This window comes from Gouania willdenowi, chromosome 7 (assembly GCF_900634775.1).
Source record: "Gouania willdenowi chromosome 7, fGouWil2.1, whole genome shotgun sequence".
NCBI lineage: Eukaryota > Metazoa > Chordata > Actinopteri > Blenniiformes > Gobiesocidae > Gouania > Gouania willdenowi.
The window spans coordinates 36598977-36711226 of NC_041050.1; the positions used below are offsets into that span (position 1 = coordinate 36598977).

Below are 112250 nucleotides of genomic sequence, written 5' to 3' on the forward strand. Positions count from 1 at the left end.
TAGATAGATAGATAGATAGAGATATAGATAGATAGATAGATACAGATAAATAGATAGATAGATACAGATAGATAGATAGATACATAGATAGAGATCAGAATATAGATAGATAGATAGATAGATAGATAGATAGATAGATAGATAGATAGATAGATAGATAGATAGATAGATAGATAGATAGATAGATAGATAGATAGATAGATAGATAGATAGATAGATAGATAGATAGATAGATAGATAGATAGATAGATAGATAGATAGATAGATAGAGATATAGATAGATAGATAGATACAGATAAATAGATAGATAGATACAGATAGATAGATAGATACATAGATAGAGATCAGAATATAGATAGATAGATAGATAGATAGATAGATAGATAGATAGATAGATAGATAGATAGATAGATAGATAGATAGATAGATAGATAGATAGATAGATAGATAGATAGATAGATAGATAGATAGATAGAGATATAGATAGATAGATAGATACAGATAAATAGATAGATAGATACAGATAGATAGATAGATACATAGATAGAGATCAGAATATAGATAGATAGATAGATAGATAGATAGATAGATAGATAGATAGATAGATAGATAGATAGATAGATAGATAGATAGATAGAGATACAGATAGATAGATAGATAGATAGATAGATAGATAGATAGATAGATAGATAGATAGATAGATAGATAGATAGATAGATAGATAGATAGATAGATAGATATAGATAGATAGACTGGTTAACTTTCACTAAGTGTTCACCTCCTCAGACACAGACACTGCTGAGTGTTTCCTGCAGTGACAATGTGTGAGGCTCCCATTAAGCAGCATAAACGCCTTATCTTTAATTAGGCTGCTAATATTAGAGCTCTAATACTCACTCAGTAGTGATGACCTGTATGTTTCTTCAATGGTTTGTGACTAAAAAATCATGTAAAAAGATATGGAATTTAGTTTTTTTTTCTTTGTTGAACTGTGAAGATTAAACCACTGACCCAAATGTGGTCTCACACTTCCCATAATAAAACAGAATAAAACCACTATTAGGTCCTTCCATGTTATTTCAACACATTTTCAGGACATCCCATGCACTTTGGTCTAAAACAATTCTGAATTTTTAGTTTGGTCGGATGAATACTTTTTCAGATATAACCAGTTTAGTGAGGGGGATATATGTCCTTTTTTTCCTTCAGCTTCCAAAATCTTAGGAACTACATCACATAGGAACCTGAAACGTGGTATAGTAATATAGCTCCACCTACTTTCTCAGAATATATACAAATATCTGCTATACATCCTATCTGGTGGAAATGCCAGACCCTCAAAATTGGAAAATAGTTTTTTGGGGTTTGGGTCTGGAACATGTTTGGGCCTTCAGTAAACAACTTAACATATGTCTCAGCTCTCTATAATTTGATCAGCTTAGAGCTATGAACATAGACTGTTCACATCACTAATGATTAGCAACACATATGCATTGGTTCTTGGGTGACAGTCTATTAAAGTACAAAGAAAAAACACTTTTTTTTTTTACTATTTTCATTGGCCCATTCCTGCATGTGAGAATGTAATAGAAAATCTGATCTCTGTTATAATTCATAGTATAAAAATTACTCTTTTTTTTTGGGATATAAAATATTTTACACAACTTCTTCATATTTATTTTATTATGGACCCAAACCATGGGCCCTTGTAGCTTAGCTCTGTGTCTTATAATCATTTATTGTCTTAGTTTTGCACTAGTAACGTTAAACATTTTAAATAATATTCTTTCTTTTATGAACACATTTCTGCATCAGAATTGATGTATAGCATAGCAGATATTTTTGTATATTCTGAGAGAGTGGGTGGAGCTGTATTAATAAGCCACATTTCAGTTTCCTACTGTATGTAATGTAGTTCCTGAGACATTAGAAGACACGTGTTAATCGACACATAACCCACTCACTGAATCGTCCATATCTGAAAAAGTATTAATCAAATCAAACCAAAAATGTACAGCGTGCCTATGGAATAGTCACAGAACAATTTGTAAAAAATTGCCATTTGTTGAAATGACATGAAATGAACCTTTTATTAAATAACAGTTAGCATCAGTAGCAGTAGCTTCTGTCATTTGATCAGTTGATTTTTCTTTACAGATGTTCACATCAGCTGACACACCCTCAGCCATGTTAGAACAAACACAGCTTCTCTCAGTGTGTCTCATACACACTCCCTAGTGGTGAAAGTAGGGTTTACAGTGTCATCTCCAGGGATACCAACCTATTTTCATCACCTTTTCTTGCCACATTTTTGCTACTTTTTTATTGCATATTTTGCTACATTATTCCTATTTCTGCCACTTTTTTGTATTTTACACTTTCTTTTTTTTTTTTTTTTTTTTTTTTTTTTTTTTTTTTTACCTTGTATTTTACACTTTCAAGACATGTTTGGCACGTATAAACCCTTTCCACCACTTTTCCATCTAATGTCACACATGTTGACCCATTATTGTCACTTTAAACCTTTTTTTTCCACCATATTTCATTCTAATTTTTTATTTTTTTGTCAATTTAACCACATTCATGATTTGTCATGCCCACTATTAGCCAGTTAAAACTAATTGTTCCTCCTACTTTTTAAATGACATTACCCCAACCCATTTCTGCCACTTTTAAACCAATATCGACACTTTGAGCCCTCTTTACCACGTTTTTGGCCACTCTAATTTGCCACTTTTAACCAATTTCTGTGGTTTTTAAAATCCCATTTCACCACCTTTTCCACCATTTTTTGATCACTTTTAACCCATTTTATTTCTGATTAAAACAAGGATTTACATCTTTAAAACGACTATTTATGGCCCATATAATAGTAAACTTCCTGCATAACAGTGGATATTATTCAGATGAATAAATAAATGTGGTTATCACAGATTCATAGAACAACGAACCATCATTTTACTGACTTTATGGATGGACCCCAAACATCTCTCCCCTTTATTCCCCCTCATAGATGGTCCTGTCTCCACATGACTGTTCTTTAATGTTCATGTCTGTGTTCAACCACCTTCGCTCTCTGGAACCTTTATTTTGGGGGTTGAGGGGACTGAGCGGATAGCAGGGATGAATGGGTAGACGAGGTTAAGTGAAATTCATTTTATTTTTTCTCTCTCTCTGTGTGTTTATGTGTGAGCAGACTTCCTGTTGGTTGTTGTCCAATGACCGTGGAGGTCTCAGTGGTCAGGCAGACCAAGCCATCAGAGTGACACTGTACACATTTGTCTCGTTGCCCTTTAGGGTCAGAGACACGTCCGTCTGCACCACATCATGGGGCTGCAACATGAACAACAAGAGAAACACACATTAATATGTGTTTGTGTATGTGTATCAAACCAGTTTAAAGACTTTGGATCCATCCATGCTCCTGGAGAGAAGAAAAAAGGCTTTACTTAAATCATCACCTATAAATGATCAAAGGTCAAATAATGAGGAGTCCAGTTTTAATGACATCATAAATTAATTGCAGGGTTCCCAACAGGAATTTTACACAGCGTAGGGAGATCATGTGACGCGAGAGTGTTGTAGGGGGGTCTGGGCGCATCCCCCAAGAACATTTTGAAATGTATAACTCTCTGGGGGCCAAATTTTGCGAGTTTTTTACATTTATTTATTTGTTTTAATCTTTGTTACTGCCTTACATTAAACCCAAAATGTATTTGTTTAATTGGTGAAGGGTCATGATAAATGTCATTAGTTACTCATGTTTGGTATAGGTCCTCCACTAATTAATACTCAGACACTCTATAGACAAGAAATAGCATTTTATTTCAAATTTAAATTAGGCATTATGTGGGACGCACAGTAATATTGGGACTGTTATGGAATGGAATCATTGTGTAAATGAAACTCAACAATATTTTCAGGGGCTCATAGTTTTCCCAGCGCTTATATGATATATCGCCTGATGCCAGTCATTTTCATTTTGTCGACTGTTACAAAATCCTTCAATTTTCCTCAGATTATTACACAATATTTCCTTTGATTTAGTAGAAATTGGTCACAACTCAACCACTCAACTAAGGAAATGTTGGGACTGTAATCTGTCACTCATTGCTTGGATATTGTCGGTTTCTTACATGTTTTGTATTTTTTGTATACGTAGAAGTGCAAACTAAGGCACAATAAAGTTGAAAATACTTGTTTTCCAGCATAAAATCTGTGGCCCACTTCAGATCAAACCATATTTGGCCCCTGAACTAAAATGAGTTTGACACCCACCCCTGCCGTAGGGGATCAAAATCCCACCGTAGGGGCCCCTATGCCAACAATAGACATATTGTGTCCATGACTGAGATGGAAAAGTGAATTCTTCTGTTCTGCAGTTAAGGGATTTGACCTTGGTCATGCTTGTCTGTATGTCTACAGACACATACATGTGTGTACGTGAGCCTGAAGGAAAACGAGGTAAAACCCCAATAAAGTACGACAGAAGGTTCTTAATACTTAAATGCAGGCTGCTGAACATTAATAAATACATTTTGACCTTTGATCCTGACAGGTTCATTCTTCCATTTGAATGTGTTTAACACAGATGTGACTCTAGCTCTTTCCTTACCTTGTAACCTTGTTGTGGAGTCCATCTGATAGTGATGGTGCACGTGTGACCTCCCTCAATGGTGCCCTGACTGGGCTCCACACTGAAGCCCTGCTGCTGAAGGTCTGCTACATTGTCCCAGTGAAACTCTCCATTCTGAGAAACCAACAAACACACACAGGTATGTTTGTTAATGTCATTAAAACATTTGTTTAGATTTGTATTTACTGCATGTGATTCACACATTAGGGCAGAGATGGGCCACTTCTATCACAGTGGGGGCCACAAAAATGTGACTGTCTGATCCTAGGGCCACATTATCAACATTCATGTCAACAATCAGAAGAATGACCAATAATCGGAGCATTAATACAAGCTTGAAAACACACATTTAGTGCGTTTTTAAATTTAATTAGTAGATGTTCCGGTCAATATGGAAAATTTTCGTTGTCTTTTTGTGTGTTTTTGTTATATTTTTTTCTGTTCTTGTTGTCATTTTGTGTATTGTTCAGTCACTTTTGCGTACTTTTGTGCGTCTTTGAAGTCCTTTTGTATATCTTGTTGTTTGTGTAGTAATTTTGTGTGTTTAAGTGGTTGTTTAATGTGTCTTTGTTGTCATTTTGAGTGTTTTCTAAAAAAAAGTGTATTGTTTTTTTAAATGTTTTTGTTGTCACTTTTTGTCCTTTTCTTGACATTTTGTGTATTTTGTGTGTCTTTGAAGTCCTTGTTGTTGTTGTTGTTGTTGATGTAATTTGTGTTTTTATAAATTTTTTTTGCTTTTAAAAAAAATCTTTTTGTGTTTTTATTGTAACTTTTTGTACTTTTTTGTGCCATTTTGTGCATTTTGCTGTCGTTTTCTGTGTGTTATGTCGTTCTTTGTATAACTTCCAACTTTATTTCGTTTTAAAGGCCGCATGTGGCCCCCGGGCTGCCCGTTGCATATGTCTACATTAGGGGTTATTCTTTATTTTTTTTTGACACCACATTACCTTCTTACTCGTCTGCTGGGAAGCGACGCAGCCGACTTGCAGCTCTCGGGATGCAGGAATGATGGAATCAGAGGTGTGTGTGGCCCTCAGGGTCACCAGCACAGACATGCTGGATCCCACCATTACCTTCGACTCTGCTGGGAACAGTTGGTAAAGTTTACAGCATAAAATACACATATTCAGGTCATCTCACAATGTTATGTAGACTGGCAGATATGTAGCAATATTGGACTAAGATGAAAGAAAGCATCAACTTTTGTACATGGGGGTTTTTGAGTATGCTGAATCCATTTTTAATGGGATCCATGCTGGCAAACCACCGTTTTCAATTCTGAAAAGAATTTGTTACATTAATTTAAATATTAATCAGATATCTACATAAAAGTTAGACTTTATTCATTGTACATGTTGGCAAGTGCTGCACAATAAACACATCATCAGATTAACAACGTGGATTAAATACATATATTAATTTAAATCAAATCGTTCACCCTTAATAAGTCATCTTTGTCACACACAGTTATGGCTGCAAACAAATAGCAATTTCACCAGCGTTGTGGTGACCATCTTATATCGTACTCTGAATGCAATTTACAATATTTTAAACCATTTAATGACAATCTTTTTCCCCAAAAACCTACATTTTGCCACAAAGATCATGTTTCTACATCTAACAGAACCAAAGTTATAATGTGATTTAAATTCGCAATATGAATGGATCTTGCTTTGAGCACAATTTACGGTATATATAAATATATATATATTGAATTATATTCTATATTATTGAACTCTCTGACCCTGAAAACCTGTAATTCACCACTGAGATCATGCTTCTATGTCAAATGGAACCAAATTTATGACAAAATATCCAAATAGGCAATATGGATGGCGGCCATCTTGGATTTCTTACATTTAGGTGGGAACCAGTGGTTTGCCAACGTGGATCCCAATTAAATGGATTCAGCATACTCAAAAAACCCATGTACACATTTTCATGCTTTCTTTTTGACATAACTGCCAGATTAGTACACTTCAATGTTCTTTTAAGCAGTATTTCAGCAACTATGGCTTTTTGCTCTATGCATAATTTTCTCCCTTCAAGACGAATCACGACTGAATCCTAATCCTGATGTCTCACACCTGTTATAGTCAAAAATGTAAAATAACCTGAAGGCAGAGGCGTGCATACCTGAGAGTTGAGGTGTATAAGGGCTGAGTGAAGAGAGGAGGGATTTAAAGGGAACCGTCAGTGGGTCTCCTCCCTCCACATACATGTTATGTGACGAAGCCCCGCCCCTCAGATTTATCACACACAACGGACTCTGTGGAACAGAGACGGATCTGTGTTAAGGTTAAATGTCAGGGGGAACAAAGTAGAGGTGCACATTGCCATGAATGTGACGATACAATACATGTCACGATTCACATGTCATGATGCAATACATTCGATATATTACAATACTAAACAATACAATACACATCGCGATATCATATAATAACAAATATCACCTTAACAAATATGAAATGGTATGAAATAAATTTTTCTTTAAATAGCGAGAAGAAGTAAATGGTAACTAACTGTGATTCAAGCACCAATGTCAGAAACAAGTGGTATATTTATCAAACTGTCAAATTACATTTAAAAAAAATTACAGATTCTGATTCTGTTAAGTTCCTAAATTCTACAAAAAAATTGGTACCCAATTACCAATTATTATATTTAAAGTACCCAGTAGGTTTTATAAAAATAAAGCTAAAATGCTTTGAGGAGTGAGGTCGTTTAACATGGTCTGATGGTGCGTTCACTGACACCTAGTGACTGGGCGTTTACGTGCTATTTATGTTAGCGCAATTAAATGTTTTTTTTTTTTTTAAATCAAAAAACATCATTGAAAAAATACTAGAGTGTAACACTGACCTCTCTTTTTACATTTTCCCCTCTAATAAAGTTACTACAGTGGTTGTGATTAATTGTAATTGAGTTTTAGTAATTGAGAACGCAATTGTAATTCATTTCAGGGGGCAAATAATGATTGTTATTCCAATTGTAATTGGAGAAAATGCTAATTAACATAAATGTAACTATGTTGTAATCGAACATGGGTAATTGAGGACGTAATTGTAATTTAAAATTGTAATTTTGACCCCAAGCCTCGTCAAAACCAAGCAATATAAGAAAAAATATTGCACTATACGGTTTGTAGCGTTAACCTTTGACAACAAATTCAGAGTAAATAAAAAGTGCTGACCTTGCTCATCAGCTCCACGGTGAGTTTATCAAAGTAATTGATGGATGGATGACGTGGATGGAAGGTGACAGTGATGTCCTGGTTCTGTCCTGGACTAATGCTGCCCTCTGCTGGTACTACACTGAACACACTGTCTCCACTGTGATCACAAGCACCTGTGCAACACAAAGGTATGAAATGATTAATAAAGCAAAATACATCGAGTATACAATTAATATATATAGATAGTTACAGTAGATAAATGTGAGGTCTTTATTTTTAAGTCTCTAATAGGATCATAAAGGTAAAGGAAGGTTAGTAATGGTAAAGATAAGCAAGTCTTAACATTGTTGTTCTTTAGCAACCCTGGAAAGAAAATCATGTAAAGCAGCGTTTTTCCAACCTTGGGGTCGTGACCCTATGTGGGGTCGCCTGAAATGTCTAGTAATTGATGAAAGTAATTACTGATTGAAAATGTATTTTGACATTTTTTAAATTACTATTCTTTTTTAAATGAAAACAACACACAATCCTAAACAACTGTATTATATACTTTGCTTTTGTCAAACATAAATCTAGTAAAGAATAAAATAATGATAAATAAAATAAACAAATACATTGAAAAAAAAAACAAGTTAATTGCATGAAATAAATAGAATAAAAAATAACTAAAATATAATAAAATAAATAATTGAGTTTTTCTCAAAAAGACAAACATTTCCTTTTGTTATGAGGGTGGCATTTTGTCGTTTTGTTGATATGTCATAGTTAATTTATCTTTTTCCAAATATATTAGAATATTATTATAATAATAGCAGAAAGCATATACTGATTGTACATCTTCTTTTGTCCTAATTGCTGTTTCTTTTGTTGTTTTTCTCCTTATTAGCAATTGTGCATTTTATTTTATGTACAGCACTTCGTACTGTGCTCTATCAATAAAGATTATTATTATTATTATTACTATTATTATATTCTCAAACCTCCACATAGCAACAACACAGCCTTTATTACAATGTTCTAATAATGTTTCCATATATTCTCATTAATAACTTCTAAATAAAGTGTTTGAAGGCAGTTGATCTTTGACTCCAACATGAATCTTACCTCCAGTAGGTTGGACCTTAAGGTCAGTGTATGTCTCCAGCCAATCAGCTGCACCCTGCTGTTGTGAAGGTGACAGACTGTCCAGCAGCGTTCTGAAAGCTACTGCAACCATGGACGTGTTCTGTAACTGCAGGAATAGCACGACCATAATGATTATAGGAAACGTTACAAACATTTTCCCTCAGATTAAAACAGAAAATCATTGTTTTCCTGTTCCTTTAGACAGAAACCCTGCTGAGTCCTGACTGACCTTGATGACCTGTGACGTGCTCTCCTGTGCCAACACGTGGCCAAAGTCCAGCAGACCTTCAGAGTGGGAGCAGGTGACAGCGAGGGCTACCCCCTCCCCACAAAGAGTCAGGGCCAAACTCATTCTCTGGCAGTGGATCTCTATCGTGTCCTGGTGCTAAAGAACAGTCAAGGTCACATTTTAGACACGGCTCATCTACAGTATGTTCAAAGTAGTGCATTTGTTAAATGTTTCTTATTTTGTACCTTTTCTGCCAAAGCAGGACAGAATGCAAACACCAGCGTGTGCTTCTCTCCAGGTCGGATGTTTCTGAGGGCATTGAGAAGAGAAAACGGGCCACAAACATCCAATAAAGAGGACCAGAGCTTAAGAACTGTTAAAGAAAACTGTTTTTTCCCAATACTGCATCGTAAATAGCTTTTTTAAAATATATATATATATATATATATATTAGAGCTGGGACTTTAACACGTTAATTGTAATTAATTAATTACAGAAAAATAACGCTGTTATTCACTTTTTTTTTGCACTCCAAACAGCATGGAACAGTTCCTGGTATACCAATAATACTGCTGCACAAACTACAAATACAAATACAAGACAGGAGATTAATGGAGAAAATGTTCCAGTGCTTCGTTGGTGTTAATTTCACTTATTTTTTTTAATTTTAACTTTGATTTTAAATTTTGGCTTTCATTTTAAATTTAGATTTTAATATCTAATATTTAATTATGATAATTTATTTCAATTAATTGAATTTTTTTAAATAAAATTTTAAATAAAATTTTTGTTTGAATAATAATCTCTTTCTTGCACAATTTCTGTACACAATAGGATTTTTGTTTTCCATCCGGTATTTACAAAAAATACAAAAAGGTAACGAAACACACTTCGCTCACGTTTTCCCGTCTCTTGTAACATATTATGTGCATCAGTATTATGAGTATATCGGGAATTTGTGAAATGAGAAAGATTAACTGCGTTGTTTTTCTGTTATGAATTAATTGCAATTAATGCGTCAACGTCCCAGCCCTAATGAAATATACATATATACATACATATATACATATACGATCACTCTGTAATGAAAGGATACATCTATAGATTCATTAGAGATGTTCTGGATTGTGCACCTTTGAATTCCTCTCCCACCTGTAAATAGAAACACAATAACGCAAACAACACATGCAAAAGTGTCAGAATGTGAAGTCAAAGAAAAGAAAAGTGAACAAACTCTCAGAAATGACTCACCCACTACCACCTGATGGAAATCTATGACATTGTGGCCATTGTTGGATATCACCAGTAGAGGAGGCTGCACAGCAGGACATTGGAGCGTGAGGTAGAGCGTGTTGATGGGGCTGCAGAGATGTTAGGAATGTAAAGATTTAGAAAAAAAGGAGGATCAGAATCAGGGGAAAAACTGAAGAAATAGAACAACACTATGTGGTTTTAAGTGGTATTCCAAATATATAATGTATTGTACAGGTTCACACTTGATTGTCATTAATAAATAATAAAATTGACGGTAGGACGATATATCGTGCGACAGGATATTGCGATATTTAAATGTCACAAAATGTATCGTCAAGGGTACGAGTGGTATGACAAGAAATCATACTCAGAGTAAGTCTGTAATTATATCCAAAGATAAGTCAAATAAAAAGATGGTTGTTTTTCCAACTGCCATTTAAAAAATAAATGTATTGTATCATTATCGGCCAATGTATGTACACTACATATAAGAAACAAAAACTAATGAATTGCAATAGAAACCACTGATCTACATATGATTAGTCCCACACTTATTTTACCAGTATGTGATTTTTTTTTTGTCATGAATAAAATCCTTCTGACACCTGAGGTTAACAGACAAAAAGTTTACATCTGTGTAAAGTCTAGTGCCCTCCCATAGCCAATAAAACATGGTAGAACCTGCCATAACAGTGTGTGGTGTTACCTCCATGCTGGCTGAGCCTGTAGGTCGTCCTCTGGAGGGTCTCCGTCTGACACGAAGCATGGAACAACGTATTCTCTGTAGCGCTGAGTGAAGGACAGCAGGAGGGAGGCTTTGGCCTGATCGTACTGCTCTGACCTGATAGGAGACACACCCAATAATAATAATAATAATAATAATAATTATTATTATTATTATTACTGCTCTGACCTGACAGGAGACACACCCAATAATAATAATAATATTAATAATTATTATTATTATTACTGCTCTGACCTGACAGGAGACACACCCAATAATAATAATAATATTAATAATAATAATAATAATCATTATTATTATTACTGCTCTGACCTGACAGGAGACACACCAAAGACCAACTTATAGATTACACATAGATCTATCCATCCTGGGCCTAGTTTGCATGTTCTCCATTTACTCAGAATTTATCCCACAGTCCAATAAATAAATAAATATTATCATAAAAAAATATATATATAAAAGAGAAACTTTTATCTAAACTACAAGCAGTGTCTTTAATTCCTTCTGCACAAGTTAAAATCCTGGACATTGTTTCAGACTTTACATAGTTTTAACTAAAGCACTTTGAGTTGCACTATGTATAAAAAGTGCTATACAAATAAAGTTTGATTGATTTGATTGACGTGATATGTTTTCGAGTTGTGACTGTGTTTTGTTTTGTTTGTGGTGTACGCTGAGGGGTTTTTACTAGTTCTACCATGTGCTCCTCAAAAGGAACTCAGTTTAGGACCTGCCTTTTTCCCCTCTTTTTTCCTGTTTTCCCACTTTTCATCTAAACATGATACGGGGCGCTGCCTTAGTGGTGACCCACAGTTCTCTGCTCCTGTCCTCCCATGTTATATGTGATTGTCTTTTCATGTCCCCTTGTGGGATGAATAAAGGATTTCTCATCTCATCTGGTATCTTAGTTGAAGTATAAAACTCAGGGTGAATGGGGGAAACTGTACTGTCTAAATCTATGTGTAAGACAGACTGGTGTCCTGTCCAAGGTGAGCCTCGTCTTAGTATAGACGTTAAGTAAATAAATAAATAACAGATATGATATTTGATGTCAGCTGTTAGGCAGGGCCTGGCTTTAAATGAGTGTTAGAACCTTTAGAAAACCTAGGAAGCCCAAGGAGAACCTGCAAACTTCAAACAGAAGTGGATAAAGCTTTACAAACCCTGGCTGCACGGGGACAGGTTCTCGTGATCTGGTGGAGCTGCCACTTTTTAGGTCGTCTGACTTCTTGTTGCTTTCAGAATTCAATGACGTCTTTTTGACTTTACCAGATCCAGGGACCATCTCTTCTTTACTCTGTGAACAAACGATGAGTTTATACCATCAGAAGTAAAAAACAGAAGCTATCAGTCGCAGTGCGGTGGTTTAGGCTTTCCAAGAGGCTTAGCATTTGTGTATTTGTAGATATGTGTGTGGTTATTACCTGTGTGGCCATCCCTTTTCTATCCAACTCCTTCTTTAGGAAACTCTGTCCTTGTTGGAAGAGACGCAGAGCTTCATCTTTGATCTCCTGCTCCAGTAGTCTGGGTGTAAACGTTACTTGGACACGACATCTCTGATAGAGAAATATTATACGTTAAAATCTCACTGAAAAGGATCAGGAGCAACAGGAGTAAGTCATTTTACTTTTAGAAAAGTTTTAATTGCAACTATGGGGTGTGTATTGCCATGAATCACTAGCTGAAACCATTTACCTAGATGAGGATTTTTTAACCCGACATTTAATGCATAAAATACATATTTACAAGGTTTTCTCTAAAAGTGTATATCAGTTTTTCTCAGCCACATATTAGATCATACAATGCCGTTATTAGTTTTAGGTTTAAACTTTTAAATTTGACTGCCCACATAGAAGAAATGAGATTCTGCCATTTTGTTACTTTTTAAACCTCTATAAATGCATCAAAAATGTCATCAAAATTTGTAGATTTTTTTCTTCCAGCAAATGTTTCTTTTTACCCTCTGGCCAACCCTTTTATGAAATTCTATTTCTGCTACTGGATAGTTAGGATCGTTTTTCATAGACTGTAGATTCTAAGAATCTAATCAGACTTTTTAAATTTGAGGATAGGGAATGAACATATACAATTAAAAATAAATTTCCCTGCGATGAACTGGCACCCTGTCAGGGTGTACCCCCGCCTAGCGCCTGATGACAGCTGGAGATGGGCACCAGCATCCCCCAGCAACCCTAAAAAAGGAGCAAGCGGGACGGAAAATTGATGGATTGTGAAAATACATTGATTTTCATGTTTAAAAATGTTTTTTGGAATACATCTCAATACTGTTGTGAGCTAAAATAAATAGCCAAATACTTTAGTAGGCGTCCACAGAAAGGGTTAGTTTAACTTGAGCTGAGAAATTAGAATATATGCTGAAAATATTAAAAAGAAATGTTAGTAATAGCATCCAATAGTCTGTGTCAGTGGGAACTAAAATGTAAGATACACTTACAAATAAGGTCCACTAGAGCGCGTCAACACACTGTGAGTTAGAGAAACTGTGGCGAGAAAAATAATTTATAGGACTAAAAAAATAAACCAAATAAAAGTCAACATAACATTAATAATATAATTTTAGTCACTTACAGTGATTTTTTTTCTCTGCACCCTAACTAGGCAGGAACAATAACAACGCCTAGCAACAATAATTGCACAAATATATATATATATATATATATATATAATGTGAAAAGAAATATGATAAATTATCTGAGAGTTACACAAGACTACTGAAAAATTAAATACACAAAATAACAGAGTAATGTATGAAATGACAATGAAAATACACAAAATAATTCAAAGAATTCTTCAAAATTAAGGAAAAAACACACACAAAAAGACAACAAAAATATATAAAATGTGAACAAAAATACACAAAATTAATAGAAAGTTTCACAAGACGACGAAAAAAACACAAAAATAATAGAGAAATGTATGAATTGGCAACAAAAATACACAAAATGCCTCAAAGAAACAAAAAAATGAAAATATGTATATTGACATTTTTTCAATAATTACATTTTTGTCATCATTAAATTATTCAAAAAATTTAAACACGACAGTCTTAAACAACTGTACTCTATAATTTCACTTTTTTAAATTTAAATATAATTAAAAATATCTGAGCTACTCATAATGAAAAAAGTCTTTGGGGTGATAGAGAAATGGGGTCACGATCCAAAAGGGTTGGGAATGGGAACCACTGGTGTTGTGCGTAGGACGTTAGTATGCGATTTGGAACGCAGCCATAGGGGTGTTTTCTGCTGGATTCAAACCCAGCTCACAGGGTCCTAATGCGTCAATAACCAATTATCTAAAATAATGGATTATATTTGTCACTTCTGTAACTGGAATTAACAGATTAGGCTCATTACTGCCAGTCAGGGTGAGGGCGGAAATGCTCCGTTCAGTGCAACCCTCAATAACACTTCTCACAGGTGCTTGATGTTTGAAGTGATTTCAAAGTGATGTGAATGTGCTCAGTGATGCGTGGTTATATTTAGATTATTTAACTCTGCTTTGATCCCAACCTATTATTGCCTATTGTTATAATTGTGGATCTGCTGCTGTCGATCAAGGGCAAAATGTGTTGCTGCACATAATTAGCACTACATTTATGTACTGTTTCAAATATAGCACAAAGCGCCAGAAAAGAAGATCATTTAGGACGTGTTTGTTTAGTTCACCCTGACTGAACTTCAAGGATATCACACTTCTTTTGAATTTAAAACACTACAAACAAATATGCAATTTTCTGACATAAATCTAGATGGTACAGACTTCACAAGCTTAAGTAAAACGTATTTGTATTTATCTGTGTAACAAATTGATTTTAATTCTAAGAATATGTAAATCATGTTATAGCTTTAGCTCAAGATGACTATTGGGCATTTGAAAGTAGTTGCTATGGTGAGATTTTAGCCATGCATAATATATCAAACCTCATAGCATCGATCTCTGAAACATGAACAACAATAGAGGAAGAGTAGGAGTTAGAATAGATCATCAACTAGTTTTTTTCCCCCTCGACCTGACAGTGGTCACGTTTACATGAGAGCTTTAATTCCCCTTTAATTCAGAATATAAGTTCAATCCTCTTTAAACTGACCAAGTAAACACCTAATTCCGAATGAAAATGTACAGTGATAGACTTGATACGTCACGTTCGCCCCCTGTCCAGTCAGAACCCTTCCCAAGCCCCAGACCTAAAGCGGAATTGAATAAAGTTAAATAAACCTGTTTTCCATGTAAACGTTAATTCGGCATTACTATTTCCATGTAGACATGAAGCAGAACACTTTTATTCAGAATAATTTAATTCCGAATTATAAAACACCATGTAACCGTGGCCAGAATCCAAAACATAACCTAACATGGGCTCGTCTGTAAACGGTTGCATTTACTGGTTCAATTAACAGGAAGAGATTCAAATTCTGATGTAGCTGATTATGATTCACAGTCTGCATAAACAGGACTAAATAATTACATAACCTAACCGCAAGAACAGACATGGGTTTGTCTATAAATGGTCAGATTTACAGTCGCTGTTAGTTTACCAATAAACGGGAAGGGATTGGTCATTTTTATAATAAGTGCTGACTAGGCCACTGGGAGTGAGGTCCAAGGCCAAGACAGGCTGACTTGATAATAATGTATCATGTTTTTCTGCAGTCAGTGCCTTCTCCTCTCCCTTCTCTCTCTGCTCTGTTTCAGGTGTCGTGAAGCTGATGATGTCAGTTCCTGATCTGTGGATCACGGCTCAACTAGTCTGAGACACTCTGATGTTCTATCTCTCTATCCTGTTCTGCTGGTCCTTCTGTCCACTAACCCCAACCAGTCAACGCAGATGGCTGCCACCTCTGAACCTGGTTCTAACAGAGATTTTTCTTCTCACTGTCGCTAAATGCTTGTTCATGTAGCAACTTATTATTATGAATTTTATATCTTGATGAAATGACCTTTGTTATAATTTGTGCTATATAAATAAAGATTGTTTGATTGATTGATTAGACTTAACACGGAAGTTGCGCTCAAGCTCTTCAATGCTGTGCTGATCTTAACATGATAAGAGGTTAATTATGACATGGACATGAATATGTAAATTACATCATTGCAGCAGAAACAGCAGCCAAATTTGAAGCTACAGCTGTGTTTGAAATGGCATACTAACGTACTACACACTCAATGAGTATATAATGTCTACTGTATACTATTAGTATGATTAGAATGATGAGCGTTCTCACTGAAGTATACTTCCAAGTTTCCCAAGATGCATTTGGAACGTACAACAACAAAAACCTGAAGCGTACTGAGGCTAAATACAATATCTCTGTTGATTCTCCACCTTTGAAAGTCCTGAAAACATTTTTAGTGGGAAAATGACCAAGTAAAATATCAACATGGGCTCATTTCATCCATAAAACTCACGGAAATATATTTCATGCTGACATTTCAGAGATTTTCGGAGACCCTCCATTGTGCTACTGACTAAACAAATGGAAGACAAGAAGAGATGCTTTTATTTTGAAAAGCAACGGGATGTTTGCTTTTTAGCTTGAAGCTACTCCCAGGACCAATTTACGTTCCGCTCACAATGCATTATGAGGCGGGTGAGTATGAGTAGTATGCCCACCGTGCATACTTAAAAAATGTCCCAAATGCAGAGATGGTCAACTTCTCACAGGGCGGGGGCCACAAAAATGTGTTATCTGATCCAAGGGCCACATTATCAACATTCATGTTAGCATTTATAATAAAGACCAATCTGAGCATTAAACAACAAAGGCTTCGTTTTTGTAGTTCTTTAGTGTGGGTTTTTGAATTCATTTTGTCTATTTTCTTGTCAATATGGCAAATTTGAGTTGCCTTTTTGTGTGTTTTTCAAGTCATCATGTGTGTTTTTGTTATATTTTTTGCGTTATTGTTGTAATTTTGTGTATTTTTGTTGGCATTTGGCTTTCGGTTTCTGTGTTTTTGGAGTTTTGTGTGTTGTGTTGGGTTTCATATAACTTCCAACCTCATGAATTACAATTTTGTTTTGATTTGAACAATAGTATACATCTGGGTGTTTCTTGCACACTCAATCTTTCCATACTACCCAATGTGAACGCACTACATACTCATTTTGATGTCAGACTTAGCACAATAGTATGCGATTTCGAACACAGCCAATGTTTTCATGTTTCTATTTGTCCGTACTGTATTAAGGCAATGAGTAAACTCTGTGTGTATAAATAGCAGGTGCTGTGCTTCACCTCTCCTGGTAGAATTCTTGCAGCCAAAGGAATAACGCTAATGCCCGAGTCCTCTGGTACCACAAAGCAGAACATCCTGGGGCCGACGGCAGGAACCACATCGTCTGTGGTGACAGCAGTGCCTGCGTGCTTGCTCTGTGTGCTCCACGTGTGGTCGTTAATGAGCTGAATTATGGCGGTGGAATGGTCTCCCACTGCTGTGGCCCCAAACTGCACCACAGAGTGGGAGAGCTGCAGAGGTGGGCGGACGCCCACGCCTCGGCAACACAGCACAAAATCTCTGATGGAAACACAGAAAATCAAGTAATTAGTCACGAGGCAAACAGTAGATGTTTATCTGATCAAACAACACAAGTACTGTTTATGCATTTATTTCATTTTTACTTTACATAATCAATAAAAAAATTAGATATTCCAAACGCACACGCACTTCAGGGTTGGGGTCAATTCATTTTTTCAGTTACAATTACATTTTAAATGACCCATGTTCAATTACAATTCAAATACGATTACAGTGACCAGCATTTTTTTCCAAATACAATTAAATTACAATTATTTTTTATCCTCAGAAAGTAAATTCAAATTACGTTCTCAATCACTAAAATCACTTCTATTATAATTAATCACAATTACTGAGCCTGAAATAAATAACCTAATAAAAGTTAACCTTCCTCTTGTGTTAGCTTCCTGTTAGCATCTCTTATGATAACGAGTCCTAAGTCAGCTGTAAAATACACTAAAAACAAATATATACCATCTAAATGGTTTCCTATCCATTGCTTACCTTGTTAGGCTTCATAGAATTTTTAAGGCAATTACAATTACAAAGTCAATAATATAAAATCAATTGCAATTTAATTACGATTATGACAGCAACCATTTTTAAAAATTACAATTACAATTATAATTGCACCATCATTTTAATTATTGATCAATTACGCGATTACAATTACAAATGACCCCAACCCTGATGCGCACACACACACTATAACTCTGATCAAACCAGGTTTGAGATGGATGTACAATATTTACCTGTTTATTTCAGTCTTGCAGCTGAGTTGGAAATTGTATTCTTTGGCTTTTTTGGCGCTGAAAATCAGAAATATCTCGAGCGTTTCCTGTGGGAGGAGCGTACCGAAGCCATCATTTGGTTGGACCTCGATGAACTGTAAGAGAACACAATATAAGTCAAGTTAGTTAGAGGTGGGACTCGATTAAAGAAAGGTATCTAATTAATTTGAGATTTTGTAATTAATTAATCTAGATTAATCTGAATTTATCTCATAACAATAATTGACACAAGAAGCAACATTTTTCCCCAATTTAACTATTTTTAGTGCGTTATTTTTCTTTAATTAATTAATCGCAATTAACACATTAAAATACCAGCCCTAATATATATATATATATATATATATATATATATATATATATATATATATATATATATATATATTTATATATATATACTGTGTTGTCACACCATTGATTCCTCTTTGTGAAAATGCTCAAACTTTGCCAGCTTGTGTCAAGTTTATTCCAACCTCTACATTAATCAGCCTTTCAGAGCCAGCTGGCAAAAGCATCCGGACAGCATGATGCTACCACTCCATGCTTCACAGTGAAATGGTGTGTTAGTGCTGATGTGCAGTGTTTGGTGTCCAACAATCAACACACCCCAAGGTCAGTCAACAAAGTAAAATACTTTAGTTCTCAATTTGTACTCCTTTCATTTCATATAAAGCTTGCATTTTACTTTGACTTCCCTGAGGGCTTTTCTGGAATATTTTTATAATGAAATTGCCAAATGATACATCTCATTGTTGACTTATAAAAGCGAGAAAAAGGTGATGAAATACCTGTAATGGTGCATGGATTGCAGGCTGTGTAAAGCAATCAGCCAGAGTTTGTGATGCTATTTATGCTTTTTGATGCAGTAATTATCTCATTCTTTATTAGGCTTCTTCTATTGGAATCCATAATTTATTCACAGGATTTAAGGAGAGCAGAACAACATGAGGAGGAAGTATCAGGACGGTTTGAAGTCTTTGGGCCACCTGGCCATACAGTTCAACTGTACAACCCATCAATGGGTGACATTGGGGTTTAATGATCACATAATTATTCACATTCATCGCACATTCTTATCTTACTGCATTATACGTACTGCTTTGAAAGACTATGCTGTCACTAACCTGTTTTTGATACTAACCTGCCTTTGTGCATTGATAGCTGCTGAATACTCTCTATCTATCTATCTATCTATCTATCTATCTATCTATCTATCTATCTATCTATCTATCTATCTATCTATCTATCTATCTATCTATCACACTGCATTCACCAGAATTAGCATTAACTAGCATTAGCATTAGCATCAACTAGCATCAACATTAACTAACATTGTAAGTAGTATTAGCATTAACTGGGATTAGGATTAGCTATTATTAACATTAGCATTAACTAGGATTAGCATTAACAAGCATTATACTTAGCATTAGCATTAACTAGCATTAGCATTAACAAGCATTAGCATTAGCTAGGATTGACAAGCATTACAATAAGCATTAGTGAGCATTTGCACTAGCAAACATTAGCATTAGCTAGCATTAACAAGCATTATAATTAACATTAGCGAGCATTAGCATTAGCAAACATTAGCATTATCTAGCATAAACAAGCAACATAATTAGCATTAGCAAGCATTAGCTAGCATTAGCATTAGCTAGAATTAGCATGACCTAGAATTAACATTAGCATGGCATGAACTATAATTAGCATTAACATTAGCATAGCATTAACTAGTATTAGCCAAGCAATAACATTAATTATAAAATAGTAAGTAGTAACAGTAGTAGTAGTAATAGTGTAGAAGTAAAGGTAGTCATATTATTAGTTATGGTAGTAGTAGTAATACAGTGGCAGTAGTAGTAGTAAGTAGTAATAGTAGTAGAGGTAATAGAAATACCTGTAGTACTAGCAAAGTTGTACTAGTAAGTAGTAGTAACTAGTTGTATTAGTAGTAGTGATTATAGTATAGTAGTAACAGTTGTTGTCATCCTCCTCGTTTTTGTAATGCAGCCTACTCAGTTGTATAACACATTATGAATAAAGTAACTATGGTATGTCTTTGAAATGAAAAAAATCTTGAACCTTAATAAGTGTCTTTGTTTATCCTGTATCGAAATTCAAAATAAAAGCAGATAGAGGAAGCTGCAAATGAAACACCCTGAAGACGAAAATTTAACACTGATTTGAGGGATTCACAGTTGTTTTTTTAGCCGTACCTCTGGGAGAACCAAGAATCCAAACTCCTGAGGAAGGAGGGACAGATTGTGGATGCGGACGCTGCTCTTCACTGAGTCGTAGATGGAACAGGATCTAAAGTCTACCTCTGAGGGTTCAAACTGCAGGTCTGAGGAGGTCACCACTGCATGGACGGTGAAACATGTGGGTTGAACCTGAACAAAAGGAAAAACACAAACCTTTGGTCTTTTGTTTATGCTTCCTTTTCACAGACATTGTTAAAAAAAACCTCAAAAATGTTGTTTTCTTCCTTAATAAATTGCATTACTGTTAAAATCTAATCTTGTCTTTTCATATTCTGACTGAAGACAAAGTTTTTGAGGTTAATAGCTGATATTTCTTTTATAATTAGAATAAAATTCTAACAAGGGACAATTTCTTTTAAAATGAAAAATAACCATAAAGTTTGTGGTTTCTCAAACATGAATTATTCACTTAATGAAACACAATAAATCAAATATATGTTGTTCTTGTTTGCTAAAATAGGGCAAAGCTTTTATGCACGCATTCACTCTTCATATCTCAGTGGGAGGATGAAGTGCAGATCTCTGACTTCTTCACATTTTGGTAAAACGTCACAAAATCTCTTAAATGAAACAGTCCACACAAACACATTTATTTTCAATATTCATAGGCCAACATTTGAAATTGTGAGTCCTATTTTCATTGATGTGAAACAAAGCTTCTTTAGAGACAAACTATTTATGATCCAGTAAACATTTGTATCGCAGCTGGAGGATGTGTCAAAAATAAATAATCATGCTTTTCAAGCAATAGAAAGAGCTGAGTCATGTCAGCACTCAACAAATGACCCTGTTTATTTTGGGTCCTTCTACAGAATTCTACAGAATTTTATAGAAGTTCCACAGTGATGATGTTATCAGTCCAAGCTGGGAGCCAATACAATGTTCAAGGGGGCGCTATTGAGTCATTTTTCCATTAACATGTGCAATTCCCCCAAACTATCAAATTTTTCACCAGTTGTAATGCTGTATGCGTACACATCATGCACAATATTCACAAATAAGGGTGAGCGTGACTACTCAGGAGCTCAGACCTGCTGGATGACGCTCAATAGATCATTTTCAAATGGTGCTGATTGACTGATTCATAGACTCTGTTGCTCCATTAACTCAGATCAATGGCATCAACAGATCAATAGGATGGTTTCTGTCCAAATCCGCCTGTTTTAAGAGTGAAGTTACAGAACCTAGCGGAGCACCCACATTAAATTAGGGGGAAAAAATATGGGTTTTAGGTCAGGTTTTAAAGTTTTGTTTTTTTGGGTTTAAAAAACCCCCAAAAAACAACAAAAAAAAAAAAACATTTGTGTTTGATTTCTACATTATTAAATGTTTGTGTTTTAATACCGAGTGACTTCAAATCTGTTTAGTCAGATAAAATAGTTATGTCACAGCTGATATGTAAGAAGAAAATACATGAGATATGTGTGATCCCACATTATGAGCTATGAAAGACATTTTGAGGGACACATCATACAATAACCTTTACCACGCTTGGCTTATTAGCGACGGAGTAAATGGGCCTTAGGGGTGGAGATAAAATTAGCTTGTTCGCTGTAAAATAGGTTACAAACTTCAGTGGCTCTGCCTCTGTTTGGCTCAAAGTAGGTCACAAGTACTGCACAATAACTACATTGTCTTCATGGATACTGTGGAAGCAACGTGACATATAGGTACACAAACCTGGCCTATGACTTGTATCGTCATTGGGACCTCCAGGACCCCTGTAACGCTGTCGAAAAACTCTCCAGCATCTTTGGCAAGAGAGTGTCTGTGGAAAAAAAGAGAAGTTTGATGAAAAGAAGCTTTAACTGCTTCACAACCAGCTGCAGAATGAATTCCATGTCATTTCAACGCAATCGTAATCTTTATACTACAAATTATAACAGATGCAGTTATGTGCCATTTGAAAATAGTAAAAAAAAAGTGTTTTTTCTTTGTATTTCAAGAGACTGTCACCTTGACTGAACCAATGCATATATGTGACTAATCATTAGTGATGTGAACAGTCTATGTTCATAGTTCTAAGCTGATCAAATTACAGGGAGCTGAGGCGTATGCTAAATTGTTTACTGAAAGTCCAAACATGTTCCAGACCCAAACCCCAACAAACTTTTTTCTTCTATTGAGGGGCTGGCATGTCCACCAGATAGGATAGCAGATATTTTTAATATATTCTGAGAGAGGAGGTAGAGCTGTATTAGCATACCAAATTTCAGTTTCCTATGTGATACAGTTCTTGAGATATTGGAAGCTGAATACATAAGAAAAATAAGGACAAGCAGAAATCGACACATACCCTCTCACTAAATTGGCCAAATCTCACAAAGTATTAATCAGAAAAAAACTTAAAATTCACAGTGAGCCTAATAAATAAGAATTTTTTTAAACTGAAGTGCATGGGCTATTTGTTGAAATGACATGAAACGACACAATAGGTCAGTATCGCGAGTCATTATGTGTGTTTTTGTTATATTTTTGCGTTATTGTTGTCATTTTGTTTTGTTTTTTGTCGTTCTGTTTATTTTTCTGTCATTTTGTGCAATTTTGTTGGCATGTTGTGTGTAATTGAAGTCCTTTTGTATATGTTGTTGTTTTTGTAGTCATTTTGTGTTTAAGTTGTTGTTTAGTGTGTCTTTGTGTACATTTTGCGTACTTTTGTGTACATTTTGTCCATTTTGCTGTTGTTTTCTGTGTTTCTGGAGTTTTATGTGTTATATTGGGCTTCAAATAACTTCCAACTAAATTACAATTTAGTTTTGGGAGCCGCACAAAATTAAACCAAGAGCCGCCAGTTGCCAATGTAACGTGTAAAGAAAACCTTTCAGTCTTGTCAGATAGAAACAGTCAAATGCCACAAGATAATAATCAGTTTGTAAGATATATTTCAGACCTAAAGACCCATTGCATTACTTTAACCCACGACTGTAGGCTCTGCTCGGCAGTGAGAACGGGAGGGAGATGCAGAGTGCGCCTCCACACTACTGTAGGTTGTAGCCATGGTGATGGGAGACGTAAGTATGATTCAAAGAGGACCAGTAGTCATGCAGGCTTATGTAAAACTCCAGTCCTTCAATATCCATTTTCAAATTCGCATGTATCTGATCCAGTGTTTTATAACAGGATCAGATACATGCTAAACATAGATGTATATACATAACATAGATGTATATGCATGTATCTAACACACAACGGTCATATACCAAATGTATTCTGTCTCAGATTCATCTAACCTGAATCTCTTTCTGTCTCTGAGACTCATCCTTCCTTTTCCTTCCCTCTCTGTTCCTAACTCCAGTGGTTTTAAAGCTATCCAGATGTGAGTATTTTAAAAGTGAGGGTGTTCGAAGGCAGGGGTTCTCAACCTTGGGGTGAGGAGACACTGGAAGGGGGGTCAGCAGATGCCTTTAAGAAGCTACAAATATTTTCTGAACAAATTGAGCCTTTTTTGCTTATTTTTACCCTTGTTCTGCAACTACATCAAACTTGCCATATTTTAACACATTTTTCATCACTTTTTCTTGCCATATTGTTGCTCCTTTTAAATCCATCAAATTCCAATGCATTTTCTGCATATTTTTTTCCACTTTCAAGACATTTTCCACCACTTTTCCACCTAATGTCACATATGTTGACCCATTATTGTCACTTTTAACCTCTTTTCACCATATTTCATGTTTATTATTGCCAATTTAACCACATTCACAACTTTATTTGCCAACTAATTGTTACAATATTGACACTTTTAACCCATTTCACTACCTTTTCCACCATTTTTGTCACTTTTATCCCATTTTTTCCTGATTAAAACAAGGATTTACATCTTTAAGATGACTATGTACTATGGCACAAATAATAAACTTCCTGGATAACAGTGGATCATATTCAGAAGAATAATTAAATGTGGTTATCACAGATTCATAGAACAATGGACCATCATTTTGCTGACTTTATTGATGCCTCCTTATAGCTGGTCCTGTCTCCACATTTCTTAAAATTTACAATGAATGCATTTTTGCTTTTCATTACAATAATTTGCAAATACAATAACATCAAGTTTCAAGATGTACATTGGAGTTGCACATGCTTCACACAAACATTTTTCAACACTTTTCTTGCACTGTTATTGTTGAATTTTGCAATGAATTAAGACCTTTTTTTGTGACAGCACAAACCATGTCCAGGACTCATACCCAGTGTAGTACTCACATTACTGTAATTGAGTTGCTTTTATGGGTATTTGTACTTTTTTGAATATATTTCTAAATCAGTGATTTTAGTTGTACTTAAGTATGTTTTAAAAGAAGTGATTTGTTACATTTCTACACCAAACCGTTACTGAGTAAATTATTATTTTTTGTTTTGAAATGATCAACGGACATTGTGAAACTACAAAAATGAAATGACCTGACAACAACCAAATGTATCACATCATAGTCAAGCGATCAGATTAAATGTAATGTACCGCGCCAAAACAGCATTGACTCTAGGTTATAAATTCATAAATATATCTATACTTAGAGCCTGATACATTTTTTGAACTTAATTCATTGGTGATATTTTGTTAGAAAAAAATAATTTTGACAAATCTTTTATTTTGTACAGATGTCTTTGTAGAAAATAATTAAGATTTGGTCTCTTCCTTTTTAAGTTTATACATGAGATGTTTACTGTATGCAAGGGAACTGTGGCAAGATTTATTACCAAAAATAAACGTGGGGGTGAAACTAACTACGGTAGTAACTTTTACTTTGACTACTATTTAATTGAGCTACTTTTTACTTGTACTTGAGTATTTTATATATGACTTACATGTACTTGAGTATGATTTCAACCAAGTAACAGTGCTTCTACTTGAGTAGAATATATCAGTCCTATATACAGCTCTGATTACTGTATATGTCTCAAATCTATTTTAAATCAGTCAACTCAAAACCAGTCGCAGAAAAAGAAAACAAAATGTTTTTCCTAATAAGCTTTTTATAAAATACGTATTTCCATTTTTTAAATCTGTTAAAAACGAGGATTGGTTTCTAAGGATTTTTCCGCCCTCCCCTCCAAGCTAGGAAGGCGTCGTGGAGCGCCCAGAAGTGCCTGCACACCCGGGAAATCCTCTCCTCCTCTACGCCCTAGCCCCTCCCCCAACACCCCTCTCCCAGATCCATTTTGCTTTGTGCATGTACGCCGAGGAGGTTTTTTTTTCTAGTTGTCACACTCTCCTATCCAATAGGGAATTCAGTTTAAAACCTGCCTTTTCCCCCTCACCTCTCCTTCTATTTTTATCCCATTTTTTTCATCTAAATACGGGGCAAACCACATTTTTCCCGCTCCTGTCCTCCCATGTTATAAGTGTTATATGTGATTATGTGATTGTCTTTTCATGTTTTTTTGGACGGGATGAAACTGAAATGAAATGTTGTTGCTTTGTTGCTCTATTGAGTGTGTAATGACAAATAAAGCTATTCCTTCATTCGATTTTTCTTTTTGTGTGGTGATTTAAAACAGTTAATTAAACACGCTGCTGCACGAAGTCACCCAGTTCTCTAAATCTTTCTTATCCCTCCCCCCAAAAATATAATGCTCTTTAAATGTCTTTCTCTTCTTATCTTAAGCAACGAGCACAGAGGGTGTATTTAAGACAGCACTGTTGTTCCGCTCACTAATAGAATCGCTGCTGGAGAGTCACTCTTGAATTATTTTGGCAGGGCACAGTGGAAAAGCCTGGTGGGGTCTCGCCAGGGCCATATGCTCAGGAAAGAATTGTGTGGATGGATGAGGTTTTCAGATTTGTCAAATGTCCTGTCTGTGCAGATTTACTTGCGTATGTTTTTCCCTTTGAAGCCAGATTATCCACAGTCTAAAAGTCATTCTCCAACACAGGCTTTAATTCCAGTTGAAGATCATTTGAGGACATTTAATAGTGTTTAGATGTAACTTTGCAACTTGGAGATTTTTGGATCCCGACGCCATTTTAATATCACAAATTTCTGGCGACCAGAACATACTTTATTTTTCCTTCTACAATTAGTTTTTGATCACGTTTGTTAAATCGTGTGCTGTGTTAAGAATCAGTTAGTAGTGAACTAGTATAAGTTTTTTAATTTTTTGTATCGTGACCACAAAATACTTTATTTTTCCTTCTACAATTATTTTTTTTTTAAATCATGTTTGTTAAACTGTGTTACAAACAGAGTAGCTATTATTAGTGATAATATATATATATATATATATATATATATATATATATATATATATATATATATATATATTATAAATGATTACATTTAAAGTGTAAATCAGTAGCTTTTTTTTCAATTATTTCAGGCGACCCCATTTAAATTCCAGACCACCCCCCACATGGTGTCATGACCCCAAGGTTGAATAACCTTACTTTAGTGTATAATTTCAGTGTAGTGACCTGATGAATGTTTTTTAGGATCAATGATTAATTTGGAAATGGTTAATAATTCCATTCAAATAGTTTCTATTCTAATGTAAATGTATTTAATATATTGAGTACTTGCTAAACAGGCTATTTACTGTAATTGTCATGTCATATTTCTGTAACCTGTTTTTTCAATGATGTATTAATTATATTTATTCTTGTATAGTTAAAGTGGTGTTTGTTTGTTTAAAGGTTTTTCACCTGCATCAAATAAATGAGGGAAAGAAACTAAAAGTGTGAGAAGTGTGCATACTCAAAGCAAGGATTTAACAATGACGATGATGAAAAAGTGAAAAAAATCTTAAAGGTGACAATGGTAAGAGCCTCCAAAATGCTAAGAAAAACAAATAAAATAGTATTTCAAAGAGTCTTAACAATAATGCAGTGCGTTAAAAATATGTCTCTTCAATGAGGAATCTTGTATGGATTTCACTTCATCATTAAAAAAGTGATTACCAACAGGATTAGGAAGCGGATTAAGAGGCTTAAGGATTTTTTTTTTTCTCCACTTTGTCAAAACAAATGCAAAAGCAAAAATAAAAATAAATAACCACCTACAGAACTAATCTATGAAAATATTCTGACAAACGTGTGAGTGTTCCTTCATTGTTTTCAATCAACCCACGTTACATTTTAGGTTTCCATCTGCTGCTGGGAGCCTAGTACTAACAGTTAGAGTATAAGTAAGTAGTACAGTGTAATCTGGAGTAAATCATCCTTGTAATCTCCCTTTTATCGGCCGGAAGTGCCCTTGCTGAACCCATCGCCTGCTCTTTACAGATTAGACCTCAAAGCAAACAAGCGATCCTATTCTAGATGATGCTATCATCAGTCTGTGCTGTAAAAATAAAGTGTCAAAGTTCAGATTCTGTGCACAGAGGGGTCAGACCCAGGGAGCTAGGCAACATGGTGTGGCCATCTAAAGTCTGATCTCAAATGAGCAGTGGTGGGTAGTGTAAACAACAACGGCACTCAAGTAAAAGTACTATTACTTCATAATTGATGAGTGTTGTGTTTTTTATGCCGTTGTTGTTGTTTAGTTTTTGTTTTAAATTGTATTTTATTTTATTCTATTTATCTTTTTTTAATTCATGTCTGTCCTACAGTTGTATATATGCACTATTATCCTATGTTGGTATTTATTTTTGTTCTTACTGTTTACTTTTGCTATTCTATGGTGTTATTGCAACGCGTGAATTCACCTATGGGGATCAATAAAGGTTTATTATATTCTATTCTAATGTAATTACTCAAGCAGTAGAAAAAGTACTCGTAAAAATAAGTATCTGAGTAAAAAAACAACTTAAGTAGTGAGTAGTAACTGCAGATGCAATTCATTAGTTTGAAAACAAATCATCACGCCCTGAATGAGAGGCTTGGATACATTCTTTAAAAAAGACACACACACACAATATATATATTCAAGTAGCTGAACACAGCAGTTTAGCCAAACTGTATGTGTTTATTCCATAGCTTCTCTAGTTTTCTATGATCTACAGTATATATCCCCCTACGTTGCATTAAAACTGGGCCTGCTACACCCGCTAAAAGGCAGTTTGGGTGGTGTTTTAATCTATATTAAAGAGAATTTTAAGACTTTAAAGTTTGAAATAAATGTAAATTTGGAGTGCCTGGGATTTAATTTTTAAATCAAAGTTAAAGGCACTCTTTTTCTCTACAAAAAAATGGAAAAAACTAAACTAAAATCAATTATGAAGAAATTCAAATACCAACAGCTGATTGATGGACCTAAATGAGTCAGTAGAAAGACTGAAACCCTGATAGATCTGATTAAAAACATAGAATCTTATTACTGGCCTCTCAGATCATAATATGACACTATTTATAAGAAAGCTTATTAAAAACCACCTAGTTCACCATAACAAAACAGGAAGTCAAACTCTAACAACAGGAATTCCAAAATAAAAAATGGCTGACTTTGAACATGATCGAAGGAAGTCAGCTGGGAAACGGTCACTAAAGAGTCTGAAATCAAAGTGCAAACAATTTTTGCTTCTATGAGCAAAAATATAATGTTCTATATCGCCGAAATAGGAAACTCAACATATCTTGAATCTTGATATATCGCCCAGCCCTGATCTGCTCCCATTGTCCCCCAAATCATTCTGACAAAATAACACATTTTCATAACAGGGAACAAGTAATATATAAAATACTATATTTCATAATAAATTAAAAATATATATAGAGTGGAAATAAAATTCTACACACCCCTGTTCAAATGTCAGGTTTTTGTGATGTAAAAAAATTACACCAAGATAAATAATTTCACAATTTTTTCCACCTTTAATGTGACCTATACACTTTTTGTATCCACTGTACATAATTATAATAGTTAACTCAATTAATATATAGCACAAATGACAACAATAGTCCTCTCGAAGCGCTATCAAAACATAGAATTCTGAAGAACAAAGAAAAAACCCAACAAATCCACATGAACAATTGTATTGAGTATTTCTGGCACCATTTCAGGGAGCTTTAACTAAAGAGTCTGAGTTAAATCAAAGTGCAAACAAAGTTGCTTCTAACCTTTGTGATCTGATAAGTAAAAGCACCAAAACCTAGAAAAGTAAACCCAAGAAAAACTTGAGAAAAAGGTCTCTAATATCTAAAACCAATACAGATCAACTGTAAATGAGCAGCATCTCTCTTGGTCAAAAAGCGAGGTCACAAACGTTCGAGCCACTATAGCTGCAGAAAAGGGAATTCGTTGGTTAGCTTCTGTGCAGAAATGCTATGAATAATGTGAGTGAAAAGTGTGGGCTGGATGGTGACAAATAAAGGTGGAGGAAGACAGGCGGAGAAGGATGAAGCAAAGGGAAAGACGCTGAAGGATGTAGGCAGCTAGAACGCAATCCCTCAGAGCCACAAGCCAGATATGTGCTCACCGTAAGACATGAAGCAAACACCTGTGTGAAGAATGAAGGCTGTGAGTCATTTTAGGATCCACATTTAGCCATGCCTCATGTGTGTGTGTGAATAAAACAATAATTAAAGCAGTGGTGCTCACTAAAATATGGAAATCCAATCACTGGCTACCTTCGGAGGACTTGACAATGTCATTTTAAATGATACAGTATACTGAAGACCATTGATCGTAGAATAAAAACAAACCTACAGAATAAATCAACAGACTGGAGGGCAAAATCCAACCATGACAAAGATGACACACTCAGAGTAGGTCCAATTCTATTGACATGTTGGAACTTCTAGCTGTTCTCCATCCACTGTCTCATACATGTGAATTCCTTCTCAACAGAACAAGTCTATTTTAAGATGCTGTTGAGCTATATCGTTATGCTTAACATAGTTTTTGTTTCTCCGACTGTTGGTTTTCTACAACTTTGTCTTTCACAAATATTTCTAGACCTCTAGAAAAAAGTTTTATAACACGTTGTGATGGTTTTCTGAAAGGTGGTCTATTTTTAATTTTTGGTTGCCACTCAGGTTTCCCTCCTAAAAATTAGGTTACTAGTTTTTTTTTAGGTGTGTGATTCTTCCAATCAGTTCCAAGTTAGTTATATAGCAATATTTAACTTGAGTAACTAAGGCCAGTTTTTGGCAGTGAGTACTGACATATGCTACACAGGTAGAAGTATTGTTACTTGATTGAAATTGTTCTCAAGTACAAGTACATGTAAGTCATACATAAAATACTTAAGTACAAGTAAAAAGTAGCTCAATTAAATAGTACTCAAAGTAAAAGTTACTACTTTTTTTCACCCCCCACGTTTATTTTTGGTAATAAATCTTGCCACGGTTCCCTTGCATACAGTAAACATCTCATGTATAAAGATTTCCACAAAGGCATCGGTATAAAATAAAAGATATGTCAAAATGTACAATTCTTTTTAAAATAAAATACCACCAATGAATTCAATTTGACATTAAAAAAAAAAAAGTATAAATTTATGAACTCTATAACAGTGCCATGCCAAATGTGCCATGTGGGTAACAACGTAATAGGTAGAAACCACAACCATGAAACCAAGAAAGTAGCTGGGCTTTGATCAGAAATGGCACAACTAAGAACATAATAGATATGTTTCATTTGGAAATAAAAAATAATTACCAAAAATAATGGTTTGGTGTAGAAATATAACGAATTAGTGTACTTCTTATCAAAACATACTTAAAGAGTAACTAAACCCCAAAACATTTTCAATAACAAGTATTTGTCATATTTAGTTGTAAAATGTCAGAGTGACTGCCCTCTATGGGTTGAAATTCGGCTATAACTATTGATTTTTACTATTGGCTGAGAAAAAGGTCATGTGACGTTTTGGGACCATCTTGCGTCACAAACAAGCACTGTTAGCCCCGCCCCTTTTATAAAAACTGTTACCTGTGGGCTCTACAATCTGTGGTAAGTAGGTTGGATTGAGAGAAGAGTGAATAGACAGGTATATTGAGTAATGAGTAGCTAGTTAGCATCGCATAGATTGTTCATTGGAGATTTTATAGCATAGACTGGGCGTGTCTTAACTGCTCCAGGAGCCCCGCCCATAATCACGGCATTTTTTAAATTTCCCTCCTAGTGGCAAGTCAGGAGAAAGCAGGGGTTTAGTTACTCTTTAAGTACAAGTAAGATTACTGATTTAGAAATATATTCAAAAAAGTACAAGTACCCATAAAAGCAACTCAATTACAGTAACGTGAGTACTTGGAATCCATTACTTTCACCTCTGCATTTTGGTAATTCTTTGTTAAACTGAATAAGGGAAAACATATACCAGTAAGCAGTGATGGATGGTTGCAAAATAAAGGAAAGCAGATACAGTAGATCTTATTGGAGTAAGAGGAAGAAATGGATTGAAAGCGTAGATAGAGACGCAGTAAAGAAGAATATAGGAGAAAAAACAAAGAGTGGATTAGTTGACAACCAGTGTGAGAGGACAATAAAGGGAGAAGTGTGTCTGAGAGCGAGTAGGAGAAGACAGCGCAGAAGCAAAAACAGAGAGTGAAAGTGTGATAGAGAAGGAAGGAAGAGAGTCAGGAGGGGGTGGAAGCTGTAGTTATGTTAGAGAGCCAAATAAAAAAAAAGATGGATTTTAATCCTCACATTAAAACCACTGCTGATTCACTCAGTGGCATCTTCTCCCAGTTGTCTCTTGTATAAAGAGAGATTATAATTAAATTACAATTATTTTTTTTATCCTCAGAAATAAAATTACAATTATGTTCTCAATTACTAAGAATTAATCACAATTACTGAGCCTGAAATGAATACCCTAATAAAATGTAACCTTCCTCTTGTGTTAGCTTTCTGTTAGCATCTCTTATGATAACGGGTCCTAAATCAGCTGTAAAATACATAAAAAATAATTATCTATCATCTAATTTTTTCCTATCTAATGGTTACATTGTTAGGCTCCCTAATCAATGAAAATATAGTTTTTGATATTTTTGGTGTGGGCTTATGGGCCTTTTTTGTGTCAGTAATTCTTAACTACAAAAAGTCTCAAAAACAAGCTTTATGTAAACGGCAAGACAAGTCAGATAGAGTTTATCACTGAACACAGTTTGAAACCAAATTCTAAAAATAAATGTCCAAATAAAATTCTGCCTTCTCTTTTAAATACTAAACTTGATGCACATTAAACAACTCATATACATATACCAAATAAATCAAATATGCACAAACCTTAGACCCCTCAATGATAAATAATAAATTAATCAATAATCTTATACGTAATCTGTATTGATTTAAATCAGCAGTAAATGTCATCTTTAATTAACCGTAATAACTGATCGTTTGATTTCTAGATGCAAAAACCTTCTAAATAAAGACTAATGTTAAATATAAACTTTTGAATTTCTGCCTGGCTTAAATAAAATCTGTGTATCTTTATCTCTTGATATTGTGCTACTTTTATTCTCTCAGCAGTTAAGCTGTTGGCGTTTCAAGAAACAAAGAGAGTGGGCAGGAAAATAATAGAGCCCAGGCAGATTTTTACATTCTGCGTGCCTCTCATACTTGCCCTGGGCGTCCATGTCCACTCTCGTGCTGTGCACAACACAGTTAAATGGCTGCCTCTCTACCTAAATATAGATCCTGGGCTGTTGTTGGAAAGAATTACCATGTCCTTTAAAGTCATTAGAAACCATTATCTAAAGCCTGCCCTCAGATTACAGGTGTGCTGACTGGGGATAAACTTTTGTCAAATGTAACACTTGACTAGTCCTCTACAGGTGATAATTAACTGCAAGGCAAATCTATTTGTCTAGCGTATTTAAAAAAAAAGGATATTCAATGTTCTTTTTATGAAGTCACCATTTAGAAAACATTAAACAGAGTTGTCAGCGTTTTAAATTAACAATAACATTACTAGTAAGGGCAAAAAAAGGCTTAAACTAGTGAACTAGTGAGAATGCTTACTAGTTCACTAGTTTAAGCCATTTTTGCTAGAGAGCATTACAGCCTTCACTAACTAAACATACAATTGTATGCACTAGTTAACTAGATACCTTAACCAATGATTGACTAGTTAACATGTCAGAACAATGTTTAAAAGTTGTTGATGCCTTTGTTAATAATTACAGAGAACTATTGCTGCCTCACTTTCTTTTCTCACATTTATGGAATTTGGAGTTTTGTTTTACTCCATTTAGACTCAGTTTTTCTACAACTCGATTAGACTTTCTGCCCTATCTCAGTCTTCATCCAAGGAGTTTTATGTCTGTTTTATTTTTCTCTTACTTTTGATTTGGAGCCACAGCATCTATGACGTTACAGATTTTTTAATAAATAACCTCATCCAAGAGTATATCAGCCGCCTCCACACTCAAAGTTGGCGTCATGGCTGTGGCTTCCATTAACTTTGCACAGCTGTTGTTATTTATGTCCCTTTTTCTCAAGACACATAAAGGTAGGTGGGAACAATGTTGCAGTCTTTACATCAAGAAAGCCAGATCATATGATCATAGAGCTAAGTCTATTACATCAGCAGCAGATATATCAACACCTTTAGAGATAATTGGATACAAAGTGTGACCTTGAGTGTGTGTCGGACCTGTCACATGTTGTATAGGACCAAAAATGACCTGTAAAGAGAGAGTTCCTTGGCACAGGTAGTAGTGTCCAGGGTTGTGGTCACTTATAATTCTAATCACGTAATTGATAATGAATTACAGTTATGGAGTAAATCTAATTGTAATTGTATATATGAAAAATGTGTTGCTGTCACAATCGTAATTAAAATGCAATTGAGTTTAGATAATTGATTTTGTAATTGTAATTGCCATGAAAATTCTCAAAATAATGGCACTTATATTTTAATGCAAAACTGTGGAACCATGTTTGAGTTCTATGTACAGTTCTACACATATGTAATTAACAATTATTAAAATATATTTAAAATAAAATTTCTCACATTTTACCGATAAGAAAAATTGAATTGTAGGGCTATACGAACACAAAAAAAACTCAGATGCCAAGACCAAAAAAAATTAAAACCTATATTTTTTGTTGATCAGGAAAACTAACAAGGTAACCAATAGATATTAAAGAAATTAGACGATGGATATTTGTTTATAGTGTATTTTACAGCTGATTTAGGACCTGTTATTATAAGAGATTTATTTCAGGCTCAGTAATTGTGATTAATTGTAATTGCACTTTAGTAATTGAGAACGTAATTGTAATTTCAATTTCTGAGGATAAAAAAAATTGTAATTTAATTGTAATTGTAAAAAATGCTAGTCAATGTAAACGTAAGTGAGTTGTAATTGAACATGGATAAGTAAAGATGTAATTGAAAGTATTGACTAAAGGTGAAATATATCCCCTCATCATCTATTCTTATGGTAGTAACCATTAAGATTCAATGCTGATTTAACAATAAAATATAAATGTCATCAAGAAGAAAGGCTGAGAAAATATAGAATGTTTTCTCCTATTTTAGACCACTGACACCTCCAACGAAGGTTAAAAGAATTTGAATCAGCTCAGTCTAAAATAAGATTATCCTTGCTTCAATGACTCTATTATCAATGCATCCTGTGTGTATCCTTTCTTACCTTGGCATGAACTTCAGCTGAGCGTGAAAAGCTGACTGAGCCTGGATGAAACCAGTCTTTGGCAGGATCTCCATGTGTTTTTTCATTTCTGGGCGCACATCGAAGTTCACTTTTAGAGCTGTGCTGGCACTGTAATACAAAAAATCAACCTGATTAGTTTATCGCTAACATATAAGTGCTCAGGTATTAAAGAGGGAACCAAGGGAAGGCCAAGGATTCATGAATTCATAATACATTGCTAAAAAAAAGAAGCAGAAATAAACAGTTCAGGAAAAGGAACAGATGGCAGTGCTTTGTGACCTGAGGAGGACCGCTACTGTAAACTCTGGATGTGTTATGTCGCGGACATTCACAGCCCTGATATACAACCCATTTGACTGTATTACAGTGATTTTTGAAGAATGTCTCACCATAGCTGCTTAAAACAGATGTCTGCCATTCTATGTGGAGGTGTTTCCTTATTTCTCACTAAAAGCAACTAAACTCAAAACCTACTTATTTGCTAATGCTTATATCATATAATAGCGTGAACCTAACCACGAGAGCGAACAAGGTCTCGTCTGTAATGGCCGCATCTACAGACCATGGAGACGCCGCTCCTCAGCCACCGTCAGAAATAGACATTTTTATTATGAAACGCCAACAAGGAAATTACCAATCTAGGGGAAGAGATTCCCGTAGATTGGTATTAATACCCTGAAGCCACACACTGATTTTGGTTATCCAATCTTAAACGGTGTCTGAGAAAAGCTGTCCTCATTAACTTGGACGGACGGACGCACGAACGGACGCAAGAACGGATGAACGGACGGAGCTCAAACCTATATGTCCCTTCCACATTTTGTGGCGGGGGATAATAATGAAACTAAGACAATTCTGAATTTACGTTCCATCCATCCATCCATTACCTAATTGACATAACAGAAAACCCCAAACACATCTTGTTGACTCCACAAGGATGTATGAAAGTCAAGTGTTGAAGTGACATATACATTGCAAGCTTGTATAAAGTCCATATCGTTTAAGCGTTCCATTTTCCAGGAGCTCAAACAGATGGCTGTGCCTGTGGCTATGAGTCTCACTCATAGCTGAGTTGTGTGTGTGTGTGTGTGTGTGTGTAAATGGCTTCTCACCTAGGGAATTCTCCGACACATTTAACCTAAGCCCTGAACAAAAAGGCTGGTAAAGAAAACACTCGTGACATTTTTATGCAGCAAGCCATTTTTATGTGTAGTTTTTATCTTGAAATACACAAAGTTGAACTATTGGTGAGCTGTGCTTACGGAAACTGAGGAGATCTTTATTGTTCAATCTTCCTCTCAAATGGAGTGACCCATTTAGAGCAATGTCAACCAGACGGCTGCTTCCTGATGGCAAGGACTCATAGGGACACCTGGAGCATATTAAGCTACTATCTCTATTCCAGCTAAGTGGTAACCTTCAAAAAACACTCCATAAGGAATATTTGTGCATGGATAACTAATCAATCAGGGCAATTAGGCACTTTAATGAACAGGTACAACAAAATGGTTCTAAAAATGTTTGTCTCTGGAGTAATTCTTACCGACATATTCAGACTGATTCACACTTTTTGCTTTGACAAGAAACATTTAAAAAAAATTGTTTCATGAGTGGTAGAACTTTAACAATTAATTCATTTTTTTTTTTTAGTTTAGATTTCACTTCCAGTGCAACATTGTAGCATTCTAACTTAATGGATCTTTACCAACCTCACCGATTGCTTTTTTATTTCCACATTATGGTAAAAAGGTTTGCCAAATTTCCTGTGAAATGATGTAGGCAATCCTAATTATCTATTTATTACCATCGTGTAAATACCTTAATAGTTAGAGAAAATAAAATGATTTATATTACTCCCTGATGAGCCAACGGAAGCAGATTAGGGCCAATTTTGATGGAGAAAAGAATTTTGGGCAAATCAAGAATAGAGTTGAAATATTGAGAATAAAGTTTAAATTTCGATATAATGTTGAGATTAAAGTCAACATTTTGAAAATAAACTCAAAATACTACATCGTGATAAAAGTCGAAAGTCTGTTAATGAAGTCAAATCTACGGAAGCTGTCGAGGGCCAATTAACCATATGTGACAACAAACAGCAGATCATGGCCGTGTATTGATGAATGCGATGAACTATACTTTAAAGTTGGGTTCAATAGCAAAAACATTTTTTCTCTTTTAGCTCATTAACACGGCGTTGTAATCTCTTTAAGGAGTTTGAAGAGATATTGCCAAAAACGTAATCTGTTCAGAAGGAAAAACCAAGTCAAGTTTGGAAGAGGTGGAGATTTGTGCCAGTTTTGATGTTGTATATGGTGAATTGTTCTATCCTCAGGGTTTGTGCTTTTAAGATGATGGTGTTGCAGACTCTGCTTCATTTTCCCATTTTTAAAGTAAATAAATTGAATACGGTGCACAATAATGTGTTATTTTTAGGCATACTGTATATCTTCTAATGAGGAAATTTCAAAGATTTTAGGCCACATTTGTAAAAACAGTGGAGGATGCCTTGACCATGATGAAGATAAATAGAAGAGTTGGTCCAGGTGCTGTGTTTAATAACTCAGTGCCTGGCATTAGAGTTCCTACTGCTACAGCTGTGTCAGTTATTTCATAAAAAGGGCCAGGTGGAAGGGGAATTCCCTGCTTATTACACCTGTACCATGGCGCCCTATTTTGGGTATTAATGACTTGCTGTACTACTATTCCCTCATAAAGCAGTTTCTATCTATAAACCACATAATTCAAATAACCAGCAAGTTTAGCAGATTTTTTTAAATTCAGCATTCAGCAAAAAAGAAATAGTGAAACAAACCATAACTTCACATTCATTACACCAGTGGTTCTTAAATTTTTTTGGTTCAACTACCCCCTTTCTCTAACCCTTGAATCTAAGTACCCCCTTTCTCTAACCCTTTGTCCGACTACGACATTTTGCTCATAATTCTGTGAATAAACAATTACAGAGTATAATAATGGAATGAATGAGTGATAGCACACATTTTAAATAATCTCATTTTGTAAATAAGTGGAATGAAACAGTATTTAGAGCCTCCTGAATAGATTTATTGCTTTCTTTCCTATCCGGTCATCTCCCTCCTGATGTAGGATCAACACTGACTCTTGTATTACCAGTTCATGTTCCAATCAAAATCATTTCTATCATCATTTTGTGTGTTTTATGTTTATCATTTTTTGTATTTTTCTCTTATTTTGTGAGTTTTTGTTGTTGTTTTTGTGTGTTATTGTGTATATTATTTAAATTATTCTCTCTCAGTGTGTGTGTTTTTGGTGTCATTTGGTGGTTTCTTACGTCGTTTTGTATATTTTTCTGTTATTTTTGTGTATTTTGTAGTGATTTTTTGTAATTCTCTCTCATTTAGTGCGTCTTTCTTCCTGTTTTGTGTGTTGCTGGTAATAGTAAGAATTTTTCCGTCTTAGGAGCCTGTTTTTGGTGTCATTTTGTGTATTTTGTTGTTGTTGTTCTTTTTGTTATGAAGTATATTTTTCTCCTATTTTGTGTTTTTGTTGTCGTTTTGTGAGTTGCTGGTAATATTTAGTATGATTATCATTTTAAACTAAAAATAAACATTATAAAATCCCATATTTTTAATGATTTAATTTGTTAATTTTCATCTGTCTCTCTCTTTCTCTCAAGTACTTCCTTTCGTGCCCTTGCATACCCCTAGGGGTACACGTACCCCCATTTGAGAAACACTGTATTACACCAATCACAACTGGACCCCGACTGCATAGGTATGAGGTACAGTAGGGACACTAGAAATACAGTAAAAAAGAGAAATCAAGGACAGGAGGCCTAGAGAAGGAAAAAAATTTAAATAAACAATATTTTTTTTTTTTTTTTTTGGCTAGATGGGAATACTCAACTCTCCAGCTGGTGCTCGTGGAGGAGTGTTTAAAAGTCCAGGCTGAGTGTTTGAAAAATATATATCTATAAAAAGAAAAAGTCTGCCAACTGTGCACTGAATATTCCAGTAATTTAGTCGGAAGCCAAAGAGGAACACAGCACATTTTAAAGTCTCTAAAAAAATCTTTTTAATTATTAGCAGGGATATCCACGATACTGGCTCACAGACAAGATAGACGTATTCAATTATGCTTAGAACTGCTCCCGAAAAAAAAAAAAAAAACCTGTCAGAATGTGCAGAGGACTTGTGGGATCTAAGTGAGGAAAACTGACAAGTTGTATAATGAAAGTGGCAGGTCCATTATTGTTTTTCCTCGAAAGCCGGTCGAGTTCTCTTATGTTCAGATTATTGTCTTTGAGGCACAGCTCACCGCTAGCAAGCATTAACATTTTTCCTTTTTTTTTTTTTTTCAATTTTTTTTTTTTTTTTTTTTAGCTGAAAAGCCACAGTTGACGTTGACGCTGTCATCGCTGTGCTGTCACATGTACTGGTGTGCCAGCGCACCAGATGGCAGTTGTCACAAATCCCCCTACACGCACACACACACACACACACACACACACACACACACACACACACACACACACACACACACACACACACACACACACACACACACACACACACACACACACACACACACACATACAGACTCCATCCCCCACAGGATGTGATGACACAATCCTCCGGCTAATGTCCCATCCCCTGGTGTCCTCTAAACCTTGTCAGTGCATCATAAAGTATCACATCCCTAATCAAAAAAGGGATTTGTTCTTTAGATCGCACAGAGGGTTGTGAAGGATGTGAGCTTATACTGGTACTGGTTAGCCACACACAATATAGTTTAGTTTAAGAATACTTTATCAGCTAATACCGGGCATTTCATTACATCTGCACATTTTGTGAATATCATTTTTAAATGCTGCTGAGCTATTAGCGTTAGTGAGAGAGGACATTTTGTGTTGTAGAGAAAATAAAGCTGGCACTGACGGTTTTAGGGGATTTCCAACATTTTTTGGCAGGGCTGGAGAGTGATGAGGGAGTGTTTGTGTTGCTTTCAGTGAATGACACGACATGCTACATCAGCAGTATGCGCTACCTTTTTAACTGTACTTCAAGGAGCTTTCTGAGCACAACAGAAGTTGTGTATCCATTACCCTTGGAATTACGCAAAAATGTAATAAAATAAATAAAAACTGGTAATGGAAACACCTGATTTAAAAAAAAAAAAAACACTCAAATATCGCTAAAAAGTTTTTAGGCTTTCATGACGAGGAATTTCAGATGTTTCGATATTGAAATGTGTCGCAAAAGCGCTATAGAAACCCTTTTCATTTTGCGAAAATAGAAACCTAGCAAGAGACATAGAAACTCACCACTTTGTTATGTAGCCATCTTAGTTAAGCATTAAAAGAACATATGATGATCACTATCGCTCATTGGCTCTCAAACTAAGCCAAACGGTTGTGATTTTAGTCGTGTACCTACAAAACAACTGAGCAAATTATGAAGGTACTGCCTAGAAGAGTGGCTCAGAATCCATAGACGTTTGATGCTTTGACTGGTGTATGAATTGACTAGATAATGTTTTTAAATGTCTTGCTGAGTAACAAGGTGTGACGAATGCATGTCTTAGCAGGTAGACAGTATTAGGGAGAAGGTCATTCAAGGAAGGACTCTGTGGGGGATTAACAGCAGGTGTAGTGCATGTGATTAATCACAGCTGCTATACATATATTCTAGGTAGTGGCTGAAACGAGAGAGCTACCGGCAGTCAAGAGTAGGGTTGGGCATCGAGCATCAATTGGTCCTGGGACTAACTTTCTCGCTCTGAGGGCCACAACGGACTAGCCGCGAACTACCAGGTTTGAGCCCGGTTTGCCGTCCTTTGCTCGGACTCCCCACTCTGCGGCGGTCTCGCCCTGACCGTCGCCCTGTCTCATTGACTCTCAAACTAATTCTAATGGCTGTGTTTTGTACCTACCAAACAACTTATCAAATTATGAAGGTACTGCTAAATAGAGTGGCTGAGATAACATAGATGTTTAATGCTTTGATTTCTAAGTGTCCGTGCGCCAGGTTCAGAGTGTGAGCACCAGTGCGCACATTCTCACGCTACGTATATTTTTACGAATCACGACCTTTGCTTGGGAAGTGGTGGACGCCACTTTCAAGACTCGTTTTTTGCGTAAGCAAGCTTTATAAATTATAAACTTACTAAGCGGAAGTTGAGAAAACTTCAAAGGAAACATCAAAGCGATCGTCATGTCAGGAGTTCAAAGTGGATTTCCTAAGTAACAGTTTTCTGAATAAATGAAACCTTGACATGCCATTCAAAAAGTAGACCAAACGTTTTCTCAACTTACTAAGTGGAAGTTAAGAAAACTTTAAAGGAAACATCAAAGCGATCATCATGTCAGGACATCAAAGTGTATCAAAAGTGTTGCATTAATTCTATGTACCAGTTATCAGAAATTTTGAAACCTTAACATACTAAGGATTAATTCTGATCTTAACAGGTAAACATGCGTTTACCTATTTACCTGTTTTGGAGCGAGATTGTGTCTTGATAAAGACGATCCATCATGCAGATCTTCAGGTCAATGCAAGGCTGCACCACACACACAGGCATCCTTACTGCCTCACCCTTTGCCTGCATCGGTATCTGTTTGACCCAGAAAGACAAATCATAAATAATGGTGGATTTGATTCAAACATTTGTCAAACAATTACACATATTTGATGTCACTTACAGGTTTGCAGGATTTATCAGAGAATTTGATGACAAAATCTAGCTCAGTTTTTCCTGGAATGGTTGGGATGAATAGAATCTGCAGTTTGATGCTTTCATAAGGTCCAAGTTCTCCCTCTTTTACCTGTTGCATGAAAACAACACAGGATTACATGTAGATTCACAAGGTTCTGGCTGTTAAACACAAAGTCCACAGACACAGCAGAATGACAATACGTGCAATATTCATTACATGCAATATTATTCAAACTGTGGTACTCATACTCAATGCAATTCATTCTGCAACGCTCCTTTGACATAATGTCTGAAGAACAATTAAGTTCTTTATCTATCTATAATACTTTCAAACTTGTGAAAAACCTTCAAAATGTACAATAGTATAATGGTTCTAGACAGTAATACAAAGATTTATGGATTCTACCATTGTACTTTGTGTTGTGTTGAATTGTATCTTGCAAAATAGATAGATTAAAATAAATGAATAAATAAATAATTAAATACAATTAAAAAAACACATTATTTTAATCAGTAGCTTATTTTTTTAAATTTTATTACTAATTATTATTTTTTCATTACAGGTGACCCCATTTTATTTCCAGGCAACCCCACATGGGGTCACGACCCCAAAGTTGAAAAACTCTGTGTTAGAGGATGACAAGGTCAAACTGAAAAGGGTAGTTTAGTATGAAGGATTAAAGGATGGACAAACACGGCTACAAACTGATTTTTATCATCCATTTGTTTAACATAAATAAAAACATTTAAGCAGAACGACCAAAAAGAAACTTTTGTTTCTTCTTTAGTTGCAGGACGATGATTTAATAAAAAAAAAGAAATTATCACTGTTTCTAGTTATTAAAAATAACTATTGCAGATACATTTCGGAGCACATTTGAAAAAAACAAGAACAAAAAAAAACAAAAAAATAATGAGGAATCATGAGAACATGGCTAAAAATGTAACTTTGTGGGGGGCGCTAGCGAGCTCGATGGAGTAAAGACGCACTGCTCAGAGCTCTTGCACATTTCTGCTTAAATTTCATACTTAAAGGACACTTAAGTTACCAATTTATTTTCTAAAACCTCCTTAAATGGTATTACCATCGACAACACATCAAAGAGTTGGTCATAGGTGCTTTTATGGCCGCTAATCTGCGAAAGTTTAAATACGAGGCCTCGTCGAACACAAGGTCCAGTGCAGCCGGGGGAAAAAGTTCAAACAGCACCGCCGAGAAGGAGATGCCAAAGCCTGCTACTCCTCCGAAGCATAGCATGGACGCAACGGCAATCAAAACGGACATCCTGGTCTCCATACGGCAGGATATTTCCACCATTATCAAACAAGAAATTAAAGACGCCATGGCTGACCATTTCGAATCACTGAAAAGGGAAATACAGGACGTAAAGACCGAGATTAACAGCAACACCGCCGCCATTCGAGCGGAGCTGGAGCAGGTGAAAGCTAACGTCAGAAGTGTTGAGGATGGCATTTCCACCTGGTCTGATGAGATGGTGGCAATGCAAGGAACTGTGTCTACTCTCCAAAAAGAAATGAAGGTGGTTAAAGACAAGTGTGAGGATTTAGAGGGGCGAATGAGAAGATGTAATATCCGGATTATTGGTGTGGCTGAGCTCAAGGGATCCAGCACACCGGAGGCTGTCTCCTCACTCCTAAAAGAAGTGTTTCGGCTCGACAGGGAGGTGTGTGTGGAGCGCTCCCACCGTGGTCTGGTTCAATGGAAGCCGGGTGAAAAACCGCGCGCCATCATCGCTAGACTGAGCAGTGAGAGAGACGCCGCGGACATCCTGAGGAGAGCACGCAGCAGCGGAGGCAAACTTGTCTACAAAGCTAACCCCATCGCTATATTCCCGGACTACACCTCCAGCGTCGTAAAAGCTCGGGCCGCCTTCACCGATGTCAGGAAGATGCTCCGCAACAGACCTGGAGTTCGCTACGGGATCGTCTTTCCGGCAAAATTCCGCGTTACTCACAACAACGTGGAAAGGGAGTTTGTGGATGCTGCTGAAGCCATGGACTATGTTAAAGGAAACATCCTTCAATCAGCAGATGAAGACATGTGACTGTCACGAGGTAACGCAAAGCGCTGTATGATTACTATGTTCAGATGTGTCTAATTTTCAACAAACTGTGCAGGAGCCTGGACTATACACATTGTTATTTATAGGTAGTTCAACCTATTGCGTGCGCGCACGTGTTTAGAGGTGCCAGGACCACTCGCTCAGCCGTTTCCCTGAATCATAACGTATCCGCTTTTATTGTACACAATAATGGAAGCTGTTTGGATACATGCTCAGGGGGTTTGTGAGACTGTTTGTTGTTGTCCCTGTTCAGATCCCACTGTTCCCCAGGGATCGTTTAAAGGGGAAAAAAATGCAAATACTTTTTTTGTACATGTTTCTAGTTTGTTTTTTGTTTTTTTGTTTTTGTTTTTTTTTGTTATGTTACACTATGCAAACAACATTGTGCTGGTATAGGAATAACTATACTGAAGGAACTCTCTCTGATTTTATTTAATTTTCAAAAATGGATGCTCTCAGAGTAATAAGCTATAATATTAAAGGAATCCATAGTCCTGTAAAACGAAAGAAAATTCTTGGTCAGTTAAAAAAGTATAATTGTCATATTGCATACCTGCAGGAAACACACCTGTCTGATGTTGAGCATGACAAGTTAAAGAGGTCCTGGGCGAACCAGGTATTTTATTCCTCTCATCGGTCTGGCAGGAAAAGAGGTGTTGCTATTTTAGTGCATAGGCAGGTGAATTTCACTCCATTGACCATTCATAAAGATCCAGAAGGGAGGTATATTTTAGTTAATGGAGTTATTGATGGTGTACTGGTCTCCCTTTTCAACATTTATGCTCCTAATGAGGACGAGCCAAACTTTATACATAATATTTTCAATGTTGTGCTCCAAAAGAGCTCAGGTATATTACTGTTAGGAGGGGACTTTAATTGTGTCATGTCGCCACACATTGATAGACAGACTAGCTCCAAAAGCCCTGTCTCTCAAATGAGCAAAGCTTTAAAACAACTTTCAACAGAACTCGGTCTAATAGATGTCTGGAGAAATAAGTTCCCTCGGACGAGAGATTTTACGTTTTATTCACACAGGCACTCATCATACTCCAGAATAGACCTTTTTTTCACCTCTAAAACTGAATTACATAGAATAGAAAACACTGAAATTTTTCCAATTACCCTATCTGATCATGCACCTTTAGTAGTAACATGGAATTTGGGACAGTTACCAAAAATTAAACACTGGAGATTGAATGCCTCACTTTTAAATGATAAGGAATTCTGTAATTTTATAAACACTGAACTGGAGACCTATTTGGAGATAAATACTACACCTGGAATGTCACCCCTCATTTTGTGGGATTGTGCTAAGGCTTATATCAGAGGTCGAATAATATCATTTGCGAGTGCCAAGAAAAAGAAAAAAGAGGCTAGACAGTGTGAATTGGAAAACCGTATACGTCTGTTAGAACAACAACATAAAAGGACACGAGCTGCGGATGTGCTCAGTGAGCTTAAATCATTACGCAGAGACCTTGACAGCCTGGTCACTGAAAAAATAGAGGGTAATTTAAGATTTACTAAACAAAAGTACTATGAAAATGGCAATAGGGCAAGTAGACTATTGGCGATTAGGCTTAAGAAACAGCAGTCTTCAAGCATAGTCCAAAAATTAAAATGCGATCAAAAAATAATTACTAAACCAGGCCAAATTGCAGACTGCTTTGCAAATTTTTATAAATCTCTTTATAAAAATAATGACACATGTAACGATGACAATTTAATATCAGATTTTTTAAAGAGTATCCAGATAAAAACTCTCCCTGGACCATTAGCAACACAATTAGATGAACCAATCCAAGAACAGGAAGTTAAACAGGTAATATCAAATTTAAAAAGTAATAAAAGTCCAGGCCCAGACGGCTTCATTAATGAATTCTATAAACTATATAAGGAAAAAGTGACTCCCCTATTGTTAAGGGCTTACCAACATGCATTGCAAACCGAAACCATGGCGCCTTCCTGGAATGATGCTTCAATTGTTGTAATACATAAGGAGGGAAAAGATCCGACAATTTGTCAATCCTACAGACCAATATCATTACTGAACACCGACTTACGTATTCTTACAGCGATATTAGCCAAACGTCTCAGTAAAATTATTACAGAGGTGATACATCCAGACCAAACAGGATTCATGACAGGAAGACACTATGGGGACAATGTTCGTAGGCTTTTGAATTTGATGTCCTATTCAAAAACGAAACAAGAAGAAGCTATGATATTGTCTCTAGATGCCCAAAAAGCATTCGACCGTGTGTCCTGGCAGTACTTAAGACACACACTGGAAAGATTTCAATTTGGCCCAAATTTCATTAAATGGATACAGATTTTATATTCTAACCCATTGGCTGCAGTAAAAGTGAATGGAACAATGTCTAACAGATTCACACTGGAACGTGGCTGTCGTCAGGGTTGCTCACTGTCGCCCCTGCTGTTCAATATAAGTATTGAACCTTTAGCACAGTTAATTAGAGACGACAATGATATCCAGGGATTTTCAATAAATGGTCAACAACATAAGTTATCGATTTATGCTGATGACATACTATTATATATCTCCAATCCAAAAGCAACAATTCCCCATCTTAAGGACCTAATCAGTAATTATGGTTATCTTTCAGGCTATAAAGTCAATATTGATAAAACACTGGCAATGGATATTGTAGGAAATATATCACAAACCGTTAAAGACCAGAGTGGCTTTAAATGGCCTAAAGATGGTATTAAATACTTGGGCATTCAAATTCCTCCATCACTAATTGATCTGTATAATACAAACTACAAGGTGATAATAGGGAAAATTAAAAAAGACCTGGAACGATGGACAGCCCTGCCTCTATCTCTCTTAGGTCGAATAGAAAGTATTCGTATGAATGTGCTACCACGATTCTTATACCTCTTTCAAATGCTGCCGATAAATATTCCAAATTCTGTTTTTGATGAGGTAGACAAGATGTTTTCCAAATTTATATGGCAATGCAAACGACCTAGGATCAAATGGCAAACTCTAAAAGTATCAAAATCTCGAGGGGGACTTGCTGTCCCTAATCTTAAACACTATTTTTGGGCAGCTCAAATGAGACCCCTGATTGTGTGGATGCAGGACTTGTCTGATACCCGTTGGCTCGATATTGAAAAAAGTTTGTGTAGCAGACCGTTAGAGGCTCTCCCTTTCTCTTACATTCCATTTAAAGATATTCGTATGGGTGAATGGACCATGATCACACTAAAGATCTGGCGTAAAATAAAGCAGTCGTTTGGCTTGCCAAAAGAAATTTCAGCCCTTTCTGATGTTTCTTCCCTCCAAGGCTTTGCCCCGTCTACCATCGATAGGGGCTTTAAAACTTGGTCAACTTCTGGTCTTAGCAAACTCCATCATCTTGTGCATAATGGTTGTTTGAAGTCATTTGAACAATTAAGGGGTCAGTTTCGGCTTCCCTCCTCGGATTTCTTTCGATATCTACAATTAAGAAGCTTTTTGACAAAACATAAAGAATGGGTAAAAGTGTTAGAACCATCACCTGTTGAGGCTATTCTTATAAAAATACAACAAGGTAATCAACCTCTAAAGACTATCAATCATTTTTACAAGGCTTTTCTAAATTTGAATACAAACAATATATCTAATATAAGGATAAAGTGGGAGGCTGAGATTGGCACTGAAATTACTGAGGAGAGGTGGGATGAAATCTGCTCCGAAGCACACCTGGTGACCAACTCCAGTTCGTGGAGAGAGTTTAAATGGAAAATATTAACAAGATACTTCAGGACACCAGAAATAACTTCAAAAATGAATCCAGTAAATCCTGATACTTGTTGGCGAAATTGTAGTACTGAGCTTGGGAGTCATACTCATATTTTTTGGACTTGTCCAAAGATTAGTCCTTTTTGGAATAATGTCTTCACTGCCCTCAACACAGTATTCGGTCAACCATTTTCTAGAGAGCCACAAGTGGCTATTTTAGGTACAATTCCTGATGGGTTTTTAGGAAATAGCAGAAAATATCTGCTAAGAATTCTGCTGACAGCTGCACTCAAATGTATCACCATCAAGTGGCTGCAGTCGGACCCACCTACTTATTCTAATTGGATTGAGAAAGTGAGAGAAATTTATCGGATGGAAGAAATTACTTATTCTCTGAGGCTTCAGAAAGAGTTGTTCATTAAAAGATGGAGTCCCATGATGGATTTGCTATCTTAAAAAGATGAGCATAGTGTGGATGTTTGTTTTTGTTTTGTCTTTGTTGTTATGTTCTGGTATATATGTATTTTGTCTGATTATTTGTACAATAGTTTCTGTATAGTATTGGCATGCACTTACAGTATATAGTGTGATAAATGTGATTGTATTGTACAATGTTATAAATCTTAATAAAAATTGAGTTCTAAAAAAAAAAAATGTAACTTTGTGAGCCTGCAAGAGTTTGATTAATTTTCTGCTTTAAAAGAAACGTGTTTTTAGCACACATTTTTCAAAATGACAGTGAACAAGCTGAGAGCATGCACGCACAAGGAATTCACAGTCCCAATAAGCACAGACAGAGAGGTGACGCCCCATTAGCCCCCACCAGAGAGAAGTAATGAACCCTGAACCAGTCTGGAAGTACCGTACACATGGGCCACTAGGCACAGACCATTAGGGTTAAATATAGCACTGGCAATACTCTCAGATTTGTCCTCTGTCAATTTCTCTGATCCATAATATCCACTTTAGTCAATGATTTATGCTCAAAAGAGGCGGAGCCTACAACTGCTAATCCGGCATATCATATATGAGTTAAAAATGCTATTTGCAAATGACCTCTAACAATGTAAACCGAGGATCAACCTATTTAATCTGCTTACTACTGAACAATGATCTGTGTGTTACTTAGGTAGGACTTCATTACTTAAATGTAAGGTTGTAAAAGCAATGGAAAATTACCCACAGCATTAAACTAAAAATATATACTTTCAAGTGATGCACCAAAATAGCCCAAAAGTGCATTTTCGGCCAAAACGCTTTTCTCACCAAAATAAAAAACCGACCGAAATGCATGATGTATAATGTATGAGTGGGGTCAATGTAAACATTTAGTTTTTTTTATTTTATATTGTGCATTGTTGGAATGTCAGTGCTAATTTTAATTGATTTATTCTTTGAAGCATTAATATTAATTTATACAATTGCAATGTTTTAATTTGAGTGGTTATTACACATTCAAAGCCATGAATGCAATATGTATAATAATTTGCATAATCATTTAATTCAGTGTTCCGGTTTTCAACCTTGGTTTCCTCATTTTCGGTTTTGGCCAAGAATTTTTATTTCAGTACATCCCTAATATTTTCACACCTACACGTTTGAATATGTATTGTGTTTGAGGTGATTCAGATAATCTAAAACCAACAAAAAAAATAAATTAGAAATGTAAAGAAACACAGCACTTGTAAATCTTTTTTTTAATATTTGATATTTTAAGCGATTCTTTAAACAACTTTAGGTGTATTTGTAATGTAGTCTATGTACAGTATAAGGTGTGATAAGTGTGCTTATGTAGAGAATAACTGCATCACGAGGCTAAGGAGCCACCGGTAGACTATAGAATAAGTTTAATATTTACTTGTCCCAGTGTGATGTCACAGTCCGAAGTTGTTTGATCAATGTGTGTAACCACATCTGAAGACACACATGCCTCAGTAATAGTCTCTGAATCAGCTGCTGTAGGATCCAACACTGTAACACACACCCACACACACACACAATCAAACAAACAAACAAACAAACAAACAAACAAACAAACAAACAAACAAACAAACAAACACGTTACATTAACTGTACAGAATCAGTGCCAAAACAATGACCAAAGATGGTAGCAGCTCAAAGAGAAAGCATTTTACTAATAACAGTGGTGTATTCTCAGGTTGACTAACTATCCACAGGAAGGCCTTTGCCCTCGTACACATTCTATTTACAGTACAAGTCTACATGACACAAAACCATATCTGGACTTAACATGTCCATCTGTGGTGTTGAAATGTTATATCTTAAATGGAAATAATGTAGCAAAAACGCATTAAACGGAGCAAAAATATGGCAGGAAAAAGTGATGAAAACAACTGTCTCGCAACCCCAAAGTTGAAAACCTGAAAACCCCTGCTTTAGAAAACAGCAATGGCAGATTAGAGGACCTACTTCAATAGATGATTAACGTACATGCTGTGAAATGAAGAAAAAACAAAAAAGTGATGACAGAGAAATATGTCTATTGTGAAACAGACACGTTAGAGTTCCTCGGTCAAAGAATTTTCACGTCTCAGAAAAGGCAAGAGGCTGCTGTGCTTATCCAAGCATCAGCAGTGGAAAGTGCTGAAAGCAGCGATGAGGACTTCTGATCTGAAAGCATGAAAGCAAAGACTCATCCTCATCTCCAGCTGTGAGAGCAAGGTGAAGTCAATGTGTCCTTTCCTTTTTGTTCTCAAACTGACAAATGCAGAAAGTCTTTGGCATTGCAGACATTTTACCAGTGCTCACTTTCTGTGTTTTAGAGGCAGATTTAAGTCACACATTTGATTAAGATTCAACTGATTTGTGATGCTGTTTAAAAGCACTAGTTTAAAATCATGCCATATAGACTGTAGCTGGTTAAATCCTCACTATGCTCACTTTAGTAGGTGCATTAGCCTTTATTGCACATGGGTGTCCATTCCCATTAATACTTAATCTATAATCTATGTTTGTATAAAGCACCATGAAGAAATCCCTGTAAACACTTCAGCATAAACAGACTGAAATGTTGACTACAGGGAAAGACTTCAGTTACCATGGTTACTTTTGACTGTTAAACAAGAGGAGAATAACAGGAGAATAGTTCTATTTAGCTTCCTGTATCTATTCCGAAATAATCCCTTTTTACGATAAAACACCATTAGTATTTTATTAATGTTTATTATTCTGTATAGATAAATAAAATGTATAAAAGGACCATGTTTTAAACAAAAATGTCACAAAGACAGTGGCTGTGTTCGAAATCGCACATTAAAGTACTACTCATAAGTTTGACATCAAAATGAGTATGTAGTGCGTTCACAATAGATAGTATGGAACGATTGAGTACACGAGAAATACCTGGATGAATACTATATGGGAATACTTCTGAAGTAGTCATAATCAACCGTCCCATGATGCATTACGAGCAGAATGTAAAATGGTCCTGGGACCGGCTTCAAACTAAAAGTCAAGCATCCCCTTTTCAAAACAAAAGCATCTCTTCTTGTCTTCCATTAGTTTTTATAGCATTTGTAAATAGGGCTCTTAATTTGAAGTTAACCAGAAGTTTAGCCAGTTGTACAATCGCGAGTCTCTGAAGATTTCCAAAATGTCGGTACAAAATGTGCTTCTGCGAGTTTTATGTTGATATTCTACTTTGTCACTTTTTCACTTACCATGACTTCCCCTTCTCTGTTCCCTTCCCCCCACCTCGGTGTAACACACTCTTTTTATATTCTCCCGTTAATAAAGTTTTTCTTACTCTTCCTTAGGGAGGGCTGCTGATGGTCACAAAAAATATATAAGAAAAAAAAGAAGAAGAAAGAAAAAAAGGAAGAAAAGAGAGAAAGAGAAGAAGAAAATAGGGGAAAAAAAAGAAAAAAGAAAGAAGAAAAAGAAAAAAAAAACATGTTTTCACCATCCTAATCATACTAATAGTATATAGTAGATAGTATATACTCATTGAGTGTTTAGTGTGTAGTATGTCAGTATGCAATTTCAAACACAGCCATCCTCTTTATACTGATACATATTTTGGCAAGGGAACTAAATCAGTCATAAAGTCAAATTAACAACTATTTGATGATTAACTATTTGATCGAAACAGAATTTAAACATTTTTCCAGATTTTGCGTTTCCACTTCGTCCCACATAGAACAGTCTGTGCCCTGTGATGGGCTCCCTGGACCTGTGCACGCCTGCCCAACCTTTCAGCTAGCGTTAGCCTGTATATGCTACCTGTGCATAGATAAAAGCTGTGTGAAAATAGAGATGCATGCGTGGGCATTGGCGTCTCACTTGATAGCTCCTGTTGTGATGCCTCAGAAACGTTCGGACTCCGTTGATGCTGGATTTGGTCGCCATCAGTAGGTGAAGAACCTTTGTTGGACTCGATTTGACTACTTGTCACCTAGGAAACGACACAAACTATTATAAACATGAGACGCATTGAAAGCAGTTTCTTAACCTTTAATGGTTGATTTCTGACCTGGCGTGTGTTGGCAGAGTTTTGAGTCTGGACGAAGCTGGTTCCTGGACTCATTGGAGATGTGGGCGTGTCTAGACTGAAGTTAGTGGCCAGGGCACCTTCGTTGGTCAAGATTATTGTCCGTGAAATAGTCTGGCCCACGATGTGTGAACCGAAATCAACGAGCTGACTGTCAACCACCGGCTATAGAAAGAACAGATTAACGGACAATAATTCATTTTAACACAATAGAAAATATTCATCATACCGTCATCAACCTATCGTTACTGACTGGAGGAACGAGCATAAACTCAGAACGCCTCTAGAAATGTTTCATTCAGATTAGATTAGATTAGATTATCCTTTATTTTACAAATATAAATACAGAAAGGCAAAAATTAAGATAACAGTAAAGAAAAATAAATAAATAAGCGGTAAGTGGGGTTTTACCATGAGTACTGAGTAATTTATGAAAGATTTGGTTTGTTTGTCTTTCAGCTTTGTCTATAATCTGTAGAAATGTGAAAGGTGCCTTTTTGTTTGTATTTGTAAGAGATGTTAAAAAAAAACAAAACAATATATTGTCATCAATACTTAAGTAATTTTAAAATCAATTTAAACAACAACAAGAAAAACAACAACACTTTTCTTTGTTCTAAATATTTCTACATTTGTAGCAGTTACTAGGTGTCATAAAAATACAGCAAAAACAAAACCAAATACTACCAAAAAAAAAAAGAGCAAATAATGACTAATTTTGTCCATGACGTCTTCTGCACTACTCACCATACATTTCTTCATGGTGCATCTGACAGGCACAGAGAACACTGTCTGTGCAGAGGAGGAGAACAGAATCTCACCTTCTACGTCCTTGTTCATCTGCCATGATCAGATAAAGAGATAATGTGTCACTTTGAAGCCACAAAGAAGGTTTGACTTTTGATTAATTGAAATACATACCAAAAGGCCAGCATGAAAAAAGGTCATATTAAGAGGTATATTAAATAACCCCTCAATAAATCCCATGACAACGCTATTTTCTTTTTACTCTTTAGATGCTTAATATGTGCGAGGATAAAAAAAAAAACTAGAGATAAAGCTACAGAAAATTTCTCGCAGTCCCCATGGAGACTTCAATCTTTACACTCAGGTACTATATATGCAGATTACATGCAAATAGGGTTACTTTACATTATTGTCTTTATAAGCAAAAGCAGGCAGTTCAAATGCTTTATCACTCCACGTTTTCTCTGCTGCTGTTAAGCTGTTCATTTTATTAACACACTTTTGTAATAATGTACTCAATAATATTTTGAAGCTTTCAACATAACAGACGGTTTGGTTAAATGGCCATAGTGAAAGAGGACGGAGGAACAAGATGGGGTTTTTTTTTGTGTGGTTTGTTTTTTGGATTTCTAAGTCCCAAAAGTTCAATTACTATGTTTAAAACTTGACTGCTGGATATGGGAAATATTTTTTGTGCAAACAAGTTCCTAACATATGGTGATGACAAAATGAGTATATAGTGCTTTTCCTTTAGATAATATGCAAAGATGGAGTTTACGACAAATGCCCAAAAAGAGTTCTTGCCAGCGCTGTTGAGCGTAGGGGGCCTCAACGTTGTAATTTTGATCCCCTACGGAGTGACGTCACCCCCTACGTTGAGTTTTTAGGGGAGATTTTCTGTTGTTTTTCCCTTTTTTAATCGGTACCGTCGTAATAATTGTTGCACACTTGGACACAAAAGGGACTTTCAGGGGTGCACGGGTTGTTTAAACTCTCTTTTTAATCTGAAAAATCTAGAAACACATTCCTCAGCCGCACCATCTATTTAAAACAGGTGATTTGCCCAGATGCTCCCGTCTTCACCTTAGGACCCCGAAGACCCCTGCAGCCACTTAGCTGCCCCCCAATGCTGCCTGTCTGCATCCTAATTACCGTCCAAAATAAATAGTGTTCTTCACCCAGATGTAGCGTGTAGTAGCACATGAAGCTACTTAACATGTTTACAACTCACAACGGATCATTCTACATGTGAACGCAGGGATGTGAATACCGTCTGGTTGGCTGAAACGTGTTCGGCCTTAAAGAGAGTTCGGCTTCATTAGGGTTCGGGTCGTCTTCTCTGGGGTCAGGTCTTCGGCCCTGACCCGTTCTACTGTATGCGTCCTCCGCGTGTGTGTGTTTGTGTGCGCGTCCTTCTTGTGTGTGTGTGTGTGTGTTCCATTATAACTGCAGGTCCCACATAATACCTCATTTAAATTTGAAAAGTGCGACTTGGAATCAATCTTTTGAATAAAATATTATTTCTTATCTCTATAATGTCTGCGAGTATTTATCAGTGGAGGAATTATACTAAGCATCAGAAAGTCTCCAACTACATTCATCATGATCTTCACCAATTCAACAAATACGTTTTATCTTTAAAGTAAGGCTGGAACAAACTTTAGTTTTACTTCACTAAATTTCAAAATGTTTCGCGCCATTGGCGCCCGCTCTCGCGCTCGCTCTCGCGCCACTCGACCCCCTATGCGGTGAAAAATTCCAGGTGAGAATCCTACTAGATGTACACTATATGGGAACATTTTTGAAGTATGCATGGTGGGCACACTAGTCATACTCAACTGCCCCATGATGCATTGCCAGTGGAACGAAAATGGTCAAAACATCCCTTTTTTCAAAACAAAAGCATCTCTTCTTGTCTTTCACTAGTTTTTAACACTTTTGTAAATAAGGCTCTTATTTTGAAGTTAACCAGAAGTTTGGTGTTTCTTGAAATGTGTTTTTGCATTTCATACTAAAAGTCCGTGTGTGCTGAAAATCTGAAAATGTGTTGTGCCAAAAAACATTCTGATTTATAAGAAAGCTTTTCTGAATCATACTAAGCAGTCATGTGAGGAGAGCCGGTGATGTCACTTACCGTAGGCTGAAAAATAACCTGCAAGTCACAGGACATCCCTGAAGATAAAGAACCAGGAGGCACAAAACTGAAATATAAAAATAGAAGATGTTTTAGATTAAACTGCGAAGAATATACAATTAATGCACCTACTTGGAGACAAGCTTCTGATGAAGCAAATATCATGTTTTCTGAAATGATATATGACATAAAAGGAAATAAAATACATTCTGCAAAGGAAGGCAATGCTTCTTTGAAACTGTTCATTTGTATCCAAGCCTCATAAACAAAGACAGAAAAACTCATTTCCTCCTTAGCAACAGGTACAAGGTGAAGAGAAAAGTCAGACAAGAGTTAACAACTCATTCTCATTGTTTGCAACAACATGTTAACTGACACGCAAACACAAGTTTTCTTCCAAGAATCGTGAGCCTCTTAAAGCAACGTGCATCGTTCAGCACGTTTCTGCTAAGCCGAGCTAACATCGCCCTGAGGAGCTTGACAACGAGCCGCCCTCCACGAGACACGAGAGAACGGCTCGATCGATATAAATACAACAAGCAGGAGGATAGAAGTCAGAGGAGGAATAACACTGGATTCAACAATAAATAAACCAAAACAATGCACATTTTAAGAAATCACATTACAGTTACTCAAAATAATTTTCATGAGGGCAGATATTTTAGGTACTAACTTTAATATGTGTTGCTCAATTCCTGATTATTTCCTTTTCTTCTTCCCAGTTTGTGTTCTTGAGTGAGTATTTGTCTGTTATGTTTTTAGAGTCATTTGAGAACCAGGCTGATTGTTGCCACAATAAGTTAAGACTTCTGTATTTGATAAGGATGTGACAAAATGTTGCAAGATTGAAATGTCATAAGAAAAATCATTGTGTTGGGCATTGTTTGAATTTGAACGATTGTGATTCCTAACGAATCACGATTCCGATTCTTTTACGAGGCATTGTCAAAAAGTTGACGTTTTAAAGGGAGAGTATTTATATTTTATTTATAATGGTTTTGCTTTAGTGATAGACATCCCTTTAGCCTCATTCAGAGGGTTAAAGTTATTGTTATTCCACATTTTGTAAAAAGTCAGCTCCAAACGGGCGAGTTGGATTTTTCTCTCTACTTGATGTCACCTAGCGGAAACTCCTCCTCCTGACAATCCTGGCTCCTCCTACCCTATAAGAATGTGAGCTCCTCCCTCTCAGACTACCTCACAGGTAAAACTAACACTGCGGTTTAATATACATTATACTTTATTGTTACATATGTAAAGCAACATACACGAAATATGTTCTCTGCATTTAACCCCTCCCTGAGGAGCAGTGGGCAGCCACGGTGTAGCGTCTAGGGAGCAGTTACAATATGTTCCATTTTTTGTATCCGTTTTACTGTCTCGTATCTCCTTTGAGACAATCTGACGTGTTCGTGACTGTTACGCCTCTCTCCTAACACACCTGATTCACATCAGTAACCAGGTAGGAGAGGGAGGAGGAGCTTATAAAGGGCTGAGAGGACCAGAAGGAAGAAGGCGCAACAACAGACCAGCAGCAGACATGCGGGGAGAGTTATTCTGCTCCCCACTCGATGTCTTTGTAAGTTTGTTATTGTAGTTTGGACTGGAGATTTATGGTAGTCCTGTTTTCGTCCTTAGGTAGTTTGAGTCTTTTGTATTTTTTGTAGTTTAGAGGGCGGACGCTGGGACGACGACCCTGTATAGGGTTCGCCCAGTGTCGTACCTACTTTTGTTCAGTTTGGACAGGGTCTCCAGTCCCTTTTAGTTTGTTCTGTTGCTACTTTTAGGATTTTGTTCATAAATACTTTGATAAACCTTTGTTTTCTGTGTGGCGTCCTATTTATGTTGCGGCCCCTCAAGCCTTGATTAGACATCCTAGAGAGGGTCGTAACAGTGACCCATTTGGATCAATCTTAAACAACTGTATTTCTATACTTTCAATTTGTGAAATATAAATCTAGTTCAACTAAAATGTAGTAAATATATATATATATATATATATATATATATATATATATATATATATATATATATATATATATATATATACAGTATATTTGAGCTCAAACATGATCAAAAACTAATTCTAGAAAAAAATGTCTTTGGAGTCGCTAGAAATTCTTGATATCAAAATGGAGTCACGATCCAAAAAAGGTTGAGAACCACAGCATTAAATACTGTTTCCACTTATTTATAAAATGTGTGTTATCACTTTTTAAATAGTTTTCTAAGCAAAATGATGTCGTCGGACAAAGGGGGGCACTTGGATTCAGAAAAAAGAGAAAAGGGGAACTTAAGTTTGAGAAGCACTGGCCTATCGTATAATATTGTAAACTCTGTATATCGTCCCACCACTAGTGTTTGCTGTTTACAGACGGTGTAATCTGTAATCTGCTCCTTTCTAGAATCTACCGTGCGTCTGCTGTTTCTGTGGGTTGCCAGACATCATAAATCCACCCACAGGCCTGGACTGTTTTGGGTTCTACGTGCCATCTGTTTCTCCGCTATTTAAAGAAATCAAGACGTTTGGACCTTGCTATGGAATCATCCTTTTTGTTCACCTCTCCCTCATGACAATAGTGAACAATATATAACCAAGTCATTAACATAAAATAGTCTATTTAATTATTCCATTCGCAAATGGAAGGTTTAGTGCCCGGTTCGGGTCATTCGGAACCCATTTTCGCCTTTTTTTAAAAGGATTTTAATTTGATCTATTATGACAGAGTGGGACAATTGTCAACCAGGTTTGGCACAAAAACACATGATAGAAACCCACTTTGTGTGAATAAATCTGGTCAGCATGCACTTACATTGTAATTTCTCTTTTATTATTGCTGGATCACTTCCTTTATTCTATTCTTTTTTCCTGGTTTCAAGACAGGTGGTATAAAAAGAAGTGTGGGAACAACTAGAGCAGCTCACTTGGGATTTGAACTCAGAGTGAGGCAGTGTTTGAAAAAGCTACTACAGACCTATATACGCCGCTGCGAACGAGGACACGGTACAACATACTTTGGTCGCAGCTGAAACTGTGACCGTACAGTAGCACTGACAACATCCCACATTCCTGCTGATCCCTGTGGATTTCTCCTATGGAAAATCAATGAGGACTCGAGGTTCATCATTCAGTTCAACAGAGCTGCTACATGCTCTCACTCAATTAATTTTAATATTAATATATATACACGTTTGTGCAAAAATAACTTACTCACTTTTGAACACAACTGAAATGTGGCTGAAAAGCTGTCAATTACATTTTATATTTACAATTATATCTTTAAATATCCATGTTCAATTACAACTCAAACACAATTACGTTGACCAACTTGTTTCTAATTACAATAATATTTTTCCCCTGAACGTCAATTGCAATTACATTCTCAATTTCTAAAGTTTAATTACAATTAATCACAAAAACAGAGCCTTTATTAAATAACCCCCCAAAAAACTAATAAATAAACCCAGCAAGGTTTTTTGTCTTCTTTTCGAATAATATATTATGGTTTCCTTTATTCAGACAAATTTTTTCCAGGAAGTGTACTTTGATCTCCTGACATGTTTTGACTGTCAACTGCCAGACTTCCTCAGGTAGACTGGCAAAACATGTCAGGAGATCAAAGTACACTTCCTGGAAAAAAGTTGTCTGAATAAATTAAACCTTAACATATTATTACAAAACAAGACAAAAATAATTTGCTGGGTTTATTACTTGAAAGTCAAGGACACATCAAAGCGATCAGCAGATGCCTCTGAAGAAGACTGGCAGTTGACAGTCAAAACACGTCAGCGGATCAAAGTCAATTTCCTGAAATAAGTTGTCTGAAAAATGAAACCTTCACAAATTACACAAAAAACGTAACCTTTCTCTTGTGTTAGCTTTCTGTTAGCATCTCTAATGACTCATATATTAGTCAGCTGTAGCAAAATATTATTATCTATTATCTATTTCTCATCTCTTGGTTATCTTGTTAGGCTTCCTTATCCATGAACATATTGGTTTTAATGTTTGTCGTGTGCTCGTCTGAGTTGTGTCAGTATACCCCTCAATTTTTTTTTTTTAATTTCTTTTTATGGAAAAATGATCCTCAAGAGAGCTAACAGGTAAACTTGATATAAAACATATTTTAACAATTACCTAAGCTTTGCATTTAATTAAATGTAAATTACAGTTTTTATTGAATCATATACCAATTACAATTATTATTACATAAATTATCTAAACTCAATTACAATGAAATTATATGATTACATGTTTTTCCATTTGCTATATTACGCAAAAAATACACCATAATTGCAATTAATTACTAACTACGTGATTACAATTATAATTTACCCCAACCCTGGGTAAAATGTCTTAATGATGCAAATATTTACAGTGGAATACATAGGAAGGCACATGAAAGGGCAATTGTTTTGGCAACTTTATCTCCAATTTGAAGAAATTATAATTTTTAAGTGAGTGTTTTGTTCAAATCAACATTCACAGAGAGTAAGAATAGAATTAGGACTGGGCAGCGTTTTACTGGCGCTGGTAAACACTTCACTCAACGTTAGATAATTAGTGGATAAGCTCGTCGACTCAAGTCAGAAGGGCACTCATAACTGTGGGCGGATGATTGTGTGATTCCTTAAACAGAAATCCATGAAATTGCAGGAGACAAGCCCACAGTGTGTTGGGTTGCTGCAAAGAAGTGGAACAAACTGCAGCAGAGCTGAAGTCAGCATCACATGTGAACATTTTTAAATTAAAGTATGAATGAGATGGAGATTTCTGGTCATATTGTTGTTGATGTAATGTGTTTGTTGATGATTTTAATGTTCTTATTGATTTTTAAGCTGTTGAATGTTTTCTGTTGCACTTTTTGATCATGTAAAGCACATTGAGTTGCCTGGCGTATGAAATGCGCTATACAAATAAATTTGCCTTGCCTTGCCTTAGCTCTGCAGAAGCTGCCTCAGGCTTCGCCATCAAGTTAAGACAAAAAGTCGGAAGTAGCGCTGCTCATCTAACCTTAACAAATCTTGTTTGCACTTCATTTTTTTTAATGTTAATATTGTATTTTTTTTATGAAGTATTGAAGGGTGTCATCGGCAAATGAAAGGATTGCATTTATCCATGAATGATCTTTCTTTCCTAAACAATGTCAGATCTGCACCAACCAGGATCTTCTAACAATGGGCAGCTTATTTTCCAAGAGAACTGATTGGTTAGGAGGCGGGACTTTAGTTCTTGCACAGATCTTATCCACTTCATAACCTGATCCCGACCAGGTTTAGCTTTTACTCCAACTGAATGTTTATTGTTCAAGCTAATCTATTTTATTTTCTACATTTCCTACACTCTGGGGAGTGTTGGCCTAGTGATTAAGGAAGCGGGCTTGTAATGGGAGGGTCACCGGTTCAAATATCACCCGGGCCATCACTGTGGGATGTTGAGCAAGTCCCTCAACTTCTGTCCAACCGCCTCCCGGACTACTGCAAAATTGGCAGCCCACTACTACCCCTCGGTGAAAATGGGTAAAATGCAGAGAAGAATTTCACTACGGTGAAGAATAAAGGTTACATTATTATGAAAAAAAACATCTTACATTAATTTGTTTTATCATAACAACAGTGATGTCAATCTATTTTAATTTCTATAGACTTGAGAAAAAAGAATCCCCAAAAACTATTCAAAACAGTTGTCAACAGCTTGCATGGAACGGACCAATAGAAAGCAGCCATCAATGCGATCACACCTTAAGATTTTATCAGGTACCATGACTTTTACTGCAGACTCACAGCTGAGCTCAGGAGAGAAGACACCTCAGAGGGATGTCTTCTTCTCAGCCAGTCACTAAACCCTGGGAGATAAAACTAATGGGAGAGAACTTAATGTCAACACAAGAGATTTTACCAAGTCTGACAAGTCGGTGCTTGCAGGTTTCATGTCCAAAACAGTCAATTTTGGCAAATGCCCAAATTTTCTAGGCTCTATTTTCAGAGCGGATTCAAGGGGGTGTACAGCCATACAGGAAACTACAGGCGAGTGTGAAGAGAAACACTTAGATCACCAGTTTGTGACACTGATGTTCTTTCTCTCTCTATCCTGTTCTGTTTTCTTTCTGTCCACTAACCCAATCCAGCAGATGACTGCCACCTCAGAGTCTGATTCTGCTAACAGAGAGATATCAGGATATACAGATATCAGGATATCCAGTTTCGTAGTACTGTACAGACCACTCACATACACTTTCAGGCTGGCTCTGCAGCATTTGAATCTCTCCACTAATGAAAAAGAAAGAAGAACGACGTGGAGTCATGTGTGACCTGGAGAACCAACCCAGCTCTGCTATAGGTCTGTGGGAAGCTAGCAGGCAGCGTGAGAGTGAGAGGAGGTAGCGAAGACTCAGACTGACTCACTAAGCTGAGTCTCATAAAAGGAGGTGAGTGAGCGTGGTGATCCAAGCTGGTGCCCATATGTGGGAGGACAGGCATAGCTTTCATCTTCACTCCATCATATTGTCAAATGACACTAAAAGGGCTTTTCTAACGGGTGAAACACGTGCTTTATGTTTTAAGCAGCAGATATATTTTTGAAATTTGTTTTTTCATGCATCAACTCCCCTGGTCCATAACTATGAAACACATTTCGTCCAACCACTGTAAGTTGTTAAATCTGCCAGAAAAAAAACACTTATAGGAACCAAAAAAACAACAGTGGATGATATTTTTGGTCAGACATAAGCAACTGGCGGTCTGGGGGCCACATGAGGCCCTCAGTCAAAATTTGTGCTGTCCCCAAAGTAAATGTACAAAATAACAGAAAAATACACAAAACAAAAGCAAGAATACATTGCAAAATACAAATAACTACAACATTGCAAGAAAACAGTAAAGGACAAGAAAAACCCAGAAAATACTCCAAGAACACACAAAACTAATACAAAAATGAACAAAACAACAACAGTACTACACAAAATTACTCCAAATAACACATAAACGACAACAAAAATACACAAAATGACAAAAAAAAAATATCCAAAATTACAAAAAATGACTCCACAAACCAACAATACTAGCAAACAAGCAAAACGACAACTTAAATACACAAAACTTAGTCCAGAAAATCCAAGTGACAACCAACATAAATACTCCAAAAAACCATACATTTTACAGAAAAAATACACAGAAGGAAAACAAAAATGCAATAAAAGCAATCATACCAAGCAGGGCAACAACAAACACAGAGCACACTCTGTGCTCTGTCCTGTGCTGATGCTCAGATTGGTCAGTATTCTAAATGCTGACATGAATGTTGATGATCATGTGACCCGTCGATCAAATAAACACATTTTTGTCTGAGAAAAGTTGCTCATCTTTGTTTCAGGTGTCCCTTTCGTCTATTTAAGATTAAAGCTTTCATGTTTAGCAGTTTGAAAATTGTTTGATGTTATGATATTTGTGCTTGAGTCCAAACATACCAAATGTTCGTTTAACATTTAACTAAACAGGCAACAACTTTCAAAACCTTTCTATGACCAAAGTCCAAAAGTTTAGATTAAGGATGTATTTATTTCATCACTTTACCTGAAACAGTCAGGTTTTTAGAATTCAAATAAATACACAAAACTAAATCAAATGTATACATTCCCAAGAAAACACTAACCACAGTCTTTTTCTTCCCTTTTGTATACCTTTAGTTGTAATTTGCATTGTATAAAGACAAGTGCTGTCCTGTACTTGTTACTGTAAATGCTAACAAAATAAAGTGCATCTTACTTGATCGATATCCAATCCTTTAGGTGAGGTGAGACTCTGAGAAACTTGCAGTGATTCACATTGTAGCTGATGTTTGTTAGAACTATTTTCTTTTGATAGGTTTTCCCCAATTCAAAGTCCTACAAAACAAAACAAAACAAATAAGAACTTTAAATGCAGCTTTTACAAACAAAAAGAACCCATGAAAAAGTAATGTTTTTACCTTAAAAGTCACAATCTCTGGTTTACTGATGAACAAAGGCCTTCCTGTGTCGTTTCCAATCATTTTTTTACTAGAAACTGTGACAATCTTTCCACTTGTCAGTGGGGGTTTATCTAGATTTGCTTCCACTTGCATTAAAGGTGTTTTCTCATTGGCGATTTCCTGCTGAACAAGAGGTTCAAAATGCAAATTACATACAAAAAATACAACTTTTCAAAACACTTTCTTACTCATTAGTGAGATCAAAGGTGAGCACGCCTGGTTCTAGAGCAGGGGTCACCAACCTTTCTGAAACTAAAAGCTACACCAAAGTCAATATTGAATAATACAAAAAAATTGTATTTCACAGTTTCACTTTAATTGAAGCAAAGGATGATGAAGGACGACGAGCAGTAACTTTAAAAGGTAGCATATACTTTATTCCATGAAATTAAATTGTTTCATTTTCCAACGACCACTTCTGAAACATTTCATAGGAAATCATCATGTACCTATTTAACCTGCCACTAACTAACACATTTTAATTAATCGTAAAACGTGTATAATTTAACAGTCCACATTTTCCTCTTTCAAACTCAATTTTTTTCACAGTCCGAACACCAAATCTGCAGCATCTTAAATGTGTTTAATTTATTCCTAATAAAAAAGTATGTGCATCTTTTTATTAAAAAAAATACATCAAAAGGACTTTCGGACATAATCTATGGAGAGCCGCCATTTTGGACAGGATATGACGCTCTTTTGATGTTCCTGTTAGCTGTTGCTAGGCAACAGTGTTCCTTTGGTCTACAGTTTCTGAACAATGGTAAAGTGTAAAGCCAATGGTTGCAACTAGAGCAAAACCCCACAGAAACATTTACTTTGCGTCTTTAAGCCAAATAACGACACTAAGTCAGAGTTATACAGACGTTGGCTCCATAATATAGCGTTCTAAAAAGTAATTTTAACGTCAACTTATTGTCTATATCTCCAGCTCTGGCCCTGGACAGCCACTGTACTTCTGGCTTTAGATATTTATTAAAAAGGCCTTAAATTGGTTACAAAGGTTGTGTACAGTAATTATTTAGATTGATTTTATGTGCGAGAGTGGACAAAAGAGGTAAACTCAGGGTACATTTGAAGAAAGCCCCAAATTTAGAAACAGAACCTAAGCCTTTATGTGCTGTCTTTCTAATTCTGGACAGAAAATAGCTTTGAAACTTTGTTGAAGCACTTGCATCTAATCACGCTGCTCTTCATGAATCATCACATTAGCTGTGTTGCATGGCTAAACTCTACTATTGTGCTCGCAATTACTTTGTTGAGAAGTAGCATTTGATGAGGGCATTTGTCAGATCTGCACGTCATGATGAGAGATTGCTTCCACTCCACTTGACACTTGCTTTGACTTCTGAGCTGCAATACCGCACTCACTCTGGGCCATCAAAAGCACCAGCACAATAAGAAGTGATGCCTGTCTCCCCGCATCTCAAATGTGTGAGAGGACACAGGAAGAGACAATGAGCCCACTCACCTCCATGGCAATTAGCTACTGTAAGGGCAGCTTTTAACATGGATAAGGATGTAGGCGAGTAAACGGTTAAAGACATTTATTTTTTTTTGTAATTCACTAACTTCTTTTTCAAAAGTACATAAAGGTTTAATTTCATTTCAAGGAAACTTCAAAGGAAACATCAAAGCTATCAGCAGATGCCTCTGGCAAAGACTGACATTTGACAGTCAAAACATGTCAGGAGATCAAAGTGGATTTCCTAAGAAACAGTTGTCTGAATAAAAAACCTTAATATATTATTCAAAAAGACAAAAATAATCTAGCTGGATTTACTACGCAGAAGTCAAATAAACTTCAAAGGAAACATCAAAGCGATCAGCATACGCCTCTGACAAAGACTGGCTGTTGACAGTCGAAACATGTCAGGAGATCAAAGGAGATTTTTTCAGTGACAATTATCTAAATAAAAAAAAACCTTAATATATTCATCAAAAAGACAAAAAGAATCTTGCTGAAATTGCGACGCGGAAGTCAAGGATACTTCATAGGGAACATCAAAGCAATCAACATACGCCTCTGAAGAAGACTGACAGTTGACGGTTGAAAAGTGTCAACAACATATTAGCACTAAACTTTGAATGAAAAAAAGAAACATTGGTTGATTGGTTGACATATTAGGTGAATAATTTATACTGTAAATCTTTACTTCCTATTTTCTGTAAAAAGTCTCAAGTGTTTGGTGGAACCTTCCCAGCAGTTTTTGCTCGCATCCAGGTTTCCCTCATTATGCACAAAACATTAAATGTACAGTATATTTAGGAGTGCCCTGGAATAACTTCCACACTAAGCTGCGAGCTGAAAGCTTAAACCTAAAAAACTAAATAAATGTGAAATCTGTCAATGCAGATTTAAATTTCAATTTACCTCTGACGCTTTCCCTATTTGGATTAATCCAAGCTTACCTTACCTCGGATGGTGTTTGAACACAAAGTATTCTGGATGAGGCATAGTGCAGTTGATGCACCAGTGAGGCACATTTGGAGTACAGTATTTAAAAAGCTACTTAATAATAATGTTTGACTTTATTAATCACTTATACATGGAGGAATTATCTGCACACAAACCTATCCCAGAAGAAGTTTGGACTGGAGAATACTGACATTCCTGTTTTTGTGTTATTTAAAAATAGATTTTGAGTTTTGTGCATCTGTGTAGTTTAGAGGTTGGACGCTGTGCGACGGCCCTGTATAGAGTTGTTCAGTTTGGCCAGAGTTTTTTGAGTTATTTTGATTGTGATGCTACTTTTTAAGAACTTTCTTTGTATAAATACTTTAAATGCTTTATCTCTGTTTGGGGTCCTGTTTATGTTGCGGCCCCTCGAGCCTTTGATGAGACACCATAGAGACGGCCTTAACATGCACCTTTACATCCTGGTCCCACAGCCCAGAGAATTCCGGCTTGGCTAGGCTTTCAGCAGGAATCGGGTGGTCTGCACCTTCTTGGCGGGTGTCTTCACCTTCTTCTAGATTTTCGACATCCGAGGAGGTCGACGATGAGCTGCTGCAGTCAGCGAGGTCTCTGAACTGCTGGAAGATGAATGCCCACACACAAAAACTCATTAGTAAAAATTGCGTTCAACTTGTACACAGCCATAGTTCTGTAGGTTAGAAGCCCCTCACAATTGTGGCCTTCTCCCCAGTGGTGGGAGTCTGGGTGTGATCCAGGTAAGATGCCAGCTTCTCTTGCATCTTCCTCAGAGTCGACAACTTCTCAAAGTTGGAGGGTTTCGGAATAATTGCCTCATTCTTGGTCCTTTTCTTCACCTGCTTCTCTTCTTCTAGGATCTTTTTCATGATCTCCCCCCTCTTTGACTTCTGGCTCTTCTCAAATTCCCTGAGAATGGTAAATCACCAGCTCTGCATTTCACTCAAATAGGGTCACGTATTCCTCAGTACACAGCTCGAGAAAACACCCACACGCTGCAGCGTGGAGTGGGAGTAGAGGACACGCTATGTGGTATTAGAGAAGAGAGGAGAGGAGAGGAGAGGAGAGGAAAGGAAAGGAGAGGAGGACATACTTTTGTTTACGTTCTATTTCCTCTTGTTGTTTTTGCCGGTGCATGTGCTTGATGCTGTTGACGCCCTGAGCATGTAGGGATTCTCTCAGTTGTGTTTGCTGCTGCTCTTTCCTCAGGATATTTGCTTTGGTTCTGGTTTGTTGGACCCGTAAACTCTCCTGAAGAAGAATAAATAAATAAATAAATAAATAACAGCAATAAAGCTATTTTTAACTGCAAGCAGCCCTGGAGTGGAAGAAAACAAGTACTATTGACATTTTGCCTCCCACTGTTTTAAATGAGCCTTGATAGTTTAAAAAACAAAAACCAAATGGTGCATGAAGAAAAACCCAAGCACAACAACCATAATAGCAAAAAGAACAGAAAAACTCTATTTTTACAGTTGAAATGCAGAAATATGATCTACGTGCAACCTACTGTAACTATAAGAACATTATGTAGCAGAAAAAAAACTGTTTGTGGATAGAAATGCATTGATGCAAGTTGAAGATATACCTACATTCTTCATATGCAGATGGATGTTGTTGTTTCTGAATGTATTTAAATTTTAATTTTATTTTGGCAGTTTTCAGAAAAACAAAAAAACACAATTATCTAACTAATCAGCTGAAACACTCACGCCATCACAACAAACAAAACAAGGATCTCTAGATAATATCACAAAAAAATGATTGGGAAACTAATATTACTATTTTTACAACATATACATATACATATATACACATATCCATACATACACAAACATGGACATAATATTAATAATTTACTATTTAATAATTAATGCTGTCCTATATGTAAAATTGCTGTTCTTGTTTATTATACTTACTAACAATATAGGAGGTAAAAAGCTCTTTAAACTAGTTTATGTTGCTGCTTTAGGCAGTTCCATAATTGTTATATTCATTCTTTTTAGTTTTGTTCTGGCATATTGCATCTTGAAATGTAGTTTTCCTCTTAAATTATATTCCCCTTCTCTCTCTAAAATCTTTTCTGCAACCCTTTTGGAAGAAGTGCATATTTGCTTGCTTTATATATTATTTGGACAGTTTTGAGTTGGATGAGGTCTGGGAGTTTTAAATCTGGTGTTTTTAAGAATAATCTATTTGTGTGTTCTCTGTATACTGCGTTATGTATCAGTTTAAGAGCTCTTTTTTTTCTTTTGCATTATGAATAATGGTTGAATGTTATTTATGTAGCTTAGTTTAACTGGGAATGATAATTCTTATTGTTTTGAAAACAAATACAAAAACCCAAACATGATAATAGAGTGCAGCTCTACTTACTTTGGTCACTGCTATGTTAGATTTCAGTGATTTCACAGCCTGTATCCTCTTTTCCACTAACTCCCTGTTGAGCTGCTCCTTCTCATTCTCCTGTTGCCGCACCCTGTGTAAAACGAGGACCGTTACAAAACACCAGAATGTCAAATAGGTATAAAAAGATGAAGAGGAGTGTTGCAAAGCTATTTATCATTGGAATATTTAGGGGAACTGTCAGACAATGTATAAAAGCTGGGTTTCTATCCATCTTTTTTCCTCAGGTTGTTCCATGACATATGTTAATACAGACAACATGCAGTGCTTTGGCAGAAAAATTAGTTTGGAAGTTAGCCAGAAACTAATTATGGTCATATTTCCAAACAATAATTAATGCAGTGATATCAGCAACTCAACTACGACAAACTGCATTTTGACCCATCATGTTTTTTTTTTTTTTACAATATATGTTGGGTTGTTTCATTTTTATTGTTTTTTAGGGTTTCTATTGACAAATTGCAAGTTTACAAATCAGTAATATAACAGAGAACAAAGTCAGGGAAAACATCACTAAGAATGAAACAAATACAGGCGGAGGTACAGGAGTTCTTTCACCTTTTTTGTTTTACAAAAACTTTAAACTATTGATATAATATCTAAACTCAATCAAGAAAAAATGAAAATTTTGAAGAGTGTTTGAGAATTTTGATTTATGAATATGGAATTTTGTCAATAAAATTTATTTTATTTATTTTTGTTATTAAAAATAAAAAAATAACAACTTTTGCCGTTATTTTTATCATGTTTTTGGTTGTGTTGTAAACATAATCCCCAATCGCATCCCAGAATAACAAAGTGGTTTAAACAAGATGTGCATTTATTCCTCTTATCGGAATATTTGGAAATGAACATGTTGCAGGGATAAATGTTATGTCAAATGTTTAAATGTACTTCTCTGATTTTATGATATAAACAACATTGAAAGGAGCGTAACCAAGCGTTTTTCAACTTAATGTTTTCAAAATGTGAGTTCCAAATTGCTTCACCTCTGGGTGAGATTTTATTTTGAAAACAAATTTCTTTTCCTATTTGTTCATTGTTACTCCTTTTTTGTCAGTTAGTTTAACGCCACTTGGTTTGTTCTCTCTTTCAGGTGTTGCTGATTACTTCATTTACCTCACCTGTTACACATTTTCATTGTTCTGTCTCAGTCTGTGATTGGCTCCCATCACAAGATGTGGGAGTGGCCAATACATGACACCAGTGATTGGGAGCCTGGTGGGAGGAGTCTCTACTTTCAATGGGCTGATGTCTATATATAGGTGTGACAACAACCAGAACCGTTTGATGGCCCTGAGGAAGACCATGCTTGGTTGAAACATGTTGGTTTTTAGTGATTATCTATTATAATAAAGGCTTTTTAGTATCTCTTTCCTCATTTTGATTTTTTGAATTTTGGAGTTCCTGGTTTCCCCATTTTTTTGACACATTCTTCCCTGTTTTTCCAAAAGCATCCAAAACTGCTAAACTTTAAACACTGAGCAGCCAGTCATCCCCTTGCCATTGTTCTACGACAGTGATTCTCAAATGGGGGTACGTGATGGCACTACAGGGGGTGCTTGAGAAAGTGGAAAATTAACAAAACAAAAGCATTACAAATATGGGGTTTTATGTTTATTTTTTAGTTAAAAATGATTATCATAATGATGATTATCTTGATTAGAAAAGGATCTGAAAATACGTCAGTCTTGGTCCCACACCAGGTGGGAAATGACCGTAAACGATATGAACTATCAAAAATAAATCTATTCCGGAGACACTAAATACCGTTTCATTCCACTTATACAGGTATACAAAATGAGATTCTTTAAAAGGTGTTTTCAGACATTCATTCCATCATTATGCTATATAAATGTTACGTTTTTTTGGAATTCTGAGCAAAAAGGGGGTACTTGGATTCAGAAAAAAGAGAAATGAGGTACGAGGGCCAAGGTTGAGAACCCCTGCCTTAGAGAATGTATTGAAGTCTTTAATATAATGACAAACAATTTGTTTGCAAATTATCCATACACAAACCTTTTTCTCCCCATGTAACAATTCTGGCTTTTGTTTATTGTCCTTGTCACCTTGATTACTCATGTAAAACCGTGTGAATTGTGATTTCTGCCCTACCTGTAATATGTTCTACTTTTGTATTTACCTTTTAAGTGTCTGCTTCAAGTACTTGGCAGCTGTTTTGCGGTTTGCTTCGGCCTCTTCAAGTTTCCTTTGTCGTTCCAGCTCATCTTCCTTCAGCATTGCAGCCTTTTGACTATAAGAGCATAAACACATGCAAGATGAAGAACATGCAGGATAACAATAGGTTCTTGACCCCTTAAAATCACAAAACGCTACAAAATAATGCAAATCCTACTTCCTGTGCTGTTCATTTTTTTGGTGCAGGTTCTGGTGAAATTTCCTTTCCTGCCGCATTCTTTTCGCAGCCTTCTGGGACCTAACGTCCTGGTAGAGATGCTCCTCTTCCACTAGCTCCTGCCTGAACGAGGACAACTGACCGACCTCCACTTCCATTTGATTCAACTCCAGTCTGAAGAGAAGTGACAAAAAAACAAAAGCAAAGCAGAGCCACAAAGCTGGTCAAACATGTGAACTGTGTATTCAATAAGGCTTAAATAAATGTTTGAAAATTCCTCGGATTGCACTTTTTGAGCAACGTTTAATAAGAACGGTAAGTGGGATCTAAACCTTGTGACGGTTCAAATACTGAGTTAGTTGCAATCATCTCAACATAAAAAAGGCTATTTTATGATGGATTTAGCTCTTTACAAACAATAAGTGAAACCTACAAGTTTCAAACTCAAAACTTCAAAAATAACTGAAATCACAATGAAAGTTACACAAGGGGCAGCACCAGTGTGAATATGTTTTTGTCAAGTTTATCAACCGTTCGTGCTTTCAGATCTGAGGATGCAACGTGCGTTCAACCATATTCACACAAACTTCTGTATTTATCAATTCTGACGTTAGCGTACACTATGATCAGATCTCACGTCAGGTCTCACCTCGTGACCTCTGTCTTGGAGAATGAGGTCCTGTTTTCTCCATACAGCACATCACTGGGGGCTGTACTGAGTAAACAGGATCACATTTATGCTTTTAAATGTAAATAGTTTCTTAAACTTTTACAAATGCGCTGCAGTAATCAGTAATGTGATGAATTATTGGGACAACATTTAGTCATTTTTAAGGATTTTTTTTAAAGCGTTTCAATCATTAATTTATCTAAATGTGATATTTATTGCCTAAAGCATGTGGACTGAGGCTGATATGAACGTCATATCTGTGTGTGTCTCTCCAGGATCTCTGTTGCAAAGTTGTTCTCAGCGCACACAGGGGGGCAGACGTCAACTGCTCAGTAGCTGATCCTCTTCCACAGAGCGTTCAAAAAGCACATTTTTGTTTTGCTCCGCCTCAGATGTGAAGATACCAATTTTCATTTTGGAAAAAACTTATTTTCTTCTTTGACCTCAGCGGGCGCGGCCTCCGATACAGGAGGGCATAACAAGTAAATGACGATCAAATTCAGCTGCTGGATTTGTCAACACCTGATCATTTGTACGCTGGGATTGGTCAGATACGAATATTTCATGAATCACAAGTTGGTCCTGTCGTACGACCAAATGTGAACTTAAAGTTACAGCTGTTTTCACGCATAGTTGATAAATGAGATCGAAAAATGTGCCGTTTGTCCGTTTTTCAAGCAGTTATATCATGTCTGACAGCGTTTTATGCTTTCATACCCTGATCCTATCAGTGGTGTCAAAGCAGTGGTTAATTTCATGCTAACGAGTGAGAAGTGTTTTTGCTGTACTCACACCTGCCACATCTTAACCCCCTGGGATTATCAAACCCATTTTACTTTCAGACTCACTCTAATTGCCTGAGTTCCACGCTGACCCGGCCTTCCAGCTCCTCCTCACTCTGCAACTTCACACACAGTTGCTTGTGCTGGGCTCGCAATCGAAACATTGCGACGCTGTGGAAAAACGCAACGTTTGGTCAAATAGAGCAAGACAGTGGGATTCTATGGATAGATGATCACCTTTAGTTTCATACTTGCCTGTTTTCTGCTGTTTTCTGTTGCTCTATTTCTTTCTCCAAGTTGCTCCTCTGCTCCAAGAGACTTTCGATGTTTTGATGACAGAGCTTTAGCTGTTCTCTGGAAAAGCAAGAAACAAAATCCGCTGAAGTGCAGCCCCAGAAAAACATCACCAGATTGTGTGCACTTTCGAGACAATAAAAATTCAAGTGTTTTCAGAGCATTAAGCTAATGAATTTCCGCATTGCAGTAAACTAAAGCCGATTATTTTTAACTAAACAGGGTACCTTAATGTAAGCATTCTGAGCCTAAAGCTGTCCACGTTCATTACAAAACTTCACAATCACCCAGAGTCATTTCCACTGACTAATAGCACCCAACAAGCTGTGACTTTTCCAAAAAAAAGCAAGAACATTTGAGTATACGGTGTAACTAAGACATGGTTTGGTTAAAACAGTGCTGTTAAACTCATTTTGGTTCAGGGACCAAATACAGACTAGTTAGATCTTCAGTGGGCCTCAGATTTTAGGTGGAAAAAAGAGAAATTTCAACGTAAATGAGCCCTAGTTTTCATTTATACGTATAAATGACATTTAAATAATAAAGAGGGGCACCAATATTATTCAAGCAGTGAGTGACAGATATCAGTCCATGGAGGATGTTCTCTTTTAAACTTTATTGATTTTGTGACCTATTTAGATTTAAATTGGGGAATTTTTGTGGATTCATTTTAAGAAAATGGCAGGATTTTATAAAAAAAAATAACTGCCATCAAGTGACATAAGCATTTGTGAGTTTCATTGAATTTTTGTTTTTTTTGGAAAACTTTGGAAAAATTTACACATGACTCAAGTATTCTTTGTCAATTTTACTTTCTCATGTGGGCTGAATTGGATGCTCTAAAGCAGTGGTTCTCACACTTTTTTGGCTAAAGTACCCCTTTCTCAAACCCAAGTCCCACTTTTGTTCAACTACAAAATTTTGCTCAGAATTCTGGGAAAAAAACAACTATAGAGCATAATGACAGAATGAATGACTGATCGCACACATTTTAAATAATCTAAATATTGTAAATAAGTGGAATAAAATAGTATTCAATGCCTCCTGAATAGATTTATTTCTATATATATAGTTTTTAGCCTTTCTGGTCATCTCTTCTGGTGTGGGACCAAGACTGATCCTTGTATTTTCAGTTCATGTTCTAATCAAGATCATTTCCATCATTTTTTGCGTAATTTTGCGTTTTGTTGTTATTTGTCTGTTTTTATCATTCAGTATATTATTTATTTTTTGTGTGTTTTTGTTGTTTGTGTGCTGTTGGTTTTATTTAAATTCTGTGTGTTTAGGGTGTCGTTTGGTTGTTTCTTATGTCGTTTTATGTTTCTGTTATTTTTGTGTATATTGTAGTAATCCTGTGTATTTTTTTTCTCATTTAGTGTTTCTTTGTTGCCATTTTGTGTGTTGCTGGTAACAAGTATTTTTCTCTCTTAGCGCGTGTGTATTTGGTGTCATTTTGTGTATTTTGTTGTTATTCATTATCATATTATATTATTTTGTGTGTTTTTGTTGCCATTTTGGGAGTTGCTGGAAATATTTAGCATGATTATCATTATTAACTAAAAATAAACATTATAAACCCATATTTTTAATGCTTTCATTTGTTAATTTTCCTATTTCTCTCTCGCTCAAGTACACCCTATAGTGCCATCGTGTACCCCTAGGGTGACACGTACCCCCATTTGAGAAACACTGCTCTAAAGGGTCAGTTTTGACCCCTGGGCCTTGAGTTTAACACATGTGGGTTAAAAGCTTGGTCTGCAAAGGTTCCATAAATAAAATAATAACCAGAGTTTAGTAAAGCCCCACTCTGGCCATTGAACATCAGACATGCATCACAGTTCATCAGGTGCTTAATGGCTGGCAGTGAAGACAAATAAAAACACGGAGGGAAACGTGGGGAGAGAAAGGACATAATGGGCAATGTTTGCTTCTAGCTGAAATGATTTCTGGCAAACAGCAAAATCAATTGGTACAGAAACGATTGCCTCTGAGTGAGAAAGGCACGATGGGGAGATTCAGGGAACAAGAAAGGCAACCACCTGTGACAAAGGCGCACTATTACACATTAAAAAAAAACACATTATAGTAATGTGCACAGATTTTTGTGAAGTCTAATGTTTTTATTTCATTTTATCTCTTATATTTTCCTTTACTTGTGCTTTTTATCTTGTTTTGGTTGTTGGACTGTATTTGGGGGTGTATTTAGTTCATGTCTGTAGATGTTGTGCATTGGTGTATAACTGAGGAAGTTGTTGCCTGTTATCTTGTTTCTTAATAATAATAAAAGTTCTCGCGTGGCTGTTGTTGTTGCCAGGTCCAGACCTTGCTTGGAGCGTGTCATGCTCCTTCTGTTGGTGAAAACTGTCCAGCTGGTCCAGGTTTCGTCTCAGCTTGAACATCCGCGCTGTCCCGGCAACGCTCCGCTTTGTTGGATCAACATTTGCAACCGCAAGGTCACTGTCGCTATCATCATCATCATCATCATCATCCTCCCTAGAACCGATGCAAAAGAACGTTTAAATGATAATTGTAGAAGCCTTACACACTTTGATGTGCATTAACAACTATAAAACTACACTTAGAAAGGTTTTTAATACTTAAATACACAACGTAATCACCCTGTAGTAGTGCTGTGATATGGAGAAAATGTTCTGTCACAATATAGGTGGACATATCCTGATAACAATATATATCCTAATACAGTATTTCTTCCTTAAAATTACATGAAATGAATAGAAAATTGTTATTCATTATATATTTAATTATATATAAAATGGTTTCTATAAATAAAATGGTAAAATGACCTTTTCCTACTTCTTAGGACAGAGGTATGCAACTTTTATCACAGCGGGGCCACAAAAATGTGTTTGAGCATTAATACAACGTTAATAAAGGAGTTTTATAGTAATTTTGTGTGTTTTTCTGTCATTCTGTGAATGTTTTTTTTTTTTTGTGCATTTCTGTAGTCATTTTGTGTATTTTTTTCTGTAAAATGTTTTTTGGAGTAATTTTTGTGTATTTCTGTCGTTTCGCTTGTTTATAAGTACTGTGGGTTTGTAGAGTCATTTTTTGTGTTCTAGTCTTTTGCTGTACTTTTGTTGTCATTTTCTGTAATTTTGTATATTTTTCGGAGTAATTTTGTGTATTACTTTTGTCATTTTGTTCATTTTTGTAGTATTTTCTGTGTTTTTCTCTAGTCTTTTCCTGTATATTCCTGCAATGTTTTAAATCTTTGTGTTCTTAATGTATTCTTGTACTTGTTTTGTGTACTTTTCTGTCATGTTGTACATTTACTTTGGGGGCCGCATAAAATTAGACTGAGGACTGAATCTGGCCCCCAGGCCGCCAGTTGCCTATGTCTGCTTTAGGATTTTGCGACCAATTTCTGCGATTTTGCCACTGCAAAGTAACAGCATTGCTGTGAGTAGATTAGCCTGGTTCACCATATTTTAGCAACAGAGTGGGACCAAGACCACACACATTAAAATAGCCATATAAATGATAGAGCAGACATAGGCAACTGGCCCCCAAAATAAACATACAAAATGACAGAATAATACACAAAACAAGTGCAAGAATACATTAAGAACACAAAGATTTAAAACATTGCAGGAATATACAGGAAAAGAGGAGAGAAAAACACAGAAAATATCCAAAAACACACTAAACTACAACAAAAATGAACAAAACGACAACAGTAATACACAAAATTAACCAGAAAAAATATATAAAATTACAGGAAATGATAACAAAAGTACACAAAAAGATAAGAAAAACACAAAAAGACTCCGAAGTACTCACAAACAAGAAAAACAACAGAAATACATAAAAATTACCCAAAAAAATAGAAAATGACATCACAAATACACAATATGTCTACTAACAACATATATTTTACAGAAAAAAATACACAAAAGGACAACAGAAATGCAGAAAATGCCTCGCAATGAGCAAGACAACAACAAACATACACAGAATGACAGAGAAACACAGAAAATTACTATAAAACTTGTTTGTTCCTGTATTAATGCTAAGATTGCTTATTATTCTAAATGCTGACATGAATGTTGATCATGTGACCCTCTGATCAAACAAACACATTTTTTTTGGTCCCGCTGTGATAAAAGTTGCCTACATCTGCGATTGAGGGTTATACCAATAAATAAACAATATAGATAGTTATATCGCACAGCATTACCCTGTGGGAAAAATCACTTACTCATACAATTCCTCTAGCCACTTTAAATCAGAAGAATAAGGTGGTTCGTCATCTTTGGAGTTCTCCAGATGTGGATCAAAATCTGTAACAAGGAGGTGTAACACATCAGTAACAGAACACAGTTTTTCTCAATATGAGAATGTAATTGGAGAGATTTGTATTTAATTTACCGTCAGATTCTTCATCAGTGCTGGAGTGCAAACCCATCAGTGTACCCCTGTCTGACTCTGCTTCAGATGAGCTTTCTCTGTCTCCAGTCTCCATTTTACCTTCATTGTAAACAGAATGAGAACATTTATTTTTCTATTTTATTATTACTTTTATTAATTTTATTTAAAGTTTGCAGTATGTAAACATTAGGGATGTCCCGATACAACTTTTTCACTTCTGATACAATACCGATATTGCTGCCTTGAATATTGGCCGATATCGATACGATACAATATGAGCACAAATCATACATACTTTTATAACTTATTTTGTAGTGTGGAATGTTAGATCAAGTGATGTCACTCAAACATAGAACAATAGTCAGCAACAGTAAGCATGATAAAAACTGACCCATTTATTATTAACTAATTGGTTACATGAATTTTTACCCTTTAACATAATATCTACAGTAGTCTACAATTCAATAAATATCATTTAAATATATATGAGATTTTAGATGCAGTCCAATAAAATTCAATATTTGTTTTCTGGCTGATGTCGGACCGATTATCGGATCGGGACATCCCTAATAAACATAAAACAATCTTTAATTCCAGTTCACAATCTGAACTGCAACAGCAGCAACACGGTTTACAATTATATAATATTACAAAGATCATTGAATTTGATTGTATTAATAACAGAAACAAAAGAGGAACCACCCCTCCTCCCCCCCCAAAAAAAAAAATAAATAAATTGTGAGGCAGACCTCATAGTGATATTCTGTGTAAAATGAGAATTATTACTATTTAGTTATTTATTTACTAAAATCATAAACTATTTGAACAGTTTATTTTACTTTCTTGTCGTAATGTTAGATAAAATAAATACTGAATAAATGAACATTGTTCAGGAGTCCTGTGTAGCAACAATATCTAATTTCAAATAGCTAATAATGTCCAAATCATAAGTTTCTACAATTGTTTTAGTTTCTTTCATCTAAAAAATATATCAATGCATTTTTTTTTTAGTTGACAAAATTAACTAAATATAATGATTTGAGTCAAACAACCAAGGAAAACATGACAAGAGCCACTTAAAGAATACTAAACATTAATACAAAAAAATAATTATACGTTTTTATTAATATTAATATTAATTTGCACAAACAAAAAACCTCATAGTGATATTCTATGTCAAAAGGGATTTATTAGCAAGATTTGTGAAGCTTTTTTTTTTTTTTTAAAAAAAGATAAACAATTTGAAGTTTTTTTTTACATTCTTGTCGTTTTATTGGTAAAAATAAATGTTTAGTAACTCTGTGAAGATATAAATAATAATTTCCGAGCTTTAACTTTTGCTGAAGGAAGGAATAATCTTTATTTTATGTTTTTAAAGGGACCTCGGAATGTTCGTGTTATGAACACCACAGTTTGTAGCTGAACGAATAATAGTAAACAATAAAACAACGACTAACGTTATGCAATACTTGAAATAAAAGTAAATACAACACACAGCCGGTACCTTTTTGAGCTCAGTTCTCGTCTTAAAAATACGATTTCCTTCTCCTCAACTTCAAACCGCGTCCTGTCTTTACAGGAGAAAAGGTTCTCCATGACAACTTCGAACCGCCATGTTTGACTGTTACCATGGAGACAACACCGAGGGGCATGGCCTCAGGGAGCTTAGCAACAATATCTAATTTCAAATGGATAATACTGTAAAAGTCACAAGTTTTTACAATTACGTTTTTATTTCATTCTAATAAACAATAAATACATTTAATTTAATAGACTTTATTATTATTATTATTATTATTATTATTATTATTATTATTATTATTATTATTTATTTTTTATTTTTTAACAAAATGAATTTAATATAATGATTTGGGGCGCTGACGAGAGCTACTTAAGAATGCCAAACCTTTCACAATTGTACAAAAATATGAATTATAGTCAATGAAGTTATTATTAATTTGATATTTGCATATTTGGATTTTTTTTTTTTTTTTTTTTTTTTTTTTTGAGGCACACAGTTCATTTAATCGAACATTTGGTCTCATTATAATCATGCAGACTAAATTGCAAAAACATGATATAAATCCTGCTGCTACAGGAAAATTATATATGAAACCTTTTTTTTATTTTTCTCAGTTATTTTTGTGTATTTTATAGTAATATTGTGTATTTTTCTCTCATTTAGTGTGTCTTTGTTGTCATTTTGTGTGTTGCAGGTAATGGTAAGTATTTTTCTCTCAGTGTGTGTTTTTGGTGTAATTTTTATGGATTTTGCTGTTTGTTAATTTTATTTTCCAGTTAATTTTTCTCTTTTTTTGTTTGCTTTGTGAGTTGCTGGTAATATTCAGTATGATGTATCTTATCATTTCTAACTAAAAAAAAAAAACATTATAAAGCTCTGTTTGTAATGCTTTCATTTCTTAAAGGTGCAGTCTGCAACTCTTATAAAAGTGACTATTTCTCATATTTGCTAAAGCTGTCACTATGTAAGGACATCTTTACATCAAACTAGTAGTTTGTGTGAAATAAACACACTCATTGAGTCCCGCCCCCTGCTGCTCCTGCTGCCTTTGGCAGATTGTCAGAATGCACCACGACCGAGCAAAAAGAACCAGTCAGAGCCAGGATTGTGTTTGATGGGCTGTCTGACAGCTGTTGCTCACAGTCTCCGCCCCTTTCCCGGGGCTGTAGAGCCGTCTTTTTTAAAGTGTATGGTCTGGAGGAGTAGAAGATGGAATTAGCAACTTTTCTGCTCGAAAGGTCATTACTGCTGCTTGATTTACATTGTTACATTAGAACTCTGTAGTGCATGTGTTGTTCATGTGCGCGCAGCAGCCTCCGTGTGGGCTGCTGTAAGTGACACTGTTACTGCTGTTGCTGAGGTGTGTGCACATAGAGAGAGAAGCACTGCAGTAATATGCTTTTAACAGAGCATGTTATATCACTGTGATGTTGCTGTCTGGCTAACGTTAGCTTGTTAGTTCCTCTGAGGGAGGGACTTTGGAAAGTTTGGAGGCAGGACAAGAGAGCAGCTGGGAGGGAGGGAGGGATCTGAGAGTTGCGGACTGCACCTTTAATTTTTCTCTCTCTCTCAAGTAACCCCCTGTAGTGCCATCGAGTACCCCTAGGGGTACACGTACCTCCATTTGAGAAACCCTGCCCTGTACAGAGAATACCTATGTGCTTCTCGATTTCAGGGTAGACAAAATATAGATGGTTAAATCTTTATTTGTTATAATACTTTTTGGAGATTTTTTTTCACCTTAAAAAAACAAAAAAAAAACATATATATATATATATATATATATATATATAAATAAATGATCCAGTGATGATAAATCTCCTCCCCTCCTCCCTCTGTGGCCCCTTTGGATCCAACGCAGCAACAGCAGGAGCGACAGATTAGTGCGTCTCTCTCTCTCTCTCTCTCTCTCTCTCTCTCTCTCTCTCTCTCTCTCTCTGGTGTAGATCAGCCCGTGTGTTGTCAGACCTGGTCTCGGACTATCATCTCTATCCTGTTCGGTTCCTCCGTGGGTCTCTCTTCGCTCCTCTCTCGGACTCGGGGTCGGACCCTCGGACAGGGAGCCCCCCACCATGGGATCACCATCAGCGCCTTATCGCTGCCTCTCGTGCACAGCGCGGGATCACCAGGAGAGCGCACTAAAATAGAAATAAAGCTTCACACGGAGGGAAACTTTTTTTTTTAATGCTAATATTATTATTACTTACTATAAATATCGTTTTCACACATATTGTTAAATGGAGTTCCCAACTTTCCTGCTGTCATGTGTCGCTGGGCTCTTCATTGGAGGAGATATCTTCACCAGGTGAGCTCGGACTATATAAAATATATGAGTCGGTTACACTTTTAGAATAAAATGAACTCTTTCTATATTTAAAAAAGCGCGCACTGATTATAACAATCATAGGCTGACAATTATGTTTATTATGTTGACGAAAACCTTGCGTGCGTTTTTGCTGTCTCCAACACAAAATCCTGAAGCAACTGTATTTGCATATGCATGCATATATATGCATTAATGAGAACGCTTTGCCAATGTGAAGTGGAAATGAATGCGGTGGTGGTGTAGGTGAGTGTGGGCAGATAATGTCACCCACCTGCAGGCCTGTTTGGTTCAAATATATCAGATGGTGATACATATGGATGAGAGAGAGAGAGATGAGCAGAGGAAAAGGAAGGATGCAGAATGCAGTTTGGAGAGTTTTAGACTAGGGCTGGGCAATATGTCAAGATTTGAGATTTTTTTATTGTGGCAATATAGAACATTTCAAATATCGTCTATATTGATTATATGTAGTATGTATGTATGTACTGTATGTATGTACTGTATATATGTATGTACTATATATGTATATATATGTATGTACTATATATGTATGTACTATATATGTATATATGTACTATATGTGTATATATCGCTTATTTTGTATCAAAATGCTTGTTTTAGGGGTCGCTGCTGTTACAACTTCTCAGAACAGCATGAAAAGCTCAGTTAGATATCTGAGTGTGTCCTAACCCACGAAACAAGCCACAAACCACATAACTCACTCACATGTGCTGTCCCTTAGAGGAGAAAAAGCCAAAAGTGGCACATATTGTGTAACTGTTTGTAAAAAAAAAAAAAAAAAAGTTTTGTGATGGATTTAGAGCTGAGCAGTTTATTGAGATTCAAGCTATATCAAGTTTTCTATTTTGGTGATAATTTTCTATATATTGAAAATTACAATATTGCCTAAATCCATACAATAAATAAATAAATATAGCTGATTTTGTAATAAAATAGTTGTTTTAAGAGGAGTCTTTGCTGTTGTTACTACTTCTTAGAACAGCATGAAAAGCACAGTTCTATCCCACTTCTGCCACTAAACAAGCCACACTACAGAACTCACTCACATATTGTGCAATATTGTGTTTAATGGAAATTGCCAAAAAATTGGGGTGGGCCCTTGAGCCCCTAATCGATTTGTGTCAGGCATAATGGTAATCAACTTTGAATTACATTTGAAATGATATATCTCACGACTATGTTCCCATAAATTTGGAAATTACTGAAAATGGGGGGTGGGCCCCCGGGCCCCATTTCAAAAAAGGGCTCCGAGTGTTTCATCATATTCATTCATAGAATATTCATACCAAACTGCATTCCGATCTAACAAGAACTAACGGAGGAGTAATCATTTGAAAAAGGGGGCCCCCTGGCGCCCCCGTGACACGTACGAGGTAATGGGCCTCATTTATATATTGGTATGTGCCAATGATTCCGTATCACCAACTGTCGTAATATTTCACTTGCAAATAAATGAGAAATCTACTTTAGGTTTTTATTTATTTTTTTTTATTTTGGGGCCCCACATCAAAAATCGGGCTCTGAGCGTCAATGCGTACACATCCATAGGTTATACCTACCAAATTTCAGGAGGTAGCTTTATGGATTGTGGTGAATTCTAATTGTTATTGTGTAATTGATAATTAATTACAATTATGGTGTAATTTTAATTGTAATCATAATTGGAAAAAAATCGGTTGCTGTTGTAATCATAATTAAATTGTATTCGAGTTCAGATAATTAACTTTGTAATTGTAATTAGCATGAAAATTCTATAAAAACTGTCAATTAAATTTGAATTCAACACAAAGACGGGGAACCATGTATTACACATACGCAGTTAATATTTATTTAAATATGTTTCATATCAGCTTTTCCACTATAGCTGTCATTTCTCTTCAGGATCATTTGACTATTCAAAAAAAAAAATTTAATCTTGGAGTATACAGACCGAAAAAAAAGTCTCAGACGCCCACACCAAAAATATTAATACCAATATTTTAATTTGTTAGGAAGCCTAGCAAGGTAACCAAGAGATGAGAATCAAATTAGATGATATGTAATATTTCTTAGTGTATTTTACAGCTGATTTAAGACAAAACTGACCCGTTATCATAAGAGATAATAATAATAATAATAATAATAATGCATCAGTTTTATATAGCGCTTTATCATAGACACTCAAAGTCGCTTTACAGAATTAAGCGACTTTGCTAACAGAAAGCTAACACAAGAGAAAGGTTACGTTTTATGGGCTTATTTAGTTCAGACTCAGTAATTGTGATTAATTGTAATTGAACTTCAGTAATTGAGAACGTAATAGTATTTGACATTTAGGAGGAAAGTAGTTGTAAAATTAATTGTATTTGTTGGGAAAAAATGTTGTTCACCGTAATCATAATTGATTTGTAATTGAACATGGATAATTAAAGATGTAATTGAAAAACGTAATCTGCTCCAACCCTGGCAGCTTTACACATGCCACAACCTGAGGGATCGTTGGTTTTATTTTGGATTTATCTGTCAGCATTGGTTTATTAAGTAGTTTTCATCTGAAATATTGTCCTGATTTCAGTTGGATTTGTTTATTTCTTATATTCTTGATTTAAAGTAGTTCAACACTTTAATAAACATGTTATGGTTTAGTCATTTTTTTTTTTTTTAACATTTTTTGCTAAACAAACCTGTCAAATTAGCTTTTCTCTCTTTTTGGTGGATTTGAATTGACATGTCTACATTTGTTGATTTATCAAATATCTTAAAACCTACTTTCTAAAGGAAGGTGTATTTATACCCAAACCTTTGACCACCAACGCTACCTTTTTTTGGTCCAGGCGTTTGTGAAGAGAGTTTAAATCTCTTTATGTTCTTGTCTGTTGGGTTTCTCCTCAATAAAAGACCAATATATTCAGCCCTGAGCGCCTTTTTTGCCACTTTCTGCAGTGCCAAGTGCTTCCATATAAGATGGACAAAGTGCAAAGAAAGATACATTTCTATTATTAGGCTGCACAGGGTGGTGAGCACTGCAGCTCCACTGCTCAAAGGACCTCAGCCAGACTCCTGGGATGGAGAAGTGGGAACTTTCTGTGTGGAGTTTTTTGGGTAGTGGGTACTGCTTCTTCTCACAGAAATGAAATATGTATTTTAGATTAATTGGATTCACTAAATCAGTGGTTCTCAATTTTTTTTTTTGGCTCAAGTTCCCTCTTTTTTTAAATTTCTAAATCCAAGTCCCCCCTTTGTCGGACTACAGCATTTTGTTTGGAAAACTTTTTAAAAACAACTATAGAGTATAATGATGGAATAAATGAGTGATGACACACATTTTAAAGAATCTTAGTTTGTAAATAAGTGGAAAGAAACAGTATTTGATATCAAACATTTCTGCCAAATCCAAAGACATTTTTTTCTAGAATGTTTGTGCTCAGATATATATATATATATCTAAGTATTTTTTTTTTCTTTTTTTTTTTTTTACTGCATTTTAGTTGAACTATATTCACAAAGTTAAAGTATTGTATTGAAATACATTTGTTTAAGTTTGTGTTGTTTTAATAACAAAAAAAAGCATAATTACAAAATTTCAAATCTATTTACATTTTTCAGCAGGCGACCCCTTTTTAAAATCCAGGTGACCCCACGAGGTCCCGACCCCACGGTTGAAAAATACTGATCTAGTGGCACTTGAATATAATTATTTCTATAGCTTTTATTATTTCCAGTCATCTCACACCGAGTGTGGGACCAAGACTTACACTATATTTTTTTTAATTTTCCACTCTCTCTCTTTCTCTCTCTCTCTTTCAAGTACCCCCTGTAGTGCAATCACGTACCCCTAGGGGAACACGTACCTCCTTTTGAGAAGCACTGCTCTAAATTGACGATAATGCTGAATGCCTCTTTGACAGAAATCAAATTTATTTGTGGTGTTTGGTGAATCACCAGAAAAGAGTGTTAGACCGACTATAATCAGTTTTACTTTTGTTCCCAATACATATTTGTAATTTGTGTGGTTTTATGCACTTTGAATCATATTGTAAATTTGAAAAGTGCTCTATAAATAAAATTTGATTGATTGATATACAATGCGAGTGTTGACAGATTTGCGGACCTCATTATCTGCCTTTTGTTCAGAGGCAATTGCACACACACACACACACACTTATTTTTGTTACAATGATGGCCCTATATAAAGCTCCCATTATTAAACCATTGAAGGAGATGTAAAACAAAATTTAACTCAGAATTAATCTTACTAATGGAAACTTTGGAGAAAACAGCAATGATGCCTTCACGACAGTTGGTCAACTACTAAAAACCTTCATCAACATACAATTGTTATTTTCCACGACATTTACAAACATGTTCTTTTTCCTTCCTGTAAACAGTTTGTAATCCACTGACACTCAGACTACTAGATTTAAAAAGAAAAGAAGACATTTGATGGTTCAAATTGATTTCCAAGTGCATTATTAATCAGTCTTTCTAGATTGTATTTCATAAAAACATGCGCGTAACAACAGGTGTTTTATACCACGGAAGAAATATGTACAACATTTTAAATAGCAGAGATGACCAGGCTGGCACAAGGCTAATGCTAAAGCTAAAAGCACGCAGGCTGTGATAGAAATCGCATATTAACGTACTACACACTCAGAGTATATACTGTACACTATATACTTTGAGTATGATTATGATAATGTGCGTTCACACTGAAGTATACTTCCAAGTTTCGAACCCACAACGACAAAAACCTTGTTCACACTGAGGCTAAATATCTCTGTTGATTCTCCATTTTTGAAAGTTCTGAAAACATTTGAAGTGAGAAAGTGACCAAGTGGAATATCAACATGTGCTCATTTGATCCATAAAACTCACGGAAACACATTTCATGGTGACATTTTGGAGATTTTCAGAGAAACCTCCATTGTGCTACTGCCTAAACTTCCTGTTAACTTCAAAACAAGAGTCCTATTTACAGAAGCGTTAAAAACTAATGGAAGACAAGAAGAGATGCTTTTATTTTGAAAAGGGGATGTTTGCTTTTTAGCTAGAAGGCCCCGATCCCACGACAATTTTACGTAACGCTCGCAATGCATCTTGGGGCGGTTGAGTATGAGTAATGTGCCCACCGTGCATACTTAGAAATTTTTCTCAATATCGTATACATACATCCGGATATTTCTCGCATATTCAATCTTTTCATACTATCTAATGTAACGCACTACATACTAACTTTGACGTCAGTCTTAGTATGACTAGTTAGTGAGCAATTTTATTAAAATTGTCAAATTTCATTAAGTTCTTGACATAATCTTGCTAACGGTCAAAAAACAAATCAGAGGTAATAATGAATATTATTATTATTCTATATGGCAATTGAAAATGGCCAAATACATTGTTCTCTTTGGAGTTATTATTATTTTTCTTCCACAACTCCTTTGTCCTGGAACTCCTCTAAGGCTAATAATGCAGCACTAATGACATGTATGTCATCTCATAGGGGCTTAGGATGTGCAGTCGACCTATTTTGGAGCCAAAATGTTAAGGTCAAGGTTGCGTTAAGTGTCAAAACTAAAAATTCTCCATATCTCTACGAATATTTATCATACAAGTTTGATGCTTACATTCATGAAAAGCTCATCTCAAGTGGAGTATTTCATTTAATTGGATCAAAACTGTACGATCTACCAGTAAGAAAGATCTGTAGAGACGTTCATGACGTCACAAAATAACCACCAAAATACTTTTTACCCTCTAACTTGGCCACAAATTGAGATACAGAGCTCAGACTGTTGGAAAGCACTATAGAATCCTACTGTGTAAGTCAGCCATGAATGCATCATTACTCTGTAAGAAATTTCTGCTGTATTAGAAAAACAGAGCTGGCTGAAACAGTTTCCAGGGTTACGGTAATAAGAAGAAGAGAAAGTCACACTGAGGCCAGTATCAGCACTTTGATACACTCGTATATTTTCATCATTTACGGCAAAGTCGTGATGTCGCTCTGGCTCAGCTGTCTCTGAATGTACATCACAGTAATGTCAAAGAAATATTCAGATAAGTATATGATGAGCACACTTTTTACAGATACTTTTTTCTACATTTCACCACAATAAATTAGTCAATTAGTGTAATGTTACTTTAGCCTTTGAATATAGCAAATCAATATTTGAAGAGAAAGCCTTTCGATTTGAAAAACAATGCAGGAAGTCTTAAAATTTGGATTTCATGGTTAAAGTACTGGCCTATATTTGTTGACATCGGTCTAGGTTTTTTCATGGATATTAAAAAAAAAAAAACCCATGTGTTGTTGTTTGAAACATGTCAAAAACAAATATGGCAGTAAAATTTGAACAAACTTTTGGTGCTTTTAGGTGTCTTCAGTGCTCATCACATTAAATGTCGGCTTAACCTGTTATATCCATGGAGATTTACATTAGGTGACTTAAATTAGGTTGAGGAGGTAGGGGGTCTATGTATATATGGGTTAATAATTGAAATCAAAATTTAGTATATTGGCATGTCGAATATCGGCAAAAAGATCTAATATTGAAAATTTCTAAATGTAATTGCTCTTTGTACATTTTTATTTTCAAATGGTTCATCCTTTTTTCATTTTAGCCAAGATTGAAAACATCTGATAAAATAAAAACATACAAACAAAAGGAAACCCAAGAAAGTACAGTAGGGTGGTTCACAAAATAAATGTTCACCAAATTTTGCCCTTTTTTCCCTTTTTGCCTTGTTCCAATTGACATTGTAAGCATTTGTTACCAAACATGGAGTCAATCACTGCACATTTAAGGGTGGGACACATTTTCACAATGTTGAAGTTTTTTCTATTTTCATGAATAGTGTTTGAACTGTTCTAATGTTCTTACTCATTTAGTATAAATACAGGAAGAAACTGTTGATGACCATGTTTACCTTGATATCATTCAAGTTTGTGATATCTGTGAAAGTTACGCATTCTTCTGTTGAGCGATAACAATTGTAAAAAAAAGTTTGCCACCATTTACCCATTTTTAGGCCGGGCTACCGGCCCAAAAACCCCTCTCACTTTGTTGTTGTTTGCTACTCCTCTGTTATTCATCAATGGATCGGGCTGAAATTTGGTAGCTATACTCTATGGATGTGTACGTATTGACGCTCGGAGCCCGATTTTCAATTTTGTGCCCAGGGGCGCCCCAAGGGGCCTCAAAAGAAAAGCAAAAAACCAAAGTCGATTTCTCATTTATTTGCAAGTCAAATATTACAACAGGTGGTGGTACCGAATCTTTGGCGCATACCAATACATAAATGGGGCCCATTACCCCGTAATTGTCATGGGGGCGCCAGAGGGGCCCCGGGGGCCCTATTCTTCAAATGACTACTCCTCCGTTAGTTTGAGAACCACTGTCGTAAAGAATCTGACACTCGTGTAACTAGATTTTTGTGAGCAGTTGTACAAGGGTCTTTAATGTTATGGAAGCCAAGATCAGATATTTAAAGATTTCTTACAGGTAGGTTTGTTACAAGTTCATTCCAGTGATCAACCTGGTGACTTTCAACAGACCTTTAGTTACAAAATACAACACCGCCCGCCCCCTTTTCCCCTCTAAAATAACACTTTAAATGAGATAGAAAGGTTCCAGTTAAATGGCTACAGAAGGAAAATAAATCAGTAGTCAGCAGACACGTCGAGATCAGATGTAGCAGAAAATGTAACGCAGCAGACTTTAATCTCCACTCCTTCTGATCTTTCAGTTCTGTTATGCTTGTCCTTAAACGTGCATTTAGGTGACACTGTTCTGCTGATTAATCTGTGAGAGAGGATGAGTCAGCAGATAAATCTCTTTTTACACGTTTCACAAATGAATGTTTTTCATGCTGTCCTCCACAGAGGACAGCATGAGTAGGCCTATATCAGTACTGGGTGTAATGGTGAGGGATGTGATCCTAGAACAATTGTGTGCGTCCACTAATACTTGTGTGTTCTATTTAAATGGACAAATGCAGATTAAACAGCAACTCAAGGGAATTTCAGAATATAGGTTTAGATCAGGGGCGTCACATTTGGCCCAGTTTGTTTTAAAATTGAAAAATGCCAAATACTTTGTTCTCGTAGGAGTTCTTATTATTTTTCCTACGCAACTCCTTTGTCCGGGAACTCCTCCTAGGCTATGAATGCAGCACTAATGACACGTAAGTCATCTCATAGGAGCCATGTCAAGGATGTGCAGTCGACCTTTTTTGGAGCCAAAATGTCACGATCAAGATCAAGGTCGTGTCAAGTGTCAACTACCAAATATCTCTATATCTCGACAAATATTTATTGTACAAGTTTGATACTTACATTTATGAAAACCTCATTTCACGTGGAGTATTTTATTTCATTGGACCAAAGCTGTACAACCTACCAGTAAAAAAAACAACAAAAAATACTTTTTTCCCTATAACTTGGCCACACATTGAGATACAGTGCTCACACTGATACCATTGAACAACATTTTTTTTCAATATGTTCATATTTAAGGTCAAGGTCAGCCCTCTGTTTTTTTCCCTGCATTATTACGTTCAATTTCAATATTAAAAAGAACAACATAAATGGACATTACTCAACAGGAAAATATTGTTACGTGCTATTTGGTGCAAAGACGTTGAAGACGTAGTTCATCACAACTTGTTTCCGCAACCTAACTCATGGGAGGAACAGAATAGAGGGAAGTGTGGATAACTTTATATAATACTTTAATTTCAACTCGAAAAGAATAGAAACAACACAACTAAAAGTCATTAAACGTCACTAAATTAACTGCAAAATGAACTACTTAAAAATAACCGAACATAAACTATACACATATTTCTTATTTGTTTGTTTTATATTACATCAAATATAGTGATACAATCATAAATGATGAAATACACTGATACACTACCTTTCTGCGTGGCGTTTGCATGTTCTCCCCGTGCTTTTGTGGGTTTACTGTGGTTTCCTCTGACCAATGAAAAACACTTACAGTAAGTTAACTGGAACTGTAAAAGCCAGTGGGAGTGACTGGGAGTGTGAATGCTTTGTGAGTATCCTGAATGAATGAAGACAATTGTTGAAATGTGTCATTTTTAATACTATTTAAATACAATTACTGCCAATAAAACAAAAACAGAGACAGTTAGGAAGATATATCCAATAAATACCCATCTGGTATTCTTAAAATCATGCAGTGGTAGTGACTGGTGTTTCTGTATTTCAGTGTGGAGCCATTAAAACTAATCAGGCTGTAACAGTGCACAGGTTCAGGTAACTCAGTGTCCCTATAGGACATTAATGATGCTCGTTACCATGTGCTGCACACATTAGCTTCACTACATGAGACATCATGAAGTCTCTCCATCTGTGTAGCTAGGGCGTTAGCTTAACGAGTTAGCACAGGAAACATCCAGAACCCAAAGGAGAGGCTTTAATGAAGCCAAAATACAAAAAAACTTTACCAGTCAGCCTTTCTTATATAGGAGAATAGGGCAGGATTTGAGAAAAAAACATTCATTTTAAGTTTTTTTAAAAAAAATGTTTTAATGTTAATGGGTGATGAAGCGCTCTAAACCAAAGAGAATGAGTCCACACATATTTCTACCTATTGCCTAGAAAAGATTGTGTGATACATTTTGTACTGCTGTTCTGGGCGTGAATTTCCCGTGCAGTTCTGCGGACGTGAAGTCAAATGACGCTAGTGCGCGTTCTTGACGGCTCGGAGAGGCGTCCCAATACCCCGGAATTAACCAAAGATTGAGAAGAAGACGGCTTGGAGACTGAAAAAAGACAAACACAGTGGACTAAACTGATGTTTGGGCTTTGGTCTGAGCAAATTTGGTGCAAATTGGTGGAAAAACAAAATGTTTTAGCATTAGCATTAGCCTAGCAATAGAATTAGAATTAACCTGGCAATAGCATTAGCCTTGCAATAACATTAACATAGCATTAGCATTAGCCTAGCAATAGCATTAATTAGCCTAGCATTAACCTAGCAATAACTTAGCATTAGCATAAACCTAGCATTAGCATTAGCTTAGTCCTTCTGGCCATTCTGGTCTTCGGACCCTAATTACAGTTATTCTCTTTTCCCAAGCTGAAATCAATTATTATTATGCTCTCAATGAATGAACTTCAATTATAATTATTCACAATTACTGAGCCAAAAATAAAGAAGCCCTTAGGTTTAGGGTTCGGGTTAGGTTATAACCCTATATCGCAACAATTTTAAGGGTTATAAAGGGTTAGGTTTACGGTTAGGTTTAGTCTTAGTCACATGGCCTAAACTGGCCAATGAGGAGCGCTGTGTATGGATAGAATGTTGATATATTGATTCGGCAATCGTACGAATAGCTACTGCCTAAAAGTGAACCTTACTCTTGAGTTAGCTTTCTGTTAGCATCTCTTATGATAATGGGTCAGTTTTGACCAATGTCTTAAATCAGCTTAAAAATACACTAAAAAATATTATCTATCATCAAATTTGTTTTACATCTTTTTTGTTACCTTGTTAAGCTTAATAATAAATGAAAAAATATTACTTTTAATATTTTTAGTGTGGGTGTCTGAGCCTTTTTAATGTCTGTATATCCCTAGATTTAAATTTTAAATAGCAAAATGATCCTCATGGGAGATAATTCTTTAAATAAATTTCATATTAAACATATTTTAATAATTGTTAATCCCCAGTTTTGATTTTAATTACATTGTAAATGACAATTTTTATATAATTTCCATGCCAATTACAATTACAAAGTGAATTATCTGAACTTAATTACAATTTAAGTATGATTAAAACAGCAACAGATTTGTTTCAATTATGATTACAATTATAATTACATCACAATTGTAATTAATAGCCAAATACGGAATTACAATTATAGTTGACCCCAACCCTGAGCCTGTTATTTACTTGTTATTGAACATGAAATGCAGCAAAATCTCATTTGAATTTGCACTGCACTGTATTACAGTTTTTTCACATGTTCTGAAATTCACATTATTGTTATTGCGTACCATTTTATACCAAATTTTCCCATTCCCATTATACAGTTTCTTTAAAGCGACAGATGCATTTAAACAATCAGTTACCACCAGTGATTCACACTACAACAGCTCATCTGCTGTGTGTCGGGCAGCCTTTGGTTTGCAAACGTGTTGAGTAAATAAAGTCAGAGCTGCAGAGAATGAAAATAGCTGATGCCATACAAATAGAAAAACAGCCACCTGTGCAAATTCTTACAAAAAAAGGATTTTAATATAGAAAATAAAGGAGTGACACACACAGAAAACCATTAAGTTATTGGAAGAAAAAGCACAAATTAAAACCTTAACACTACAAAGTATTGAACTTGTTAATCGGGGTCTCTGTAGATCTGTGTAATGAGTAGTTTGTTGTTAAATTAATATTCTTAAGTGACATTATATTAAGTGATAAATGGGAAGGTGTAGTTTTCATCATGTAAAGAGGTCAGTTTGACCTTGGTATGTACCGTAGTTTCTAGAAGGAAAAGCAATTCACATCCAGATTTAGAAACTGCCAATTAGTGCAGAAAAGCAGGAGATTATTCATTATTTCACTACTCCCATTTTTCTCAGACATGACAACGACTGAGTGGCTAATAATACCTATTACCAGACAAAGTGGTTACACTGCCTATTTGTAATTGTATCATTTCTCATTTTTTTTTCAAAGTAATTTATTGGAATTTCAATCATTGATTTTCTTTTTTTGGCAATTTTAATTGCAGCCCTTGATTGGTAGTGGTTCCCAACCTTTTTTTGGATCGTGATCCCATTTTAGTATCACAAACTTTTGGTGATTCCAAATACTTTGTTTTTCCTGCTAGAATTAGTTTCTGATCATGTTTGTTATACTGTGTAACAAAAAAGAGTAGCCAGGATTAGTGATTTAAAAATAATAATAATACATATATATATATATATTACATTATTTTATTATTATATTATTATTCATCATATGTTATTTATTTATTGTATTATTTCTATTATATCAGGGGTTCTCAACTGGTCTCACCCTGGGACCCACATTTTGCCATGGTCATTAAATCGCGACCCACTTTTTTTCTTTTTTTTTTTTAATTCAACCAACCAAATTTTTCTTTAAAAAAAAAAGAAAATAGCTGTTGAGCACACACACACACACACACACACACACACACACACACACACACACACACACACACACACACACACACACACACACACACACACACACACACATATATATTTAAATAAAAAAAACATAAATCTATATATGTTCCTGTGCATTATGCATTTCACAGGATGCCTGTCAAAAGAAAAGTTTCTTTCAAAATAAAAGACAAGTCCAACATGAGAGTCTTATGTATTTATTTTTGACCAGCTGTCCGCGACCTACCCAGTACACTTTTGGGTCCAGACCCACCAGTTGAGAATCCCTGTACTATATTATATGTTATTACATTTTAGATTTAGATTTGAGACAGTGAAAATGTGTAGAATACAGTTGTTTAAGACTGTGTTGTGTTTTCATTAAAAAAAAAAAATAAAAAAAATCAGTAACTTTAAAAAAATAAAATAATTTCATAGACATTTCAGGTGGCCCCATTTAAATTCCAGGTGACCCCACATGGGATCACGACCCCAAGGTTGAATAATTATGGATTCATGATTCAGAATGTAGTTTTTGTTGATGAACTCATCCCTAATAGCAGTTACTGACATTCACTATCAACCATGTGCTTCTGTTTAAGAGTACAACACTGTCCCCTGGTGGTACATGAGCTGAGCTGCACCTGTTATCAACCTCCTGCTCCATGTTTTATATCAAAAACAACAAACATGTGACAGGCTTTAGGACAGTGTTTTTCAACCTTGGGCTCAGGACCTCATGTAGGGTCGCCTAAAATATCTAGTAATTGGTGAAAAACAAACAAACAAAAACAAATAAACAAAAAAAAAAAAAAGATTTAGGTAAAAACAGATGAAAAATCTATTTTAATTTTTTTCAATTATTATTATCACACACAATAAATATCAAATAACTGTATCTTAAAATGTAGTTACAATAAAATGCAGTATACAAATATCTGAGGCGGCTACTCTGTATTTGAAACACACTAATAAACATGATCAATAACTAATTCTATTAAAAAAGAATGTCTCTGGGGTCGCCGTAAATTTGTGATATCAAAATGTGGGAACCTCTGCTTTAGGATAATATAATGATTATGTAATTATTTCATAATTTATACTGAATAATCAAGAAATTGTGAAATGATTCAGCTTTTATCAGCTTAGTGCTTTGCCTTTTCCATTTATTTTCCCCCTCATCATATAAAAAATATATTTGACTAATATAATTCTATAAAAAAAAGAATTCTAATTTAATTAGTTCAAAGATACATTAATGTGCTCAAACCTTAGTGACTAGCATGACCTTGTTAGCATTGGATGCTAACAGTGAGCCACAATTTTAACCCAGCTACACAAATAGAAAATAATGATTTAACCAATACATTATTTAGACCAGTGTGAAATATGCCACTGATACATTATTTAACAGGAAAATGTTTTAGACTTCTATTTTAGGTTTTTGGCATTGTTGTGTTTTTCCAGCACATTTTTGTACATGTTTCCTTATCATTTGCTTTTGTAATTTAATTTAATTCAATTTAATTTAATTTAATTTAATTTGATTTAATTTAATTTAAAAAATAAAGGTCGACGTTTTGGTGAATGCTAAAGGTACTAAAGACATAAGTGATTCATTTGAAAACATACAGTATTTAACCTCATCAGATGCCCTGACTATCTTTATTAATGGGTTGTCTAACCATATTTGTTTGGTTCATCATCATTTCAAAATAGTGCATATTAGTTTATACCTGAGTTTTTATTTTACTTACTACTCAACCTTCAAAAAACCTTGAAAAACCCACATACCATAAATACATTTACATTGTTGTGGTAGCTTTAATTAGTATTTAGTTAATAAAGTTTGATAAATAATAGCTTGTCATCAACATAGTGTATAAACCAAAACCCCACTATGAATAGAACTGTGCAACAAAGTGATTATAATACTAGATGCTGTTTTGCTAAATTCATTAAAAAAAATTTAAATTCTCAATATAATGTACATAATTCATTTATTGTTCTTTTGAAAAAGTTGCAGTGGAACCTACATCTCTCTGTAACTCTTGTTCTGATACTAATTTAAAAAATTATATAAGAATGTTTTTGAAACGTCCAGATTCTAACATATTACTGTTAGTTTCATGTCACAGACGTTAGTTCTACCTAAGGTGTGTAGTTTTCAGTGAAATGGTCCCAAACTTTTGAGACTTTAGGTTGGTTCTTCTTTAGTTGCAATTCTTCTTCCCAATATCCAATACCCAATGGTGACACGACACTGCACCCAGCAGTTCATGTATGGTACTGCATCAAAAAATGAAGCAGAAAACGACCACCGGCCTGATTTTATCATAAACATTTAGCGACGCGTTGACGCAAATTCTTTCGTAGTCAACATTATCAATTATGTTGCTAATCATTTTTGCATTATTATTATTCATCATATATGTTATCATAGTATACGTGAAACACATTGTGGTTGGCACGAATCTCGAGACAGTCTATCATACACAGAGTTTATGGGCGGGGCAAGGGGAGCATTGCCCCCCCCCGAGTGGTCAAAAGTTTGAATTTGGTTTTCTCAAATTCATTCAAAAAAATACATACATGTACATAAAACACAAATATTTTAAGTGCCATAAAACACAGTGACTGTACAAAATACATATTAAATCATTTGATATTCTTTTAAAAATACAAGTTATTTTTTTGGCGCTCGAGTCATGTGACCAACGTCTTTATTTCTGTTTTTTGATATAAAACAGTTTTCTGCTGCTTTGATTCTAGCATATTACTGTTAGTTTTATGTCACAGATGTTACCTCAGATGTGTAGTATAAGTTTTCAGTGAAATGGTCCCAAACCTTTCAGACTTTAGGTTGGTTCTTCTTCTGTTACGGTGAAGCAACGTTGCAACAAAACAAAGCAGAAAGCTGATTTTATAATGAATTTACAACATTAAATGACGCACATTTTTGTAATCAACATTATTAATTAATTAATGTTACTAATCATTTTTGCATTATTGTATGTGTTACGCACATTGTGGTTGGCGCAAATCTCTAGATGGTCTATATATTTAAATCTATTTTTCTTTTGCCCCCCGTTGGCATAATCTCAAACTCCTCCTATGGACTCCAGGTTATAGTAACAGATTCCAGGTTGTAGTTCTTACTCCCCCACACACAGGATGTTGTTCTGTACTATATTTTTTTATACGTGTGCATCTCTAACTTTTATTCGAGGCCTTTCCAGGTTTTGCTATGAAGTCGTTGTATTTCCTCAACAACTGCTAAAGCCAGATGTGTTTTGTCTCCTTTTAGGGCCATGCTGAGTGATATTGGGGACTATGTAGGTACAGACATTCAAATATCCTGGTTACCTAATCTGGATGATTTAATGAAGGGCTATGCCAGAAATTTTCGCCCTGGGATAGGAGGTGAGTATGAGATCTACTGCTTGTGGCGTTGGGCTGCATTTCACCCGCTCACATTTACAGCCATCCTTAGCATAACAACAGCTCCAAGGTGCAAACACAGCAGAACAAATAAAGTGCGTCTCATTTTTCAATTCCATTATCCTCACAGGTGTCCTTGCCTTTGGTGGTTATTTGCACTTGTCTTACAACAAAGCTGCATATAGAACATGCAAATAAATGCTTAGATTTACCAACTCACACATGAAAACCACACTTACGCTATGCAATGCTGAAGGGTTTATCAAGGACGGTGCATTTAAAGGGTGATATATAGAGACATCTGCTCTGGAGACCTTTGCTAAGTTTGGCTGCTAAATGTGAAACATCCAATGACCACGGGGATAGATTTCTCAATCTCACAGCTTAACTCAGTTGTACCAAAGGTGAAAATGTGGGACCAAAAACACTGTGATAATCGCTGTCCTGTGCAATACATCCGTGCACTTATTTCCATAAAGCAACATTATGTCCTTATTAATGTTGAATGACACGCAAACGAAAGGCTGTTCATGACCATTGGGAATTATTTATGTTGTTTTGGGTGTTTTCCTTCATTCAACTCATTTCCATGACTTGTCATTTATATGTCATATATGTATATCTAAATCCAACCATTATTGCCTTTGAAAAAACTTCACTATCATTTATTATTGTACTTTTTTTGTTTTGTTTTTACAAAGGAGCGTTTTTTCAATAGTAAACTGATGCTTAAGATTAATTGTAAAAACTCACCTGAACAAACCTACACTATATATCATGGTTGGGGTCAATTACAAATGTAATTGCTTAGTTAATAATTGTAATTGAGTTCAGATATTTGACTTTGTAATTGTAATTGGCTTTGAAATGTTAAAAAAAACTGTCATTTACAATGTAATTAAACACAAAACTCAGGAACCTTTCATTAAAATATGTGTTTCAGTTGTTCTATTGAGGAACATTTTACCATTTAAAAAAAATTCAATTCCTCAGACGCCCACACCAAAAATATTAATACCAATATTTTCAAGCCTAACTGGTAACTAAAAGATGAAAAACAAATTAGATGATAGATGATATTTTTTTGTGTATTTTACAGCTAATTTAAGATATGGGTCAAAACTGACCTGTTAGCATAAGCAATGCTAACAGAAAGCTAACACAAGAGGAATAATACGTTTTATGTGGTTGTTTATTAAAGGCTCAGTAATTGTAATTAATTGAGTTTATACTTTAGTAATTAATTAGTTAGTAATGTAATTGTAATTGACTTTCAGGGGGAAATTATTTTAATTGTAAACATTTTTTGCTGTTTAACGTAATTGTAATTGAGTTGTAATTGTAATTAAACATGGATAATTGAAGATATAATTGTAATTTAAAAATGTAATTGACCCCAACCCTGCTATGCATACAGGAAAATCTAAATCTGAGGTTTTGCTAAAGCAGGAATTTAAGTGTTGAATGTTGGGAAATAGCAAATAATGATTCCTAAATGTTTATTATGAAAAGCCTTTCTGTTAGGCATCAGTGAACTGCTCCTGCATCTGAATCCATGCTAATCATATGGCTTACTGTGGAGAGGGTGTGTGTGTGTGTGTGTGTGTGTGTGTGTGTGTGTGTGTGTGTGTGTGTGTGTGTGTGTGTGTGTGTGTGATATGCCACTTACACTGGTTAAAGTAGATAATGTCTATAGGTTACTCACTGTAGGAGAGGTTAAGACTTTCTGAGATGGTGACGAGCGAGAGGAAAACAGATGAGTGATTGAATGTTTGAGAACCGTGGAGATAAAAAGAGTGTTATGTGAAAGAGTGTGTGTGTGTGTGTGTGTGCTTGGGGTTTCTCTATTTTCTCGTGTCTTCCTCTGCAGGTCCTCCTGTGAACGTGGCCATGGCTATTGAAGTGGCCAGTATCGATCACATCTCTGAAGCCAACATGGTAATAATGTTCATCATCATCATCGTCATCATCCTATAATTTTCTTCTCCATCATCCTTCTATTTCAAGGCACATTATATTGCACTATATTTGTTTTATTACCTGTTACTTTACCGTTTTAAAACCTGTATACCGCAATCTTGAAATCACATGATTGATGATGTCACACGGCCCCATTTGTCTGTATACATCCCATTGTTTTCTATTGGAATGAAGCATTCAGCCTGATTTTTAGATAATTTAGCAACTTTTTTGGTCAAAATGACAATTTGTGCTGCATTTAGTTGTTCTAAATATGGGGTGTCTAACTCACCAAAAAAATCTGTGACTGCTGCAGCTTCTTGGCGGTAGAGAAAAAGAGTGCTACGTCAACTGCGTAATAGCTCTCCCTAGCTATTAAGGCGCTATTTACTCCCCCTTAAACATGACGCTCCGGTGAGTAGCAGACTGGAGAAGAACTACAAACATGTTTAAGGGCGAGTACTTGTCCACCGAGAAGCTGCAGGGTCATTTTTTCGGGTCACAGATTTTGGCACTACGCAGGCACTCGGCTCGGTGATGTCATCGACTAGTCGACGTCGACTCAACGAGTATGCATATAAAGTCGAATTATGGAGTCATTCAACCCCTACCCACTAATGATACTGAGCAGTATTCTATTACATTAACTAGGAATGTTGAAGGCCTTGATGCTGTTCTAGAGCAGCAATAATAGCAGATTTTTCACCCTGTAGGCACATTTTGGTCATTTATCACAGTGCACCTGATGACTATCCATCACACAATGGTTGAAAATCACTGGTTTACGCAAAACTAAAACAAGCTGCAGCCACAAAATATAGTAGCAAATTAGCCAAAACTCTGGTAAAAACCAAACAAAATAAATAATATGGTGGAATACAAGCGAGTTTTGCAATTTTTCTATGACACACATAGATCGGGTAAACGAAACTACTAAATAATTGTTCTAATTTTTGGCATCTGAATGAAATGGCCATTTAAAAAAACAACTATGATTTATTTATGTAAAATACATGCTGTTTATGTTTTGCCATGGTTACATTTTTTACCTTAATGTGACTGTCACAATGGCCAGCCCAATAGACCTAAACTCTGCCATCAACACAGTATATTAATACAAAAAAAAAAAAAAAAAAAAAAACATAAAACATTTATTTTTGATCAAGCTTGAAAAACTAAGATTGCACTTTCCCCAAATACAACAGTTTTAAATTTATTTGAGAAAACAAATTGAATCCTCTAAATCAAAACAAAGCTTTTGTAGTTGTATGTGAGAAGGGAAGCAATTATTTAAAAATTGCTCCGAAATTGCAAAAGAAAGAAAAAAACAATAATAATGTAACCTTTTTAGTTGTTGCAGCTTTTTTTTTTTTATTGTAATTAAGAGTAATTTGTTTCTTTTGAATCTGTTTGTTTTGTGCATTTTCTGCAAAAAAAGAAGAAGTTTAAGACATATTTGATTACAAATGAAAACCTACTACTGAAAATTGCAGTAGAAAATGTTGAAATTGCATCTAATCAAATGCTGATTTCTGTTGTAATTTCCTCCAGCTTTGTTTATTACAATCAAAGCGAGACTGTCTGATGTGATCCTCTGCTCGTCCTGACAGGAATACACTATGACAGTTTTCCTACGGCAGAGCTGGCACGACGACCGTCTGTCCTACAATCACACCAACAAAACTCTGGGCCTGGACAGTCGCTTTGTGGACAAGCTGTGGTTGCCCGACACCTTCATCGTCAACGCTAAATCTGCTTGGTTTCATGATGTGACCGTGGAAAACAAACTGATCCGCCTGCAGCCTAATGGAGTTATTCTATACAGCAGCAGGTATAAACTCACACATTGCTTCCCTATCAACTCTCAAAGGAACATTTTCTTTGTGTCTTTGTATCCATCTGTCCATTGTCTATGCTTATTTATTCTTACAAGGCTTGTGAAACATATTCTGTCTTATTCAGGGTCTAAGGCAGATGCATCTTAAAAAGGCTTCCTATCCCTCACAGGGTTTACACATGAATAATCAAACAAATTCATTTAACCTTTATCTAAATAAAATGAGAAAATCTGAATGAAATAGACTTTATATAATATATATTTATCAGTATTCATGCAATTGGGACATTCAGAATGAGCTAAAGGTGATAGTATAAGAAGTTTCTATTGCAACTGTTGTTTTACTTAATGAGCGTTACTGCTTTAGGTCAGGGTATCTCTTCTCATTTACATTGTTTAAATCAGTGTTTTTCAACCTTGTGATCGTGACCCCATGTGGGGTCATGATCTTAAATGACTGATAAAAAAGTCATATATATATACGTATATATATATATATATATATATATATATATATATATATATATATATGGACATTCTATCCATATGCGACGCCCCTCATTGATCAGTTTAGGTCAAGTGATAGGTCTACCACGTGACCTAAACTGGCCAATGAGACGCTACGCACTTCCATTTGTATTAATACGTCAACTACGTTACAGACTAACTAACCCTAACGTACGTCAGGGACTAACCCAAACTCTAATCTAACCCTAACCTACGTTACAGACTAACTAACCCTAACCTAAGTTATGGACTAACTTACCCTAACCGTAAACTACGTTACGGACTAACTAACCCTAACCGCACGGAGTGGTCACGTGACTTCCGGTAACATTATCTTTCATACGAATAGAATGCCTGTATTTGATAAATATTACGTACTAGGAAACACTATTACAACATCAATAAATGATTTAAGGGTTCAATAATTTTTATTTTTAATTATGTACATAATGAAATATTTGCCTCAAGTTCCCCGTTTAAGCCCTTAAATAATAAATAATATTATAAAATAATAAAAACTGTATTATGAATAGAATATATACAAAATAATACAAATAAACAAAACCACAGTGACAATATTATCACAGAAATAGATATACTGTACACTGCAGGACGAGGCAGAAAGCTCAAAGAGTTTTTAAAAAAAATAAAATGAAAACATATACCATTCTTGCACTTTTTAAAATATAAATATATTTCAAATAAAAAAGCAGTATGAAAATATCTGAGCTGTGTTTGTAACAGTACAACAAACAAGTCTCTGGGGTCGCCAAAAAACTGAGATAGAAAAATGGGGTCATGACAAGAAAAAAGGTTAAAAACCAATGGTTTAAATTATCATTTTTTTTCAAAGACAGGGGAGTAGGTCCACATCTTCAAATATGTTGGAAAGATAAACTAATGAATTGACCTTAAACAGGAAACATTTAAAGACAGATTCCGTAAATTGGATTTTCTGCTGAAGGATTAAAAAAGCATGTTACATTTAGTGGGGCTGATGTTAAATTACAAACAGTTGCCATCCAAATAAATGCCAGATTTGTCAAAAATAAAAACTGTAATATAACTTTGCCCGTAGAATCACGTCGACGGTGGCATGTGACATGGACCTCACGAAATACCCCATGGATGAACAGGAGTGTATGCTTGACTTGGAAAGTTGTGAGTTGATTTTTTTTTAATTTCTTATTCCACATTTTTATTTTCCTCTAGAAACATTTAAATGGCTGTAAATTACAAAGATCTTGTGCTATACGCTGAACAATCAACACCACTGTTGTCTTTATTGTTTCTAGACGGTTACTCCTCAGAGGACATCGTATATCACTGGTCAGAGAGCCAGATACACATCCATGGACTGGATAAATTGGAGCTTTCCCAGTTCACTATTACAGACTACCGCTTTGTCACTGAAACCATGAACTTCAAATCAGGTGCTCATCACTCTCATGTTTCTGTTTATCTTTGGCTGTCGAGGTTAGCTTTAGCACAGAAGCTGCATCATGCATGATGTATGTGGAGTTCTTGAATTTGGCCTTCCTCTTGTTTTATGAAACAGAAAAAAATAAACTTTTACTCTGTGCATAGATAGGATGGATGAGGACAGGCTACTGTAGCTGCTGATCCTAACTGGGAAGATGGAGTCTGTCATACCACTTTAACTGTGAATGTTTAGAGCAGGGGTGTCAAAGTCGTTTTAGCTCACGGGCCAAATACGGAGCAGTTTATCACAGATTTTAGGCGGGAAAATGAGTTTATGCTCTAGTTTGCACTTCCACGTCTAAATATAGGGTAAATTATATATGGCACTGTTAATATCAAAGCAATACGTCACAGATATCAGTCACTGCAGGATCTTTACTTTCAATTCATTGGATTTTGTGACCCATTTGTATGTAATTTGAGGAGATTTTGTGGAATATTTTGAAGAAAATTGTGAGATTTTGGAAAAACTGAGAGTTCTTTTAATAATTTGAGATTATAAATAAGTATGGGGAAAATGTGAGCCCTGCTATTGTAAATGAATTTGCGTATTAATTTGGTAAATATCTACAACTGAATTAGTTTGTAATTTACACAATGATTCATGGTTTCTCTGATTTTTTTGCTTGCTGCCGTGGGCCGAATGGGATGCTCTAAAGGGACGTATTTGGCCCTCGGTCTTTAAGTTTGACACTTGTGTTTTAGGGGCACAGGCGAGCAGTTTTAATGCTCTGTTCAACAATCAATAATGTTGAGGTTAATCACTGACAGAGTGTTTCTGCCTCCGACAGCTGGACAATTTCCCAGGCTCAGCCTTCGCTTTCAGCTGAGACGTAACCGCGGCGTCTACATCATCCAGTCATACATGCCTTCAATATTACTGGTCGCCATGTCCTGGGTGTCGTTTTGGATCAGCCAAACAGCAGTCCCTGCACGAGTATCATTGGGTTTGTTGAGTTTCTCTTCATTTATGTATTTTTACATTGTTTTCAAGAAAAAAAAAAGTTGAATTGAATTAAATAATTATTAAATACACTATTTTAAACAACTGTATTCTATACTTTGTATACATACAGTATCTTTAATACAGTATGACAAACATGATCAAAAACTAATTCTACAAAGAAAATCTGTGATATTGAAAAGGGGTCACGATCCAAAAAAGGTTGGGAACCATTGGGCTACAACCAGGGTTGGAGTCAATTATAATTGCAATCACGTAATTTATAATTTATAATTAAATTACAATTATGGCATACATATAAATGTAATTTAAAAAATCTTTTGCTGTCATAATCATAATTTAATTGTATATGAGTTTAGATAATTACTTTGTAATTGTAATTGCCATGACAATTTGATAAAAACTTAATTATAATTTAACTCTAAACTGGGGAACCATTTTACAGTTCTAGGTCTAGGCAGGTCTCTCAGATCTATGGACACAGGTCAGATAGTGGAGCCCAGAGCTCACAGTAAACATGGTGATGCTGCTTTTAGTTGTTATGCTGCAAAGAAGTGGAACAAACTGCAGCAGAGCTGAAGTCAGCATCACATGTGAACATCTTTAAATCAGAGTTAAAGGCACTTTTTTCTCTACTGCATATGATTGAGAGAGAGATTTTTAGTCATGTTGTTGATGTCATGATGATTTTACTGATGATTTTAATTGATTTTACTGATGATTTTAATTGATTTTACTGATGATTTTAAATGTTCTTATTGATTTTAAACAATTGAATGTTTTATCATGTAAAGCACATTGAGTTGCCTTGAGTATGAAATGCGCTATACAAATAAATTTGCCTTGCCTTGCCTTTCTATGTACAGTTCTACCGTTATGTAGTTAATAATTACTAAAATATGTTTCATATCTTTCCCACATTTTACCATTTCAAAAAAAATTAAATCGAAGAATATACCGACACAAAAAAGGCTCAGACGTCCGCACCAAAAATATTAAAACCTATATTTTTATTGATTAGGAAGCTTGACACGGTAACCAATAGATAGGAAATAAATGAGATGATAGATGTTTGTTTTAAAGTGTATTTTACAGCTGATTTATGACCCGTTATCATTAGAGATGCTAACAGAAAGCTAACACAAGAGGAAGGGTAACTTTTATTAAGCTATTTATTTCAGGCTCAGTAATTGTGATTAATTGTAATTGAACCTTAGTCCTTAAGAACATAATTATAATTTATTTTCGGAGGATAAAAAAATATTGTAATTTAATTGTAAAAAATGTCATTCACTGTAATTGTAATTGTAAACCTAATTGTAACTGAAAAATGTATTTGAGCCCAACCTTGACCAAAGCCATCACTAAATGTACTGTGTGTGCTGTGTTATTCCCACAGGCATCACAACAGTTCTCACCATGACCACACTGATGGTTAGCGCCCGTTCATCGCTACCACGAGCCTCAGCCATCAAAGCGTTGGACGTCTACTTCTGGATCTGCTACGTGTTTGTGTTCGCGGCGCTCATTGAGTACGCCTTCGCCCACTACAACGCTGACTATCGGCTCAAAGAGAAGGCCAAGGTCAAGGCCAACAAGCTCAGCTCTGAGGTGAGGGACTCCTCACCATCCTCTACGACAAGGGTTCTCAACCCTTCAAGAAACGAAAAATATTTATTTGAGCCCATTTTTGCTTATTTTTTTACCCTTTTTTGCAACTACACCAAACTTAATCACTTTTTCTTGCCATATTTTGGCTCCTTTTAATGCATTTTTGCTACATTTTCCCATTTCTGCTACTTCTCCATCAAATTTCAATTCCTTTTCTGCTCATTTTTTTTCATGTTCAGCTCTTTTAAACCCTTTCCACAACTTTTCCCACCAATTGTCACATGTGTTAACCCCTTATTGTAACATTTAACCTCTTTTCTCCATATTTCATGTTTATTTTTGCCAATGTAACCACATTCATAATTAGTCATGCACATTATTTGCCAGTTTAAATTAATTGTTCCTTTTTCTGCCACTTTTAAGCCAATATTGACACTTTTTCGGTCTGTTTTTGCCCACTCTAATTTGCAACTTTTAACCAATTTCTGTGATTTTAAAAATCCCATTTAACCACTTTTCCACCATTTTTGGCCCAAATAATAATGAACTTCCTGGAAAACAGTGGATATTATTCAGATAAATGAATAAATGTGGTTATGACAGATTCGTAGAACAATGGACCATCATTTTGCTGACTTTATGGATGGGGCCCAAATTATTCCACAAAATCTTCCCAAATTAAATGAAAATTGGTCAAAAAATAATTTAAACAAAAGACATTTAAGTATTTGTCACTTATTGCTTGGATATTGTTGTTGCCCTTTATACTTTGTCTGATTTATAACTGGAAGTGCAAACTTAAGAACATTTATGTTGAAATTGTTTGTTTTTCCACCTAAAAACCTGCGACCCACTTGTGATTGAACTGATCTGTATTTGAACTAAAACGTATTTGACACCCATGGTGGTCTCACCCTTGCTGACCTGCTTTTTTCTCTGCATTCCCACAGTCTATCGTGAAGAATGGCAAACAGGCGATGGTTCTGTTCTCCCTTTCAGTGACGGGCATGAACCAGGGCGTGGTGATCTCCAACCGCCAGGGCCGCACCCAGCGCTCCAGCAACACGATCCCCGGCGAGGGCGGCTCTGAGGAGGTGGAGCCTAGGAGGAGGAGGTCCAGGCAGCCGGAGGAGAGCGAGGAGGCCAAAAAGTGCTGCTCCAAGTGCGTCTGCAAACCCATCGACGCTGACACCATCGACATCTATGCCAGGGCTGTGTTCCCGTTCACTTTTGCGGTGGTGAACGTGATTTACTGGGTGGCGTATACAATGTGAAGTGGAAGCTGGCACCCAGAACTGTATATAGGGAAATGCTGGACTGCAGACGAGTGCAGACTATAGGCACATATGCACTCCCGAAGTTGGAAAACAGTACAATTTCAGATTGAAGGTAAATAAATGTCCTGTGTATACAGAAATAAGGAAAGTACTGTAGGCATGAGTCTAGAACTTGGCACGAGGACTTCCATACGTATATCTAAACTCCTGTAGTGTTGTATAAAGGTGAAGGAGTAGGGGTGTAACGATTCGTTTTAGCAACCATTCACCATTCGCTGTTGCCGATTCGATTCAAGCACGATTCAGTTACTTTTCAGTAACTTTTTAGCCAAAATAATAATTCATTTTATTTAAGTAAAGTCCAACCAACACTGAAAATACATATTAGATTTACCTGACGCTTCGTTTTGTTTTTTCAACATAAAAATAATACAATATTAATATAAAAAAATCAAGTGCAACCAAGATCTGTTCAGGTTAAATGAGCAGTGTTTGAACCTGATACTTTTCATTTTAGCATGATGGTTATTGTGAGGCTCTCTGCAGAGCTAAAGCTAACGAGCTAACGAGCTAACGCTACATGTGCTGCTGCAGAAGGTCCTGGTGGTGGACGGTGGTTAAAGCCAATGTGTTTCACACACTGGAACCAAAGGTGGATTTTTGGTCATTTTCTCCTACGTTGGTGTCTCTGTTTCATTATTGTCTGCTGGCACGTCGACAGTCGGTCGTAACATCCTTAAAGCTGCTATCCGGAGAACGTATTGATGAAAACTGTGAAAACAAAACGCAACAATGTCTCCAGGGGTTCACAGTTTTCCCTGTGCTTATATCACAAGATTCGACATTTTTTTTTGTTAAACAGTTGAAAAAACTCACTCAACAATTCTTACAAAGTCCTTAAATTTTCCTCAAATTCTGACATAATGTTTCCCTTAATTAAATAGAAATTAGTCACAAAATATAGAAAATGTAAAGTGGAGATCCTGTTGTGAACGATATCTGTCACTTATTGCTTGGAGATTGTCGGTTTCTTACATATTTTGTATCTTATGTATATGTAGAAGTGAAAACTAGGGCACAGTAATGTTGAAATGACTTGTTTTCCTGCATAAAATCTGTGGCCCCACTTGAGATCAAACTGCTCCGTAATTGGCCCCTGAACTAAAATGAAAATGAACACCCTTGATCTAAAGGGAAGAATCGTTACACCCTTACGAAGGAGTAAATAGTGTTAACATGCTAGACTCCCACATCCTCTGCCGCCATGCTACATAAAGTCAGGCACACGTGCGTTCTCATCATGCAAACCAGCACCAAACAGGCAACGTAAGCAAAACGAACTCCAAGCCACAGTTTTCAGTGAGCTGCTGTTATCTCAAGGAGAAGAAGGAAAACACCACCACAGACAAGAGGATGACGTGATGAGGTGTGCTGCTACTCTGCATGGCTGATAACTCAATTCTCCCACTTCCACTGCTATCCACTCTCCTCTGTCTGTCTTTTTTTTTTTTGGGCCTCCACCTATTTTTTTTTTCACTCCATTTCCACCTAAGAACTTCCTCTGGAGTGTCTTATCTACTGCTGCCAGTTCTCTCTGTTTCCTCACCATTAAAAGACTTCCTTCACTACGTCTGTGTGTGTGTGTGTGTGTGTGTGTGACACTCTCTTTTCCTCTGTACAAATGGGATGATCAAAAAAGGAGAAATTTTCTTCTTGCTGATGCAAAGTTTCACAGGCAGGAGATACAAAATATCTTGAAGGATTTTGAATAATTGACTTTACACTCATTACAGTTAAAAAAAAAAAAACGAGCTTTATTAAAATGTTATGCTCACCTCTGTTCTTTGTTTGAACAGGGAAATTGATTTGTGAAATATTTTATGGATGAGAAAGCAGCACCGGCGTGAAATTTTAATTTTTTTAAAAATTATTTTCCTCAATTCTTTTTTTTTTTGTAGCAATATTGGATTTCAGATCATAGGCAGAGCAAGGTTGGGGTCAATTACATTTTGAAATTACAATTACATCTTCATTTATCCATTTTATAACAATACCAATTATAGCTGAATTCTGATGTTGACAATTAATTTACAATTAATCACGATTACTGAGCTTTTAATAAATGATGCCATAATACGTGACCTTCCTCTTGTGTTAGCTTTCTGCTAGCATCTTTTATGATCAATTAAACCATACTGTTATCTAGTTTTTCATCTTTTGGTTTCCTAATCAATGAAAATATAATTTTTGACATTTTTGTTTTGGGTTTCTGAGCCTTTTTTCTGTCTGTATACCCGTTAATTTTATTTATTTTTTTAATTTAAAATTATCCTCAGAAGAAGTGACTAATAAACTTGTTGAAACATATTTTAATGATTGCTGGACATGGATAATTTAAGGCGTAATTGTAATTTAAAAATGTAATTGAGCACAAGCGACACATCACTGTGTCATCAGCTGATGTGTTTGTGCTTTCATTTTGCTCCTCTGGCTTACGTCTCCATGGCAACAGCAGTTGAGGCTCCTGAATATAAGTGGAGTCTTTGTTTTTTTGTGCCGAGTCCTAAAAAAAAAAAAAGAGCCACATTGGTTTTTAGCAATGCCGCTCTTGTGCGTTGGGTGGAGGTGTTGAAGCACTAGAAAGAGATTGTTGTGCATTTATTTCCTCACACCATCTGGGTAGATGACATTGAGGCACGTTGACATTTTCTTCCACCTTTGATAAACCTTTTTTTAGAGGCTTTTAACAAAGACGTAACAAAGGTGAGACAGTGTGAGTGTGAATGAGTAAGTATGCACAGCGGGAGTGAAGAAGTTTTCTATAACATTCAGTATTACGCTCAGATTGTTTATATTTTATAAAAAAGTTATTGTTTTATCTTCGAGAGTTGACTCACCCGTTTCACACTGGAGAGGCTTTAGAGCAGAGGTGGGCAACTTATCACAGCGAGGGCCGCAGAAATATGTTTTTTTGATCGAAGGGCCACATGATCCACATTCATATCAGCATTTAGAATAATGACCAGTCTGAGCATTAATACAGGAAAAGAACAAAGAGCTTTTATCGTAATTGTGCATTTCTGTTGTCCTTTGGTGTATATTTTCTGAAAAATACATGTTTTTAGAAGTCATATTGTGTATTTGTGTTGTCATTTTGTGTTTTTTGGAGTAATTTCTATGTATTTCTGTTGTTGTTTGGCTTGTTTGTTAGTTCTCTAGGTTTGTGGAATATTTTGTTTTTCTTGTATTTTTGTACACTTTTGTTGTAATTTTCTATAATTTCATATTTTTTTTGAGTCATTTTGTTTTTGTTTTGTGTAATTTGGCATAATTTAATAAATTACTGTTGTTTTGTTCATTTTTTATAGTGTGTTTTTGGATTATTTTCTGTTTTTCTTGTCTTTTACTGTATTTTCCTGTAATGTTGTAATTCTTTCTATTTTTTTAATGTATTCTTGTCTTTGTTTTGTGTATTTCTCTGTCTTTTTGTACATTTACTTTAGGGGCCACGTAAAATTAGACCGAGGGCATGCGTGTGGCCCCCATTTCAGCTTTAGAGACTCCATTCAGTATTATTTGTGTCATATGTTTCATTAGGATGTGTTATTAATTTTTAAAACTTTAAATGAGGGGTGTCAAACTCATTTTGGTTCAGGGGCCAAATATGGAGTGGGCCACAGATTTTGTGTGGAAAAAAAAAGAAAAAAAAAATAACATTATTGTGCCCTGGTTTACAATATTAATTTAATTCACTTGAAAAATTCTTGATTTTGTTACCAATTTTTGTGTATTTTAGAGTACATTTGTGGAATTGTTAGTGAGAAATTGCAAGAGCTGGGGCAAAATTGAGAGCAATTAAAAATTACTTTATTCATGTGATATAAACAAAGGAAAAACAAAAAATGTTGTGGAGTTTCACTAAATTGGTGAATTTGAGATCACTACAACTGGATTATTTGGTAATTTACACAACAATTTATGTTTTCTCTGTCATTTTTACTTTCTCCAGAGGGCCGTATTGGATGCTTTAAGGGGCCGGATTTGGCCCCTGGACCAATTTTTTTTTTTCTCCACCCTACCAACACAACAACTAAACTGTTATGTGGATCATCATTAAAGACATCTTAAACTTTGAAATGTCCTTAGTAGATCTATGATTAACAAAATACATTATTTCACACAATATTTGTTTTATCAACTTTTAAAAATGGGACTAATTTACCGTTTTTAAAACCGCCATCTTAAATTTACGTGATTGATGATGTCACACGGCCCCATTTGACTGTAAACATCCCATTGTTTCCTATTAGTGTGAAGCATTCAGCCTGATTTTTAGATCATTTAGCAGCTTTTTTCAGTCAAAATGACAGTGTGTGCTGCTTTTAGTTGCTCTAAATCAGGGGTTCTCAACTGGCCTGACCCTGGGACCCACATTTTGCCAGGGTCATTAAATCACGACCCACTTCTTTTTTATAATTCAACCAACCAAATTCAGTTTTTCAAAAATAGCTGTTGAAAAAACACTTATATTTTATAACATAAATCCATAAATGTTCCTGTTCAAAATGCCTGTCAAAAGAAAACTTTCTTTCAAAATAAAAGACACATCCAACATGAGAGACATTAAGTATTTATTTGTTTTTTACCAGCTGTCAACGACCCACTTAGTACAGGTCTGCGACCCGCTTTTGGGTCCTGGCCCACCTGCTCTAAATATTCAGGAAAAGTTAAGGATGACGATGTAACCCTCTTTTGTTTACCGAAAGATTATAAAAACAGTTGTGACCCGAAAACAAATCTGACCACAGGGGTTGACAGTTCCTACTCTGCAGTTTGGTAGTAGACAATGAAGCAGAGAAGAAAAGCTCAGTGAGCTGACACGTTCTGGTGGCTGAAGTTAGCGAGTAAATAACAGACCGTTGAAGGACTCCCACCCAAAATGACTTTTATCCTCAGGGTTTGTGCGTCTTCAACAGGGATGTTTACAGGAAAATGGGGCCGTGTGACATCATCAATCACGTGATTTCAAGATGGGGGGGTGCAGGTTTTAAAACAGAAAAGTTGTCTCATTTTTAAAAGTTAATGAAACTAATTTTGTGCAAAAATGATGCGTTTTGTTAGGCATAGATTTTCTAATAAGGACATTTCAAAGATTTTAGAAAAAAGAAAAAAAAAAACACTGGAGGATCCCGACGATTATGATCAATTGATCCCTTATGGATGTGGATCACTGACATTTTCCACAGGACATAAAACGACAGACAATCACTGACAAACACTTCTCTTTCACATCCAAAGTAATATTTAGTAACAGCTCATAAACACCATGCGCCTAAAGCGGTTTTACGCAGTGCGCCACAGAGCGTATTAATAAATGAGGATCATAAAGCCACAGAAAAGATGCTATTTCTGTTTTATTGGTTTGGATTCACAGGCTGCTTCCCTAAAAGAAAGAAAGAAAGAAAGCAATTCTACCCTTTTCCACCAGTTCAGTCAATTCACTGCAGCACTTTTGAGCTGCTCCATCCCACATTTGAGTGGAAGAAACAGATTTCAAATGGATGTGTAATTCCAAAGGGATCGGTCATTATTACCAACACACACTTGTTCCTCAGCTCACAGCTCTAAGTGTTGGTTCACACGTCATGGAAGTTTTCCATCTTTTCTGGATACAAAAAGAAGAGTGAAAATGAATCTTGTGGCTCATTTTATAAAGCAAGACGTTTTTCTGTGTCTAATCATGAACTCTTCGACTGATTATGAGTTTTAGGTCAGGATTAGCAAAGGTGTAAAGAATACTGATATTTCCTACTCAAGTAAAGTAGAAGTACTGTTACTTGATTGAAATTGTAATCAAGTACAAGTACAAGTAAGTCATACATAAAATACTCAAATACAAGCAAAAAATTAGCTCAATAAATAGTGCTAAAAGTAAAAGTTACTTTCACCCCACATACATATATATATACCTTTCAGGCTACTTTACAATAAAAACAGATACATGAAAATAGTGCAATACATAGTTAAACAAATTAACAAAAAAATGTAAATTGATAAATAGATATATAAATAAAATAAAAACATAATGTAATAATTAAATCAATTCAAAATAAAAAAAAAAAAATATCAGGCTCTAAGTATAGCTACATTTATTAACTCTAAATCTAGGAAAAAAAATAATAATAATACATAATAAATCATTTTGGCGTCATGATGCATTTAATTGTTGTCTGGTCATTACATTCTTCTGATCATTTTAAAACCAAAAAAATGGTGATTTACTCAGTAACTTTCGGGTCTAGAAATGTAACAAATTACTTTCCCTCTTTTTAAACGTACTTAAGTACAAGTAAAAGTACTGGTTTCAAAATATACTAAAAAAAAAAAAATTCCATCTTAAAGCAACTCAATTACAGTAACGTGAGTACTTATAATCTGTTACTTTCACCTCTGGTAAATATGACCCCTTTACCAAACTAATCAATGGGTTTAATGATGGTGTTGTGTGCTCAGCCTCAGCCTCACACAGCTTCATCATCCTCATCTTCATCCTCATTCTGATGCAACCACAGTGACATACCCACCCACACACTCCTGTGATGATTCTCCTGAGGCCGACGCCTATCCAGGGTGTT

At 35.6% G+C, this 112250-nt stretch overlaps 2 protein-coding genes across 9 annotated transcripts; one reads left to right on the forward strand and one right to left on the reverse strand.

Moving 5' to 3' along the window:
• Nucleotides 1–3176: 3176 nt before the first annotated feature.
• cfap74 (cilia and flagella associated protein 74) lies at nt 3177–78156 on the reverse strand. Of its 7 annotated transcripts, XM_028452710.1 has the most exons (40): nt 78028–78156; nt 76524–76622; nt 76354–76435; nt 74457–74627; nt 72096–72194; nt 71907–72011; nt 70389–70562; nt 70176–70286; nt 68003–68105; nt 66720–66877; nt 66322–66535; nt 66064–66228; nt 63151–63315; nt 62949–63067; nt 55185–55251; nt 53051–53143; nt 52286–52468; nt 52096–52207; nt 49652–49764; nt 41945–42067; nt 41735–41856; nt 35242–35370; nt 22437–22524; nt 20817–20885; nt 20712–20738; nt 18457–18590; nt 17425–17704; nt 12592–12723; nt 12331–12464; nt 11129–11263; nt 10420–10529; nt 10265–10320; nt 9414–9533; nt 9169–9324; nt 8919–9045; nt 7833–7987; nt 6773–6905; nt 5584–5720; nt 4616–4750; nt 3177–3333 (listed from the first exon to the last, which is right to left on the reverse strand). In XM_028452710.1, exons 2-40 carry the CDS (start codon nt 76615–76617, stop codon nt 3241–3243), a joined length of 4923 nt encoding a protein of 1640 aa, XP_028308511.1. In that variant the 5' UTR covers nt 76618–76622; nt 78028–78156; the 3' UTR covers nt 3177–3240. The 7 variants fall into 7 exon arrangements, 6 of the variants coding, with proteins under 6 accessions (XP_028308511.1, XP_028308510.1, XP_028308508.1 ...); XM_028452709.1 differs by having other exon boundaries at nt 20712–20885; nt 66064–66225; XM_028452707.1 differs by having other exon boundaries at nt 20712–20885; nt 63151–63312.
• Nucleotides 78157–79972: 1816 nt separating this feature from the next.
• gabrd (gamma-aminobutyric acid type A receptor subunit delta) lies at nt 79973–107243 on the forward strand. 2 transcript variants are annotated; one of them, XM_028452711.1, is made up of 9 exons: nt 79973–80350; nt 95845–95960; nt 97849–97916; nt 99548–99768; nt 101360–101442; nt 101577–101714; nt 102555–102710; nt 104127–104338; nt 105289–107243. In XM_028452711.1, exons 1-9 carry the CDS (start codon nt 80283–80285, stop codon nt 105610–105612), a joined length of 1386 nt encoding a protein of 461 aa, XP_028308512.1. In that variant the 5' UTR covers nt 79973–80282; the 3' UTR covers nt 105613–107243. The 2 variants fall into 2 exon arrangements, with proteins under 2 accessions (XP_028308512.1, XP_028308513.1); XM_028452712.1 differs by lacking the exons at nt 79973–80350; nt 95845–95960 and adding an exon at nt 97265–97634 and having other exon boundaries at nt 97791–97916.
• Nucleotides 107244–112250: the final 5007 nt, after the last annotated feature.

Coding starts and splice junctions, on each gene's coding strand:
- cfap74 (XM_028452705.1), bottom strand. CDS start 76,617: ATGGAGACTGGAGACAGAGAAAGCTCATCTGAAGCAGAGTCAGACAGG. Junction 55,252..62,948: donor AAGGATTGGATATCGATCAA/GTAAGATGCACT, acceptor TTTATATTTCAG/TTTTGTGCCTCCTGGTTCTT. Junction 41,857..41,944: donor CTGATAAATCCTGCAAACCT/GTAAGTGACATC, acceptor TGGGTCAAACAG/ATACCGATGCAGGCAAAGGG.
- gabrd (XM_028452711.1), top strand. CDS start 80,283: ATGGAGTTCCCAACTTTCCTGCTGTCATGTGTCGCTGGGCTCTTCATT. Junction 80,351..95,844: donor GGAGGAGATATCTTCACCAG/GTGAGCTCGGAC, acceptor GTCTCCTTTTAG/GGCCATGCTGAGTGATATTG. Junction 101,715..102,554: donor AACCATGAACTTCAAATCAG/GTGCTCATCACT, acceptor TGCCTCCGACAG/CTGGACAATTTCCCAGGCTC.